Below are 120732 nucleotides of genomic sequence, written 5' to 3' on the forward strand. Positions count from 1 at the left end.
GAAATGCAGGCTTTCCATCCAATTCTCTAACCTTGGTTCACACACTAGTTACAGTATTGTTATGTCTAACTAAACTTCCATGCACATTCTTCCTCCTCCCTCCAGTATCATCTAATTCTAACTCTAATTCTAAGAGTAAAACACAAGAAGTGATGAAAGTTAGCCCAGAGAGGAAATATTAAAAAGGGCAGAAAAATATATTTTTCCTCAAAAGGACTTTTTAAAACCAAACCTGGCCCTAAAACAGGAAACTATTCCAAACAAAAGTGCTCAATCTCGCTCTTCTCCTTCTCTCCTCTGCACTTTCCTGAAGAACCATCTTTCTGCAATAAACTGTAACCTTCTTCCCAAAGCAGTCGCCATGTTTGCTTATTTATTCCCGGCTTGGATGAACCAGGATGAAGACCTTACTTCTAACAGAAGGAAAATGGTTGCAACTCCATATGTTATCAAAGCAAAAATATCCGATGTTAGCAGCTTTGACAGAATGGCTAATGAGACTATGACTTAATATTCAAAATAACTTGATATTTAAAAAGTAAATCTGATGCAGAATTCAATTCTAACTGGAAACCATTTATTACTTAGTACACAGGTTTCTGCTACACCAGCGGTTCTCAACTTGTGGGTCGGGACCCCATTTGGGGTCGAACAACCATTTCACGGGGGTCGCCAAATAAGGTTGTCCGCCATTTTTTCCCCCTTTTCTTTGGCCACGCCCCTGGCACCCGGTGATGTATAAGTGGTTGGGGGTCACCACAACATGGGGAACTGTATTATGGGGTCGCGGCATTAGAAAGGTTGAGAACCACTGTGCTACACCCTAATATTTAGAACCTGCATTTCAATCTTTTAAGAAGTTATGAATTTCAGAATTGATATAATACAGCAATGATACTAGTTGACAATTTATATTGTGTTAAGCCAGGTACCTTTAATTTAAAATTCAATACTAAAAGCTTTTCCTTTAAAAATGATTTAACACATTTCAAAACTCAAATATTAAATAACAAAGATTATACATAAGCACTTATTTCTGGGATATTTTAGGTTTAATGTTTACTTACTTGTACTTAACTAATTGCATTCTATTTTATTTTTTTACATTTCTCTTTCATGCTTCATTTCTTTTAAAAAGTATTCAAATTTTCTATTCCCAGGAGAGAGGGAAGGCTGGGTTAGGTCTGTCAGGACAATTAAAAAGTGGATCCGGTAGTTTGGAATGCAGACTGACATTCCTAAGAGCACAGAGATCTCTCTTTGCCTCCAAAGTAAAAAAAATTTTGGCAGCCCAACATTGGTAACTCTATATAATTTAATCTAACATAATTGTTGTTTCATTTCACATCATTTGTGGACTGAGTGATAGTGATTACACCAATTCTTTGATTTTAACAGCTTAATAAATAACCTTTACTGACTAAATGCAATAACACATGTTGTCAAGATGCAAAGAGGCAAGACAAGAATCACATATTAAGCAGCTCTTACAAGACCCTTCAAGTAAACTCATTCTTATACTGAGTCTACTTGCCTAAAATAATTCCAGGCTGTAGTTTCCAGCAAGGCCGCTGTTTAGTTTGTTGCAACAGAAAGCATAAAGAATTTTGTGGCTCCTTAAAGTCTGCTCTTCAGCGTCTTCTTTGTCAAATCACACTAAATGCAAAATCATGAAAAGTTCAGCTAAACCGACTCTAGCGGCACCCATCCTTTTTAGTGGAAAGCAAAGGTGGGTCAGCAACTGCCCCCTCCCTTCCACATGCGTGACCACAGGCAGCCCCTCTCCTCAGCTACCCGGAGCGAGTAAAGCTTCGCAAAACGAACCGGAAACCAGCGGACGCACATGACCTCGCTAGATTGAAACACCGCCCTCGCTTTCCCTTCCTATCGCTTTTTCCGTAGTTCTCGCCGTCCGAGACGGAACTGGTCGCCAGGCTTTGCGAGCGGAGGGGGGAGGAGTGCTGCGGAGCGGTGTCCGGGTCAGCGGGGAAAGGTCCGAGGGTGGGGCTGGGTTGAATGCGGCTTGGGGCGGGGGGGGGGATACAGCAAAGAAGCGGACGGAACCGAATCAGCAAAGGGGGAGGCGTCGCTGGGCGCTGGAGGCGCGTTGTGGATCGCGGCGGTGTGTTGCCTTAGCTCTGGAGGTTCTGTGACGTCACTCGATCGGCAGCGCCTACGAGAAGCGGAAGGTGCTCTTCTGATTTTTAGAGCTCTCTGAAATATCAAGGGAAATGCCTCGGCCTTTTCGACAGGCTCCGCGTTTGCTTTTTTTAAAACCACAAATAGGCAGCTCGCGTCTTTGGATGGTTCCAAAGTTTTTCCAGCGAAGGGGCTCCCGGGGTTTCTTTTATTCCACAGCTATTTTTTTTTTTTTTTTTTTTGTTCTTGTTATGGAGAAAATCGATGTGGTCTCTAAAAGTCGAAAACGATTTGATGGCACATACCCAATTAGTTTTGTTACTATGACAAACCTTAGACTAGAATAGAGCTTGGAGGTCTTCTAGTCCAGTCCCCTGCTCAAGCAGGAGAACCTATACCGTCTCAGACAAGTGACTGTCTAGCTAGCCTCTTCTTAAAAATCTCCAGTGATGATAAGTGATGACCTTAGAGCAGTGTTTCTCAACCTTGACAATTTTAAGGCATGTGGACTTCAACTCCCAGAATTCCACAGCCAGCAATGCTGGCTGTGGAATTCTGGGAGTTGAAGTCCACATGCCTTAAAATTGTCAAGGTTGAGAAACACTGCCTTAGAGCATCCCTGTAGTAAGTGTTTTGTTTGGGGAGGGGGTCGCAGCAGTGAATGGATATTAGTTGTGACCCAGGTCAGAACCAAATGGTCCATTTCTTTCTTTTCTCTGCTATTTTATCTTACAGCTTTGGTAAGGTAGATCTCAGTTTTACTATTGCACAGAATTGGTGCTTCCAGCTTTTGAAGCCTCTTAAGGGATACTTTGCAGGATCTTTTGATTAATAGCATACGAAATCTGTAAGCAGTTTAGGTTAAGTTAAGTTTCTGGTTTGTTTGTTTTTTAAATGAAGCAACTTTCCAAAGCCTGCTTATGTTTATATGAGAATGAATTAAGCCTAACATCTGAAGACAGGTCAATAATTTGTGACATACCTTTCCTGGCCTATATTTGTCACCTATTTTCATACATTTCCTTTATAGATAAAAGAATTTCTCAAGTAAACCAGATTTAGGAAGGGAAAACCTTGCTAATTTTAATAAATGTTAATATGAAACCAAAATTAGTTATCAAGAACGCCATTCATGAACATTTATAGAATAGTCAGAAGAAGTTATCTTTCATCCTCTTTTCAATAGAAAGTAAGTACTATATTTCTTTGTCTCTTAGTGGACAACATGGATTATTATCATTCTGCTTTCAGCAAAAGCGTGTACAGTATACTTTGCTCTGATTATTCAGAAAATAAAATATGTAACTAACTAGAAAGATACCAATTGCACCTTGCCCTTTGGAAGACCTTAACCCTCTAAGGAGAGGTGTCAAACTGCCAGCCCGCGGGCCGGTTTCATCATACCGAAGCCAAGCCCCCCCCCCCATTGCCGGCACTGCAAAAATAGTTGTGATATGTCGCGACACGTCATGTGACGTGGTGAGTTTGACACCCGTGCTCTAAGGTAAGATCTGCTCCCAGCTTCCTATCCTTCTGCAAGAGTCTAAAGACCTGGATCTGTCAGTTGGCCAGGGGACCAAACAGGGAGTTCCACGCTGGAGGTGGCTGCTAGATTGATGGCAGACTCCACCTCCCCACCCCAAAAAGTTCTATTCCATCTTTTTGGTTATCACATTGATGTATTTATTTTTGTTGTGTTCCTTTGTCATTGTTTATTTTATTCTATTTTACTGCTGTTCTGTTTACACTCCTTTGATTTTTCTTCCTTTTTATTATTGTAAGCTGCTTAAGTAGCCCTATGGCGAGATAAGCGGCAAATAAATTTAACAAATAAATAAATGAGATGAGAATATAATAGAATAGGTGAGATCATCCAACACCATCAGATGAGGCATCATCAGTACGTCGCTGATACTCAACTTTATATCTCCTGGTGTGACACAAATGTTGCTGTCATTTCCATTTCACGGTGTCTGGAGGCTATGGGGGACAACAGACATCAGTTAAACCCTGGCAAGACTGAGTGGCTATGGGTATGCAGAGCCCTGAGACCTAGGAGTTTAACAACTTTAGTTCTGGATGGGGTCATACTTCCCCAGACAGATCCTGTGTGCAAATTGTGGGTTCTTCTAGACCAGGGGTGTCAAACTGCCGGCCTTTGGGCTGGTTTCATCATACTGAAGCTATGGCCACCCCGTTACCGGCAATGGCAAAACGTTGCGCGACGTCATGTGACATTGCGAGTTTGACATGTCTGTTCTAGGCTCACGACTCCTGCTCAAAGAGGAGAACCTTTACTCCACTTTGTGTTGCACCATTTCTTGGATTGTGAGTCCTTGCGCTCAGTCATTCATGCCATGGTTATCTTGTGCTTGAAGTACTGCAATGTGTTCTATATGGGGTTACTCTTGAAGAATATTCAGAAGCTTCAGCTGGCACAAAATTCAGCAGGGTTTTAGGTGGCCCATGTAACAACTCTGTTGTGTAAACTGTACTGGTTGCCAGCTTGCTTCCGGATCCAATTCAAGCTGTTGGTTATCATCTTTAAAGCCCTTTATGACATAGGTCCAAGATATCTGAGGAACCATCTCACTCCAGTGGGATTGACCCACCCCACTTGAAAAAAGGGCCATGCTTTGAATCCCATCAGCCAAGGAATTGTGACTGGCGGGGTCTAGGAGGAGAACCTTTTCTGCCTTGGCTCCTGCCCTTTGGGGCATTATCCCCCCTAGATGTGAGATCTGCCCCCAGCTTCTCAGCCTTCCCTAAGGGCCTAAAAACATGGCTCTGCAGACTCGCTTGGGGCCCAATTGGGGTGGCCCATTCTGGAAATGGCTAGTAGATTAGATAAGATCCCACCTCCACACCTGCTTACTCACTGGTTCTTTATTTACTTAGTGTTAATGTTAGTCATTTCTGATTTAAGACTTGGTATTTTAATGTTTCCATTTTAATTGCTTCTGATACTGTAAGCTGCCCAGAATCGCTTGATGGTGAGATGGACAGCATATAAAACAAGCAAACAAACAAACGAACAAACCATTTGTATAAATGTGATTGATGTACTCTTGAAAATAATTTGAGCAGTAAAATTATTTTGCATATGTCTTTTTAGGTAAGATTGATCCACTAATAATGTAGCTGAAAGGCATGTCTTTGCCCTGTGGAACCAACAGTCATGATTTTGATATTAGGAAAGCAGCAGCAGAGGAAGAGATGGCAAGTGGAATCATTAGGGCAATATATGAATAAATCAATTACATACTTACCATTATTTTTTCAATCTTTACCGTTGCCATTTTTATAATTTTTGTACCAGTGCATTGTTTTATGCTAACAGATAACATTATTCCTTGCGTAAACTGTGCTTCAAACAACCATAGCTTCACTGCTCCAAGTGAAATAAGAATGGGAACAGAGTACAGAAGAGGAGAAGCTATTTTGGTCCAAGAAAAGTGATATTAGGAGACGTGGTGGTGCAATGGTTAGAATGCAGTATTGCAGGCTAACTCACTGCTCACTCCAGGAGTTCGATCCTAAGTGGCTCAGGGTTGACTCAGCCTTCCATCCTTCCGAGGTCGGTAAAATGAGGGCCCATATTGTTGGGGGCAATAAGCTGGCTCTGTAAACCGCTTAGAGAGGGATGTAAAGCACTGTGAAATGGTATATAAGTCTAACTGTTATTGCTATTGCTGTATCTGAAGCCAGGGAAGTTAGGGACAAAGGGAGAACTTACAGTTCTCCAATGCAAGATACTATGCCATGAACTATTGTTTAGAAATGGCAATGACTGAGTCAGAACAACAGGTCAAACAATCCATAGTATGACTTGATTCACACAATATCTTAAATTACCCTGAGTGATTAATGCCATCATTTTCCTTTCATCTTGCACACCTTAGCCATTTTCATTGAATCTTTCAGTCTGCATGAACCTGAAGCTGCCACCTTTAACTTCCCATCAACTTCCAGGTTTCTTTATCTAGCTATTCCAGTTTTGTACAATGTACTTAAACTTTGAAAAGTTTACTTAAGCTGAGCAAGACAAGGTTAAGATGATGGTGGTATTGTCTATGTTGACCCATCCCAAGTTATTACATGTGTTGTGGGAAATATCAACCCAGTTGCTAATAGCCAAGTGAAATTTATTGAGAGGACAGAATGTTATTAGTAAAGATAAGAATACCAAAGGTTGATGTGTCATTTTTTTACGTATCACAGTCTTAATTTTAAAAAATAGTTATATTTTGCCTTTTCCATCAAAAAGGCTCTAAGAATTGTCATGCAAATTGCTTTGAACTAAGATATGAACATGAAGTAAAACAAATTGAAAATAGATGAACTAATTGAAGAATGGAGTGGAATGAAATGGGAATAGAATGGAATATATTGGCAAAGTGTGATTGGACACATAAGGAATTTGTCTCCAGTGCATAAATTGTCAGTGTACATTCAAGCAACAAAATGATAAAGCATAAATCATAAGATAACAATCATAAATCATAAGATACAAACAGTGATAGTCATAAGATATCAATAGGAGTAGGTAATAGGAAAGGTGAGAAGGATAATAGTAATACAGCCATACTACATGAGTAAATATCCTTAGGTATAAGACAGTGCTGTGGGAATTAGGTGTTTAGTAGGGAAGGGGGAAAATTGTCTTTGTATCGACTTGTTTTTGCATGCATTGCCCTATAGTCAAGTCTTGAGGGGAGAAATTGAAAGAGTTTATGTTCAGGATGTGACATTTTCTCAATCGTCTTTCTGGCTTGTGCAATGGAAGGCAGGTTGGTTGCAATTGTTTTTTCCGCAGTCCTAACTACCCGTTCTGTTGTAGCAGTGGTAGAATTTTTAAAAATCAGCTAAACTAGTAAATTTACAATGTATATTCTAATACAGGGGTGTCAAACTTCTGGCCCACCGGCCGGACGCATCATCGGGAAATCATGCCCACCCCATTGCCGCAATGGCGAAAAAGTTCCGATACGTTGTGCGATGTCACGTGACGTTGCGAGTTTGACATGTCCTAATAGTTTTTAAAGATTTGAGAGAATATTACAGATTTGATTTAATTTCTAAAGTAATGCTGTATGAACCAAATATTTTTCTCTGTTCACTATATTTCATGGCAGGGGTGGCACTCCCATGAAGAACTGATCAGAAACAGGAAAGGATCCTGGAGAAATTTCGTAAGGAAGAAGAGGGCTTTCAGGTGAGATCCCTGATGAGATTAGCCTAGTTCAAACATAACAACAGACAGTTGTTTATCATTATTTTCATATGTCTTGGGTTTTAAACTCTTCCCCTCTCCAGGCTGCAAGGAAGATGTTGGAAACTTTTAATTTCTGTTAAATATAGTTTAGCATGGGAACCTTAGTCTTCCTTAAGTATAATTAATTGAAGCTAAACTGATTTATAAATGATGATTGAAGTTATTTTGTTTCAACTTCCATAGTTAAGACCAATTGCACTGAATTTTGTTTAAAGACAATGTTTAACTTTTAAAATAAGTAAAAGCTTTTGAATGTTTTAGGGAATCTTTATTTGAGATGAAAAGATAATCACAAATCAGAAGGCTGCTGCTGTCCATTTCAGTAACAATGAGTTATCTTTAGTGACTGGAGCAGATTATTCCGTTTACGATGTTTTCATAACATATTCTAGAAATATGTTTATCATTCACAGATAGTTTAAATGTCTTCAGAAGACAAAGAATCTCAGGAGGACGAACTTCTTGCTTTGGCAAGTATTTATGATGAAGATGAATTCAAGAGAGCACAAGATGTACAAGGAGGAGAAACTCGAATCTCCGTGGATGTGCCTCAGAATTTCAGAGTATCTCTGAGTGGTAAGTCCCAACTCCTTTTTGTTATCTGGTTTTCTTGAAAGGTGTTGTACTGCCAAGTATGGAACATTACATACATACATACATACCTTCATTCATTCATTCATCCTAACCACCTATCTCCCACAGTTAGTTCCACAGTTTATGTTTGTCTGTGCAAAATGTAGGAGTTGGTTCATGTGATATTTCCGTATATATATTTCAGAGTTATCTCTTTGAATATATACATACACGTACAAGGCAGGAATTTACATTTGCACACACTTTGGACAATTTTACATTGTAATTCAATCCAAGAATAACATGACCAGAAGAAAGTATTTCTAACTCCAAATCCAAGCCCAAGTTGATTTTGATGGAAGTGAAAGTGATTTTGGAAGTGGGTGAAGAGGGTTACCGTTGAACGTTCAGGAGTCAGCCAGAGATTTCTTGATATGCCATCTGTGAAACAGAAGATGCGAGATCCTTTTCTCTACATGACAATTGTGATGAATCTTGTGATGAATCTGTTTCCATGATTGGTAAGAAAGTGATTGACAACTAGTCCTAACCCTAACACAGATGGTTCTGTGTTATACAAAGAAATGGCAACACATGAGCATCCAAAGGTCGCTGAACACCTCCCATGAGACCTAGTCTAGATCACCAGTATTGAAAAAGTGGATGAGGATTGCAGTCTAACTACATTTGGAGGCCACATTTACTCAATGTACCTGAATTCAAGCAACAGTTTTCAGGAATTTTTCTAATGAAAGATTTTGTGGAAATATTTATTTATTTATTTATTTATTTATTTATTTATGAGACTTATATACCGCTTTAAGTGCAAGCACTCTCTAAGCGGTGTACACCAGTAAGCAATGTATATATATATTTACATTGCCCCCAACAATCTGGGTCCTCATAATATTGAACCATTCAATTAAATAGCATGACTTGGAAATTGCGTGATCAGGTTAATTTGTAAGTCATCCAGAGTTGCCTTGCAGCAAGATGAGTGGCAAACACATTTAATAAGTAATTAAATAAATAAATTTTGTTTTCAGGCAAATTCACGGAGACTCTTCAAAACAGCAAGCTTGAATATGCAGTAAGCTTTCTGCCTCCAGTAGTGCTGAATTTTGAATTCCCAGCAGACTATCCTTCAACTTCCCCACCTCTGTTCACTCTCAATTGCAAGTGGCTGTCTCAGGCTCAGGTTTGGCATAGATCTTTTACACAGCATGTAATTTATATTGTCTATCAGGATGACAAGGCATATATTTTTTAGTGAGCAATTGGCAATCTTGTTGCAGCCGAAATAAGACTGCTAAAAGGAAGCATCATAATTAAAATTCAGATTAGCTCCTAGGGAAAATAATATGCGTGTTAAAACTTCTCGTGAATTGTTTTTAATTATATTATAAAGTCAATAATTGTGACTTCAAAACCTTAATGTTATTCATATAGCGTATTCATTTGGAAATTGTACATAAGTAATTTTTGGAGTTATGTTTTATCTCTATGGGTATAGCAGTCCCTAATAAGACTTATTAGCCACCTACAGACACATCGTTGATGGCCCATAACCCACAAGATGTCAAGGTCGTCATCGAAATCGATGGACGAACAACAAATAGCAGTCCCTAATGTTCAGATAACAGCTTCATATGGGGCTTTAAATATGGCTGCAGTACTATTAAAATGATGTTTCTTTTCATGAAATCTTGCTTTCTTTAAGGATATAGTAACATCGACTTAAGATTCGTGGAAAATAATATTTTTCTGTTTCTCCCCTCCCCTCCCCCAGCTGACTGCTCTTTGCAGGAACCTAGATAACTTATGGGAAGAAAACAGAGGTTCTGTAGTCCTGTTTGCCTGGATGCAATTTCTCAAAGAAGAGACACTGGCCTATCTGAATATCACTTCCCCTTTTGAACCAGAGATAACCAAACAAGAAAAACAGCCAAAGGAAGAGGGTGCTAGCTATGACATCCAGGATGCTGCATCAGCACATGGAGAATCCTCTAATGCAATTACTGAAGAGGATGTTGAATCTTTATCAATCCTGATTAAGGAAATTTTAGACTTTGATCAGTCCCAAAAAGAGAAGGAATTCAACTGTAAAATGTTCACGTGCAATATCTGTTTTTCGGTAAAACAGGGAAGTGAATGTATGGACTTTAAAGACTGCAGGCATGTGTACTGCAAGATTTGCGTAAAGAACTATTTTGAAATTCAAATCAAAGATGGACAGGTCCATTGCCTGAATTGTCCAGAACCTCAATGTTCATCTGTTGCCACTCCTGGGCAGGTAAAAGAAAAGAAAAGTTATGGGTCAGACATGGTATGAATCCCGCCCTGTCATTGGAGGATAAAAATAGATGGGCATTCTCCAGAAAGGAAAGCTAGTACAGGTAGTCTTCAACTTACAACCGCAACTCAGCCCAAAATTTTCTGTTGCTAAGTGAAACGTTTGTTAAGTGAATTTTGCCCCATTTTACCACCTTTCTTGCCCCAGTTAAGTGAATCAATGCAGTTGTTAAGTTAGTAAAACGGTTGTTAAGTGGACCTGGCTTCCCCATTGACGTTGCTTGTCAGAAGGTCGCAAAAGGGGACCAATCACATGACCCTGGGACACTGCCACCATCATAAATACGAACCAGTTGCCAAGCGTCTGAATTTTGAGATCATGTGACCGTGGGTATGCTGCAATGGTTGTAAGTGTGAAAAACAGTTGTAAGTCACTTTTTCAGTGCCATTGTAACTTTCAGCGGTCACCAAATGGACTGTTATAAGTCGAGGACTTACTTAAAGATATATTAATGTCCAATTATAGTAGTGGCTATCTCTATTGTCAAAATGATTCTGGCAGCTAATACTGTTAAGTATTTAAAGAGATGACCACAGAACTAGGATCTCAAAGAATTAGGCCAGTGCTTTAGTATTCACCTAATTTATAAAAACAGACAGGTGTAAGGTTGTTTGTCCTGCAGTAGACAAAGGTTTATTATTTTCTGGATTAACTTTATTTTGTAAATTAACTTTTCAATAACTTTAGAACTTTGGTCTAAGCTTAGCGTTAAATGTATGTTTTTACATTCTGTAATGAATTGGCCCCAGTTTAATTCAGTAATATTCTGGAGTCCGTTCTAAATCTTTCAAGTCTTTAGATTGTTATTAGCCAAGGGTTAGAAATATGCATTGTGGAACACTGATAAGAAAGTAGTCACTTCCAGTTTTGATATGAACTGAGAGTAAATGCTATGGCTTCTGCAGTAAGGCGATAGGTCTAAATGTAGTTCCATTGATTAGTATCTTTTTACTCTTCTGTCAGATTATTTTCATAAATATAATACAGGGTAAATCTTACTACATCAAAGTCCTCTAATGTATTTCATCACTTGCCTTGAAGGTGAAAGAGCTGGTGGAAGAGAAGCTGTTTGCACTTTATGACCGCCTGCTGCTTCAGTCAAGTTTGGATTTGATGGCAGATGTAGTCTATTGCCCACGTCCAAGCTGCCAAACCCCAGTGATGCAGGATCCTTCTTGCACAATGGGCATCTGTTCACGATGTAACTACGCATTCTGCACTTTGTGTAAAATGACCTATCATGGAGTTTCCCCATGTAAAGTTACTGCAGGTGAGTAACCATAAAGGACCTTGCATTCAGTGCTTTCTGAATATTTATACTTTATATAAAGAAAGCTAGTGTAGTGTTGGAGAGTAAACTTTTAAAATGATGGGCTGGCACTGAGGAAACTCAGGTTCTCCTCAGCCATGGAAACATTTTCACAGAATAACTCTTGAGTCATTTATTTATCAAGTTGTGAAACTTACAGAGGGACACATTGATTCTTATGCCAACCTATCTCACGGGGTTCTTTTTGGGAGCACTCCTTATGCCACCTTGAGGTTCTGAATGAAAGGTGGGGTATAAATCTAGTTAATTAACATTATTTTGGATGTGAAAATCTCTTCAATAATCTCACAGAATGATGGTGGGTGGTGCAGGTGGCCCTCCTAAGAGCATTTCAAGATTATACTGATGAAATTTTGTGGCCCAGTTTTTTGTTTGTTTGTTTAAAATAGGAAGAAATGACTATCTTAATTCTATGGAACATTTAAGAGCCAGTTTAAAAAAATAAGTCTAATTCTTAAATTGTTTGAGAAGGTACAAATTAAAAAGATGATTTAAGTCTCCTGAATAGCTTCAGATTCTTCAGGAGCTTAATAGAATTAATTCACTCTCCTCCGAATCAGACCAAACATTTTCATTCTAACCATTCTGATTTCATAATTGGGTCACTATCTATACTTCTATCTAGGGGAAAACAATATTTAACATTTTAAATTGCAGACACCGGTTACCAAAAATTGGCAGCTGTCAGAATTGAAATTCTTAAAAGCTATCCTACTATACAGTTCTTGATATTTCTCTTCTCTTTTCATTTCTTTGCTTCTTTAATTGAACAGGGATTGTAGAATGTTTTATTGAGTAAAGATATTTTTTTAAAATAATTTTATTAAGAGTTATAAATGTAAAGTTAATATGAACTACATAAAATAAAAACATAAATACAAGAAAAGGCAGGGGGAATAGGAAAAGGGTGAAAAAGAAAATAAAGGGCAGATTTAAAAAAAAAGAAGTAACTTCTCCCTTCATCCCAGTTGGTAAAAACAATTTTAGTAGCTTATCACAATTTCTAAATAAAGCATAAATTCTTTTCTGCCTATAGCTTATCTCTTAGATAAAGAAAACAGTCCAAATGCTACATCCATTAATCTTTGTCAGCAAAAGTCCAGTAAGGGCAGATATAACTACTTTCTTCTTTTAATCCTGGTCAAACAAGCCAATCTTATAAACTTTCCTGAGATTTTAAAATTATTTTTGACCATTTAAAAAAACAACAACTTCTAGAGGTAGTTTGCTGATCATCTATGTTTCAAAACGATAATCCTTCAAAACTTTAACAGCTGTCTTTTGTATCAATAAGTAAAATTGATCCTTTTGTTTGTTGCTTCTAATAAAGTCCTTCCAAATCTTAACAGTTCTTTTATATCTTTGCAAAAGCTTGGCTCAGAGGTATTCAAAACTTTGCACTGAGGATTTCTGCTCCATTTTATTTTGTCCTCTGATTCTTGTGTCTAGCCTTCAAGGTATCTTTATAATAAAAAAAACCCCTAAAGCAGACATGTAAAACTTGCGATGTCATATGACATCATACAACGTATTGGGACGGTTTTGCCAATGGGGTGGGCGCAGCTCCCGGATGACACGTCCGGCCCACGGGCCGGCAGTTTGACACCCCTGCCCTAAAGCAATTGACATTTTCCCATGAGAAATTCTTCTAAATAATTTAAAACTATAATTTCAAATTCCTCTGGCCCATTAATTCCTTGTTAACTTTTCAAAATCCAAATACTAAGCACCCTTTTGCTGCGTAAAGAATGGTGTAAATTTTATTGTAAAGGTTTTTTAAAATATATGGGGTTTTTGGATTATGCAAAGCAGCCTGATGTAATGAACTTGATGTAATCCCGACTCCCAGCCATTCTACTCATAAGACAACTAAAAATGGCAATTTCTGCAGCCTACTCATGAAAAATAGTTTTCTCAATCATGAAGTCATGAGATCTCAACCATCTCTCCTTTGTTCTGGAGAAATTATGCTGGGTTGGATCCAGCATGTAGTCGAGATTTGCCTCATAAAAACCGTTTTGCTAACCAGCAAAAGCTAGCAAGACATCAGCTTGCCATGGCACTCACACAAGAAGTGTCTTATTTATTAAAACATATTGAAGTAGTAGGTTTGACTCCTCTAGTAAAAGCATTTTTTATATGAAGTGAATTCTTGATACCTATGTTGATATTCAGTTTTCTTAAGAAAAATATGAAAAAATATTCTATCCCATATTATTCTTGTACTACTGTTATTTGTTGAAATGCATGAGTGTGCAAAACTAATGATACTTGTTTTGTGAAACAGGTAAACATGTTTGTACGACTTTATGCCATTTTCTGTTCTTAATGCAGAGAAGCTAGCAGATTTACGCAATGAATATCTTGAAGCAGATCAAACTACAAAACAATTTTGGGAGAAACGCTATGGCAAAAGAGTTATTCAAAAGGCCTTAGAGGAGATGGAAAGTAAAAAATGGCTAGAATGTAATTCCAAATCGTGTCCCTGCTGTGGAACTCCTATTGAGGTGAGATCATAGCAAAGAAGGACACAAATGAAAAATGTTCTGGAGACTCAAGAGATGTTAGTTTAGCTTTTCAGGAGCAAGAATTGTGGTTCACCTTTGAATTCCTGTGGATAGCAATTTTTTAGTTTAGTTTAGTTTAGTTTAGTTTAGTCTAATCCTGACTATAGGCTGGGATCATCTCCATAGATTAGTTTTTGGTTGTGTTGGGAATGACAGGATTTGAATTGTCCTTTCCTGTGGTAAAAACCTATAGGTGGTAAGAAGGTCGTTTCTTAACAACTAGAAATACCTGTCTTAAACTGAAACAAAAACACTACAAATATATTGTTCCAGATAGGTCATTATGTAACCAGCAATAGAACTAGTTGGAAACTGCTGGAAAAAATGTTAAATCGGACCAAGAACTAAAATGTATCTACATTTTACAAAGCATTTTTCAGTAACACAACATAATCTTGAAGGGAATTAAAATTCACTTTTTCAATTCAGTTTTCTCAATTCATTCCACAGGTTATAGTTTTGAAATTAAGTTTTTCATTTAATAAAATTGCTCTTTCCTTAGTTTAAGAATGGCCAATTAAAAGTTGGAAAAACTTTTCGGAGAATGTTCTCATATTGGTTTTCAAATACTGCTCTTTGTGATAAAATTAAGTCTGGACACCTGTCTTTTATACATACAGAGATACCCACAAACACATAACACCCATTAGCTCCCATATCAGTTTATGTAACTTCTGCTGACATACTTCCTAGCAGCTAAGAATAAAAGACTATTGACAATGGATTTTTCTTTGTTGTTTCTGAAACTCCACTTTTGTAATACTATGGAACACTGTACAGGTAGTCCTCAACTTACAACAGTTCATTTAGTGACCATTTGAAGTTACAATGGCACTGAAAAAAGCGACATGATGGTTTTTCACACTTATAACTGTTGCAGCATCCTCATAGTCATATGATCAAAATTCATACGCTTGGCAACAGACTCATATTTATGACAATTGTAGTGTACTGAGGTCATGTGATCACCTTTTGTAAAATAAATCACTTAACCGTGTTACTAATTTAATAATTACAGTGATTCACTTAACAACCAATCGTAAGATGGGATAACACTCACTTCACAGCTGTCTCGCCTAGCAACAGAGACTTTGGGCTCAATTGTGGTCATAAGTCAAGGACTTACCTGTATTTTAAAAAATCCCATTGAGTGCTTCAGCTATTTAGAAAAGGCAGGCAGAATTCTCTTTCTTATAGCAGTCAGCAGCATTTGCTACTGCAGTTTCATAAATTATTGTAATGTTAGGAATACTGAGTTGTAGATAGTACAAGGGAATAGCCTCTACATCTTTTATTTTCCATTTAGCAAGGTACAGTGCATTTATAATGCAGATTTCAGGTCAACTTGTCTTTTTTCCTTCTCTTTTTTTCAGAAGTTAAATGGCTGTAACAGGATGAGGTGTACTGCTTGCATGCAATATTTCTGTTGGCTTTGTATGCGTGCTTTATCAAGGATAAATCCATACAAGCACTTTAGTGATCCAGGCTCACCATGCTTTAATCTGTAAGTAACCTTTTTCTCCACTGAAAGAAAAGTGGAGCTTCGCTGTAGGTCTGGGTTTACAGGGGTTAATAGGGTTTGCATTCTAGAAGACTTTGGGATGTTTTACTACAAAGTAAGCAAAACAAAAGATCAACATTTTTCAAATTTGGTAGTTTTAAGATGTGTAGACTTCAACATCCTGACTGGGGAATTCTAGGAATTGAAATCCACACTTCTTAAAAGCAGCTAAATTTGAAAAACAGTTTAATAAAATGAATGCTATTTAGTCTGGAGCTTATTCCACATGCTGGTTAAAGAGTTTGCTGAACAATTACGCATAACACAAAAACCTTTGAAATATGTGTACCTTTTTGTCTGCAAGAGGCAAGGATGTTGCAGAAACTAAAAATCATTCAAACTGTTTTGACTGCTTTGAAATTTGATATGGGACTTTTCATTGGAAAATAGCATGTTCAATAAGACTGGGTTCATACATTGAACTAATCCATAATGTGACTTGTGTGGTTTTCTTTACTTAGAGTAAACCCAGTAATAACTGATTAAACCATGGCTTAGCATGATCCAAAATACAATATACTTTCATTAGCATCGCAACAGATTCCCTACCAACATTTAATATTTAATCAAATTTTAAATAATACTACTGTAGTATTTAAGTTTGTGCCAAAAGCTAATGCTGAAGCCAAATTCCATAGCTTTAGTAGGCTGGCTAAATCAAAATGTCACAAAATAAGGGATTCTTGGTGCTTTCTGAGCTTGGCTGTTTTCTTGCGGACGTTTCATTCTCAAATCAGGTAACATCATCAGTACTTAGTAGGGAATGGGGGTTTCTCTCATTGTCAATGTTTGTAGGAGTGGTCTTGGGTTTTTTTTGGATTGGGCTGTTTATTATTATGAGAGCAAACCCCATTCCCTACTAGCACTGATAATGTTATCTAGTTTGAGTAACAAAACGTCTGCAAGAAAACAAGCAAGCTTGAAGAGCATCAAAGACCCACAGTTCAACCCTGAGCTACAATATTCTCCTCTATTGGGGTCACAAAACAGTTTGGAAAACAGGAGTAGCTATAAGAGCCATCAACAACATCACAAGGGTATCTCCAGGCACTTAGAACCCTATACCTTTTTAATATGTGATGCATGCATCACACACACGTACACACACATAGCAGCAGCAGCAGCAGGGCATTTAGTCACATCCTCCATGTCAGTGTTGTTGACAGTTCTTGTGAACACACAGATCTTTTAACATTATCATTTTTTTGATAAGTCATTGCTTGAGTACTCGTAAGATTGTTATTCTCTTTACTGAAAATGGAGAGGAATACTCTCTTTTTTTAACAGCACATTCATTACTTTCTGATATTACAAATAAAATCTGCATAGTTGTGTAGAAATCTAGTTTTGAAAATGAACTTCCTTAGTTTTGCTACGTGATTCTGCTACTCTTTTGGACAGAAGCTTTACACAGAAATATGTGCATGAATTGTTACCATGTTGGGAAAATATTTTCTTGGTTTTAACTCCATTTTCTTGTCTTTCAGGCTATTTCAAATGATGGAAATTGATGAATAATTTTGGAATGAAGAGGATGATTATTTTTAGCCAGAATCAAAAGATAAAGAAATGAAGATGTGCCATGCATGTTCGAGTTACTTTGATTGTTGACAAATGAGACACCAGAAATCAGCTCAAATTAGCTGAAAAACTGCTTTTGTTCGCTAACACTATTTTCATGGATGTTATCTTTTAATTTTCAAAAGCACTGAACATTTAAAGAAGGACATTAAAATTTCACAGTGTGTTTTTTTTTTAGTTAGCACCTTTATCACTAAAACTGTTCCAAGTGGAAAGCAGTGGAATGTAAGCAATTGTTTGCTGTCCTTGTCCAAGGAGCAAAGTGTATAGTAGAAACATGTGATTTCTCCAGGCCCTGAAATTCTTCGATAATTCACTTTATCATGTTAGCATGGATAAGATGGTGCCTGAGAGTCTCTTGGGTACTGATTATCGTGACATGGATGGAAAATGGAGTTTAAAAGGCAAGGTTCAATGAAAAAGAAGATACTAGGTGCAAATAACGCGTCTGTACTTTGAGGCATCTACAGTACCCTATCACATTTGTGGACAAATTACTGGTCTTCTGGCCTTATTAGTTTGTCTGAGAAACAGGTATTTGCAAATGGCTGCCTTTAGCTGTAACAGACATTTTGTATCTATCCTTCAGTTTCCACAAAAATACAGTACTGTTGGAGGTCAGTGGGCAAGTCAGTTCTTGGAAAGATCCATTGTTTGATCATCTCCCTTGTTTGCGACATTCAAATTTGCAAAAAAAAAAATGTGCTTGCCCAGAGGAAATCGGGAAGAAATAATTTTAGGCCAGGGTGACATGAGATTGTCTGCTCTTCCTATCTGCAGTGTGTTAAGCATGAACTCTATGGTTTTATATATATATATATAGAAGTTGGAAATACAATATTCCTACCAACTTTGGGGTTTTTATAGATAAAAGTTAGTATTTCAACTTCCATTACAAACTGGAAGCCAATGAATTTTTTTTTAATGCAGGCCCAAATGCCAAGAACCCTTCTACTGGCCACTTAGAGTACAGAGAAGGAAGAGAACAGTATGTCTTTCTGCACTCTTAGAAGCTTCCCACTGTATTACCTTCCAGACTGAATTATAATTCACAGAATTTCTAGCAAAAGTCCGTCAGATTGGGAAAAGGTGACTTGGATAATAATGGAGAACAAGAACAAAGAGGGGATGGTTTCCCCACAATACATAATTTACCACCTTAGAGAAGTCTGATATTTCCACATTAAGAGTTGAGGTGAAAGAGTGCTTTTCATTTGTTTGTTTTTTTCAGTTCCTGAAAAGGCTACATTTTCATGAAATCCAATTCTTACAAAATAAATATACCCCAAATTGTTTATAATCATTTGTGTGTTTAATATGCAAAAATTAATGAAAAGTTCTTAGCCTGCAGATTTTTTTTCACTACACATAATCTAATGTTGAAATCTCCATCCTGGAAATTTTTAAACCCATATTTTTAGAAAATGGGGTTGCTGTTACCTCATTTGGTCTAAATTGTTAAAACAGCGAGGAACCGGTGTGTGATTAGCCCCAAATTACTTGAAATTGCTTGATGCAGTTGCATCCACTCTTACTCCTGCACCTGGTGGAAAAAAAAGATGCTTTTCAAGTAACTGAGTCCAATACTGTATTTTGTATATTAAAAGTTTTGCTCTTCACCAACTTCTTGTAATGCTACCAGAAAGATCAACTTAGCCAGTTGCTCAGAGAGGCTAGTTAGTCACTGTAAGCTTTTTCAGATTGACTTTCTGCTCCAACTTCTTTCATGCTGTAGAGCGGTTCCACAAGTTTGTTGTGAACAAGCATCAACCCTGGTTAAATGAAACAAAAATAGTTCAGTGCTTATATAAATGTCATGTTTTATCAAGTAATAACTTACCCTTGTACCAAGTATATTTGAATCTGTGGGATAGTGGGCTGGATACTTCAAACTTTCCTCCCCCAACCCTGCCTATTGTACTTTGGTATCAGTAGCAACTTGATAGTTCCTACTCCATCACCCATATTCCAAGAAGATGTCTAACCTAGTATCCTATCCTTAACTTTGTATGTGCAAGTGTGTGCACTGGGAGGAGGAACTCCCACAGGTGGCTATATATCTGGCATATAAAAATGAAATAATGAAATTATGGCTACAGTACCACTTCACAGAAAATAGAGATATATGATTAGGGATACCAGACATAGGACAATCTATTGAGATACAGAAAAAGAAAACTTTGTTAAACAAAACCCCCAATATAAAATCACTTTAAAGGTTAGAATATTAACCTTATAAAACCAATTCAGAAGACCACAAAGCAGCACTTTATCTATTACAGAGTCCACAGGCTTCACGATTTACAGAGCATCAAAAATTCCTCATGAAAAAAGGTCAAGAGTTTAGAAAAAATATATTTGTTGATATATGCATACAAAATGAAGTACATACAGTCACAGAGCTTGTACCAAGGCACAAGAAACACTGGACTGAAGCACAGCCCCCTTCCCCCCCCCAAATTAACCTGCTTGTATCTATTTTTTAGATATAGCCTGAATTTCAGAGGATATGGGTATGTATCTATAAATATGCATTCTTTTTTTTTACTTCCTTTATTGCTTAGTTTCACCCTCTTTCAATTTTTTGCAGTAGATTAGTAAAAGCAGAACGTGATTTCTTAAAATGTGGCACTCTGGGGAGATAATGCAGCCAAGTCAGGCACATCAATTCTCCATTTCCCCAGTGTTCTGACTTTTTTTTTTAAATAGCTTTTCTTCATTCTGGAAAGGGAGAGGCTTGGTATCTGCTTTTGCTTTATGTGCCTTCCCCGACGCTGATGACTGTTTCTTTCTGATGCAGACTAGCATCACTACAACATTCTCTGTTTTTAATTCTTTTCCTTTTAATGTTTTTCGACGTTGTGTCTAGAAAAGGAAAATACAATCTTTATATTCTGAGATAAGGCACCAAGGTGAAGGAGTGGATTAGACACGCAGCTAGGACTGGATAGGCTTAAGTTCAACAACTCCTTCAGTCATGGAAACACTATGGATTACTTTAGGTCTCCTGGTATCTCCCAGCCCAGACTACCTTGTAAGGGTTACTATTTGAGGAATAGCCAAGGAAACCATTGTGACTGCTACTCTGAATTCTTGCAGGGGAAAAAAGGCAAGACACAAATCTAACATAATCAAAATGTTGAGGATCATTTAGCTAGGAGAATCTCTATGTCATGCCCCATACCATTGTCTAGCACTCCAAAGTGTACAATAATATGAATAGATATCTATATTTCCCATTGCTAATAGAATGAAGTGGAACCAGAAGACACAGTATTTTGAACTTCAATTCCAAGACTGACAACGATTGAGGAGACTATTTTATAAACAACCACCTGCAAGCTCCTGCATTAACAGTAAAGATGACTGTTAATGTGCTGGCTAAGAAAAGCAGCACCTGAGCATAATATGAGAAGCCAGCAATAGTTTCAGAAATCTGGTAATATCATACCTGTTTAACATCTTCCTGCAGATATTTAGTTGTTCATTGTTGGATACAAGAAAATGATTGTGGTGGCTCAGTGGAACTTTTGCCCACATCTATACTGGAATTGTTAGAGAGGTGGCACAAATAGCCCCTTGTTTCTTTTTTATGCATTTAATGACTTAGGTCAGGGGTAGACAACTTTGGCTCTTTTATGACTCATGGTCTTCAACTCCCAGAATTCCTGAGCTGTTCCTTGCTGTTTTTCCTTATCTTTTCATCTATTTAAAGCTTCCTTTCAACTGAATTCTGGCTCAAGAATATTTAAAGAGAAGATAGGCTTGGGTGTGGGTGGATTAAAGATACAAACATTTCACTTAAAATGGCAAAAATGAGCAGGTTGAGAAAATAAAGAATCTGACTTCCAAAAAGGGTAAGATGGAAGGGCAATACTGAAAATGTTAATCTAAATAAGCCAAAAGCAACTACAGACTTACGAGGAACTATTCAATAAGGAAATGACCTCTGATGCCAAGAAATAATGGAGAAACCAATAAGACCAGTTTGCTTTACAAGTTAAAATCTTCCAAGGTACTCCTGGCAGTTAAAGCATGACAGTCCCAAATCGTATTTGCATTCCTAATACCACACTTTAACCGCGGCCAAAAGAGGTACCAGGTTCATGGAGGATTTTTGCATCACGATTTGTAGATGTGAATTGCCAAACATTACTGCTGCGTTCATGCCTTTTTATATTCTAAACATTTATAGACTATTTCTTAGATTCGCACAACACTCTACCTTGAAAATACTTCACAGTTTTTACTTTAAGCTCCAGAGTAGCATCATCGTCACATATAAATATGGTTCGTGGATGTTGCTGAAATGCAGAAACAGTCCACATGTGGTTCACCCCTTCTTCAATTGCTTTGTATAATGCAAATGCTTTATGGGCTCCTGTGATCAGAATCATAACCTGAATGACATGACATACAGGAAACACAATTAGGCTTTTGATGGCAAGCATCATAAATACCGTACTAAATGGTCCTTGATATTCTCAACTATTTCAGGTTGGAAAAAAAGGAGAACTAGATGGTCTGGACACTAATATTTACAAGAAGAAATAAGTTATAATATCCAATGATATTTTATCAACATCACGACTTCTTCAAGCGAATTCAAAGATATTGTAACCATTAGAGCTATGTAGAATTCTATTTTACAGAAAATCTGAGAAAAAAATATGAAGATCAAAAGCGAAAGGATTTATGCTTGTAAAAGGCAGCTTGCTTTTAGTTATTTCAATTTATAATCTGTAGTTCTACTAGGAGCTAATTTATGAATTGTACAGAGTCTGTGTGCTTTAAGTAGAAGATATTTCTCCAAGAGTCTTGTGTTACTATGCAAGAACATTTGGACTAATAAACATTGGTGAATTAGAAGCTGGTGAATTTATTTGTCTAACAGACTTACCAAACTAGTTATAGCTAATCAGTTCAGTAAAAATGGAAATCAGAAAAAAAAATCAGGATGAGTATCAATTCTCTTGCCCTTATCTACCAACAACGACAGTACACTGAGCTATAAGTAATCATTTCAGAAGCCTTTAAGAGGTCTGCAAAATCCCTGCTTTATTTCCAAGGTCCTAAAAATGGTGTCAGTGTATTAACTGATTACATACTACTATAATGAATCTAATATTTTATATACTTAGCTTTTTACCTGGAATTTTGTAAAACAGCAAAATTCCATTCAGAGGCTTTGTGTTCTAACCAAGTACTATATGATTGGTAAGTTTGTTATCTTCCATAGATTTAACTTCTTTATTATACAACAGAAAATGAAACTTGCAATTAAACAAACAAGAAATAAGTTTGGGAATATCAGAAAAGCAGTTCATTTATAGTCATCGCTAGGCACAGAGCCAGTTTATATCTTTCACTACAAATATCAGAGAAAGGGTCCAAAGGAAATTCTCTAAATTGTGGATCATGTTCAATGTTAACATGCATTGTTAACATGCGCCAGTTAGAACTTTAACACACTACAAGACCTATACCTAAATGGGAAAGGATTTGTTTTGAAATAAATATACTCCCATATTAAGTACCAACACACATTCCAACAAACCGCAACAGATTTAAAGCGCAGTGAGGATTACAGATTAGAAAGTTCTATGTACAAAATTAAAAAGAAATGGAAATGCAGACCTTGAAAAGATGGCCAGTGCATTCTTCAAATACTTGAAAGGATATAACACAGAAGATAAAGATTCTCCATTTTCCAGGAATGCAAAAAGAGAAGAATTTAGAATTCCGGTTTTAGGAAGGTAGGTTGTGGTTGAAAATGTAAGAAAAACTTCCCAATAGTAGGAACATTTTGATATTGCAGATGATTATTGAAATAAGCTCCACTTTGCTGGATCTACTCAAGTGAGGCTGCACAGTAAATTATAGGGGACACTTTATTTTAGATTCATGTTCTGAGAAGGCATTGGACTAGATGGCCAACAGGGTCTTTTCCAAGTCCAGTATTCTATAATACTGAATAAGCTAGAATTCCTCTTTTCAGACAAAGTCCTTGTTCCCTATCCCACTTCTGCCTCTTTTCTATAAGTAATTATTAGGCTTCTAACCTCTTTGGCATCCATGACTGTACCCACTCCAACTGTGAGAGCCATTGTGGGCACTTTGGAAAGATCACCTTCAAAGAATCTAGCATTAGCCAATATTGTGTCCATCGCTAATGTCTTCACTCTAGTTCTGGATACCAGGCTTGACCCCGGTTCATTGAAGGCAATATGACCATCTGGACCAATACCTGTTGGGAAAATCATTAAAATTATTATAATTTATTGATCAGTGGTAAACAGTAAATATGATTTAGGATTAAGTACTTCAGAATAGTAAGTGCATTGTTTAAACAGATGGCTGTGAATGTTTCTTTAGGCCATAACAAAGACAATAATTGTCAAAAAGTTTACATACTGCCAAACATTTAGCATGAGAACATTCCCTTACAGGAATTAGCAAAATTTCTGGAAAGAGGACTAGAACTACTAGTAGAAATAAAGATGCAGATCAATGTAGCTCTGGCTGCTCTAGCAATCTTCAACTAAGCTTATAATTTATCAATAAATGTTTTTTTCCAGACAAATGGATTTCCAAATTCAGAGTTAAGCTCATAATCACAGAACCTTTCCAGATATTCAACACCCCAAAAGACTCACAAAGGGACTTTTATACCCACATGCAATATTCCAAATTGCTGCCTCATGCCAATACAAAATTTCCATCTTCTCTGATGCCACATAACATCTCATTTAATTAATTTTACATCTTGCCCTTTATTCTGGAGCTCAAGGCAGTATTATCTTATTTTTCCTCACAATCCTGGGAAGCAGGTTGGGGTGAGATTCAACCAGTGAACCTCCATGAATTTTCAGATTGATCTCCCTGATGCCAGTATAGCACTTCAACCACAACAATTTCCGTAACAAATCCTCCCACAAATGGTATCAGTATTATGGCCTTATCTGGTTGTACCTGCATAATCCTTTGAACAAGATCCAGTTTATTTCCAACTCATTTTGTTTATACATTTTTTCAATTTTTTTTAAAAAAAATCTTATTCTTACTATGTTATCCTTGTTTTCTCTTTTGAGTTTAATTCTAAGAAACATTAAAGAGATTAACTGAGCTTGAAATATGATCACAAGCCTGTTCACAAAGTCTTGTTTTATATCACTTGATGTATATCACGTGATATTTTAATCTAAGTTGCAGCATCAAAAATATCTCCCTTGAAAATTGGGTGTTTTTGAAGTAGTCTAAAAGCTTTTATAAATCCCCCCTCTATAAATTCACTCCTGCTTCCAGTGCTTTTAAATACTCACCCCCAACAAAGAGTTCTATTCCTCCAGCTGCTTTTATTTTGTCTTCAAATGCATCACACTCTGTCTGTAAGTCAGCTGCATTCCCATCCAGAATATGAGTGTTTTCAGGAGAGATGTCAATGTGCTTGAAGAAATTATTCCACATGAAGGAATGGTAACTTTCTGGATGTTCCCTTGGAAGACCTAACAGAATAACGTGTCAGCATACGATTGCTTTTAGTTCATTTATTTATATCTCATCATTCCATCCATAATATTGAAAAGGACAGCCTACAACAGCTATGACACCGTAGGAAAACTACCTGTTCTATATGCAGAAGGTTTTAGGTTTAGCCACTGGCAACTCCAGTTAAAAGTGATTTGATAACAAGCGGGGAAAGATATCTTGCTGAGCTCTTATAGAGCGGCTGCTAGCTGGAACTGTGCACCCAGAACTTGATGCACAAATGTTATGCCTTAAGATAGACTAACAAACTTATTTCTGCATTGTAGTTTGGTGACTCAAAACCTAGGCTGTGAAAATTCTTACACGTATACTTAAAAATATAAAAATAATAATGATGCAATCTATTTCCCACCACAAGCTTCCTACTCTAAACCTGGCTTGAGCAAGTATAGCTGCATCCTATAAAAAGCAATTGCTCCTCAGAAATTGCCGCAGAACCAATTTGGGCTGTTCCTCAACCATTTTTACCAGAACCAAGAGAGAAGAACCATCCCAGCCTTCTTCTTACACATGAATCTGAAAATGGTAGAGTCAAAAAGAGTCAGCTCAGTATCTTTCTTATCCTTAGATATTTTGAAGGATCTTAGGTGGCCTAGCCTGAGTTAACCATTCATGTGCTTTGTTTCTTCCTACTACAATGGGATACTCATTTGCCTGCCCATTGTTTTTTCACAGATGATACCTTAAAGGGAAATATTCAGAAGCTTATATTTTCAATTATATTTTATAGTTACTTTCTATAAATAATCATACAACAGTTCTTTAAAGTAGATTAGTACTATTATCTGTATGCTTGCTAAGAAAATGGCTTACTTCTGCTCAGATGGGTTACTGCTAAAAGTTGATATGAGCTTATGGTTCACAGCTCAGGTTTTGACTTGCTAAACTACAATGTAGAAATAAGTTTGTCTTTACCTGTATGCAATAAAGAAAATTTATTAACAAGAAATACAAAAGATGACACCTCCCTACAGCTTTGAATGTGAAGATGACTCACCTACATATTCATCCATATTGAAAGTTTTCACGTATTTGAAAGAGAGATCTCCATTCTTATAATATTCAATCAGTTTTTTGTAACATCCTAATGGGGTACTTCCTAGAGAGACAAGAAAACAATACATAACCCATAAAAATGAATACTGTGCTACACAAAAAACATTTAACGGAGAACTGCAATGTTTTATGTGACTACCGAAACAATGGCTTAAACATGTTCTTCAGCTCAGTGACAGCTTCATCAAGGTCTTCAAAACTGCAATGGCATCCACTGCCAGTGCACCTTTCTTTGTTGCTAATGGTGAAGCATTCTTCAAAGGATTGCTTATGAATGCATGTATTCATCATGTAATTCATGGAATGGATATAATTCTTTTTATATCTCCTATGGAATGATGTAGTAGATAGGAATTTGGGATCAGTGTTACTACCAAATGAATTCTTTAGTATGCAAATGATAAATGGCCAAATGTAGTAGGATACCCAAACATAGATAGGATTCAATATTACAACACAAGAGAATAGATTAAACTAACAGGTAGTGGTAAAGGACACAGTGATCCAGAAAAAGAGGGTCAAAGAAAAAACAATCTCATTTTGTTTATTAATTACAATAAACTTTATTAATCTGACAGTACACATCAGCACAGGGCTCTTCGTTTCCATCAACAGCAAACAAGGAAATGAAACAATAGTTAATGCCCAATATTAAATTATTAGATTTTATGGGAGGTGTTTGGTGCAATAGTTAAAACCTCAGGCTAGAAACTGGGAGGCTATAAGTTCTAGTCCTGCCCTCAGCACGAAGGCAGCTGGGTGACTTTGTGCCAGTCACTTTGTCTAAGTCCTAGGAAGGAGTCAATGACAAACCATTTCTGAAAAATCTTGCCAACAAAACCACAGGGCTTGGTCAGACAATCTCTGAAAATATAATCGCACATAAAAAAAAATGAAAGGAAAACTTAAACATGTCTCATAGTATGGTGTCCTTGTTGGAAAAGATAGGCACATGCATTTTGAAAAATACATTTCATTCCAAATTCATTTCCAATAAACAGCAGAGTATGGCTTGAGGTAAATTATTATATATTAAGGAGGAGAAAGCGAACATGTCCCAGGAGTGATTAACAGTGGACCTTTGTTGGGAATAGGGGGTTAAAAATTAAATTAAAAAGACATCTAATTCCATCTACCATTAAAGCAATGCAAGCATTGTTATTATGATGAAAATAGTATGAACTATTAATACAGAAGGTAGACATTTTATTTTTTACTATTTAGTGATCTATCAAGTTTAGGTGTCAAAAAATATATAAAGTCTGCTCAGCCCATTAGCAAAGTATCTTATAACTGGCCAGATTTGTTACAGGCATCTAATTGTGAGAATGTTCATGACAGATATGTGTAGTCCAGGAGTAAAGTATATATAAGTCTACTGAATTTGAATCGCAATTAAATGTCCATGTGTTCAAACAAAATTTCTTCTAAATTTAAGAAAACAAAACTGTTTTCAAAAGAATTAGTCACCTAATAATTATTTCTGACAAACATCCTGTGTAAGGAATGACGGCTTGATCATAATATCATTGAGACAGTCTTTTATATGAATTAGACCAGAGTAAATTATGACTCCATAGCTCACCTCCTATGAACTTGGGTTTGTAACTTACCAGTGGGAAGTCCAAGAGTGAAATATTTATTTGGTCCTGGATTAAACTGGATTATTCTGTTTCTAATGTATTTTGCAGCCCATTCACTGGCCTCATTGTAATTTTCTAGAATTATAAGCTTCATCGTAACCTGCAATTTTGGAAGAATACTCGGATTATACATTTCACTTGTAGGCTGATTAATATACGAAGACAGGATTGGCTACTTATGCAGATACAAACATTGCAGGTAATCTTCGATTTACGACAATTGAGCCCAAAATTTCTGTTGCTAAGTGAAACATTTGTGAAGTGAGTTTTGCCCCATTTTACAACTTTTGTGCCACAATTAAGTGAATCACTGCAGCTGTTAGCTGGTAACATGTTAAATGAATCTGGCTTTCCCATTGACTTTGCTTGTTAGGTGGTTGCAAAAGGTAATCACATGATCCCAGAACACTGCAATCATCATAAATATGAGTCAGTTGCCAACCATCTGAATTTTGATCATACGATCATAGGGATGCTGCAAAGGTTGTATGTGTAAAAAACGATAAGTCACTTTTTCTGGTGCCGTTGTAACTTCAAACAATCACTAAACAAACTGTTGTAAGTTGAAGACTACCTGTACTGTCTTCAGATATTTTTCTATCTAGGAGCTTCTTTCTCTCCCAAATACTTGACAGATGTGTTCATTGTTCTGAAAAAGTTAAAGAGCAGGACAATGCTATTTGTGAAGGGTCTTTGGTGCTCCCTGAGCTTAGTTATTTTATTGCAGATGTTTCATTACCCAAACTAGATAACATCATCAGTGCTATTAAGGAGTGTGGTTTGCTCTCATTTTATATTTTAATGGCTTGCCCTGTCAGTATAAGTGGGAGTGGTCTTGGTGGTTCTTTAATTGGGTTGTTTATTGTTAGCTTGTTTGGCAGTTCCATGCTTTGCCTATAGCTTGCTTCTTAATTGTTGGTCTAATATTAATCTTGGTGTTAATCTCTGCTCATCTGGGTGTGGAGTGCTGATGAAGAAGTGTTCTGATCTTTTTTGTATCATGTACAATTTGAATATTCTGCAACTTGTCTCCTCTTCCCTGTAATTACGATTCACACTTCATACACTGCATGAAATGGATAGTGCTCCTTGAAAACTGAAGCCATACAAATCCATTAGTTTTTAGCAATATCATCCATGCCTCTGGGCCTTTTGCTGCAAATACAGACTTTACCGCTACCATCAGCACTGGTTAAATAGCACACTTCTATTCATAAATGGACTAGAAAAGCAGCAAAGTCTTTTATGCAATGAGTCTGATTAAGCTGACTGTAAAAGTTGCTGACATTTAAGAGGAAAGCTGTGTTATGGTGTCCAAAAATCAGAAGGGGTCTGGTAGCACTTTAGACTGAAACTGTACATATTAATACATTTATGTGATCAGATGCATGGACAGATAAATTGAGGTAGGATTTTAAACTGAGCTATGGTGAAAGAGAGAAGACAGGGTGGTTACGTAGGTCACATGTAAAACAATTATCAGCATTTTATTAATTGACAGCTGTCATGGGTTAAACACCCATTGTGATAGTTGAGATCTTCCGAGTTGGCCTTGAACATCAGAGGGAGAGTCTGGGTAGCCTTGAACCAAGTTGTGGGTCAGGAAAGCTTATACCTTTTAGTTAAAATAGGTTAGTCTAATAATACTGTTGTATAGAGGTTGTTACAGGGAACCAGGCCGAACGGGATCATTGGGGAAAAAAGGCACGAAGAGATGGAAGCTGGAAGCGGAGCAAAGGAGGAAGGAAGTTTCTCTTGCGCGCTCTGGAAAGGAACCGGGGGCAAGAGCCTCGAGGCGCAGCCAGCCACCCCCGGGATTTAAAGCAGGCTCAAGTCCTCTTGTGCCTAGGCAGAAACGTCGTTTTTCCGGCCCGCGAATATGAGGTACGTGGAGAGCAACTCCCGGGGCCCCAATCCGAGCAATCTGCCTCGCGACTCACCTCTCCTCGGCGGCCACTCGCTCCCACTTGGCCCGCCTTCTTATGACCTCATTCGGTCACATGAAAAAAAAAACGCTAAGCAAGCAACGCTCCTCTACTGTCCCCGCCCCCGGCGACTTCCTGCACTCCTCCTCCTCCCCGGACCGGCGTAAGAGGAGCCTTTGCGCCTTTCTTTCGTCGTCGTGCCTTCCTTTCTGCTTAGAGCGGCTTTTAGCGCTTTCTGCTCCTTGCTGAAGCGTCTGAAGGTTCTTAGGCGTTCAGGATTCCACCTCCGACAACCATGCTCCTTTCCAGGCTCATCGATTTGCCCCTTCCCAGAAAGTTAGGAGGCATCCAGATTGTTTTTTGAGGCCGTCCTGTCTTCTTTTACAGGCGCTTAGATAAGTTCCCATGTGAGCCTTCTTGTTGCTTGTTGTTTTTTTTTTTTTTTTCAAACAGCAGAAAATCTCGCAAAGTGGGAGGACAGAACAACTGGCTGTATGATGGCCATTTCTTCCCTAGCATCTGTAAAGAGGATCAGTTCCTTTTAATTTTGCATGTTGAGCGGTTCTGCAGGGAGCTCCCCTGATAGGAAAGGATGGTTGGGAGTCTGTCCTCGGGACTGGCTATTTTATTGTGCTAAGAAAAGGAAAGGAAACACATCGAATAAAGAAACGTGATTTACGGAGGTTGATATTTCCAGTGTTGGAGATTAGACTGGTTTATAATATCAGTAAAACAAACCAAAACAAAAGTTCTCAACCTAACAGTGATGGGAGAACTGTAATCTAGATAAATTATAGATTCTGTTTTTCTCAGAAAAAAAATAGGTTCTGTGGGTTGTGCTGCTCTTTTTGCAAATAAGAAGTGTCTCTAAAAATAAAAGCTGAAAGTCTCTTGGCTTTCTTTTAGCTAGTTAACCATTCCTATCTTGTTCTCAAGGAAAATGCATGGATCTCTCCATGAGGCCACCAGAATTTAAGTCAAACTGGAAGAAGGCTTTACTTTTATTTTTTTATAGCAACTATTGCTGTGCTGGTAGAACAGTGATAGTGATGGCTAGTTAATACCATAAATCACTAATGAGGAAATGGCCATTGCCCTTAAATACAGCAGTATATACACTCACTGAAGCTTATTCCCACATAAATGAAATCTCTAGTATATCCTCATTAGCTTCCATAGCTGATCAGAGATTTTAATTCAAGAGTCACCAGTTATGTCCAGTAGCAAGGCAATTCCTGGCCAAGCAGGGCTTGAAGCTCGATCATGGTCTTTCTATTAGAAAGAGATGGAAAAAGCTTTTGAACTCTAGTTTGCTATTTCACTCCTGCCCTTGAGAGTCATTTATCAGGGGTCATGGATGTCAACTCCTAGGTTTTTATTAGATTTAACAATGAAGTACCAATCAAATGTCAGATTTGTTGCATTTGGTCCAGGAATGCCAAAAAAAATGGTTTCTTAAAAACTAAAAGGACTTGCCACAAAATCTTTGTATAGTGTTGAAGCAGTCAGCAATGGTTTTTTTTAAATACTGGTATTATATTTCAAGACCTTCCCCTGCTTTTGTATTCACTGCTCCTGTTATGTGACTTGTCATTTCATGGCCAGTTATAGTATTCAATTCTTAATTAAAGTGCTGCAGGTTTTCCAATTTCTTATCCCGTACAAATATTTTTGGATTTCTGTAAAGTAGACTTTTCATATCCTGCCTTTTGCATATCAGATAAATGCTAATACCACAAAAATAGGCCAACATGGGAAAAATGTGGAAATTTAGGGAGCATCTAAGTATTCAAATTCAGCAGGTGACGGGTTCCATTAACTTTGTCTTTGAAAAGTTCACCTGAACTTTAAAATCTTCAAAGAAAATCCATTTAGTCCTGCTTCCATAGTAGACTTATTTGATAATAACACAAGATAATAGTATGTGGGTTCATTTTTTTTATTAAATCATTTGGCTGCATGTTTCACAAATGCCACAGGGAAGAGCTTTAATACTACATTAAAATAAAATAAATTTAGCAAAATAAAAACCAACGTTTACTGAAGATGAACTCATCACAGGAATACATACAAGCCACTCAATAGTTGTTTAACTTCCTGACCCCCCCCCCCCAGGCACTGACACACACCCTAAACAACAACAGCACTTTGGGATAACTGCTCTGACACTATTGCTTGCCAGGAATGTTAAAATATCACCTTTTTATGTTCAATTGATGAAGACAATATTTAGCTGCACAATCTTTTGGAATGGAACCTGGCTTTTTTGCTGAGGTGGATATTAATTTAAGTTGTGTGAATGTCTTTAGTTATATTTTTAGTTTTTAAATTTGTATTCACCATGTTGAGTACCATTTCCAAATGAAACGCAACAAAGGTACACAAAATTTTTTTTCTAATGTCTCGGAGAATACATTATAAGCAAAAGTATGAAATATAATGTATTCTTGATCTATTAAATCTTTTGAGTATGTTTATCTCCTGAACCACTTCATTCATATTCACATGGAGGACTTGGCTGGTACTCCTGTAATTTCTTGTCAGTTTTCAGATAGAGTACATCTGGACTCAGTGGAGGTCTGTCCTGAAGATGATCATTTGTTAGCCTAATGCAGTGGCTCTATTTTTCACCCTAACCCGTGAACCAAGTATTTGTTTCAGGAACTCTACAATGAATTAATTACACCTTGTACAGGTAGTCCTCAACTTATGATCACAATTGAGCCCAAAATTTCCATTTGTTAAGCAAGACAGTTATTAAGTGAGTTTTGCCCCCTTTTACAACCTTTCTTGCCACAATTGCTAAGTGAATCACTACAGTACCTCAGCTGTTAAATGAATCTGACTTCCCCATTGACTGCTTGTCAGAAGGTTGCAAAAGATCACATGACCCCAGGACACTAGTATAAGCCTTATAAATACCGGTACATGCCGGTTGCCAAGCATCCGAATTTTGATCAGTTACCACCGGGCTGCTGCAACAGTGCTAAATGTGAAAAATGTAAACAATTCCCTTTTTTCAGTGCCGTTTTAACTTTGGAGGGTCACTAAAGGAATGGTTAAGTCGAGGACTACCTATAAATGTGGGGGTGGGTACAACCGGGCCGTGTATGAACAAGGCTATCGGGTCACTTCCCTAAAGCCCATCTCGGGGAGGGCTCCTTTCCCCGGGCCCGGCACTTTCCCCTTAGGATGGAAAAGATCACCAGACGGCACTAAGGAGATCTTGCTCGGAATCGTTTCCACCAACCTCTGCTGAGCTCCGCTGGATTTTCCCCTTAAGGCTGCTGAGTGGCTGAAAACGCGGAGCAGCGGAAGAACCTAAGGAAGAGGAGGAGGAGGAGCGTGACGGGGAGGGTGAGGGGCCTTCGGCAGCAGTAGCGGCAGGGAGTCCTCCGACTGGCTGCTGCCGCTACCTTGCTTTTTAGCGTCGAGCCCTCAGCTTCCAAGCCTAGCAGGGGCAGCGCCCTCGAGGGACGGAAGTGCCTCCAAGCCGTCCCCGACGGGCCTCCGCCCGCTCCCTCAAGCGCTCGATACTCCAGGCTGGGTCCCTCCTCCTTCCCATTCGCTCGGGTCTTGCTATGGCGGCGGCCGAGCCCTGCAGTAACGGCGGCGGCGGCGGCCGATACCAGCAGGTGAGGAGCGACTCGGAACTGGGCAAGACGGTTCATCACGCGACAGCCGCGTTTGTTTTTAGGCCGCGGCAGGGTTGGAGTTGATGCGAAGCGAGGCGGCCAAAGGCGTTTGAAAAGCTCCCTCCGGCTAGAAGCAGGGAAGCGTTCAACGCCTCAGTCCCGTCCTCCCCTCCCCCAGGAAAGCGATGTTTTTCTCTCTCTCGTTGCTTCCATTTTGGCCTCTTGATTTGTAAGGCGACTCCAATCTTTCCTTCCCCCCCCCCCGACTTTTAAATCGCGCATCCGGTTTCCTTACCCTTTTACTTGCTGGGTTAGTTTTAAAGGCCAAAGGAGAGAATATGTGGGTGTTTTTTTTTCCAGCTATCTGCTCCGTTCGGAAACAGACGAATAAGCAATTTATTTCTCTTCCACGGACTTTGGTGTGTGATTTGATCGTAATGTAGAAAAAAAAGATTAAAACGTCTGTCCTAAATAAAGCACTTCTCGGTTTGTGCGTCGGTGGCCGGTTTGGTTATTGCTCGACTCCATATTGTCAGGATGGATTCCTTAAGATTAGGGAATTAACGCAGTAGAAGTATCTTTCCATACTCAAAGCCCTGGTGATTAAAGTCAGCGGTAAAAGGAGAGAGATGGTCGCCCATTTGGCCTTCTAAATTCTTCATCCTATAGTATAGATGGATAATTTAATGGGCGCTGACTGTGAGTGTGAAGGCAACCTGGTTCTGTAGTTGTGCTAGAGTAATTAATTGCCATAAGGATATGATGGAGGTAGCAAATTGTTGGGAGACCTAATTCTTACAATCTGTGGATTTTTCCCATATCCAAATAGTAAAACACTGTGAATTCCAGAACGCTTACATTTACAGGTGTGAAATTCAAATTAAATAAGCCAACTGTTTCCCTACCTTAATGGACTCTTTGTCAGAAAAAAAAGTATTTATTGAAAAACAACATTGGGTAAAATATTACAATTACTGTATATGTACCAAAAATGAATAAATTTACCTAAATACGTCATGAAAGATCTAAGATCAGCCTTCTTAATCTAATTCTGGGATGGGAAAATTGTAGCCCACCAAGTGTTGCTAGACAATTGCCTGGATCTCATCATTAGCATCATTTAATTGGATTTCAATTGCAGTTTCAGTATTCATTTGAAATTATTGTTCACAAAGTCTTGTTATTATCAAAATGTCTTTCAGGTTAGAACCCCAAGAGAATATCACATTGCCGTACTTAAATAGATGTTTCTTTGTTTAGCTGATAGTTTTAGAAGGTTTAAAGCTGATATGTACATATTGCAAGATTAGGTACAGAACTAATTTGCTGATTTGAAAACTGTCATTACAGTTTGGATTCTGAATCCAAATTTTTATATATTATACTTAACGTAATTGTTTGAAGTTACCTGTAATTTTTTCTTTATTTTTTTAGCAGACATTTCAGGGAAGTTAGTTCTTATGAGTGAAAGACTTGCCAAGTTTCTTATTTAATTTTGTTTGCTTTGGAGAAATCCCATGCCCATGTAAAAAGCTCCCAAGTTGTTAAGTCAACTTAATTCAGGTTGAGATTCAGTCAAAGGTCAACTGCTGTTGGGTAAGGATAGTCTTTGACTTAAATTAATTACATAACACCAATGGATTTGCTTAATGATCATGGTGTTCACTTTACAACCATTGAGTTCACTTAACAACTGTCACCAAAAAGATAAATTGGGCATAATCTCATGGTAACTCATTTAATGACTCGCATGATTTAGGACTGTGATTTAAGTTTCAATTACTATCGTAAGTTTAGAACTACCTGTACTGGGACATGCCCAACTTGCTTTTATGTAACAATAAAGAACTAGGTAACTATTGCCTTCTTAGGAGGGTTTTTTTTTTGTTTAAAAAACCCATTGTAGTCTATAGTCATGATACAGTGTTTCATTGAAATACTGACCAGATTTGACCTTGCTTATTTTAGCCTAGGTTGGCTAGGTACTAACATAGTTATGACAAAAGCCATGATTTAAAACATGCTTGATGATATAGAAATCAAAGGATTTGTGGCTTAAAAGGGAAATATGTTGGTGAGAAATCATAGAGAAATGATACATTAAGTCATTTATATGAAAATCTTAATATTTTATTTATTTATTTGCTCTGGCTTGTAGGCCACTCTAATCATAATGACTCCTGAGTAACTAACAACTAATGAGAGGGCATTATTAAGAAAACTTAATTATGGGTCCTTGTGAATTACAGTACAATCCCTTGATAGAGGAACTCATAGCAAATCTCCCCTTCATGAGTCAACCTGGGCTAGATGGTCTCAGAAATATCCAATATCTGAACTATGTGAGGTTTAAAGGTGATAACTAACATCTTGAATTACATTCATTCATATTGATAGCTAAAGCAGATCCTATATTAATGATGTTAGATGGGCTAATCTAGACACAACCATGATATCCTGGGCCACCATATAATAACAGCTGAAACTTCCAGATGGTTCTTAATGATAACTCCATGCACAAATGTTACTGTATAGTGGTCCAGACAACAAAGGCATGAATGGCCATCAACAAAGTGTCTTTCAGAAATGATAGACACCAAGATGCAATTGCAAAAAGGATCCTCTGGCCATATCTTTTATCTAGTGTTTAAGTAGGAGTTGCAAATCCAGATTTTGAGCCAGTTCTTCTTATCCACAATTGTTCCTGGAACCAATTAACTTTTGAATCCATAATTACTTTATCTGTGCTTGAAGTTCCTGTATTTTGTAAAATTGACATGTATTTTTTTTTAATTGAGGGTAGTGGGAATTTCTTTGAACAGCTACTGATAGCTTAGATAGTTACTAAATATCCTTATATATTTATATGTAATTGAGGATTAAGGCGATATGTATTGGGCCTGAACTGCAAATATAATTGCAGTAGTGAGGCTGAACAAACGCATTAACTTCAGTTATGTTCATAGTTGTGTGTCTATTTTCTATTCAACTTTATATAGTTCTGAAAATATTTTTGGAAAGTATGGATTAGTAAGAAATTTATACTTCATAGAAATTTAGGTGAAGATGTTTTGGATTCAATAATTGCAAGTCTATAAAAAGGGCCTTATTGTAATGAGGCCTGCAATAATACTGTTTTAGAATAATAGATGTGCATGGTTCCCAAACAATGGAGTTTGCTGAAAAAAATACAGGAGGCATTATTTACGTGATATATGTATATATATAGCGCACTATTACATATACAGATAGTCTTTGACTTATGAGAATAATGGAGCCTGCCCATTATATTTGTAAGTTGTGATGGTCATAAAGTGGGTCATCATGTCACCAGACCCATTTTACGACCTTTTTTGTGGCAGTTGTTAAGAAAATGCCATAGTTAATTAGTTATTAAGCAAACCCACTGTTTTCTATGGAATGATGTTGCTGAAAACTGGAAATAAATGCTAGTTGAGGGCAAAGACATCATAAATCACAGTCACATGACCCATAAATGCAGGCTGGTTACTGAGCCCCCAAAATGTAGTCATGGTGAGGTAGATGGCATAATCTGTATTCAGGAATATGTCCCGTTGTTCTAAGGGACTTACACTCAGGTTTGGGTGTGTATTAGGTTGCAGTCATTTTGTAGTTTTATTTTAAAATCATTAGATTAGTTACTAAGAGTTGGATTGCATGGTAATAATTTAACATTCATGGTAATCTAAAAATTCATTTGTCCCATTTTCAAAAATGGGATCCTTTGTTATCTTGTCTGTTTCTTGGTCAAAATCATGAAAGCAGAAGTCTTTTATTAGATTTTAAGACTATTCTGTTGAACAAATGATAATTAATCACATACTTTACTTACTTTATAGTTTCCTTTCTCCAGTAAACCCCTAAATGATAAAATATTCATATTTTGGGAAAGAAATTTTATTGTTTGTTTTTAAATCCATACTTGGTATCCTTTGTATATATAATTAGTACAACATATCCCTAAAGATATATATTGTGAACATGTTCTTATCTCAAAATTATATACCGGTAATAATTATATATAGTACATAATCAATGAATATGTATTTTCTTGACAACATATAAGAAATTGTTAGATAGAGCTTATAATTGTTTGGAAGAAAGTGAAGTCCCTAGTTTTTATTTAAATACCCATTTGAATTATGTTAACCTCTTATTTTCAAAACGATAATGGTTGCAAATCTAATATGTTGGTTCTTGTCGAAGAATTTATTATTTTTAGATTTTTTTTGTGATTCCAGACTTCTGAGTGTTTGGATTGGCATCTAAACTTTATGAATATGTTTTTGTTGAATTCTGAGGGACAGCCTCAAACCTATTTTTACATGTAACAGTGCATGTAAAAATACACATACGGTATGAGAAATGCTGGATGCAGTCTTCTGCCTTCCACAAAGGAAAATCTCTAATCCTTTTGCCCATAATCCTACTGTATTTTCCTCAAACTCCTGGGAAGAGGCTATTCAGTAAAATGTCTACCATTAGTTACTTTTTCCCTGATAAAGTATCTTTGATGCTGATGCTACAAAATCATTGCCAAACACTTCGGCTTTCATTACTCCATGGTGAAGCAGATAATGTATAAGTGGAAAAATATTCAACCTCATTATTACTTTTCCCAGGAATGGTCATCCAAATCACTACAAGAATTAGGAATATACTACTTTGAGAGGTTGCACAAAATACAGGATAATGGCTGAGAAGCTGCAGATGATTTTCATCTGATGGATCTGATTTGGAGGAGTGTGACAGTACCAATCAGAAGCCCCAATACTCACTCACTCCCTCCCTCCCTCTCTCTCTCTCTCTCTCTCCCCCTCCCTCCCTCAAGCCTTATCTCTATTTTTTTCAAGTTCTTACATTTTTTCTAGCTCTCCCCAACCTTATCTCTCTCATAGCCACTGGTGTAGCCTCAGTCAACTTGGGTGTAAGGCTGATATTGTCAACTTTTTACTTTTTCTTAAACATTGCTGCTGCTGTCAGATATTTAGTTTCCTGGTTCTTGGTGGCAGTGATGGCTGCCACTCAGAATTGTTTCCTGTCCAGTTCTTCAGTTTGCCAGCACCTCTTTCCTGGAGTTGTAGATTTTCTGAACCTTTCTTCTTTGTCTCTATCTATTACTGTGCTGGAGTCAATTATAGTTCCACAGGCATTTTTGTTACTATTGGTATTATGTACTTACTGATCTGCCTGACTCAGACACTCCCTGCTCCCACTCATCTTCAACTATTCTTGTTGAGCTGTTATTACAATTCTGCTGGTTCCATAGGTTCCTTTTTGTAATGCTGTTATCTTTGGACTCAACTTTGGTGCCTTAGGCTCTTTCTGGGCTATTTTATTATTACTTTTTTCATTTTTTGTTCCTCATCTCTGTTTCTTTTGTCTTCCATCTTCAACTTTTCTCCATTGCTACCACCCTTTATTTTCCTCCAAAATTTATTTTCCAGTCAGATGTGTGTGTGTGTGTTTTGCAGAACTACTACAAATAAAGAAAGGACAAGCCCCTTAAAAGATAATGAGTAGGTAGGAATAAAGGCATTTTTTTGTATGCTCCTTTGTCTCATGCCTCTCTCATTGCTTGATGTCAGTGTTCATGAGTCCATCATGAAGAAACAGGAGTGGTATGTGAGAGAAGATACCAAGGAAGAAACCACTGTTTTTCAGAAAGCTCATTACTGCTTCACTCAAGTTTTCCAGACACCAAGATGATTCAGTAGTCTATTACCTAGGTCGGCAACCTGCAGCTCTGGAGCCGCATGTGGCTCTTTGAGCCTTCCCCTGCAGCTCCCAGCCTCCTCTGCCATTTGCAGAGAGAGACAGAGACAGAGAGAGGCACTTGCGCTTCCCTGCTTCTCTGTCTGTCTGTCTGTCTCTCTCTCTCTGTGTCTCTGTGTGTGTATGTGTGTGTGTGTGTAAAAGAGAGTGCACTCACAGTGTTCTCCCAGGAGCTGAAAAGCTTATTGGGTGGAGCTCCTCCCTTTGCTGCGTCTCTGCAGGAAGCAGGAAGGACAGGAGAGAGCTAGCTAGCCCAGCTATGCTGACTTAGGAATTCTGGGAGTTGAAGTCCATGAGTCATAAAAGAGCCGAGTTGCCTACCCCTGAGCTTGTTGGAGAACAGCTTGAAGCCAGCTTGCCAGGTGAGCAGCAGATAGGAGAGGGGGGGGGGAGAGAAAGAGAGAGAGGGAGAGAAAGAGAGAGACAGTGAGAGACCCTTTTGAGATCTAAAATGAAGATAACACTGCATATATCCTTTTTACCTTTATTATATGTGTGTGTGTGTGTGTGTGTGTGTGTGTGTGTGTATACATGTGTATTCAGGGCTTTTTTTCTCATAGAACGCCCAGAACGGAGTTTTATTATTTTTTTTACAAAAAAGCACCGTGTGTCTGTATATATATATATATGTGTGTGTGTGTGTGTGTGTGTGTGTATGTATTTGTATATATATATGTGTGTGTGTGTGTATGTATGTATGTATGTATGTATGTATGTATGTATATATCTATGTCTTTGGTTGTTCGGGTTTTCTCCCGCGTAAAATTGGAAGTGTCTTGGCGACGTTTCGACGAAGTCCCATTCGTCATCTTCAGGCTGGTGTTTTCAGCTTCGTGCTTTGAGGAGCAATGTGTGGTCTTAGCTGTTTCTTCCTTTTAACTGCCAGTGGGGGTATGAACTGATTGGGTGGGAGCTTGGCTGTGCTCTGATTGGCTGGGGGGTTGGCTGTGCTCTGATTGGCTGGGGGGTTGGCTGTGCTCTGATTGGCTGGGGGAGTGTTCTGTTTGGTTGTGCTCAGGTTAGTCTGAGTTTCAGGGGAGTTTAAGATGTTGGGCTGCCTTGCTATTTTTTGGCTTTGCGTTTGTGGTCGTGCCTCATCTTCATGGAGGGTGTCAGTTTGCTTCATGTATGGATTGGAGGGGTTTAAAGTGGCTAATGATGCAGCTGTGGTATGGCTTCTGGTTTGTGGTCGTGCCTCGTCATCGGTGTGGCTTTGGGTTTGTTTTTTGCGTGGATGTGTGGTGGTGACATCCTGTGTGGTTTTTGTGAGTGTGGGTCTGGTATATGAAATCCCATGCACTGCTTGTCCCAACACATACATCGGACAAACCAACAGAAGAATAAGTGCACGCATTGAAGAACATAAGAACTCAGTCAAAAAAGAGGAACCAACATCTTCCCTGGTCCAACACCTTAAAGCCACAGGACATGAAATTGACTTTAAAAATACCAGAACTATTGCCAAAAGTGAACATTTTAATAACAGAATAATCAGAGAAGCCATCGAGATAGAAAAACGCCCACACAGCATGAACAAGCGAGATGATATCTCCCACCTACCAGCCATTTGGAAATCCGCCCTGATTGACAAACGACTCCCTAACACAAAAAATGATACCAGACCCACACTCACAAAAACTACACAGGATGTCACCACCACACATCCATGCAAAAAGCAAACCCAAAGCCACACCGATGATGAGGCACGACCACAAACCAGAAGCCAGACCACAGCTGCATCATTAGCCACTTTAAACCCCTCCAATCCATACATGAAGCAAACTGATACCCTCCATGAAGATGAGGCACGACCACAAACGCAAAGCCAAAAAATAGCAAGGCAGCCCAACATCTTGAACCCCCCTGAAACTCAGACTAACCTGAACACAACCAAACAGAACACTCCCCCAGCCAATCAGAGCACAGCCAACCCCCCAGCCAATCAGAGCACAGCCAAGCCCCTAACCAATCAGAACACACCTCCACCAATTAGAACACAGTCAAGCTCCCACCCAATCAGTTCATACCCCCACTGGCAGTGAAAAGGAAGAAACAGCTAAGACCACACATTGCTCCTCGAAGCACGAAGCTGAAAACACCAGCCTGAAGATGATGAATGGGACTTTGTCGAAACGTCGCCAAGACACTTCCAATTTTACGCAGGAGAAAACCCGAACAACCAAAAACTTACATACAAACACCCGCGAAAACCTCAGAAAATACACACACACACACATATAATAAAGGTAAAAAAGGATATATGCAGTGTTATCTTCATTTTAGATATTAAAAGGGTTTTGCGGCTCCCAGTGTTTTGTTTTCGGAAACGGGTCCAAGTGGCTCTTTGAGTGTTTTGGGTTGCCTACCCCTGGTCTATTAGAACAGCATTTTGTGGACAGAAGGAATAAAAGTGGAACTATTTAATAAGAAACATGTTTGGAAAAAGAACTTAATCTCTGGAAAGATATCATGTTTGAGACTGCAAAGATCTGGATGGCTTACAGTCACTGAAGGAACACTGGATTATGGATTGTATCATTACATTCTCCAGAGAATAGCAGAACAACTGACTGCGATCTGAAGCTTAACATAATGTAATCATGCAATGTGATAGTGATCCTAATAAAGAAATAGATATTAAAGACTGTTCAAAACAGATCACTTTTCCTCTGAAGGTGCCAGCTACAGTTGCCAGCAAAACTATGATGATGCCAAAAAACTAGACCATGGCCGTTCAACTGGGAAGCTCATCATTGTTTGATTCCCACAAATTGCTCCAGTGATGCCTTTGTTCTGAATCTGCTGAAAAAAAGAGACTGACTAATGGGCTATGCCTCTCACTGAAGGCAATGATCATTGCTGCATAATTACCAGAACGTCATGCAAAGTTTTAGAACTATCTTTTGTTGATTCAGCAAGGAGAGCATCACTAAATCAGGAGCTTTATAAACCAAAGCAAAGGTATTGCAGAGTTCGTAACTTCCTATTGGACTTCCAGTTATAGGCCAGAAATGTGGAATAGAAGGACTTGCTGATGAAGTGAGAGATGTTAATAAGATAAGGCAAGCTGGGCAGTTTGGAAGAACTGTTTCAGCTTTGTATGTTCATTGCTGGATGATTGGAGGAATTGAGCACAGAGGAAAGAATAAGGGGAGGAAGTTTTATACTCTCTACCATCAGGGTCTTCAAACTTGGCCCTTTTATGACTTGTGGATTTCAATTCCCTGAATTCCTCAGCCAGGCATGCTGGCTGAGGAATTCTGGGAATTGAAGTCCACAAGTCATAAAAGGGCCAAGTTTGAAGACCCCTGCTCTACATTTGCTCTACATCACTAATCTTCTCGCTCTTGGGTTACAGAGAACCCATGTAAATAGGAAGAATAAAAAGAACCTTGTCTGCAGCAGATCAGGATTAGAGGAAAGATTTTGATTGTGTTGCTGCTATGGAGCCCGAACACCTAGCCAAGATTTGTCCCACTGAATCAGCTGCGTCTCTGAAACTTCAGGTGGTACAGCAAACAAATACCCAAATCACTCCAGAACATCATCTTTGAGAAATTTCACAGTCTCCTCACTCAATATCTTGGCAGGCCCCTCCTGAAACTATTAGGAATAGCTCAGATTGCTGACAATAGGCAAATACATATTATTATCTGTTATTTTTTCTATACTTTCAGGCTTAGAACTACAACTCTCCACTATTTTAGATTCTGATGAGATCACAGTGCAAGAGCTTAAATTGTCCATACAATTATTAGAGAAACTTATACTTGTGGAAAAGATTGACAAGCAAGCGCCCAAAGTTGGTCCTGTGTCTGCAATGCGCAACATCTTTGCTACATCCATTTTTGGAACGCCTTCTTCTACCTATTAGACCAGTGGTTCTCAACCTGTGGGTCGGGACCCCATTTGGGGTCGAACGACCATTTCACGGGGGTCGCCAAACAATGCAGTCCGCCATTTTTTCCCCCTTTTCCTTAGCTGTGCTACTCCCTTTTATTCTATTGGCTTTTGAAAGCCAATAGAATAGACTCTCTTGAATAGAGTCTAATTCTATTGGCTTTCAAAAGCCAATAAGAATTGTCCAGGCTGTCTCTGCCCTGCTGAGCCCGCCAAAAGTCCCATTCTGCAAACGGTGCTGCACCAGTTGAGTAATCCTCGACTTACGACCGGTTGAGTAGTCCTCAACGTAGGACCAATTGGGGGTCGCGGCATTAAAAATGTTGAGAACCACTGTATTAGACAATTGAATTAATTTGTCATCTAATTATCTGTCATCAAATGGAAATTTAAAAATGTGAATAAATAGCTGCGGTGCTATGTCTGATATCAGAGGGACAACTGAACTGAATTTGCCTATAATGCACTCAGTATATACCTCCAAGGTACATTTCCCTTTTAATCACTTTATTGCTACCAACCCCTCATTTTGCCCTCCAGAATTTCAGTATCTACTGTTGTTTATGCGTTGGACATTCTACAGGAGAGGCAGACTGCTCAACTCCTCTTAAAGAAACAGATTTGGCCAAGACTGCTTACAGATGTGTTGGAGATACATGTAAGCAAGTGGGTGCCAAGATTCCGGTGGTTGATTTGGTTCGTCTTCCTACCAGAGTTTTACATCTAAAAATCTGGATTCAAGGTTTATTGCTCTTTTCCCAGTTACCCAGCAAATTAACCCATTGACCTTTCATTTACAATTGTCTGCTTCACTGAAGGTTTAAGGTTTATCTGGTCTTCCATTAGTCATTAGTCAAGAGCCTCTCTGTCCCTTGCATTTAAAATCCCCATTTGGGGGCAGGGAAGAAGGGAGTGTGAAATGGAATATATTCTAGATCCTACACATAGGAAGGACTTTAGGAGTATTTTAGTCATTGGAAGGGCTAGTTCCAATGACTAAAATTCCAGTTCCATCTGGAATTTCCACATGAACCGTATTTCTATAAGTGCTGCCACTATCAATACACAATTATCTCTAGGATGAGGATGATTCCTTACTTTCTGACATAGTTACAATAAACTCTCCAAATTCCTCTGTTCCAAAATGTTCCAACTGTCTGATTCTGAGTGACAAGACTTACTTGTTGAACTTGGGGAGCTGCCAAGCAAGGGTGGGAGAATGAGTCTGTAGACATTTCCCTTAGCAACCTACCAGAACCTTCTTTGATCCCAGGAGGAGGACTGATGGGGGAGTAATTGTAGAGGGATATGTAGATAACCTTAAAAATGGAATGCAAGAACTTTAAGTAAACAACTCAGACTGGGAAAGAAGAAGGGTTAAGAAAGTAACTCAAGATAAGCTTGCCTTCTTTTTATGTGGTATAAAAAAAGCACAGAGAAAAAACTCTCAAATTTTCAAGATTCTGTTATTAGGTCCTATTATCAATAATGTAGAGTTTTAGAGATACTTGTGTTGCCTGTTCCCCAGCTTGACTTACCTTTAAGGGCTGACCTCAGTGTAGTATTCTTCCATAAGGATGGCAGAAGGTTATACCCATAAACTGGAGAGAATTATTGTATTCTTTAACAAATAGATACTACATAATGTAGTCATATGCAACCTTGTCTTAAGCATATATAAACATAAAGACAAATGTATGTGTTTATGTAAATCGAGAGGTGTGTGTGTGTGTGTGTAATGCTATCATAATCCTCTATCTTTCACATTGCTGCTAGAAATCTTGAATTCTCTTGTGTTACCATAGCAACACGATGAATGTGGGGAGTGGTATCAGCAGTCAGCAAGCTCATATGTGTTGCCATCTGGTGACTGAGCAGTTTTTGCTCCACTGAATTAAGCTACATAGTTACAGTTTAATAATAGAAATATATGTTCCATATTCCAGTTTTTCTTTGCTGATTAGAAAGTAATCTTTTTCTGTAAATTTAGATGTTGCAGTGTTGTTCCTAATACGAACGATTGTGAATAATATGTATTGATTCGCTGATTGCTTGAAGCGGTGTGAGACATAGATAGAAAGATCTGTTAAGGCTCAGAATACTTGCATTAATAATTTGAAAGTACATGAAAAGAAATATCAATTTAACTTAGGAGTCCCATGTTTGCTAATTATTTGCTTGTTAGCCCCAATAAATCCTAATTACACATGTGTTGCTTTATTCATATAAGGCATATGTGGTCTTGTTCAGTATCTTTCCCAAACACCCAACTGCATATAGATTTTAAGAACTTTTCAGCAATGCAAAAAGCATACAATGGTGGGTTTACATTGCTATCTCAATACTATTTACCTGTGAACTAAAATATTTAATAAAAATAAAAGGAAAAATGTTATTAATCTAGAATTAATAACTGGATTTAAAACATGATTTATATCTCTCAGAGGTATGACTGAAAAATTACATATTTTTAAAACATTAATTTTTTTAAAAAAATATGAATCAATTATCCACCTTTAAAATATGTGTGATTGTTTTAAGTGATATTTATTTTGTGTATCATCAAAATTAATCTCATCCTGTATGCATTATAGTCGGGTTAAATTAAAGGATTTTTTTTTCTCAGTTGCAGAATGAAGAGGAACCTGTTGAAAACCTGCCAGTGGTAAATGATTTTCCACCACCTTACAGCAGCATTTCTGAGGAGAATTCAGGTAAAAGACATGAAAGCCTGGTATCAGAATAGCTTCCTTGATGATTGTTGTGTGAATGATCTAGATTCACAGAAAAATAAGTGACTGATAAATCTATCCTTATTAAATGGTCCTTATTTTAATTGCAGAAGAAACAGGCAAATAATGCTAGGACACATTATTTAAGTAATTCTATAGTATGTTGCTATGAAGCCCTATCTCCCAACTGTACGTTAAGAAGGAATAGTATGTGGAAGAGAATCCTTTCTCCTTCTAGTGCTGCTTAGATAATAGTTACATAATACCACAGTGAAGAGATCACAACTTTATATTTATAGAACTTAATTAATCTGCCACGTGCCATGTGTCAAATGATTGGGTTGCTACTTGGGGCAGATGGGGGCAGTTGCAGAATCCCTATGGTTAGTCATAAGGGTGGATGGATTGCCAAGCACCGAAATTGGGATCATGTGACCACAAGGGTACTGCAGTGGCTATAACTTCAGGTACAGATCATGAGTCCCTTTGTTCAGCACCGTCATAGTTTCAAACAGTCGCTGAACAAATGGTTGTAAGTCAAGGGCTATCTTTATAAAGTCCCAAATCATCTGTGTTTTCGGTTAGCTAGAAATATACTTGAATGTAGTATTGTATTAATAGGATAAATTAATTATACCACAATATATTTCTAAATTTCATGTGATTCTTCTTGTTTTTGACAGTTTTCTATTTTACAATGTAAGAAATTTTTATGCTATTACTTGGAAGTTAGCTGACAGGAACATCTTATTTCAGAGTGAATCTGTTCGTTTTTCTGTCATATAACATGCTTTGTTTTATAAAGATTATAAAATAAATGTACCATTTGTTCATATTTTACTATTACTATAATGTGCCAAAAGAAGATAAAGGAAAGGACAATTTAAAGATTGAAAAGCTAGATAGTAGAAGACCATGTTCATATTTTATCAGGCATTTGATAGATTTAAAAAAAAAAAGACAGTTGGCCTGAATAATTTTGTTTTTGTTCTGAGAATAAAGAACATTATAATCAATGGTGAACATGCTTATTTAATTAATATTTAAATAACTTTTCCCATTCTTTCCTACCTCTGGGGAGCTCAGATGGCACATGTAGTCCTTTCTGTTTCCTTAGTCCTGTGAACTAAGAGACTGTAGTCTGAGAATAGGTGACTGCTATTGTTGTGGAAAAACCACAATACTTACATCAGAAGACAAGACCACGAAGGGTTGGAGAAAACAGGCTTTATTTGTGCACAATGGTTCAGAGCATTCACATGACAGATTCTGAACCCTGAGTTACTCTGAGGGTGTCATTTTTATACAGCTTGCCGCCCATGCTTAACCTAATAGATGACTTCTTATCTACCTTTAACAAACTAAAAGAGAGAAGTTCATATCTTGAAACAACACACATAGGAAAAAGGGAAGTTTATACAATGTGCAGAAAACCACACTCCCCTACACGTATAATATCTTACACCATTTGTGACTTTCGGTTGGCACTTCTTGTAAAATGGTTTCTACATAGCATGAACACATCTTTATGATTTTAGGTTACATTACACAGCCAAGCTTAATATTATCTATTACCTAAAACAGCATCCAGCATTCCTATTAAGATATATTTCTATAAACTTTTCCCTGGCCACCTCACTATCACTCATTTATGCATGCATTAAAACATGCATAAAAGTTAAAACATTTATGTGCCACCTGTCAGCAAAATATCCTTAGATAGTAGATAAAATTAATGAGCCTTTTGCCTTAATGAGGTCTTGGTTTCCATAGTCTTAGTCTGATGTTTTATTTATAAACAGTGGCTGTTGTGACTGATGGTTAATTTGATCTCTGTGCAGAAATGCCCATTATTATGACTGATACCCATGGAGAAGCTTTATTGTGTTGTTTGTTTTGTCCCCACTGTTTTTGTCCTTACTTACAAATTTACCCCTTTTGGAATTTGGGGCCAGTCTGATTTGAGAAGAGATTATTCTCCACAGTTATTTATATTGCACTGTTATCCATCAATCTTTCCCAAAGTGGTACCTCTGGATGTGTTGACATGATAAGTCTGGGGATAATTCATTTGGAGGGCATTATATTGGAGGAATATATTTATTCAGAAGTACATCCACTCCAAGAATATAATGGATTTTGACATTAATGAGTTTTATGTTGCCATTTTTCTGAAGATAGAAAGTTGAAGTGTTGACTTTTCAACCATAAGTAGTTCAGGTAAGAAATGTTAATCATAAATTAACTATCTTATCTCTCCTGCCTGTCAGCATATTTTGATTACAAAGATGAAGCTGGGTTCCCTAAACCTCCTTCATATAATGTAGCTACAACTTTGCCTTCTTACGATGAAGCTGAGAGAACTAAGGCAGAAGCTACTATTCCCTTAGTTCCTGGAAGGGTAAGTGTGCTTTGATTCTCTGCATCTTCGTATCTAAACAGATAAAAACATACGAAAAACTAAATTGGTTGATGTTGATCCCTGTGTATTTCCAAGTGCTGTTTAATAGGTGATGTTTAATAGGTAATGTTTTTCCACAAGCATAATTAGGCCTATACAACTCCCTAAGAAATGAGTATAAGCTAAGTGTGCTGATGTAATTAGATAAATAACAGGAATAATTTATCAATTTGTGCAGTTTTAGGAAATGTAGGTAATACTTAAATGCTTTTATATTCTTGCTCTCTTTTACTCACTTCAAATCACCAGAGTATAGTTATAAGGTTGCTATGCTAATTTTTGTATTGTCCTATTTGTACATTAAATACACTTCACTTAGGTCTTTCTTTTTAAATCTTCCTTTAATTATGATATTTTATTCGTGTATATAAAATATTTCTCATATCTTAGTGATTTATACTGAAGTAGGAGAAGGTAGGTGTGCTCTATTAATCTGTATACTACTAAAACTCTTGTGTCTGTAACCTTTAACTGGGCAAAATGGTGCCTCATAGAACAATGATTTTTGAACTAAGGTACCTCAATGGAATAACTTACAGAATACACCCCAAATCCAGAACCTATGACTCCCATGGAATTGAAATTTGACAAATTTTATAAAACATAGCATTAAAAATAATAAAAATGTTTATGATATACCGTATATTCCGGCGTATAAGGCAACCTGGCATATAAGATGACCCCCGATTTCGGCAGCGAGTCGCGTGCCTAGAAAGTCGTCTTATACGCCGGAAACTACCGTTATTTCCAGCGTATAAGACGACTCGGCGTATAAGACGACCCCCGACTTCGGCGCCGATTTCAACACTTTCAAAAGTCGTCTTATACGCCGGAAAGTACAGTAATAGAAAGTGTCATAAAACATTTCCTGTCCTTATGTTTGACTGCTGTACAGTTTTCCAAGGGCTGCTTTCAAGGCAGATACATCTCTGAATATCTCCCTGAATTTTTAAGAGTTTTCCAGAACATTAAAAGTTCTGCATTGTTGAAGGCATTGAGGAATATGATAAGGAAAATCTCTGATTTTCACAGGTTTTTTTTAGTTTATTCTACTTATGTTATTATGAATCAGGTTTTTGCTAATCATTTTGTTCATTTCTGTCACAGGAGGAAGAGTTTGTGACACGGGATGACTTTGATGATTCTGATCAACTGAGGATAGGAAATGATGGCATTTTCATGCTAACTTTCTTCAGTGAGTACTTTTAACAAAGTACTCCTAATGAAATTGAAATAACATTTGATTTTCATATTTTATTAGGTCATCTACATAATAGAAATATTTCTTCTGTGCTGTTACAGAGATTGCACATATAATAGTAATAGTAATGACTTCCACTTTTATCATAAGTGTAAACAATTTTAGTAGCTTATTATCTTCTCTTAAAATACATCAAATGACCTTTTCTTCCGATATTTCACATCTTACATTGAAGTCTCATTGTTTCAGTCCTAATCACCAAAAGCCCATTAAGGGCTAACAGAGCAAACAATATATCTGATTAAATAAACCAACTTCCTTTTACTTTTAACAATCTTGATCTTCAGTCCCTTGAAATAATGACCTAGAACTTGATTTCTTTTTGTATTTTCTTTGTCCCTTCTCACAAAATTCTTCCGAGCTTTTACAAGCCTCTTTTGTAAATCCAGTATAGGAAAATAATCCATGTCACTCTACTGGTTAATTATTTATGTACTCTTTTTAATTATTAAGTCACGAGTGGGTTTCTTTTGAATATCCAATGTAGCATCTTTTTCATACATAGACTGTCACTTTTGAATTCATTTTTCGATCAGTCTCAATCTTGTCAAGTAAAACTTGTTCCTCTTTCATAACATCTTTTACAACTCTGCCTATAGAAACAGACACTCTTAAAATTAATGTCTGGGTCCATTGTTAAAAAAATATCCTTCCTTAGGTCCAGTGTTAAAATATTTTGCTTCACTCAGCGCTGGTAAGTCAAATTAAATATTTTTCTCCTTAAATTGTAATCTTTAGTTCTTTCTGGTTCTCTCCAGTGTCCAGCCTTGAAGATCTCATCCTGTCATTTTTTTTAAAAAAAGAAAAGTATTTTTCTACAGAAAGGATTCTTCTAAAATCCCATTTCAAATCCATCTGAACTCTTAGTCTGTAAATTTTCAAAATCAAAGTTAAGCAATTTCTAAAAACGATTAGAAAAGGAAGTATTTTGAACTCAGTTTCCTTAAAGGCATCAACTGGTTTCCTTTGTCTCCCAGAGCTGAATACTTGCCAGAGACTGCTGCTGTGCAATCTCCTTGCAAGGAGAAACTATCTGAACATTTGGTGGCAATCTCAAATCCTCTCCCTGTCCGGAGAGGAATTGTGAGCAGTCAGTCTACTCAACAGCTCTTCAGTCCACCTTGGTCTTCAGTTCCACTTTTAGCTGAGTTGTCGTCCGTTTGCTGTTTTTTCCCTTGAAGTTCCAGAGCTGATCATTTTTGATCCAAGAAAAGTCGTGTGTCCATTACGTTTTTTAATACAAGTATCAAAATTGTAGCGGATATAATAATAAGGTATAAGGAAACTAATAGACAGCAGTGCTAATTTAGGAATGTGATACGGTTTATGCTACCTCTCCATTTTAGAGGCCTTGAAGTGGAAATATTACAAAAATTGAAGGGAAACCTAAATACTTCCACAAATGGCCATAATAACAATTCCACTGAGTTACACACAAGCACCTTCTACTTTAGCACTTTGCTTCCACAGTGGTCGATGAGATTTCTCTGGGAAGCTCAGAATCGGGCATGGAAGCAGTTACCCTTTTCTCTTCCTGTCTCTTCAAAGTGATGTTGAGAGGCATTCTGACTACTAGCCACCTATAAATTGCCTTTTACATTACTCTTTTTAATTACCCTGTCAAATTCTTCAGGGTGTCCTGGTATCAGTGAGCTTTTTTTCATTACAGTATGATCATCATCAATAATTGGAACAAAATTAAATCCATTATCTGGCATTAAGGATTGAATCTTAGGCATTTTCTTTGTTTTGCTTTTTTAGTGGCATTCCTTTTCAACTGGATTGGATTCTTCCTCTCTTTCTGCTTGACTACCTCAGCAGCAGGAAGATATGGGGCTATTTCTGGATTTGGTCTCTCTCTCATTAAGTGGATTCTGATTGTCAGGGTAAGTTACAGAATGGAGAAAGAAGTTTCCCAAGTTTCACAACTCTGCTTGATACAGAGTTTACATGATTTCCTCCTTGTGAAAGTTTTAGAAGACTAATTTAGACAAACTGTTATGTATTATATTCATTATATTTAGAAAATACCATATAATAGATTCTGTTTCATCCCTATGGTCAGTTGTGTGGAGTCCTTAACATACATGTGCATGCTAATTTGCTTAGTCTTTTTTCAAACTTCTTACTGTTGTAACTTAATGATTTTTATATTTTATTGTGCAGCATTTGGATACATGTTAGAAAACTTGTGTATATTAAACCTTGTGTATATTGCTCTTAGATAGGCGTTCTGCAATAAACAGGAGTCAGTATGAGTTTGTTACAAGCAAATCATGCAAGATTAATCTTTTTTTCTTCTTTGATAAAGTTATTACCCTAGTGCAGTGGTTCTCAACCTGTGGGTCGGGACCCCATTTGGGGTCGAAAGACCATTTCACAGGGGTCGCCAAACAATGCAGTCCACCATTTTTTCCCCCCTTTTCCTTAGCTATGCTACTCCCTTTTATTCTATTGGCTTTTGAAAGCCAATAGAATAGACTGTCTTGAATAGAGTCTAATTCTATTGGCTTTCAAAAGCCAATAGGAATTGTCCAGGCTGTCTCTGCCCTGCTGAGCCCGCCAAAAGTCCCATTCTGCAAATGGTGCTGCACCAGTTGGGTAGTCCTCGACTTACGACCGGTTGAGTAGTCCTCGACGTACGACCGGTTGGGGGGGGGTCGTGGCATTAAAAAGGTTGAGAACCACTGCCCTAGTACCTTAGGAAAATGCTTCAGACATAATTATCTGGACCTCAATTACTCTTTCTTTCTCTCTATTTTGAATGCTAGGAATTAAATTTAAAATTACTGGCGTAGAGGACAGGATTTGCCATTAATTTATATAACTATATATGTGGATTTCCCATATATACTTATATGGTTCTCTTCTACCAGTAGGCTTCCCAAAGCAGCACATAAATGTAATGAAAAAAGTTTGAAAAACTGGATTGGATAATATAAAATAGAATTTACATATAGAAATTTTCCTTAAGCATGGAAGATGAACAACATTTCTAGGGGAAAAGGAGAGAGCTTGAGAACAGCTGAAGGCAAAATAGTCCTTAACGTTAATACCATCTCTATTAACAATATTTTACAAAATTGTCTTTAAACACAATTCAGTCATTTTTGAGAAAAGGAAAAGACAGATCATTCAAAATCTAAGCTTAATTTCAGAGAACATAACTAAGAACTAGGCAATAGATACTAAAAGATGATTTGTAAGAAGTGTTTTGAACTTTTTATGATCACAGCACTTCCCTGCTATTTTAACCAGATTTCTTTTTTTAGAGTTCTATGCAAAACTGGAAAATAATGCAGTTGCTACAAGAGTTTCATTAACTTTTATGAGTCAGCTTCTTAGAATAGCTTTTATCTTTTTTCAGATCCTTAAAAACCTGTAAAATGAATGGGCTATATATAGATATATCAACGCTATATCAATATATCAACTCAGGGACCGTGTGTTTCTATCTTTCCAATCCGATCCAACTGATTGGGCATGCTGTAGATCCCGTCAACCAAAGAGTGTTGACTGGTGGGAACTAGAAGACGGGCTTTTTCTGCTGTAGTCCCTGCTTTACAGAATATTCTCCTCTCGGAGATTAGAATGGCCCCAAGCCTGTTGGATTTTCACAAAGCTTTAAAAACCTGGCTGTGTACCCAAGCCTGTGGCTCAGGTGTTAAGGGCCCTGTTCCTTGGCTTTACTGTTGGTTAACTATCTGCTGTATGTATTTATTTTTGGGCTGTTTTTATGATTTCATTGTTTTTAATTGTTGTAACTATAATTTGAGAATTGTAAGCCACTCAGAATCACTTGTTTGAATTGGGCGGCTATAGAAATTGAATGGATGCATAAACCAATCCATATCCAAAGTACTTCTGAAGCATTTCAAACTGCACAGGGCCCAAGAACTATACATGACACAGATCAGTGTAAGAGATAAATCTATTTGTGCATCAAAACTTTGATACAAAAGGAATTGTTTCTATTTGAGGAAGAATATACAGAATGCCTAGTCACTTACTTTTTCCAAAAGCAGATTTTCCTCATTGTTAACTTCAGCAGTAAAGTATGTTTGTGTTTGTTCTGTTTCTTCAACAAAAAATAATCACAGTGACTGGCTTATATTCTCTTCCGCTAAGAAAGTATAAGTGAAGGTATTTTACAACTGTTATGTCCTAAAGGATTTCTTCCCAGAATTATTAATACTGGCTCAATAAATAATTGTAAATGAGCAGCAGTTATTTTAATAATAAACTATTCCTGCTTTGAAGGATTTAGCAATTGTTCTACTTAGCTACCAAGTAATTAGTGTGAAAAATCCAACAAATGTTTACCAGCTTAATACATTCCTCATTTTTTGTTTTTAATTTTTAGTTCTCTACCTACTTCCCTGGCTATTTTGATGGACAGTACTGGCTGTGGTGGGTGTTCCTTGTATTAGGTAAGTGGGTTTCAGTGGGTTTATTTTAATGTTACCAAATTGTTGATTTTTATTTTACCTGGGGCTATAAATCAAAATTTAATTTGTAAATTTAAAAAAAGTGTTTATCAAATAACATTTCTGTTAGCTTTCTGACTTAACTTTAACTTAATTCATTACTTGAGAACGGTCTAAGAATGTAGGGTTCTTTGTAGGGATTTCATATAAAGGAATCCTGCCACCTAGTGGAAATGTCATTTGTTGCATATTAAACAATATTGTCTGACTCTTACGTTGGCCAAGTGCAAATCCTATAGCTTAACCAGATAGAACATGTCGTCAGAGATAACAGATGAAAGAAAGAATCAGATTGGTCAAATGTCTTCAGAAGGTTTCAACATTATTATGAATCACTAGAACACAGGCTTAGGTAAATATATACCACAAATTAGGAGAGACATGAACAATTTCTAAAGGATAATGGTGTAGTTAAATCATAGTACCAAGAAAATGCTAAAAAGCAGGAATGCTTTCTTTAACAAAGGCATCTTGTTACAGAAAAAAAAAATCCCATATTCTGGTAAAACAAATGTTAAATAATTGAATAATGGAAGCCAATATAATCAAACCCATGTTGAGAAGCATCTATGCTCTGTTGCAGTGTTACACAACTTGTAAATTTTTCTAGAAGTGCCAGTTTTCAGCAAAACTGTCACAAAACACAGTCATGTGACCACTGGATGCTGCACATGGCCATAAATCAGACATATTGTCGAGCAACCGAAATATAATCACATGATTGCAGGGACCCTGATTATCAGAACTTCAGATTCAGGTTATAAATCCCCCTTTCAGGTAGGCTGTAATTTCAAACAATTGCTAAGCAACTGGTCATAAGTTGAGAACTATCTGTAATTTGAACTTACCGTACTTTAAAATAGATTTTAAAGGCCCAAGGGGGTTAATATGGAACATTCTCTCTTGGCTCCATTTAGGCCTTGGAACATGAATGATTTGTGTGTAGTTACATTTTTTTTTAATATTAGTCTTAATTTTTATAGTATTATTTGTAATACTATTTGTAATTGTAGAGTTTGTTGGGGAATAAACTCTTTAGTGTTGGAGATCTTGCCAAGCATATGCATTAACAATAAAATGCCAAATGAGTATACATACACAATATTGCATGTTGGGATAAACAAAACTGTAAATAATTGATTTCACAGTGCATTGAAACCTTCCAAACATTGTTTGAGGTTTTTGTTGTAACAACTAGTCTGGCTATCTCTCTGTTTTAAAAAAAAATGTGTTGATTAAATATTCAAGTAATCTGAAGTTTGCTTCATGTTGGTTTAAATAAATAAATGATATGTCTTTAAAGGTCAGGAATCACAAATATAATCAAAACAATAAGGAATATGATAATTATTAGTGGAAATGTATTGTTCAGTGAATGTATAGATTTTAGATCTACATGACCCTAAGAATTATGGATAAAATTTCACCCTTAAACAGAGCTTCCCCATCTTGCTACTCTATCTCTGACTGTGTATTTCAACACTCCTAATCTGTAGCTCTTAAACTGGCTGACTGTGCTGCCTAAGACAAGAGAAGGAATAAACCTATGGTTAAGTACCTTAAGGACAGTCTGTAACTGTAAGGAAATATAGATTGCTTGGATATTAAATGGTTTTTTTTTTCTGATTTGGAACTTTCCTATTTATTTTAGTAATGTGACTTTGAATGTGGGGTGAATATTGACTGGTTCAGTATAATGTTTAGAAGCAAAAATTAAAAACAATGTTTACCGTTCAACTTCAACTGAAGTTTGTTTTTCTGTTTGTTGAGTAAAATAACAAGCTCATGGTTAATAAACCAAAGTTTCCACTTGGATACATACCTTTTATTCTTTAGAAATAACTTTAGCCTTTTTGAACTTAAGTTTCTGTTGCTTAAACAGCTCACTCTTAAGTGCTGGAAATTTTATAAATTTTCACCTAAATTACCCAATTCCTTCTGTTCCAGTTGACACTTTGTAACTTCAGTCTTCTTTAGTCTCTAGCCCAGTGTTTCTCAACTGGCTGTGGAATTCTGGGAGTTGAAGTCCACATGCCTTAAAATTGTCAAGGTTGAGAAACACTGGGTCTAGCCCCTCTTGTAGGAATCTCACTAAGAAGAGGGGCTTCAGTTTTATATTCCTTCAATGACAGTCATCCCAGTTACCAAGATTTGTTCAAGTTAGTGCCCCCTATAGGGTTAAAGGAAACATTAGCTTATCCTATCAATATGGATGGGTCTTTGGAAGTCTAGAATATGCAAACAAAAGAAAGTAAGAGCAGTTTCTGAATGATTAACTTGATTGTCTGTGGAAGGATAAACAAATTAGACCATAGTTAATTTTAAGTGGAATGATTTGTATGAGTGCTCTCTCTTTCTTTCTCTCTTTCTCTCTCTAAATGTAATGTAAAGCCTAAAAATTCTTGGCAATGTTGCGTTTATAAAAAAAGGCAACAGACTGTAACAAATTAAGGAAAACCATAACAAATTAGAAACTGATTGTTAAAACACTTGAACAAACAGTGCTTTTTGGATCAAAGGGAAATGTGTTTACATAAAAATATTCTGTACTTTTTCTATAGGCTTTCTTCTGTTTCTCAGAGGATTTATCAATTATGCAAAGGTTCGGAAGATGCCAGAAACATTTTCTACACTCCCTAGGACAAGAGTTCTCTTTATTTACTAAAGGTAATATACTTCAATAAAGTTTGCTAATTTTTAGGGTGTATATAGACAATGTGTTAAAAAAAAACTAGAAAATTTCACTTTTCCCTGTTATTTATAAAATAATTTATAAAATTATTTGTTGCATTTGTGGTCTTTTCTGTATGATCACATAATACATTTTTGTAATTCAGTCATATTGCTAAAAGAAGCTTTCAAGTTGCTTTAGGAAAATGTGTTTCCTTGGTCTATATGCACAATTCATTTGTCAAATAGATGTTCAGTACTGAATTAGAAGGCAACATCAAAACTCAGGGAAGAAAAACACATCATGAGACAGGCTATATAAAAGAATGCAGTTAGCATTAGCCACGTAAAGACACTTGAACTAGAGAAGGTTTGTTATTTTAAAAAAACCAAAAACAAACAGTGGCTAGCCCAGGGGTAGGGAACCTTGGCTCTTTTATGACTTGTGGACTTCAACTCCCAGAATTCCTGAGTCAGAATGACTGGTTCAAGAATTCTGGGTATTGAAGTCCACAAGTCATAAAAGAGCCAAGGTTCCCTACCCGTGGGCTAGGATATCTTTAATCCTTTATTAGTAAATTGGCATCCCCTATAGCCCTCCTGACTAGGAGGAATTCCCACTGAATTACAATTTTCCTCACTTCTAAGCTTCTTTCAATACTAATGTAGAAAATTGGTTTGATTGGAAGGCCATTCCTGTTCGTTTGTTTCTACTGAAATCAGTAACTATAGATTTAGTTTATTTTTAGCCCATCTTCTTTATTTTTATAAATAACTCAAGGCAGTGATCATACCTAATGCTCCTTCCTCCTCCTATTTTCCCCACTACAACCCTGTGAGTAGTTGGGCTGGAAAAAAAAAAAAAAAGACTGACCCAAAGCCATCCAGCTGGATTTCATGCTCAAAATGGGCCTCAAACTCAGTCTCCTGGTCTTTAGGTCAGCACTTTAACAACTACATCAGACTACTTCTTATAGATAGAACCTGCTTGGTTTCTTTTAACAAGTCACACAGAACTAAAAGAACTAGTTGATTTGGTTTAAATATGCACCATACAGTCATTATGCAGTTTGTTTGATTTTAACTTCAAATATTGTGTGAAGTTGCAGGTATTAGATCAGACATGTCAAACTCATGATGTCGCGCAACATATCAGGACAGTTTTGCCATTGCCGGCAATGGGATGGGCGTGGCTTCCATGTGATGCATCCGGCCCATGGGCCGGCAGTTTGACACCCCTGTGCTAGATACTTTAAACTATGATTAAATATTGTTTGGCACAATGCACACATTTCACTGTTTTTGTATGGTAATATGATCTGGATGCATTGATACCAAAGAAAGCCTATCTGAATTATGAACATGCTTCAAAATAAGCATGGGTAGTATTATACACCATGTTTCTTCTGTGTTTAGAGGGCTTTGGACACCTTATATACAGCTAAACTCTCTCTTAACCTTTGATTTGTAAGTGATTATATCTGTGTTTCCACATAGTTTTCCACAACCTATATGGAAATAACATTTTTTTTTAAAAAAAATTAAGAATGGTAGGCAATTTGCAGTGTAATAAACAATTCCTAATGCCTTAGCTATGGTTACATTTTCATCAGCTTTTGTAAAAAAAAAAATTGCAATAGAAAGGCTTCTCGTGATTGATCTTTGTAGGACACTTAATATTAAATCAGGAAGCTTTCATTGGTGGTAAGGATGATTAATTTAGGCTTTTGTGATTTTGAAGAAAATTTAGAAAATGTGACTATCTGGGAAAAATGTGCATTAATGCTGATTGAACTGGGGAGTAAATGAGAAGGCTTGATCTTTCTCTGGCTTAAATTTTGTCTGTTTGTTCAAATGAACTTTTCATCTTTGGCATGTATGTGTATATTTAGTTTGGGATATATATTTGTAGTATTTAGTGAATTTTAGAGTTAGTGATAACTCTGCTAGCAGGAATTAATAGTCTGATTGAAAAGACACATAGTTTTCTGGTTCCTTTTTTTCTTACTGGAAACACACATTCTGTTATCCTCAAGAGCCCAACTAGGAAAGAAATTTCAGATTCATTGTAAAACTCCTGAGCTGTGAGATTATGCCTTCATATGGGGGATAGATCACAGGGCCTAAAATAGCGAATACCTTTATACCTGTTCAAGACAATTAACTACAAAGACCAAAATAAACATACTGTATATAAAACTGAACAGAGTTCTCTGTAAAACAACATCAAGCACATGGATGTGTGATATGAACAATATTTCTGAATAGAATGTCCTTGCTTAAGTTGTAAACTGACTAGTATCCAAATAACAGCATTTTTAAAATATATTTGTTTATGTCACGAATATTTAAGTCACATAAAATGAATGTAATAATTTATTGTAGAATTTGAAATGTATTACCAGCTCAAAGAATCTTTATGTGTCTCATTAAATCTTATTTTTCTATTTTTTATGGTTCTTGAAAAGGAGTAAGCAATTCAGAGTCAAACATTCTTTCAACTAAGAAGTGCAGTTTTCAGTTTCTGTTCATATCTTAATTCGGTCTGGAAATGGAGACAAAATACCAGCTTCTCTCCACTTTTGTACATTTAGTTCAGTGAATGGAAATAAATGGATATTTGCTCTTTGAATTGATAATTAGTAGCCCAAGAGATTTTTTTATGCTGATGAAACAAGAAGTGAAGTGTGTTTCACTTTTCTTTGGAAACTGCTTCCTGTAGTTTTAGTTATATTATATTATAGTGGACTGAAGAATCAGGATACTGTGCTGTTTCATCCTTGGAAATCATATAGTTATTTTAAAAAGTATTATGCAGCACAAGTTAACATATTCTCAGAAAATCTTTAATTTACTTGAGTTAAATTTAATAGCTAGTGGTTAAACAATATAGTGCTGTTAAAAGCTAGGGGGAATGTTCATTTCAAAATTTCACTGGCAGACTCATTCTTTTTGCAATAAAATATATTTATGAAAGGCTGCTGGCCAGTCAGATGAACCTCCCAATTCACTCCAGTTTATTTGGCTGGGAAGTTCTTAAGTATTCTACCAAGAACTTCTCCCTTCACCTACAGGGGTCTAAAAAAACAGAAATGGAAAAAGTAGCTTGGATCAAATGGCCTGAAATTATTCCCAAAGTTAATTTAGATCCAAATGACCTGAACCCGCCCCAGATACTGAAATTATGCCCATTGAGAAACACAAGGGATAGCTGCGTAGGGAAAGGCTTTAAAGAAAACCATAAACCATAGAAAAATAAGATTTAGTGAGACACGTAAACATTCTTTGAGATGGTAATAACATTTCTACAATTCTACAAATTCTAAAATAAATTATTACATTCATTAATTCATTATTATTATTTTAATTATATCCTATTTTTTTTATAAAAGGCGGAGAACTTACCTCCTATTCTTATATTCCTTACAGCAACAACACTGTGAGGTGAGTTGGGCTGAGAGAGTGACTGGCCCAAAATCACCCGGCTGGTTTTCATGCCTAAGGTGGCACTAAAACTTAGTTTCCAGTTTCTAGCCTGCTATCTTAACTTCTAGACCACACTGTCTAGTGAACAAAATCCAGTTTCAAAAGAAGTTGATTGTGAGAAAGGAAATACAAGAAAAACAAGAAAAATTAGTAATCACAAACAGAATTTCATACAAAATCAGTACAGTCAGCCTAATCAGACTAGCTACCATGTTTTCCTGAAAATAAGACCTAGCCTGATTTTTACGTGTGCGCCTAATATAAGCCCTACCCCCAAAATAAGTTCTAGTTTTGGGGCAAGGTGCATGGGTAAAAATCAAGCTGGGCTGGTCGGGTAGAGCGGCCCCATGTGCCCCACACCCCGACACTTGTCATGCTGCTGCCTGAGTTCTGCGGCCACTCATGGCAGGATGCCACATGGCGCTTTGCGCCAGTGTCACCACTCGCGGCAGGACACCATGTGGCACTTCACGCCAGTGCCACTCTATTACCGGGACCGGAGGAAGGGGGGGTGGCAGTGCAAGTAGAAGCTGATGGGGCCACAGGGGGGGGGAAGACAGGTGAGGTTTGTTGGGGGAGAACCAGGGAAGGGAGGGAGAAGTGCCTCAAGGGGGTTTCACAAAGACAGCTTAGCTGGCAACCCAAATGAAGGAGGAGAGGAGGAGCAAGGCTAGCACGGAATCTGATGTTGTGGGGGGGGGGAGGTGAACGGTAGGGCCTGCGTGGCTCTTGTGGAGGGGATCAGGAAACTACAGTGCCTGCATGGCTTTTGTGGGGGAGGGCAAAATCAGGCAAACAGCAGGGCCGGCACAGCTCTTGCGGGGTGGAGGGAGAGAGCAGGCAAATGGCAGGTATTTAAAAACTCCTTAATAAACCCAGGACATATCCCAGTTTGGAGAAATACTAGCTATTTGGATGTTGTTAGGGAGACCCTTGTCATTTCCTTTATTCTCTTCTTGATTAATTCAATCAGGAGCTAACTGAAAGCAAGCCTTTTGGAGGAAAACTGTTACTTTGCCCAATCAAAAAAGAAAAAGAAAGAAAAGAAAAAAAAAATAACAGCCAATAACATCACTTTCCTAATAACTTAGTGGAGTGATAAAGATGCAGTCTAGGTTTTGCCAGTTGTCCATTGCGTAAACAGGATTTCAGGGAAGAGGCTTTCTAAGGAAACAAAAACTTTGTTTTATTTTATTTGGGCCCCTCATTATGGAATCAGCTTATCAGATGCTTTAGGGGGCACTATTGTGCCCTACAAAAAAATAACAACCCTTAAAAACTTTGTTAAGAATATCACTGTTAGGCATTTTAAAATGTGACATGGTTTAGGCAATGTTTTATTTATAAATTAAGCCAGTCCCACAATGAATAAATATGGGTAAATCCCCTGGTTATATAAGGCTGACTTAAGTAATTCTGATATTACATTTGAGGGTGCCAAAATGGCAACGACATAATTTTGCATCTATGCAGTGTTTTAATTTGATATACGCAAAAAGTGACTTTTTCAGAGTTCATGGACTAGAACTTTTACATAAGCTAGAGAGTGCCTATAAATGAAATTCTCTAGCCTGCCAAATTAAAATTCAGTAGGCAACAAAATGTATATATTTATTTATTAAAGATGCTTGATGCTGGTTCAGTTGAGCAAATTTATGCAAGTTACAAAGCAACAGCTGTATCATCCAACAAGCAGCAGTATTCATAATCAAATCTGAAGCTATTACTACATGTGCAGAAAAGCAATCTAAAAAGGATGCTTACAAACATTACTGTGCAGAACCCACTTGTCTGAAGCTCCTAACAGTGGTTCTCAACCTGTGGGTCGGGACCCCATTTGGGGTCGAACGACCATTTCGCAGGGGTCGCCAAACAACTCAGTCTGCCATTCCCCCCCCCCCTTTTCCTTAGCTGTGCTACTCCCTTTTATTCTATTGGCTTTTGAAAGCCAATAGAATAGACTCTCTTGAATAGAGTCTAATTCTATTGGCTTTCAAAAGCCAATAGGAATTGTCCAGGCTGTCTCTGCCCTGCTGAGCCCGCCAAAAGTCCCATTCTGCAAACAGTGCTGCACCAGTTGAGTAGTCCTTGACTTACGACCGGTTGAGTAGTCCTCGACTTACGACTGGTTGGGGGTTGCGGCATTAAAAAGGTTGAGAACCACTGTCCTAACACAATTATTCTAAGCCAGTGTTTTGTAGTCAGTGTGCATGGAACTAATGCAATTTTTAGTATTATGGTTAGTTAAATATACTTGTAGATTGTAGTTATTAATTACGTTTACTATATAGTAATCTTATTCCTTGAGATTAAAGTAAATAAATTTAGCAATCTTTAATCTGTTCAGATTTGAACATGAATACAGAAATTACAATGATGAGCAAGATTGTAGATTGCCTTTTTTCATCACTTGCATTTTATTGTGCTTTTTATTTTCAGTATTCTTTATAAATGGATACATGGAAATAAAAATCAAATTTTCATACAGTGCTTGCTGTTCTCAAGATACCAAAGTTATTTATTGTATTGATCTGATTATGCTAAACCAGAGAAGGTAGCCTATAGCCTCGCCCCCACCCCCATTTGTGAACCTTCATTGCCTGTTTTAATATGATCCAATAATATGTTATTGCTGTCTTACATACAGTTTGTCTAAACTGTTTTGAAGAAAATAGCATGACTATAGAATATAGAACTGCCGTTATAGAGTAACCACTCAGTGCCGTGACTGAGCGGTTAAGACATTGGGCTTGTCAACCGTAAGGTTGGCAGTTCAATACCCAAGCACCATGTGATGGGGTGAGCTCCTGTTTCTGCCCCAGCTTCTGTTAACTTAGCAGTTCAAAAGCATGTGAATGTGAGTAGATAAATAGGTATCACTTTGGTTGGAAGGTAATAGCATGCCGTGCACCCCAGCATATAGTCATGCCTGCCAGATGACCATGGAAGCGTCTTCGGACAATGACCCCCCCCTTCCTAAAGTCGGACACAACTTTGCCTTTACCTTTAGGATGAGTTTAGCCAGTATCTTCTGTTTCATTCTTCAAAAACTTGACATCAAACATGGATTGTGTCACACACAGATTTATTCAGCTATTAAAATGAAACAACAGAATGAAGTATATAAAAGCAGCCAAGGAGATAAACACTTACGAATTATTATGCTATCTCCAATAATTCATGAATGTGAAATGTTTCCTCAGTATCCTTAACTTGTTTTATGACCATTTTTCTCTTTGCTATCGTTTTGCTCTTTTTAGACTGAAGTCTTTTGGCAACATTTTCCTGCTTTAATGAATCCTCCCTCAATTAATATATGGACATCTGCAGGAAATGAATCAAGACTCTGAACACCCACAAAAGGAAAAAAAAGTAATTAATCACCTGCTTAAAATAAATAAAAGTTTTATTGGAAAAAAGAAGCATTTCTTTCTATTTGTTTTTAGATGTAAAATTTTAATAGTACAATGCAAACTCCTGTAATCATTAAATCATTAGTGGCTAATGTTTGAAACAGCTCTTGCAATCAAGTCTGTGATGTTACTAATAATGCCTTATATAGTATTTGTAGTCTTTTAAATAGCATGAGCTATTGCCCTGTAGCCAGAAGGGGTCAGTCTTGCTTTTTTTCCCCCCTTAAAATGAGCTTGGAGTATATTCTCTTAGTGTAAGATACCGTAATAATGCTGGCCATTGTGAAGGGATGTTCTTGGATCTAGAAACTTGTTTTCACTGTATTTCTGCACATAATATGTATCTATTATTAAATAAAATGATAACAACTTGGAAGTAAAGCATACATGCACAATCTGAATGTTTTTAAAGAATAACTGAGAGTATTGCTAAGAAGATGGTAGAGATATGTATTAATTTTTAGTAATATATGATAAGTCCTTTATACAATTGTACTATATCGATTTTGACTTGGGATCCTTGCAGTATATGTTGGTAACGTAAAATTCAAATAATTTGATACTGCCATGTGTAAAATCAGACTATTATGTTTGATGATTTTAGGGGTCTTAAGGTAGTTCCTTTGCTAATTAACATTTCTTGTTTTTCTAATTTATGTTACAGTTAAATATAGTTTATTGTATGTTTCTGTGATTTCTGCAAAGCAGTAATTCAGAATTCTATTATGTTAAAACTGTAAATATAGCAGAATGTTAATAAATGTCACTTACATTAGTAGGGTTTCATTTTGCTATACACCAATGTTCACATGGAAACTTTAAGGGGGAAATCCTAAAATAGTCTAATTAGAACATGCTCGCTCTCATTTGGGCTATTAAATGGCAAATGGCAAGGATGGAAAACAATATGGCACTATTTTATTACAAGTCTCGGTTTATTCAATCACTCAAATGTCTGCTGTCTTAACTAATTCTCACATCTAAGGCTGTTGACAAACCAAGTAATTGTTTATCTCAAAATTTGCTCTGTAGCATTGCTTGCATAATGTCTCCTAAAAAAATACAGTCTTCATTATTTTTGTAAAAGCTTAAAAAATGTGACTCAGCCAAGCCCAGTCTAGGCATAATGTTTATGCTGGGAGGGATACCACAGGCAAAATGTAACTATTTTTCATGCTTGAACTGTACTTATGCACGTATGTGATTCATGTATGTATTACATTGTTTGATGAATGTGACTTGTATGTAGTTTCAAACAGCTAAAGATTCCAGTAGTAGGATGAAGATGTATAGTGGGTGTGACCAGTATTTTTTGTGGATTTTTTTTAGGGGGGGTTGTATTGTCTTCTTTTAATTAAACTCTTTTAGGGCTCTTGCTGGAGCTTCAGTTTCCCATCTCAGAATGACAGAAATCTTGAATGCCAGACTTTAGCAATTTTGGTCAGAGATAATTTATGCAGGGAAGGAGGAAAAAAAAGGGGGGGGGTATTTGAGGCCTTATGCAACTCCAAGGCCTCAAGTTCTCCATCTCTTTTGTATGAAAGGCACTGACAATGAATTTCATTGAATTCTTGTAACATAGCAAGCATGTTTAGTATTTTCTTTTAAAGCACACAAAACCTATAGGACACATGGTAAACAAAGTTCATTGTGACTGATTTGGCACAGCCCACTTGCTAAATATGGTACCCCATCTTACTGCACTGCTTTAAAGCTTGTTTTGATAAACATTATAATAACTTTTGCAGCAAACTACATAGGCAAAAAAAAACCTTCCCTCCCACACTAGAGAAAAATACTAGCCATATAAAAATTCTAGGTCTGTTATGAGAGTTTTAAAAGTCTTATTATTATATTAAGAGTTTTAAGACTGTGTGTTTTTAACTTGCTGTTTTGTGATGTAGAACCATGGACAATAATTTACAGAAAAATTTTCCAAATGCCTTCTTTCCTTTAAATAAGTATCACCAGGGATTAATAGCATCACCTTCAGTAGAGATGCATTTGTTTTCAAAGTGGTGTTAAATCCTCTCTTCATTTTCTGGGTTGTTTAAGACCAACAAGCTTTGTAACAGTGATATTTGAGTCTTTTGTTAAGGTATTTTGGGACAGCAGCGTTTTGTATTTGCAGAAAGATGCAAATCACATCCTTTCAATTTTGGGAGGAAAACGCATGCCTTCAGAGAGATGTGGAAAATTTTTGAATAATATTTCTGTAGCCTAATCATTTTTAATATCGGCCATCTCCCCTGAATTATCTTACAATTTTTAAAACCTTATTTAGTGGTTAAAAATATATACGTTAGACTTGCAGCCCTGTAGCCAGTTCCTTGATGAGAAGTGAATTCAGCACACCTTAATTTTAGATATGTAGAATTTTGCTGTAAATTATACGTCATTACTAAAAAATATGTAAGTAAAATATTTTTATAGCATGTCTGTTTTGTAATAAACAATGCAATCACGTTTTAAAAAGATGCCAACTGGTTTTCTAAGTGTAATTGTAAGCACCACAGAATTCAAAGCAACTTCTAAATGGATAGGGTAGAAATTTTACTATTCTCATTCTCCATATGATAATCTAAGCTGTCCATCTTCCCTGTGCATAGAATTGCTTGTAGAAAAAAATATACATGAGGCTTGCTAAATACCTGCTATTTAAATTTATTTTTTTCAAGCTTTAATAACATTTAATTATATCTGTTATTTGAATCTTTGGAGGGCAGGAACAATATGGCTAGAAAGAAAAGGTTTATTCTGACTGTGGACTAGCAATGAGATTTTGAGTGTGTGTATTTGGAGGATGGAGGGGAGAGAAAGTTAAAGTTGTTTTATAATTTTGACTTTTTAATTTAAAATAAGGATGGGAATTGTTTCTGTCAAGAGCCACGCCTTTTTAGTGATCATTGGATGGGACCCATATGCTGGTGGGAGGAGAGGGCAGGGCTGAAGCCAATAATGAAAGGAGATGGAAACCAAATGAACAAGGCCAACCTTTTCTCTCAGATCCCCCTCCTATATTTCTTCACTATTTCTTTGGTGAAATAGTTTCACCAAATCAGTTTAAGAAAAACTGATATTCTGACCAGGATCAAGGGCCATTGAGGACAGGTCTCACACAACTTTAGTAAAAGAGATTTCCTCTGAATTTACATTGAGAAAGAAAGAGTGAATAAGGTGAACTGCAAAGCCTGGTTCATAGTTTAGGCGTATCCTAATAATAAGAGCTATCTGGGTATTTCAACTTGTCATTCTAGCGCTTTTAGGCAATTTCTCTCGCCCCTGAATGACATCTGGGTGAATGATAGGGACAGATTTTTGGTGCCCATTGCCATGCCATTATTAACCAAATGCAGGGAGCTTGGCAAAAGATCTAGCCTTTGTTTCTGGATTTTGTTCCCAGTCCTGCCTTAGCTATAGTGGCTTATTCATTATGAGGGTCTCTGCTTAAATTCTAAAGTTCAGCAGCCCAGATATACTTTGGCACTTTAAAAATGTAAAATTAGTCATGCAAGAATTATAGATTATCTTGCTTTAGATCAGTGGTTCTCAACCTGTGGGTCAGGACCCCATTTGGGATCAAACGACCATTTCACGGGGGTCGCCAAACCACGCTGTCCGCCATTTTTTTCCCTTTTCCCCAGTTGTCCTACTCCCTCTTATTGGTGGCCACACCCACTTGGGGGTCACCACAACATGGGGAACTGTATTATGGGGTCACGGCATTAGAAAGGTTGAGAACCACTGCTTTAGATACTATGTTTATACTTTCTCTGGTAACCCCTGAAAAGATATCTAGTGATTTTTTTCTTGTGTGCTATTTCAGTTATGGTAAGAGAGTTTTTGAAGACAGATCCTGCTACAGATAAATGATATACTCAGTTCTATAGCTATTAGAAATAGCTGCATTACCCTGGATCTTGGGAAATTTACACATTAGTGTTGACTATAAAAAAAGCTGATGAAATTTGCATGGTGCATCAAATATTAAGAAAAGTATAGGGCCTAATTTAGAGCGAATTGGGAATGGGAAGTAGCAAGCACTGATGCAGATGCACAAAGAAATTTTTGTGGGTTAGCTTAATCATGTTTAAATAGACCTCCCGGAATTAACAGGAACATAGTATCAGCAGCTTATCTCTTAACTGTGTTTATTTGCACCTACCAATCAGCCACATGTTTACCTTGTATTGATGGTGCAAAGTTTAGAATTTCAGTGGGGTGACAATGGTGCAACTTGGGTTATCCTCTGCAGCAAACAACTTCCAGGAGAGGTAGAGGAAAAGGATGTTTTGTGTAACTAGACTGGTGTGGCTTTCTTGAGAAGTCTTATTTACATTTCCCTGGATCTAGTTAGCTTAAATGTTGCTTTTAGGAAACTGTAGAAAGATACCTGCATTGGTTTTGCTATACCAAACACCTAAACCAAATGCTGCTGTTGGGAAACAGCTACTCGGTAATCAAACCAGGTAATCAACTGGTGTCTAGAGGTTTAGAATTGATATGAAGATATTACATCTTCTAAAATAAGTATCTTCTTCTAAAATATCATCGAATTTTTTGCCAAGTAAAAATTAGAATTTGCTTACAACCCCCGATATGTTTTCTTCAAGAGTTTGAACTGGAAAGCATTGGTAGACTGCCAGGTTTTTTTTTCCTTTTGGCATCTTTTGATCAGAGGATTAATTCAGCCTGAGTTGCTGGAAGACTGGCTGCAATTCAATATGCATTTACCTGGGAGTAAGTCCTTTTGAACTCAAAATTACTGACTTCTGTGCAGATGTCTACAGAATTGAGAATGGATTACACATTACTATTGCTCTAGCCCTACCTCTGGTTCATTTTGTCTTGACCCAATAACTTTGACTAACACAGAAATATTGATTGACTGTAGATTAACTCCTATTGGGGACATAACTTCCTGCTCTGACGCTACTGAGCTGTCAACATATCTTTTTATGTTGCTTCTATTTGTGTTGAATAACCTTGAAATCATTAACTGTGATTCTTATCTGAGCACCAGGTAGCAGCTTGGATTACACTGTGGCTATTTTCTGCAATATCTGTCACCCTAGTTTTGCCAATAGATCTTTTCAAGGCAATTCACTTGCTTATCTATATCTGGCTACACTTACAATTTATTTTAATAAGTGAAGGTTAAATTTTTGTGTCTCAAGAATCCAAACTTCCTATATGGCTTGATCCAGTCTGAGTATTGTTGCTTATCCAATCTCATTGAACTAAGAGGCTGGCTACATTCTTTGGTGCAAAGAAAGCAGTATTTTATGACTGAGTAGCTGGTCCCATAATGATGGGTTGTTGGGAATGTTGTCATATTTGCTTTGGCCTTAGTTAGCCAGGAAAAAAGATTAATTTTTTTTAAAAACCAGCGACAGCTGGATAACGCATGCATCCCTGGATATCTCATCACTATGTTATTTTTGCATAGTTGTTTTTCAGGCTAGCTTCTGATTCTGCTGCTGAAGTCAGGAAGGGGAAGATCTGGAATAAGGAAAAGTCTCTTGAAGTAGTATAGGTATTTGGGGCATATATTTATACACAGTATTTTTTCTCTACAATAATCTATGGGTTGGACTGAGAGAAGGTGATTGACCCAAGGTGAACCAGTGAGCATATGACTGAGGGTGAATCAAAATCTGGGTCCCCACATTATACCATACTGGCTTACTGGTGTCTGGGTCTTGATATTCTTCCTCTGAATGTTTTTCTATTATTAGGAAAAAAACTAATTAAAATAAATTTTAGAAACCATATTCTTTAATCCTCTTCATAGGAGAGTTTGCATCTTGACCTAAAGCTTTCCTGATCTGAAAAGATTAAAAACAAAAACAAAAACATGAAATAGAAGGTATGTGGAACTGAGAAAGAAAGCTGCTAGCTAAGGACATTCTGGGCTGGCAATTCTGACTCCACTAAGTGCTTTTTAAGCTCAGAATGTTGTTGGAAATATCTGAACCATCTGCTAAGCCTCAACAGAGCTTAGATTTTAGTAAGCACATTATTTTTGAACTTGCTGTTCTTATTCAAGAATGTGACTTGGTTTAGCAAGCCATGAAATCTCCAGAGTCCACTGTGAAATGAGCCAGAAGTGCAGCAATTAGTCCTCTGAAAAATTATTTTTGGTTACTTTCGGTACATATCTCTGAACTATTTTTTAAAGCCACTAGAAAATCAGAAGCAGCATAGAATCTATAATTAAAGACCCAGTGGCTATAATGGGAATGGATTTTTGAACTCAAGGCAAACCCCTTCTGGCACTTCCTGTGCCTAATAACCATCAACAGAAAAATCACATCCAATTGGCTCCAGCTGTTAAGTCTACAACAAAATTATTGCTGGAGAAGAAGAAAAGAAAGTGAACTTTAGAAATATCTCTGAAAACCAACAATACCAAACTAAATCCAAGGGTGAATTTGCACAAATGATGAAATGGCACCATTCAATTGGGTCCATAATATTTTGTGAAAAGAAGAAAGAGAAAAACCAACTTGGGCAGCTTTTCTGTGGTAGGCTAGCAATGTGTATCTATTCTGCTCTGGTGCGAAATTAGTGCTTAAAATTTGGAATTTTGTTGGCTTTTACTAAGATGTTCCGTGCTGAAGAAGGAGAATGTTCAGCATTCTGCTTTTTCCTCTTGGCCTGCTACCTATCCTAATGACATGAATTTTCTTTGGAACTGCCTGGGAATAACATCTGAACTAGACCATAACCCCTGTGACCTCTTTCACTTCCTTTCTGTTGCCCCCTGCTTGCTCCCTTAACTATTCTAGATGCAGAGGAAATAGGAAATGGAGGATGCTTATCTCTTAGAAAAAGAGAAGTAACTACTCCAATGTTTTGGCCTTCTTGACTCAACAGAAATGCTGTCAGTGATGATGATGATGGAGACTCCCACTAGAAAATGGGGAGCAAGAGTTCCTTGTCCTTTCTTCTACTGGTATTGGCAGTAACTTTCGTTTGTTTGTGTGTACATATGGGTTGCATTAGTGTTTTTCTCAGTGCCTGGGCAACTGATGGTACTAATGAGAGGCTAAAAAACAATGGGCCAGAAAGTTCTACCACCGTATGTCTTAAAATATGTCTCTGGAGAGGGCCTCATCCGTAATTAAGTGATGTGGAATGGTCACAACAAAAATCAAGGTACGTGAGAGACTGAGGTTAGCTGATCAACCTCTCTCTTAGTCAACATTATTGACCAACACTTAATATGTTCCTACTACCTTACCACTTGTACCTGAAGTTGCTAAGCTGGTTAGCCACATCCCTGGTTGCTAGCATCCCTAAGTGGTTAATTTCATCCCTAAGCAATTTCACCATCATATTTGGAAGAGCAGGGAATGAGTGTTAGAGGGAACTCTGCTACAACTACTGTACAGTTGTGTTGCTTCTTGAGGAATGTCTTGAGCCTCTTACCCAGTATGGCACCGGTAAGGGGTGATGTCATTTGTTTTGCTCTCAGAATTCAGCAATTGTGGCTCTGCATATGTATAGTACTTTGCTCTTTCTTCCAGCAGGTATTCTGTGAAAACCCACATAAGAACCAAGCTAAAAAATCAGCACAAAGAGCTCCTTGGCCCAGCAATCCATTTCTACCAGTGTCTTGCTAGAAGTTTAGAAAAGAGCCTAAAAGCTTCCTCTTTCTACTTTGGCATAATTTCTGATGCTGGAAAGGATTAAATGTTTGAAGCAAGCACACCTAATGGCTTACTACACTTGAATGACATCCAAAATCTATAATACTGGAGAATCCAAATTCATTTTGTTTTTGTGTGTGTTTGTGAGTCTGGGCAAATGTGGATGGGAAGGTCTGGGCCCTGGTACTTGTTTTTTCCCCTGATATTGTAGCATCTGTCATTGCAGTGTTTTGAGTTTATGTTTTGTTGGGGTGTAGTAAAGCTTGTTCTCGGAGGTAAAATACTTTATGTAACATTCTTGTTTGGTGTGATTATTTATTAACCATCAAATCGCAACTGAAATGTCCTGGTGCAAACACAGCTGCAGTGACAGCAGTGTTGATCTGACCTCTAAACGGGGCTACAAGGAATATCGCTGCAAGACAAATGAAAATAACAGAGCACTGATTTTAATGAATAGGCTTAGGAAACCCAGAGTCACACATGTTGTCGTATATAGGCTTATATCTTATTTTCCATATTTGTAAAAATGCAATAGCATCTCCTGCAAAAGGGACTGATAATTAACAGAACTAGATATGAGGGGGGAATTTAATTCATTCCTGCCTTACTGTTCCACAGGAAAGTCCTCTTCTGCAGCTTTTACTTCACAAAGAAAAAAAGTGGTTTGTTGAAGATAACTTTAAATATGTGGTTCTGAAGCCCATTGTTTTACGTCCTGTGCTTTTGTAATTGTGCTAAGTACTCTTGGGATTATACTAAGACTGCTTAGCAGATTTGCAGTATGTTGTCACCTGACAGCACTTTGCAGAAAACATTGGATTTCTGGACACAACGGAAAATCATCTTGATAACTTTCTACAGTGAGCAGGGATATGCAGACTTTCTGCAGGATATAAGAACTCTTAGCCAGTTGAAATCAATCCCTGGTAAAAGCAGTCAAAAGTGCTGATATCTGACCACATTCCTTTGTCTGAAAGATGCCTGTGGAAAACCAGATGGTATTGTGTGATGAAATTGGAAACCTGCTTGTTTTCATTGCAGAAAATGCTTTTGAAGAGAGAGATGTACTTTTGTCTCAGCCTGGAGGCCAGTGGTATTCAGAGATAGCAGAAAATTTCTATCTAGGGAGCTTGTTTTCATTGTAAAAAAGAATAACAGTTGGAAGAGACTTTGGAGGTCTTGTAGTCCAGCCCCCTGCTCTAGCAGGAGGCCCTCTACCATTTCAGGCAAGTGGTTGTCCAATTACTTCTTAAAACCTCCAGAGATGGAGCATCCGCAGCTTCTGAAGGCAAGCCATTCCACTGATTGATTGTTCTGTCAGGAAATTTCTCCATATCTTTAGATTGGTTCTCTCCTTGAGTAGTTTCCATCCATTGCTTCTGCCTTCTGGTGCATCTTTGCCATGGTCAAGAGTTTGCAAGTACAACCCTTCCTGCTGTTAGCATCAACTTTGGGAGGAAATCTTAGGTTTAAAAAAACCCCGATAAACAAAAACAAAGCCTCACATTATAGTATATTAATGATAACAAAGTCGTGGGGAGATAAAGAAGAGGAAAGGGAAGGAAGGAGGGAGGGAGAGAGAAGGGCAGTAAGAAATGGAGAAATGAAAGTATTCTGAGAAACATAAATGAGAGCAAGCATGGTGAAGACCATATTCTCCTTGCCTCCCCTTCTCTATCAATCATGAATGCAGGTGGGACTTGTACGTGGACGAAATGAGGTGCACTTTGACAGTCTTCTGTCATGCTTCACAATTGATTTATAGGAGAGAAAGTGATGGGGGAGTCATTTTTACTGTTCATTTTCAGCTGCTCTCCTATTACTGGTTCCCATTGGAAGCCAGGTGGGTTGGCGTTTTGCTTTACCACTTGCGACAGAACACTAAGAATCATTATACCCAAGAACGGCAAAATAGGCAAGACCAATGAAGTACAGGCTGGCTACATGACACTCTTAGCTCTGTCCTTCAACCCAATACTGCCAGTTGATAGGTTTCCTGGTGCCTGCCTGCTGTATCATCAAATTTGTCCAAAATTGCAGGAATGGGAATTTCATTTGACACATGGGTGTAAAAAGCAAGACTTGTTACCCTTGATGGTGGCCCAAAAACTCGCTTGTTCATGGGCCTTTCCCACAGCATTCTCCAGCATGCTTTGAAAAGATGCCAGTCAACAAGCCCAACATCACCAATGGAAGGATGGGGGAAAAGTGATGGGGAAATCATAAGAAACACCAGTTGATGTGGCTACTTCATTCAGCCTAAAAGGAGGGCAGAATTCTTGAAATATTTAACCATGAAAATTTGATTCGGAAAAGGAAACACAGTGAAAGGAAAAATATGTAAGGAACCTTTCAAGAAGGTTATGGGTGTCCACAGGGCCGAGAAAAGCTCAAGATGGCAAGCACAACTGTGTGACTGAAGCTCTATCCCTTTTTAACACATCTCATGTCCATAAAAAAAGAGGTGGAGTTTTGTTTACAGAGTTCTGCCTGTGATCTTTGTTTTTATATATATGTAGGGGTGTCTTGCAAACACCCTTATGTGTGTGTCTTTGTGCATATAAATACATTAAGAGGTAGTATTGTTCAACAGATTGAACAACCATTTATCTGAAATGGTATAGGGTTTCCTGCCTGAGCAGCGGTTTGGACTAGAAGACCCCCATGGTTCCTTGCACTCTTCTCTTCTCTTCTCTTCTCTTCTCTTCTCTTCTCTTCTCTTCTCTTCTCTTCTCTTCTCTTCTCTTCTCTTCTCTAGATGGGAAGTAGGAATTGTAATAATTTTATAGGTTTGTGGGAAGGAACCCCTAATTAACACTTTGTGGTATGGGATACCGTAAATGCCGGCGTATAAGATGACTTCCGCGAGCGCTGAAATCGGCGCCAAAGACGGGGGTTGTCTTATACGCCGAGTCGTCTTATACGCCGGAAATACTGGTAGTTTCCGGCGTATAAGACGACGTTCTAGGAATGCGGTCCAGCTATAAAGACGGGTCGTCTTATACGCTGGGTCGCCTAATACGCCGGCATATACGGTACTTGTTCTCCATCATTGTGTTTTCCTATTGTGTAAATGTTCAAGATATAAGCAGTTTGCCAGAAGGAAATAAAAATTAATGGTAATTGTACAAATATGGGCCACAATTTTCTGGCAAAGCACATGCTTTCTGTACCAGTGTTCAAAATGTCTTCAATATAAAGGGTGAGAATGGGTCTACCTGGAAAACATAATGCTCAGCCTAGGAAAATAGATGGCCTGGCTATTTTCACGAGGCAGTGACTAAAGGTTAGAATAGAATAGAATAGAATAGAATAGAATAGAATAGAATAGAATAGAATAGAATAGAATAGAATAGAGTTGGAAGGGACCTTGGAGGTCTTCTAGTCCAACTCCTTGCTCCGGCAGGAAACCATATACGATTTCAGACAAATGATTGTCCAATCTCTTCTTTAAAATGTCCAGTGTTGGAGCATTCACAACTTCTGGAGGCAGGTTGTTTCACTGGTTAGTTGTTCTAACTGTCAGGAAGTTTCTCCTTAGTTCTAGGTTGCTTCTCTCCTTGATTAGTTTCTGTCCGTTGCTTCTTGTCCTGCCTTCAGGTGCTTTGGAGAATAGCCTGACTCCCTCTTCTTTGTGGCAGCCCCTGAGATATTGGAACACTGCTATCATGTCCCCCCTCGTCTTTCTCTTCATTAAACTAAACATATCCAATTCCAGCAACCATTCCTTATATGTTTTATCCTCCAGTCCCCTAATCACGTTTGTTGCTCTTCTCTGTTTCCAGATACCAGTGTGATATAATGGTTATGGTATTGGAGAAACCTCAAGGCCATTCTTAGCTATAGGAGCGCCAAAGCAGACGCTAACTCTCCTCCCAATCTATTTTGTAGAGTTTATGTAGAGACAAAAATGGAGAACAGAGAGCCATGCTGTGTAACCAGGCTGAGTTCCTGTCAAATGGAGAGCATATAAATCTAACTCATAACGGAATATTTGAGTGTGTGGGGAGGTAGAGATTCCTATCTATAGTTGCAGTGTTGAAAGAAACCCTTGAAGGATGTTGTAGGGACAAGATAAAATGTTATAGCTGGTCTCTAAAACTTTGGTATTTCTGAGACTGTCAATTTAGTTATAGCTATTGGGGGCCAGGGAGGAAAATAAATCCTATCCCAGAGAAAATTGCTGTAGTAGAACCAAAAAAATGGAGATCTTTATCTGACAATCAGAATTTGTTCTGAACATTAATAGGCCAGTTAAGAGGCTGTGTTTCTGTGCTAATAAAGTTAATGATTTCTTGTTGTTAGTATTTTTTTAAAAAATCTTGCATCTGTACAGTCTTGCGCTACAAAATGCCTCATTCATAGTTTGGTTTTCCCTTATAAGGCATTATTTACACTGCATGAAAATTGACCAAGCTTTCTCAATGAAAACTCAAACACTTTATAATCTCCTACTGGAAGCATCCTGAACATTCATTAACACAAAGAGGAGGATTGCCTGAATATGATGCTTGCAGTTGTAAAGCTAATCTTCCTCCCCTGAAGTGCAAAGCAGGAAAAGCAAATGATGAAATCAGCTGATCCACACGTCCTCTCAGGTTCCATAATGTATAACCAGGCTGACCTCAAATCTTTCGGCACCCACTTCAGTTTTTTTTTCCCCTTCTTACTTGAGGCCTTTGCTTAAGAAGTAAATAATTCCTAGCCAAAGTAAGCGCTTTTCTAGTAGAAATACATTACACGTAGTCCTCGATTTGCGACCACAATTGAGCCCAAAATTTATGTGTTGCTAAGTGAGACATTAGTTAAGTCAGTTTTGCCCTATTTTATGATCTTTCTTGCCATAGTTAGGTGAATCATTGCAGTTGGTAAGTTAATAACAGTGGTTAAGTGAATCTGGTGTTGCAAAAGGGGATCAATGACCCCCTTATAAATATACTACTACTACTATTACTATTACTACTACTACTACTACTACTACTACTACTACTACTAATAATAATAATAATAATAATAATAATAATAATAGAGTTGGAAGGGACCTTTGAGGTGTTCTAGTCCAACACCCTGCTCAGGCAGGTAACCCGGTAGCATTTCGGACAAATGGCTGTTCAGTCTCTTCTTAAAAACTTCCAGTGTTGGAGAATTCACATCTTCTCGAGCCAGATTGTTCCACTGATTAATTGTTCTAATTGTGAGGAAATCTCTTCTTAGTTCTAGGTTGCTTCTCTCCTTGATTAGTTTCCATCTGTTGCTTATTGCCCTGCCTTCAGGCGCTTTGGAGAACAGCTTGACTCCCTCTTCTTTGTGGCAACCCCTGAGATATTGGAACACTGCTATCATATCCCCCCTCGTCCTTCTCTTCGTTAAACTAGACATACCCAATTCCAGCAACCGTTCCTTATATGCTTTAGCCTCCAGTTTCCTAATCATCTTTGTTGTTCTTTTTTCTCTTTCTAGACTCTCAATGAGTCAGTTGCCAGTTGTCTGAATTTTTATCATGTGACCATGGGGATGCTGCAACGGTCGTAAGTGTGAAAAGTGGTCATAAGTCATTTTTTCCAGTGATGTCATAACTTTGAACTGTCACTAAATGAACTGTTGTAAGTTGAGGACTTCTTGTACAAAAACTAAGTGGTTGTGACTGCTAGAACTGAATGTAGCAGATGCCATCTTTCAAAGCAAGATCCATGGTGGAGCAGAGGAATGCTGTGGATATAATTTACTTGGACTTCAGTAAGGCATTTGACAAAGTAGATCACAACCTATTACTTGATAAGATAGAAAAATGCGGGTTAGACACCATCACCACCAGATGGATCCGTAGCTGGCTGACCGGCTGTACTCAGTGTGTGGTTCTCAATGGAACCACATCCACATGGAGGGAAGTGTGTAGTGGGGTGCCCCAGGCTCTGTTCTGGGCCCAGTGCTCTTCACCATCTTCATCAACGATTTGGACGAGGGGATAGATGGGGAACTCATCAAATTTGCAGACGGCACCAAGCTGGCAGGAATAGCCAACACTCCAGAAGACAATAGAAGTAACTGCTCAATAGAAGTAACTGTGAGAGGGATCTCGGAGTCCTAGTGAACAATCATTTAAATCTGAGCCAGCAGTGTGCTACAGCTGCCAAAAAAGCCAACACAGTGCTGGGCTGCATTAACAGAGGGATAGAGTCAAGATCACGTGAAGTATTAATACCACTCTACAATGCCTTGGTAAGGCCACACTTGGAATACTGCATCCAGTTTTGGTCACCACGATGTAAAAAAGATGCTGAGACTCTAGAAAGAGTACAGAGAAGAGCAACAAAGATGATTAGGGGACTGGAGGCTAAAACATGAGGAACGGTTGTTGAAATTGGGTATGTCTAGTTTAACGAAGAGAAGGACGAGGGAGGACATGATAACTGTTCCAATATCTCAGGGGCTGCCACAAAGAAGAGGGAGTCAGGCTATTTTCCAAAGCGCTTGAAGGTAGGACAAGAAGCAAATCAAGGAGAGAAGCAACCTAGAACTAAGGAGAAACTTCCTGACAGTTAGAACAATTAACCAGTGGAACAACCTGTCTCCAGAAGTGGTGAATACTCCAACACTGGAAGTTTTTAAGAAGAAACTGGACAGCCATTTGTCTGAACTGGTATAGGGTTACCTGCCTGAGCAGGGGGTTGGACTTGATGGCCTCCAAGGTCCCTTCCAAGTATTATTATTATTATTATTATTATTATTATTATTATTATTATTACTACTATTATTATTATTATTATTCTGCACCATGTCTGACAGAAGATTAATAGACTTGTTGCTTGCCACCCTTTTACAACATCCCAGTCTGTGGGGATGGAGAAGGCATCTTTACTTCCTTGAGTCATCTCTTTGTTCCGTCCTCTGAGTCCAAGAACACAAGATGGAAGAACAGATTCAAGATTGCTCTGGAGGTCAGCAGGATTGACTCAGAAATGCTTGCTTTGCTCATGGTACAATTAAGGCATAAAACGGGAAAAATTTATGGTTGCCACTTACTGTACCAAGTCTGAGCACGGAGACGCATGTGCACTTGCTTTAGATGCAAAGGGGAGGAGATCTAGTTTGAAGGGAAAATAGACGTCTGCAATGGGGCTTAGATGTTGAGGGCCAGCCCTTGGGAAAAAAGATCTTATTTAAAACCAACATACAGGCAAAGAGTAGAAGGGTTGCTGCTCTCTGTGTGTGCGTACATGTGCACGTATGTGTGTTTTTAAAGGTGTGTAAAGAAAATACACCACTGTAGAAGGTTTGTTACTGAAGTATACTCTCTCTCTGTGTGTGTAGGTACATAAAAAATATACAGTATTAAAACCTGAACCCGAGGGTTATTTAGCTATAAGAATATAAACAGAGCCTTAATGGATCAACTTAATCTATTACCCTATTATTCTGCTTTAATCAGTGGTAGCTGGGAAGGCTGTAAAGAAGCCTTGAATGTAACAGTTTTCTTCTATTCCTGCTCCCTAATGGTGGATATTCTGGGTCTGCCACATCCAAACTGGATATTTTCATTTGTTCCTTATCCTCGGAGAGATTAGCTGTCACCAGTGCTTTTTTTTTCCAAAAAAAAAAAAAAAAGTGCCGGAACTCACACACGTCATACAACCCGCCTTGCCTACCCTACAAGGTTCCATCCAAAAAAGGTGCTGGAACTCTGTTCTGGGCGTTCTATGAGAAAAAATGCCCTGCCTGTCACTAAGTTATTAAATTCTTTTGAAAGCCATCAGAATTAACAATTACATTATAGGGAAGCAATTAAAAAACTATAAGGGCAACATGGTAGTATTTTGTATTGATTGTTTCTGTGTCCCTGTATTAGAGTAGGACTAATATGCTTACATTTTCTTATTCTCACATTTTACTTTGCATCGTAAGCCACAAAGAAAGCTACAAAACATTATAGGTCACGGAAGAACTCTTGATAACTAGAATATTTCCTGATTCTGAAATGTCGTCAGATGTTGCTAATTATTTTTCATATTTTAGCAGCACGATAGGGATATAGCCTGGCTTTAAAAAGCAATGGTCTGAACTTCTGAGCATATGGGGGACATATCCTAAGTAATCTTTAAAGATATAATATCCCTAGATGTAACTTATTTTCCTAATGCTTAATCATTGGATACAGTTATTTGGTGAAGAGCCAGTACCTTGGATTCTATATTATTGAAGGGCATTATTACAGACAGAGAAGCTATTATTTTCTTTATTATCTTGCAGAGTCCTCTGGGTAAGTTGTGTATGAACTGAAATAAAGTATAAAGGAACAACATATAGCTTACAGCCTGGACTTGTTTTCATTGCCCAATATAAAAGGGTAGTTATTGCAAAATAAAAATACAGTATTATCTTATCTTCTGTTTGTTTCAGAGTGATTGGGCAATGGTTTCAAGCTACACCAAGCAATTTAGCTTCTAGATCAAATGCTACTGTTGCCTTATTCCTGGATCAACAGTGAAAAAAGCTAGCCATATCTCATGCAAGACATTCTGCAACCTGCCAGCTCCATCACAGATAAAATTCTAGATCTTCCTTTCCTTTCTATCCTATAATAATGAAACATCAATCTGCATTTCCTTCATTTGTCTGGATCCCATTCAATTGCATCCAACAGATAGGTTTTTTTTTTTATTTAGTTCAACATTCTCAGGATAGCTTTCACAATTAAGAGTCAATTAAGGTCTTAGAATCAATGAATATGTTTTCTTCTTTAGGAGCCCTCTGAGAGCATGCTGCCCTGGCCACTCAGAACTTGATATAACCCTTCAATTCCTTCATGATGTCAGTGCCCTGAACAGACAGCAACATATAGTTAATATTGCCCAAAGTTAGAAATTAAGTAGTGTTATAGGCTAGACTGGAAAGCCTTAAAAACATTGCAGAGAAGGTAGTGCAAACCACTTTTGTTCAGCTACCAAGGGCTGCATGAATGCCTCCTTATGGGTAGCACGAATTGAGCTTGGCATCTTGGAGACTTCATCGGTATTGCCTTTTCGCTGAAGCATATCAATAACTTAAACAGTAGAGCATCCTATTAGAATGTCCACACTGGCGTGATTTATCAAGGCAGCTATAATTATAATTGAGATCTGATCTTGGAAAATAGATGGTGTTTTCTGAACATGTATCTAGAGTAACCAAGGGCTGCAGAATTTTCACCAAAGAAAGAAACACAGCTCTGAAGAGAAACTTTATTCAATAATTGTTGGGCGCCTGCTTTGCAAAAAAAGAGAGACCCTGAACAATAGGAAGATAGAGATTTTAATACATTTTGGGGTTGATGAGTGAAAAATTTACAGGAGCTGATTTGTGGACACATTTTGAGGAAGTAAGACAGGTGCTTAAACAAAGTAAGATGCATTTTTCTATTGTAAAATAAAGCTGCTAACAATTCCACAGTTAGGATGGAAATTAAGATAATCAAGCACGCACCCTTGATTACAGTGGGCTATCTGTTGTTTCTTACCTTCCGTTTCCTAGATAAACTTTTTAGGTGAGAGCTTTCAATTGTCGGATTAAAAGGCTACTTTGGCAGAGGAAACATAGCAATGTTTGAGTTATGTATTCACCTGGAGCTGGCCTACTTTAGAAATCCAAGTGGTGCCGAAGAACAAGGACCGAAAGAAATGGGGAAAGAGTTGGCAACTGGAAGGGTGAGGAGAAGGAAATGGGACAACTCGCCAGAGCTAACTCACTGCGGCTAATTCTCCATGGCCAACTTGCTGCAGGACAACTTGCCACAGCCAACTTGCCATGGGACAACTCACTGCAGAACAATTTAACAATTCTATTTAATTATTTAAAATAAATAAAACATTATTTTAATTTTTGTTGATCGCATTTCATTCTGTCCCTCCTTTTGCATCCTTTCTTTAATGATTCTGTTCCACCATTTCTTTATTATTAGTGTAACTTTTGTCCAGCAACGAGCTGTCCCACAGCGAGTTGCCCATGGCAAGTTCGCCATGGCAAGTTGGCCATGGTGAGTTGGCCACGGCAAATTGTCATAGACTCGGGGCAGAAAGGAAAGGCAAAGAAGAAGACAGGGAAGGGACGGAGTTTGGAGAAGAGTTCTCAGCTTTATTATTTTTCGATCACACAAACAATGTTCTTTACTGTATATCTGTTTCTGTCATTAGAAATCAGTTCTATAACTGCTTCTTTCCCATTCTTTTTATCCTGGAATCTTCTAATCTATCCTTTAGCCAAAGTAGAAAGGAAATTCTGTGTCCGGTCCAGTCACTTTCTAAATGTGAAAAAGGGGTGTGCAAGAGGTTCCTCATTTTGACACAGCACAGCACTGTCTCCTGAAACATCCATTAAACTGACTCCATGGAGTCTGGATCAAACTCCTGGCAGTGGACAGAGTCAGTCTATAATACTGCATTCTAACCACTGCACCACTAGGGCTCTTATCATGTTTCAAAGGAACTTATATAGAACTGAACAGGTTGTAATTACTCTGATGGTAGGACCTTTCCCCATCCCCGATTTACTATCAGTTGCAACATAACATACACATGCTCCCAGACAGTAATATTTAGAGTGCCATAATTAAAATGAGGGATCTCTGCTTTTTTAAAAATAAGGAAAAATAATTCATGATTCTACATGAAGTAGATTTACAACCAGGAGAAGCATCTAAATATTAGCCATTAATCTGAATGCTTTTTCTGGCAGTGATAGGGTATTCTGTGATTGCTTGGTTGCAGTGCATAAGACAGCAAGGATAGGACTTGATGCCTCATAAAAAGATTGCTTTAATGTCGTTCAAGCAAAGCAATTCAATGTATTTGCCAACTAAGTTCCTGATGAGTTTTTGAAGCTTCCAAAGTCTCTAAAGGACAAATGCATGCCAGGTGTCATGGCAGCATCCACTAAAGCAGTTATGGCAACCTTTTAGAGACCGAGTGCCCAAACTGCAACCCAAAAGCCACTTATGCATCGTCGAGTGCCAGGTGGGTGTAGCCCATTGGCTGGGTATGGCCCATTGCTGGGTATGGCCACTTGGGTGGGTGTATCCCATTGGATGGACGTGGCTGCGGTGGTAACGGCAGACTGTATGGGACTAAAAAGTTCAATCCATCAATTCCAACTTTCCAAGATCTTTTTTTCCCCGCGAGAAGTTGAAATTGATGGATTGAACTTTTTTTTTTTGCACACGGTGGCAGAGGCCTAAAGCGAAAAGGTTTTATAAAACCCAACTGAAGGCCTAGGACTGGGGCGACGGCGCGTGTGCCCACAGAGAGGGCTCTGAGTGCCACTCTGGCACCTGTGCCATAGATTCACCACCACTGCACTAAAGCAAGCCCCTACATCTGAAGCTTACAAGGAGATTGTCTTTTCCATATCAAGATAAATGAAAAGTGGAGTCTTTTCATACTTAATGTTGGATTCATCCTAAGTCTTTCAGAAGGTACCATTTTGGGGGAAATTATTCAGCGACATAAGAATCAATGATCCTTAATTATACTTAAGTGCACTTGGGTCCTGTGTAATTCAGAATTCCTACAATAGAGAAAATAGCCTTAGGGGAAAATGACTGAATTGACAACATGCCCCGATTTCTCAAACTAAAGTAAAATTGGCTCACATACTTTATTTATACATTTGTTGATTTGTTATATTTCTATCCCACCTTTCATTCAGGAGTGCAAGGGAGTGTAATCACGCTTCTTCCGCCTATTTTTATCCACAGCAACACTCTATGAGATAGAAGTTAGGTTGAGAGAGAATATTTGAACCAGAGCCAGCCAATCAAAATCTCAGCATAATAATGGATTCGAACCCAAATCTCCCCTGTGCCAGCCCAACATCTTAGTCTCTAAAATCAAGGATAGCAATGAAAATTCATAAGGATTCAATCCCTTTGGAGCCCATATTATAAGGGAGCTGGGAGGGAGGACAGTCCCACTGTGATGCCCACTGTGCCTACTGTAGTGGCATGTTCTAGACCAGGGGTTCCCATTTTGGCTGGGGAATTCTGGGAGTTGAAGTCCACACATCTTTAAGTTGGCAAGATTGTCTATTATAGACATAATCCAATGCTTGATTAGAAAAAAATCAAGCATTGGACACAACAATACCTTCAGGAATAATTATGAAGCTAACAGATGTTTTCCCTACTTTCCCCGAAACTGCTACTTTCACCAATTATTGATGCTGTCTGCATGTTGGATATATATTAAACACACTCATTGGATAGCAGTTCTGTTGCTATCTAAGCAATTTGCTCCTTTATTTTGCAAATGACTGTGTTATACACAAAAAGAAAAATACAAAATCAAAACAGGAAGCTAACATCAGTTCTTCTAAGTAGCTCAGCACAAATCTGAGTCAGTCTATTTCCACTGATGCATCTTTTGTTTACATCAATAATTCTATTCTTGTTCAGTCAATATAAGCTGATGTTAGGATGACCATCCTATTTTCCTGATATTTTTACAAACAACATTTTAAATGGACTAATACAACTTTCCTGCTTTTTCCAAGCAGGAAAATAGCAATTACTTTCCTCCTGAAACCAACATTACTGTATCACGGGTTCCATTACAAAAATGCCTTATAATATTGAAGAGTTAGGGGAAAATCTGTTGTTTTCATGGTTTAATATGGATTGGAGTCATTGAAATGGGAGCTGAAGCTCCGAATCCTTGGTCCATGGTCCATTGTTCTTGGTCTACAGCCTGCTTTTTTCCCCCACTGAGGTTGCTCCTTCATTGTCAACCACTACCTGGCCCAAGCAGAGATATCTTGGAAGAACATGGGAAAGGCATAGGTGAATGGGAGCTGGAACATATCCCTTGTTTCATGTAATTGCTTAAGCATTTTACTTTCAAGTAGGAAGTTGGACCCATGACAGAGCTAATAAGAAATGGTTATGCAATGTTGCGCAAATATTTGTGAACTAAAATTACCTCCTACAGAACATTTCCAAAGAGTGCTTTCATACCCCAAATGGCCTTTGGCAACCATACAAGTACCTTTGCACTAGCAACTCATCCCAGCCTTCTGTCTTTCATGCAAGGAGAGTGGACAGATGGACACGGTCGAGGTCACTCTTGAATAACATATATAGCCTTTAAAAAATGATGTCGGAATGCCACAATAGTGTACATTTCATTATTTACAAGGTGCAAAGGAGATTGCTGTTCTCTATTTGTAAGATTGTTCCTACATCCCAAGGACAAATTCCCTATAGACAAATTCCTTATCAAAGTTTCCTGAAGCTCATTTGCCCCCACTAGATGTGTTCTGAAGTGGTTCCAAATTAATTAGCAAATCTTTCTTTTGAAGAAAAGCAGGCAAAACAAAAAGCAAAAAACCCCCAACAATATAGTGGTTTCCCAAATCATAGCAAGGGATTAGATGACGTCCTGTGGACATTGTTTACTAAAATCCCATCAAATTCACTGCAATGGCTGGTGGCCAGATTATATCCCCAATATTTGGTTACCTGTGCTTACATGCAGTCATGACATAAGCTTAAGACTGAAAATCAGGCTTGTCAGATGCTATATTTTTTCTATCCTGCTCTATGGAGTAGAGAGTTGGTCTCTGACTGAAGGTCACCTAAAGAGACTAGAAGTATTTGAAATGTGGATTTACAGGCGGCTGTTACGTATAAGCTGGGTTGACAAGATCAGAAATTAGGAGGTGATAAGCTGCCTGGGAAAGCCAAGGGAAATCATCAAAACAATTAAAAAACGAAAATTAGAATATTTCAGACATGTGATGTAACACCCAGAAAAATGCAGCATACTCCATTTAATGCTCCAGGGAAAGATTGAAGGCAAACGAGGTCCAGGCAGAAGAAGAACATCATGGTTTCAAAATCTAAGGGACTGGTTTGGACAAAATTCAGCAGCACTTTTTCGTGCAGCTGCTGATAAAAACAGGATTGCCAACATGATTGCCAACGTCCGATAATGGATATGGCACAACAAGAAGAAGCAGCTTACATGCCATATAGTAGAACTAAAAGTCTCCATTCTTGTTCACCATCTGGGGAGAAACAAGGTGAATTGTTTCTGAGAGTAGGCATGAAAAAAATGCAATCCAGTTTGAGATGGGGAACATGGAACTCTAATACTGCCACAAACTTTGTTTCATTGTGCTCTGATTCACATTAGGTGCTGTACACGTAATCCTCAACTTGTGATCACAATTGGGGACCAGAATTTCTGTTAGTAAGCAAGGAAAACTAAGTGAGTCATACATGATTATACAACATTTTTTTGTCATGGTTGTTAAGTGAATCATTGTAGTTCTTTACTGAATCATGCGGTCATTAAACAAATCCAGCCTTCCCTATTGACTTTGCTTGTTGAAAGCCACCTGGGAAGGTTGCAAATGCCAGTCACATGGTCCCAGGATATTGCAACTGTTGTTAATATTGTATATACCGATTACCAAATTTTGATCACATGACCCTGGAGATGCTGCAATGGTTGCAAGTGTGAGAACCAATTATAAGTCACAGTTTTCAGTGCCACTGTAACTTTGAAGGGTTGCTAAATGAATGATTGTAAGTTGAGGACTGCCTGTATCCACTCCTGTGGGAGAAAAAAACTCTCATTCTTGCTAACCTCTTCATAGCAATAGCACTTAGACTTATATACCGCTTGGCAGTGCTTTACAGCCCTCTCTAAGTGGTTTACAGTGCCAGCATATAGCCCCCAACAATCTGGGTCCTCATTTTACTGACCTCGGAAGGATGGGTGGCTGAACCAACTTTCAGCCGGTCAGAATCGAACTCCTGGCAGTTGGCAGAATTAGCCTGCAATACTACATTTTAAGCACTGCGTCACCATGGCTCTTCATAGAAATCTTCCTTCCACAGAATTGGAATTGGGACTGCTGCAGAGACAAAGTTAGAAGTCAACCTGTGCTTCTCCTCTCTCTCTCTCTCTCTCTCTCTCTCTCTCTCTCTCTCTCTCTCTCTCTCTCACACACACACACACACACACACACACACACACACACACACACACCTATCTCTCTGCTGGCTATTTCTTTCTAAAAATCTAATCACCTAATTGCTCATTGCTTGAATGGCATCAGCTTTTGGAAGGCGAGCAGAGCTCAGAAATCTGCAATGAAACACAAACTAAACCATCTTGTACAAGATTTTGTTGTGAATCAGCAATGAGGGGGCCTTGGAGCACATGTGCTATCATTGGGGAAAATATTTCTCACTGAGTTGTGCATGCTCCCCCTGTTTGTCGCTTTGTCCTCGTTTTTGTTATTGTTTCTTTTTTCCTCCATTGCGCACATGCTTGGGTCCATCTGGGTTCATTTCCATGTCCCTTCTTTTTCCTGAGTACATTCTGCTGAGGAAAACTATCTAAATAATTACTCCCATGGAGTGAAGAATGAGCAAATAAGGCCATTTTCAGGCATATAAATAAATAACTGAGCCAACCTGTGTATTGACTCATAGCTGCAAAGCTGGCAAAAAAGGTAACCCAACAAGCAGAAGGACATGTCCTTTGCGTGAAAGGCTCCTTTTTTTTCCTTTTTTTTTTTTTTGGCCTGTGTGTCCTTGCCTGTTGTGTAGTGGGATATTTATCAGACAGGAACAATTCATTACCCAATCCCTCTCCAGCTGGAGTTCTAGAGGAAGGAGTGCTTTATGACCACAAACTTCCTGAGTTTACTGTGAATTACCTCATATTTGAAACAATAAGCATGTACAGCCAAGATTACTTGGCTGAAAACATGAGGCTGTTCTAGGGGAGGAAAATGGATTTCCTGCAAGAATCATCTTCTTCCCTCCTCTCTTTTCAGTGTCTATTCTGACTGAAACTACGGATTCCTTCTTGAAAATGTTGGGGTCTCAGGAGGGTATCCATCTTTACTCTGCACTGAAGGCCAGGCTAAAGAATTTATCATACGTCTCAAACCTAAAAAAAAAATAATAATCTTATTCTTTGTGGATATTCTGCATTTTCCATTAGCAACTGGCCCTTTTTTGTTTATGCTAAACTTCAACAATCAACAAACTGGGAATTTCTGTTCCAAACTATAATTTGATGACTTGTCATTCTTTTATTCTGGTCTACAACCGTGTTCTCACTATCCCCATGATTATAGTTACCATATTTTCTGGCGTATAAGATGACTTTCTAAACCATGCAAATCTTCTCCAAAGTCAAGGGTCATCTTATACGCCCAGTCGTCTTATACGCCGGAAAATACCGTATTTTCCGGCGTATAAGATGACTTTCTAACCATGCAAATCTTCTCCAAAGTCAGGGGTTGTCTTATACGCCCAGTCGTCTTATACGCCAGAAAATACGGTAATTTTTGCAGGGGACTTGCAGCTCTCTCCATTTTGTTTCCATGCAATGTGTTCAGAGGCTCAGAAGGCAGATAAAATGGCTATTATGCAAACAGAGTTGTTATTTTAGTTAAACATAGCCACCAGTGAGCTTAAATATGGCCTTTATTTGCGTTACAGTTTGTTTTGTGAGTTACAAGAAAAACCACAATTTAAATTCAGTCTGTACATACTTAATATCGTACATTATTCTCTTTTAACAGAAGCCCAGTGAGGTTGTTCATATTTTGATTTAGTAAGAATCTCTTCATATAAGGACTATCTTATAAACTAATATACATCTCCTTCCCAAACAGAATATATTTACTGAATGAGACCAAGGTTGTCTAGCAATATGGCTATTTTATCTGCTCCAGGACCACTGTAGAACATAAATCAATTTTGGTAGGAGGTTTTAAATCCTCTGAATGCATAGCTCTTCTTAGCATATCTTGTGGGGCCAAGTAAGCTTATCTCTCTTGAGATTCTTCTGACAGTATTGTTTAGAAGTGGGAAAGAAACTTTGGAATGTCTGTCTTTTCTAGTTAAAGGAAAGGAAAGAAAAAAAGAAAAATTATGCTCCTTGGCATTCCTTTCCAGAGGATTCTTATTTAATGATTCCAACAATGCTAGCCAAACACATCATAAATATGTGCCAGATAAAAGAACTGACAGTGGACTTAAAGCTTAGTGATAAAGCTACTTATTGATTCAGAGTTTAAGCAGTTACTTTTGGGATATTATCAAAAATTCATGTGATAGCTTAGGCTTCTGGGGTGAACTGAAGACAGCTGAGTGAAAGTGGAAGCAATGACCAGGGCAAAGATCAAGGATGAGTATACTGATTCCTTGGAACCTTTCTGTATAAGAAAAGGACAGGAGATCACCCACATATGCTCTGGATGGCTACTTCTTACAAGGAGAATGCAGGACAATGATTTTCCATAGTTTTCGGTGCTGGAATATGATGGGACTAATTCTCTTGCTGGCAACATTTTATTTGTTTGTTTGTTTGTTTATTTGTATCCCACCTTTATTATTTTTTACAAATAACTTAAAGTGACAAACATATCCAGCACACCTTCCTCCTTCTATTTTCCCCATAACAACAACTGGTGAGGTGGGTTCGGCTGAGAGAGAGTGACTGGCTCAAGTCACCCAGGTAGCAGAGACTTTTGAAGGACACTAAAGATTACAAACATCATTTAGTTACCCAGTTTGAAAATGCTGGGTGAGACTGCCTTCAATTCTGAATTTTTTTAAAAAAATTAATCATAAGATTAAGAATTTAAAGAATCTGAAATAAACAGTAAAAAGCAAAAAAAGATTTTGATCTTAGAAAGATATAAATAGATTAACAATCCAGATAAAATTGAAATATGGAAATTTTTACAATAAGATTTTGTAATTAATTATAAAGAACAAACAGTTCTTGTGTGAAATAGATTCCACTCTGGTTTTTACAAGACTTAATAGAGATAAACAATTTCATGATTTCCAAAAACTGGATAGTAGATGAGATTCAAGATTTACAAGCTTGTAAAATGTTACAAATCAGAATAACAATAAAAATGTTTACAGTTTTAAAGAATGAAATCAGAAAATATTAGCCACAATATCAACATTAGTAAACATGTCTGCTTTTATGGATAGACTGTGTCCAAAAGATATTAATGAAGAAATGACAGATGTAGAATAAACTATGATAGAGTGATAGAATGATAGAGATGGCATCAAAAATGGATTTACAACCAATATGCCAAGAGAATGATTGGATGCTTCATTGGATTTACAAAAGAAACCGTCTGAGGTTTAAAATTTAAAAGGAAAACAAAAAATGTCAAACCAAGAGAATAATCTGAATTTTTTTTTCTACTGGATTTACAAAACAGAGTTGTAAAGTCTTGAAGAACTTGAATGTGATAGGAAGAAATGAAGAGAAATCAAATCCTATGACAATATTTGAATGAACTAAAGAAGTAATGTGTTAAAATAAAAGAAATATAAAGTTGGTTTATTTGATCAAAAATTAAAATAAAATAGATTGTTATATCTGGCAGCCCTTTATGGACTTTCTGTTGACACCAGGACTGAAAGATGATGTGGTGTGGATTTGTTTACAGGTAAGAGATGAGATATAGATGAGACATTTGTAACCTTAGAAGGGGTGAAGAATCACTAAATTTCTTTATACCAGTTGTAATGAAGGTTGAAAGTTACTTCTTTATATATTTCTTTTCTTTCTTTATTATATTCTTATGTTTTTCTTGCACGTTTTTCTCCTTTCTATTTTTTTAAGTTTAGTTCATATTAGATTTTATTATTATAATCAGATCTGTTGATCTGTCTGTCTGTCTGTCTGTCTGTCTCTATCTATCTATCTATCTATCTATCTATCTATCTATCTATCTATCTATCTATCTCTATCATCTATCTATCTAGTATCAGTCCATTAATACAGGCATAAATCCATAACTTTCTAGTAGTTTTAATTATGTTCTCATTAGAGGAATTGAAAGGGAAGTATACTGTATGAACTTGTAATTTATGAAATGCTACTTTACTCTCTTGACCCTTCAGAAGGCATAAATGTATAAATAGGCGAATTTGTCACAGAACATTCAAGAAAATATATAGCTGCTTCTGAATATGAAAGAATTTCCAAAATTGTCAGGAGATTGAACAATAGTACCTGCCATAGCAGACAGATTAGGTAAAACCTAATCAATCAATCAATCAATCAATCAATCAAAGAGTCAGGTTTCTTCAGTAGCAGCTTTAAAGTCAGTAAGCCTATAAGTTTAAATTAGATTTAATTTCTTTGGCTTTTACAATCTTTTATTTAAGATAAAATTTATTACAGAGGTCATCTTTTCTACTCCTTGATGAATTATGCAGAACACATATAATATCCTGATCAAGGTGGGTATATCATCAAATGCATGGGATTCTTAGAACAAGAACAGAATTGATTTCAATTGGCATAGTTACCAATGATGAAAAGCAAAAAGGGATAATGTATCATGTGAACCTCCTTGCGCAAACAACTGCCCCAGACAATTAATTCAACAGGAATAATAGTAACCTAAAGAAAACAATTGTTGTTTTTAATATTTATTTCCCAACTTTCCATCCAAAATAGCTAATATGATTATTGGTAGAAAGAGAGCAAATTTGATATAGTTTTTAAGGCATCAATTAGAAATATGGAGTCTGAGAATTGTAGTCCTGTCTTAGGCACAAAATCACCTGAATGACCTTGGGCCAGTCACTTTCTCTCACCCCTTAGAAACAGGCAATGGCAAATCACTTCTGAAAAAACTTGTCTAGACAGCCTCCAAGAATCGGACATGATTGAACAGAAAAAAAAATAGTAAAAAAGGGGCTCAAATTTTCAGAAATCAATTAAAAACAATAAATAGGTGGTGCATCACCCAGTGAGTGATGAGTTGGTTCTTGGCTAGTGCAACATTTACTCCTCAGACTATAAGGTTATCTCCATTTTAGATCCAATCCCCTAGTCCAGAAGTAGGCAACCTTGGCTCTTTTATGACTCGTGGACTTCAGCTCCCATGCTGGCTCAGGAATTCTGGGAGTTGAAGTCCACGAGTCATAAAAGAGCCAAAGTTGCCTACCCCTGCCCTAGTCGAAGAGAAATTAGAATCCCTTCCTTGCTTTCTCTTGATTCTTAAGCTGAGAGTCAGACCACCACTTGGCTCTTAGAAGCATGCTTGCAACTGAACTTTTGCAGTAGACCCTGTGAGACAGAGCAGAAAAGAGAACTGTAAAGTTCTCTTTTCACCATACGTGCATAATAATAATGAGCAGCAGACTATAGGGAACATGGCAACATGTAAGCAAATATGGAAACTATTAAGCATTATTTAGCAACATAGACCACATGCAGCTGTTTTGGTGCATTTATGCAAGCTATCAGAATTAAATTAGAGTCCTGAAATGGAGAAAACAGGGTTATTTCCGTTTTTCGTTCCATCTTGGCGTGAACAAGTGCCAGATGGGAAGAACAGCTTGCATCCAGAGGTATTTTTCAGCAATATTTTCCTATTTTAGTTTGACACAGAAATCTTCTTGACTGCAGGTCAGTGTTTTGTTTTATGGATATTGTATGCCAGCTAAAAGAAAAGTATTGCCTTGGTTTTGGCTGGAGATTTCAGTGGGCCCAGGAAATAGAAGACTATGTCCTGAGTACTATAGAGACTCAAAACTTGCATTAATAGCAATTCCCCTCTACTTTTTTACTAATAAAATAAGGAATTGGTTCCCCTCCTCTGTTCTTTCCATAGTGCTAGTGGTACAATTTATGTTGCAGAGGATTTGGGATTTTTTTTTAAGCGCAGGCAAAACTGGAGAGGGTCAATTGCCTCCAAGCAGGATGAGCTTTTTGCTCCTTCTCAAAATGCACATGGCACCAAAACCTCTCAGTTTTTCCTGATATTGTCTCCAGTTTCCAAGGATATTTCAGTTCACATAGAAAACTACTGAGGCCTCTTGTAAGTTGTTGTTGTGCTATGTGAAATGGAGGATGAATCTAAGAATGGGCTGAAGACTTTTTCTTGAGTTGAGGATAGCAGAGATCATCAATAATGCTTGGAACATGGCTAATTTTGATAGGACTGTCCTGGGTTCTAGAAAATCCTGATTAATCTCATCATACATTTTTGATGGATGAAAAATAATTATGTAAGACTGAAATATGAAGGGATGGGATGCAGAGGAGTGCTGGGATAATTTTGTACCATTTTTAGCTTCTGGAAAAAAAACACCCTTTTTCACAGCTTCGAGAGACTTTTCTATTCTACTGAATTTTCTCCCACTTTATGGCAATCAATCAATATTTTTTTCCCTATACTGATAGGCTATCTTTTTTCTTATATCAGACAAATGAGTGCAGGAGTTAAATGTTTTAGCTTACTTTAATGTCACTCTTAAGCCCTATAGGAAATTTTTTTATTAAAGTTCATGCAAGAAATTGAAGGACAGAGAACTATTTGCCTCAAGGACTGCTCCATTGAGGTGGAAGATATTGTCCCATCATCCAACTGACATGTCTCTATTTCATTTCTAATGAATTATGGAATCGCCTACATTGTTTTTAGTTCTTTCTCTATTAAAGTGGTGCTTTCTCTCTTCTTTCAGCACAAATCTTGCTGCCATAATAACAGTGTCTTGTGATCATGTCAATCATGAGATGTGATTAGCCATTGGAAGCTTCTGAGCATAGTTCTTTACTCTGCAGTCACCGGGCCCAGATGATCATTTTACCTTCAGCAAGAAGGAAGAATGGATATCTGGCTGTTGGAAAGATTGGCCTTCCTCACCTGTGTTTTGCAAAAATGTTAGATAGGCATTACATATTCTCCTGATTTCTAAGCACCTACCAGAAGCATCTTCTGGAAAAGAGGTACCGGTATATTTTTAAAGAGACAACAAATGTTTAGTGGTCTTGCAAAAGACTAATACACCTGCCTTTAAAAAAAAAAGCTGGTTTATTTACCCAGTGAAGATTGGGTTCCGTCAACAATTTTTACTGCTTGGATCCAACAGGGGCTTTATGTGGCCACATTTTCCATTACATTTTTCAAATTAAAGAATTATTTTGCCCATGCCATTTTGTGATACTTTTGGGTGCTGTTGATTGCAGGTAATTGCTACCAGCACTCCAATCCTTGTGTGGTATTTTTCATGTGGAGATATATGAGAGTAGGATGAACTTGCTGGGATGTTGTTGTTGTTGTTTTTTTAAAAAAAACCTTTCCTGAATATAGGCCTATAAATCTTTTGGGAAACCAGCAGTACTGTGGCAATATGTTAATAAATAAATAAATATTCCAGCTGACATGTTGAAGCAAGACGTAATTTTGTTGATAGGTTTGCAAGTTTTCTCCTGCTCCATTTGCACCCTCCTCTGCCTCACCAACCTGTCAGCCAAAACTTTTTTGGGACATGAGAATATCCATCTTTTGGAACATTGGCATTCCTACATCCACCCCACCTTCTCTAACAGTTCTGTTGAAAAGCAGTTCAATCCCTAATCTCAGGGACTTGATGGAGTCCCCAAACCTATCCTCCTAACTCATTATGTGGAGTGATTGATGGTTGTTTTCCTGCCAGTAGGTGCTACTGAGTAGAAGAGGAGAAGAAACTGGAGAATCAATCCTCTGCTTTGAGATAGTACCACACTAAACTAGTGAGGAGGGCACTTCTCATTACCAAAATATATGAAAGTTAGCCATGGGGACAGCACGTGTGGAATGCACCCTTAATGTAGCCACTAGAAAGAATCCTTAAGGAGTTAGTGCAGTGTAAGCTGAGATGCTTTCAACCTCTTTCTCCCCAACTGTTCTGCTTGATAAAGTCCTTGCCACATAACCAAAACACAGTAGTTATAAGTATGTGACAAGATTGTGTCACATATGCATGTGCTGTTTTTCCACATGAGCAGCATCAAATTATATCTTGCATGTGTGCCTGGAATATTAACGGCCATCACCAAAGGAAGAAAAATCTAGCAAACATTTGCATATGAACCTTTCTTTGCCTTTGGCTCCTACTTCACGGGGAAAAGAAGGCACCCTGAGACATATGGTGTTTGTTTTCACTTGTGCTGTTTCCGCTTGGCTTCAGACATTTGCTCATCTGCTACATTTATGGCTTCTAAGTTTAAACTTAAAACAGAGGGTAGGCTGGATGTTGTGGGGAACATATGGGGAGATGGAAAATAAACAGCCCAAAGAATCTTTTGGCTATAAGGAATTATGAGAAAAGAAAGGAAAAAAGTCTGTCCAATATACCAGGGAATCATCTGCAGACTTGGAAAAGTTCAACCAAGTTATGTTCCCCTACTCTTCCTCTTCCAAGAGAAGTTGTCACAATGAAAAGTATTTTGATTCTTCCTGAATGTGGTCAATCATATGCTGACTCCCTAAATAACTCCTATTTGATGAAGCAGCTGAGGAAAAGTTAAAAGGAAGAGAGCAACACTGGAGCTTTGTGGAGCTTGAGCCATTTGTCCGTAGGAGTGATTTCTTGCCTTATCACTTCCTATGAGCCTTAAACTCAGGTTTCCTTATAGGAGGTCCTTCAAAACAGATGCTGGTTTGATTGTTTCATAGCTTTCTGTCAGGCAAAGAGGGAAGCATGAAACTGACATGAATCCATCAGTTTCCATTTTCTCTTTAGCCCTGGGCAAAACGTTTTTTGTTGTTTTTTCTTTTTGTTTTATGGGAAGGGGATTGGGTGAAGGAATTTTTATCACTGCTGGACTGGGGAAGGCAGCTAGAGAAGCCACAATGATTTTCACTCCTTGCTGTCAACATCATTATCAAGTCATTCAGTGGTCAGTTTCAAATTGTCTTTTGAGAGCTTGGAGAATGGAAATGGTGATGGGAGCACTCAGTTTCTACAGCATTTCTTGCTTTATTATTAATGTTTTCACTCTTACTCTTTTTAAACTGGTGCATTTTTTTCTTCCTGTCTGTGTGTAGAGTCCAGATCTTTATTTGAAAAAGCACAACCCAACTGCTTCTGCAGAACCATGGTCTACACAGCTGGAAAGCAGGGGGGGGGGATATATATTTGGCAGTGACCGACTTCCCACCTGCTAGAAGAAGTCATGCCTGCCAATTTCTTTTTCTTTTACCTTTTTGCCTTTCTGGGCACGGAAAGAACACCCTTTAAGACAAGGTGTTGACAATCTTGTCGAGGAGTGTCAGTAGCCTGTTCAGGCAAGCAGCAATTGATATCTTGATGAAAGAAGAGTTCTGTGGCCAAGGCTGAAAACTAGGAAGGGTGTGGCTGAAACCGAAGAAAAGCAACCTTATCACAAATTATAGATATGGCCCATGGATCTCATCATTGCCATCAACTACTGACTGGCAGAAGCCTTCCAGATTTCTGCTAGGAGCATTTCCCAGGACTCCTTGGAGAGATATCTTAATTGCAGGACTGGGATATTATTTAAGTCTCCATCTTTGTGTCATTATTAGCTCAACCAGCCGTAGGAAATGCTCCTACATAAATAGGAAACCGCAAGAAGAATCCTGCTAGATTAGATCACAATGACCTTGCTTTCTTTATATAGTCTTGGTTGGGTCTGGGATGTTTTGGGATGCCAAAAAGCAAGAAAAGAGATAATCCTACCTCTGTTTCCAAACTTGAGGTCTGATTTAGCTTCGTAAGTAGTGGTCTTCTTCATGGATTTGTCTAAACTACTTTTAAAGGTCTCTCTGCTAAAGGCTCTCATAAACTCCAGTAACAAGTTCACTAGTATATTTCCTTTTGTTTCTCTTGAATTACTCAACATTCACCGTTGATTGAATGAAGAGAAGCAGGAAAAAAAAAACCTTCTTCCAAATAATTCTTCTACATACCACTTATAATTTTTCAGCCCTTTCACAATGCCCTCTACTATCCAATGGATTCCTAAATTTAAAAACCCCAAAACATTGCAAAATTTCCTTATTTCACAGCTGCTGCAGCCCCTTTGCTTGGGTGCCTTCTTCTGTACCTTCTTGGGGATTACAATAAGGAAATATATAATGGGGGGAAAAAGATCATTCTTTAACTACTCTTTTGAGAATCTGCTATATTACTTGTCGAAGGACACATCTGATACTATAGCTCATAACCAATGTAATGCAATACTGATTCTAAAGTAAGATTAGTTGAGTTCAATAGACTTATCTCTAGGTACATCTAGCTTAGAATTAGAGCTTAAATTCCCTTGACCCCCAATTTTGAGGTAATTTTTATTTGCATTTTTAAAACTTTTCTTGAAGAAAGCCAGATCATGTAGACTTTGATGAGAAAGAAGAAAATAATGTCCTGCTTTTTTTCTTCTTCTTCTAAATGTAGAGAGGAAGTTATGTCGGAATTGGGATATATAGAATTCCTCTGTACTTTTGTTTTAACTAGAAAAAGGAAATAATCTGAAGCTGAGTTACTTTAAAAAATAAAATCATTTGTTATAGTAACCAAAGCACATGCCAGCATACATACACATACATACATACTAAACACTACTCACATAAATGTATCCAATCATGATTAAGTCAATGGATATTGTTTCCTGTTCAGTAAAGCAGGAGTCAGCTATTACTGGTATTTCTTTGCCACTTAGAACTGTTCAGGAATAGAACAGCAAAGCACATTCATAATTGTTTGCTTATACCGTATATCATTAAATATGGAGCATCTTTCAGGAACTTAACCAGGTTGGCACTCTTTGCTTTGAGCTGTCTTACCATTTCAAGTTTTAGTTAACCGTAAAAACTGTTTTGCAGTTTAGATCTGTTTTGCAGATCTATTTATCAGGAATCCAAGTAATAACAAGCATTTAGAAGTAGTTGCCAAAATGCCTCTGATTATTTTGATGAAAAACATTTTTCTCTCTTCCTTCCGCATTGTGGGCTTTTAGATAATGGCATGAATCCTAGTAAAACAAAACAAACATCTTTTATTTTTCTGAAAGGAACCTTCTTCTCCTTCTCTATATAATTGGATTTTCTATTTTGATTTTGGTAAAGAAGACTTTTCAGCTTTCACCTCTACACCCAAAAATAATTACAATACAATAACACAGTTGGAAGGGACCTTGAAGGTCTTCTAGTCCAACCTGCTGCTCAGGCAGGAAACTCTATACCATTTCAGACAAATGGCTGTCCAATCTCTTCTTAAAAACTTCCAATGTTGGAGCATTCACTACTTCTGGAGGCAAGTTATTCCACTGGTTAATTGTTCTAACTGTCAGGAAGTTTCTTCTTAGTTCTAAGCTGCTTCTCTCCTTGATTAGTTTCCAACTGTTGCTTCTTGTCCTGCTCTCAGGTGCTTTGGGGAATAGGTTGACTCCCTCTTCTTTGTGGCAACCCCTGAGATATTGGAACACTACTATCATGTCACTCCTAGTCCTTCTCTTCATTAAACTAGACATACCCAATCACAGCAACTGTTCCTTATATGTTTTAGCCTCCAGTCCCCTAATCATCTTTGTTGCTCTTCTCTGCACTCTTTCTAGAGTCTCAACATCTATCCCCTCATCCAAATCATTGATGAAGATGTTGAAGAGCACTGGGCCCAGAACAGAGCCCTGGGGCACCCCACTACACACTTCAATCCATGTGGATGCAGTTCTATTGAGGACCACACGCTGAGTATGGCCGGCCAGTCAGCTATGAATCCATCTGGTGGTGATATTGTCTAACCCACATTTTTCTATCTTATCAAATAGTAAGTTGTGGTCTACTTTATCAAATGCCTTACTGAAGTCCAAGTAAATTATATCCACAGTATTCCTCTGGTCTACTACCTGTAAATAATGATCTGAGCAAGAGATTAATTCAGAATATTTCAGCATTTATTTTAAAACATGCATTACTGGGTCAGTCTTGCCATCTCAGCCAGTTCCATCAATGTTACCATCCATTCTTTCATTGGGGGTATTTTCAAATCTTTTCACATGAAATTAAGGTGAGAAATGTGCATTGCTTTTCTGGTTTATTCCTTATGCCAGCAGCAAGACAAAAATGATGACAAAACTTCTCTTGATCTATACTAAATCTTACTTTCTTACTTGATGTCAGCCAGTCAGATTCTGGATCAAGCACAGAAATTTTTTTCTCTGTCTCTATTTAGCTTACAAGGTAGGTACGATGGCATGTACTGTGTTGATTTTATAGAGTTTACTTTTGATTAAATTTGTATAAAGTTATATGGTTTTCCATATTTCAGAGCAATATAGGTGCACAATATACCGGTACATGTATGTGCTGGATATCTACACAACAAATGAATCGATAGAATCCAAGGAATCTAGGTTATTCAAAATAGATCAGTTTTTCCCAGTGTAACGCACTCCAGATGTGTGAAAATTGTACCTTTTAGAATTCCAGAGATGCTCAGGCTGGCTAGGCATCCTTGGATAGCTTTTTTAGGGATGCGGCCCAAAAAATGTTGAAAAAGGTGGATTAGATTCCTGAAATTAGTACTTTCAGCCCTTCTAGAAGGTACTGTTACATCAGATTTTTATCTGGAACAAGCATCATTGTCAAAACCATACTGAGATGATCAACCTTTCCATTTCCCATCACTTCTGAATCCATTTTAAAAGGCACTAAGACTTTGGTTGCTTAACTACTTGCTGACTGGAATGCTTTTTTTTCAGGACCTGAATACTGCATGAACCAGAAGGAGGGCTGAGAAAATATCTACAGACCCCTCGTATCCTGGACAAAAACTGTTTCAACTCTTCCCTTCAGTACACTGCAATAGGACATTACATGCCAAAACAACTACACAGAGGGACAGTTTTTCCCTCATGCCATCACTCTGCTGAACAACCAATTCCCACAGCACTGTCTTAGGCCTAAAGATATTTACCCATGTAGTATGGCTCTGTTGCTATTATACTTCTCATCTTTTCTATTACCTTCTTCTAGTGGTATCTTATATTATATCATTTTGTTGTTTGTATCTTATGATTTATGATTGTATCTTATGATTTATCACTTTGCTGCTTGCATGTACACTGAGAGCTTATGCATCAGAGACAAATTCCTTGTGTGTCCAATCATACTTGGCCAATAAAGAATATTCTGTTCTAAAGAATATTCTATTTTTGACCTAAGGTAGGGAAACCTGGTAGGGCTGAGTTCAAATGGGTATAAAACTGGTGTTGTGAATGGAGCAATAAAGTGCCCTCCCTCTCTTCCTCTGCTCAGAAGAAGAAAAATTGCTGAGAGTTGCTGGCTGTAAAACAAGGCAAACAATTTTACGAGGTTCCAGGACCTTCCCTGGACAACAGGGTGCTCGTGGACAACAGGGTTATATACCCCCAGTCTTCTTTTTCTTGACCCTCTTCCTGCAAACTTCTCTAATCTCCAAGCTGTTTTGGGGACCATTCTAGATATCCCCAAGAATGAAGTCCCTGAGTGTGGACACTAACCCTGCGAGAAGTCTGAGCACTTTTTTTCTCCCTTCTTCTACTGCTGCCTTTAAACAGCATTTCCTTAATGTGTACAATGGCAAGTCCCCATTACAACATGGTTTAATCACCAAGACGTTGATCTCATGTTGAAAACAGAATTTGCAGCCCCAGCAGTGTATATATTTAAGGAAAGTAAGGCTAGTTTTGAAACAAGCAACATTTTTCATTTCTTTTATGTTATGCTTTAATACAGTGCTTTTTTTCTAAAAAAAAAAAAAAAAGTGCCAGAACTCACAAACGTCATACAACCCGCCTTGCCTATCCTACAAGGTTCCATCCAAAAAAGGTGCTGGAACTCCATTCTGGGCATTCTGTGAGAAAAAAAGCCCTGCTTTAATGTATGCAAAAGAAGAAAAGAACACAAAAACACCAACAGAACAACAAAAATAAAAGGAAACCAAAGCATATTAGGGTACACATAATAATTCGATAACATTTTTTCCTATACATCATTAAACTTTAACCACATTAGATAATATTCATCAGTCTTTCCAATACAGTGGTAAAGAGCCAGTTCATAGACAGAAACTAAACACATATCCAAAATTATGTGTTGAGAACACATAATGTTGAGATTATAAATCTGGGAAGCCTCTATCTTTCTGACTTTGAACAGTTTGCTCTTCTCCACATTGGATCAATTCACAGTTCCTCGTAGAGTAATATTCCAAATTTCCGGTATGCAATTCAAAAGTACATTCATATCTTAAAACTATAATGAACTTTGTAATGCTTTAAAGTTAAGGATCTGATGGATTTCAAACCAATCTTATAGTTCTTGATCATGAGTGTCAAGTGTCCCCTTATCTGTTTTACAGTTCCATTTGAATGAGGCTGTTAAGCAACCTTTTGAAATGCTTGAGAGAGAGAGAGAGAGAGAGAGAGAGAGAGAGAGAGAGAGAGAGAGAGAGAAACATGAAAAATTAATAAAAAATATTTTCATAATTTTATAATAACATTAATTTCATTAATTCATTTTAAAATCACAATAAATACTGTATCCTTGATATTCACCTCCTCCACCAGGATTGTACCAATTTTCTATTATTCTTTGACTGAGAAATAAAGTCTACCATTCTCCTAGACCTAGATAGTCACCCCTATTTGTCATGCTATCTTCCTGAAAGACTAAACTAGCAGGAGGCCTATATTTCCTTTCACTATTGTCCATCCTCTATAACAGGGGTGTTCAAACTTGGCCCTTTTATAACTTGTGGACTTCAACTCCCAGAATTCCTCAGCCAGCATAAATGTGCTGGCTGAGGAATTCTGGGAGTTGAAGTCCACAAGTCATAAAAGGGCCAACTTTGAACAGCCCTGCTCCATAAAAAGATGTTAAGGGAGGCTCTTGTCCTGGTAACTTGCCCATCTAGTCTATTTGTGTTATGCTTGTCTAAGACAGCTGCAAAGGTGAGTTTATGCTGGGCTTGTCATGTGAATGCTTTTACTATACAATGAACTTTATCTTTATTTTTATGGCCTTTCGAAGACTTTCTCCAGTCCCTAGTCTTTGTTTCCTGTGTAGCTATGTGGAGATATTATATGGGCTGGAGAGCAGCCATACATGAAATGTAACCTCAGAAGCCAGAGAATTGCTTTCCTCTGATTAATATTAACTAATATTGTTTTAGAAAATGGATACTGAGTTTTAGAAACAGATTGCTAAGATAGCCTGCACTCTGCACTGAGCTTAAAATAACAGGATGGGGACTATTTAAAAATGCACATTTTTAGTTCTTTTGCATACCTATTCCCAATCTTTGTTAAACTAAAGTTTCTGTTTTCCTGACAAGCATAATCACTGGCCAGGTTGACTGCTTCAGATATTCTTCTAGTCATTCTTTCAAGAGGGGTATTCTAAAGTTAGTGGTCAGTGAACCAGAACCTACATTGTCCAACTGAGGACAGAGACCTTGTTTATTATGTCAGCACAAACATTTTTTTCCTGATAAACAAAGAACTTGTTTAAGTTTCTAACGTATCTCATCCTCCTGGAGAATCAACATTCTTAGGAGAGACTACAAACAGCAGGAAGAAAACTGGGACAGGCTGTTCCCAGTAAGACCATTGGTTCATCTGTCCCAGTATGGCTTACACTGGCTAGGATGCACCAAGGCAAATTGGCTGGCTTCCCATTTCCCATTAAACCATTTGCAAATGTCTACTAAAGCAATTGGCGGATTCCTCTGGCTTTGCTGCCCTTGCTCTTCACTGGGTCACCAACTGATCTGGCACAGTAAGGCAGGTCTGACTTCAGGATTTGATCCATTGCCTCTCATAGTGTCTTGCCATTGCCCACTGTGACGGAGAGTTAAGCTCCCAAATGGGTTTTGTAAGCAGACATACTTTGGGCAAATACAAAGAAGATAGTAATTAATAGCCAGAGGCATAGTGTGGAAATTGTTTCAGATTCTTTTAAAAGGATCAATATTCTAGGGTTACTAAGTAAATATGATACCTTGATAAGGTTTTATTATGCAGACAGGAATGTAGCAAGCTCAAGCCTGATGCATCATTATACATTTCTCAATTGAATGAACTCATTTATATATTCAGTGATGATTGTTTATGCTAAGGAGATCTCTGGGTCTGTGATAGACCTACTTTCTGGAAATGAAATAAGATGATCCATGATAGCTGTGTCATTGACAACGATGGCTTCTGTGGTTTATTTAAGCTATTGAAACAGACTTCCTCTGATTCACCATTCCCCTCTTTGTGCAGACATTTGTACCAGGTGTCAACGCTGCTAACATTGGATGTTCTTGCTTTGACAACAGATGGAAATGCAGCCATTTTCTCTATTGCTTTTGGAATTAGTCGATGCTGGGAGGGGGAATAGGAATGACAGTCCAGCTAGTCATAACAATAATAACGTAGCCAAGGGAACCCAAGGACATTGGGCCCAGAGCTGATAGTGTTTTGGTGGGCTGGAGAACTGGGGAGAAAGCCCGCACTTCAAGCTAATTGGGGAATGTGATTTATGACTGTTTATTGGAGGAGGGAATTGCACTTTGTTACTTTGTATCCAGGGGAGGGGAATTTAGTTTTTGATTTTAACTATGTAATGCCAATACTTTGTTTCTTGAATAAAAGATTCTTTAAGGTAAACAATGCCTCAAAGTTCTTTTGAAGAGTTTCATCTGTCGGAACCATGACACCAGGGCAATCTCATATGTTCTGGCCTAGGTAAGGTTCGGTCCCTTCAGAACATGTTGTTTAAGATTTGCTTTGTATCTGGACTAGCAGCCACTAGCAGGATGAAAAATAGATAAATATTGTCATGTGCCTTTTCATAACAATACCATGGGCCTTCCCACCAGCCATCCAAGTCAGTGGAAAACCATATTGGAATGTATTTTGCTGTCCCTATTGATTATTCCTATACTACTTCTATTGGTTCCTAATTCTTGCTAATCATCAGACTCCCCAAAAGTTACAGGTGAGAAAACCAAAAGGATTTTATAGATTTTGAAACTACTGTGTATTGGGCAAAATTGGAATAAGAAGAAAATGCTACTTTAGCGTGGGTACAGCTAAGACAATCCTGCCCCCATTTCACTCACAAGATGGGGGCAGGATTAAGACATATAAGGGGGACCAAGCAGAAAAAAGATGTGGCTACAGCATATGACAGCAGTGTTCCAATATCTTAGGGGTTGCCGCAAAAAAGAAGGAGTCAAGCTATTCTCCAAAGCACCAGAGGGCAGGACAAGAAGCAATGGATGGAAGCTAGCCAAGGAGAGAAGCAAACTAGAACTAAGGAGAAATTTCCTGAGAAAACAATTAATCAGTGGAACAACTTGCCTCCAGAAGTTGTGAATGCTCCAACACTGGAAGTTTTAAAGAAGAGACTGGATAGCCATTTGTCTGAAATGGTATAGGGCACAGGTCGGCAACCTGTGGCTCTGGAGCCGCATGCGGCTCTTTGAGTCTTCCCTTGTGGCTCCCAGCCTCCTCTGCCTCTGCAGAGAGAGACAGAGAGAGGCAATTGCGCTTCCCTGCCCCCCCCTCTCTGTGTGTGTTTGTGTTTTTGTGTGTGTGTATGTGTAAAAGAGCGTGCACTCACAGTGTTCTCCGAGGAGCTGAAAAGCTTACTGGGCGGAGCTCCTCCCTTTGCTGCGTCTCTGCAGGAAGCAGGAAGCAGGAAAGGCAGGAGAGAGCTAGCTAGCCCAGCTAGGCTGACTCAGGAATTCTGGGAGTTGAAGTCCATGAGTCATAAAAGAGACGAGGTTGCCTACCCCTGAGCTTGTGGACAACAGCTTGAAGCTTGCCAGGTGAGCAGCAGATAGAGAGGGGGGGAGAGAAAGAGAGAGAGAGAAAGAGAGAGAGATGGAGGGAGAGAGAGAGAGAGAGGAAAGAGAGAGAAAGAGAGAGAGTGGGGGAAGAGGAGTGGGAGACCAAGGGCAGATAGAGAGGGAGGGAGAGAGAGAGACAGAGAGAGAGAGAGACCCTTTTGACATCTAAAATGAAGATAACACTGCATATATCCTTTTTTTACCTGTGTGTGTGTGTGTGTGTGTGTGTATGTATGTATGTATGTGTATACACACACACACACATATATATATATACACACACACACACATACACACACACACACACACAAACACACACATACCTATACTAAAGGTAAAAAAGGATATATGCAGTGTTATCTTCATTTTAGATATCAAAAGGGTTTTGCGGCTCCCAGTGTTTTGTTTTTGGTGGGAAATGGGTCCAAGTGGCTCTTTGAGTGTTTTGGGTTGCCTACCCCTGGTATAGGGTTTCCTTCCTGAGCAGGGCGTTGGACTAGATGACCTCCAAGGTTCCTTCCAACTCCTATTCTATTCTATTCTAGTCTAGTCTAGTCTAGTCTAGTCTAGTCTAGTCTCTCAGCAATTTGGCCCAACCTCTTTCTTGCTTCCCTACTATCTAGTTGGTGTTTCCTTCTCTCTTTCTTGTTCTTTGAATAAGAAAACAAGTGACTGAAGAGCTGGGAGGAAGCAATTCCAGATCCAGTAACTCTAAAATATTTGAAGACAACTTGAAGACAAGCAGCAGTGGTGCCACTGGGCTAATGTCTAAAACCTCCTTAGAACAAGGAACAGAAAGGCTTAAAATTATGTCTCCAACTGAATATTATCAAAGTGTATCTTTCACCCTTGTGTGATGACTATAACACGAAAGGAGCAAGAAGGCTCACTAGTTTGAAATGAAGAAGGCACCAAATGTTTCTTGCGAGCTCATGGCCTCCTCTTAATTTTTTAAAAATTTTTTCCCCTCAGTTCATGTAACTGGAAGGATGTGATTCTTTATGGACTGAAACTGTCTTCAGTGCTCAGTCTGGGCTCAGCTGCATTCCAGTTTCATGTTTGTCAGAGCATCGCCTCCTTGGGTCTCCCGGCTGCCCTCCTGATTAGTAATGCATTATACTGGGGCAGACACTAAGAAAACATCTTCTTAATAAAGACAGATTGTCTACTTTGCATATGAATGAGAAAAGAGTAAATAAATTAAACATTAAGTATTAAAATCCGGAACCACATGTTCAATGCTCCCATGATCATTTTTTTTTTTTTTAGTTTCCTGTAAAGTAGATCTTGAGGTTTTGTCCCTGAGTTTTTGCAGATGATAATTCAATTATAAGAGAAAGTGCAGCTATGGCTGGAAACATGCCCATCTTTATTTTATAGCAAGCATAATTGTGGCGAATATATATTTTACTAGCGCTCAAACTGCATCTAAGTGCATAGGATGAAAATCCAACTTCCTCTTTCCTTGGCAAGCATTCCTGTTATTTCAGAACAGTTAGCAAAACTGTTAGCAAAACGGTGAAATTACTATAGCTGGATAGGCCCATGTTATCACTGGTAATGGGTAATGCAGCAATAATTAGGCCAAAATAGGTATTGTTGGACTTAAGTTCTCATTACATCCAACTCAGCATAGCTGGCATGGCAATGGGAGATGTATCCTAATTTCTGAAAGATTATAACATACTAGATTCAGGTCTAAATGCATTTAGAACATACCTCTACTTGACCAGAAAGGCCTATAGTAAAGCAGAACTGATTCAACTGACAGACATCAATTCTTTTTATTAATTCATGATCAGACATGGGGATCCTATGGCTCGTCAGGTGTTTTGGTTTCCATCTTTAGTTAATCCGGCTCAGAAGCTATGCTTGCTGAGGCTGGTATTAGACAGAGGCGCCCCAGTTCCATATTCCCACTGTAAAACAAAATGCACAGTGTATTTGCTGAAGTGCAAGACATCACAGAGATGCTATTAATACATTAGCTTAGAATGACATGAGTGACAGAAATACTTTCCGTCCCTTGTTAAAGACTTCTAAAAGTAACTTCAAAGTGAGGGGCCCTCAAGTTTGTAATATTACTCTACTAAACATACACGCTCAGATATTTCAGCCTTCAGGATGAGAAGATGATAACAACTCAATATAAAAATGACATTTTTACAACCCACATTTGGACATGGAAGTTTTTGCAGGGATAGAATTTCTGACCTGATCCTATTCTGAAGATTTCTGAGGGTGTACATGTTAACTGATCCAAAATCTGCCAATCCTTCTAGATCAGGGGTGTGGAACCTTGGCTCTTTTATGACTTGTGGACTTTAACTCCCAGAAGTTAAATTCTGGGAGTTGAAGTCCACAAGTCATAAAAGAGCCAAGGTTCCACACCCCTGTTCTAGACTCACAGCTCCTGCTTGAGGAGCAGATGGCAACTGTGGCTAGGAGGTCTTTGTCCGGTTGCAGCATACTGTATAAACCAATTATACTTTTCCAGATTTAGAACCATACTCATAGTTACTTTCAGTGACTCATAGTCACCTGGGATTGTCAACTTTCAATTGGTCTATTGCAGGGGTAGGCAACCTTGACTCTCTTATGACTTGTGGACTTCAACTCCCAGAATTCCTGAGCCAGCCATGCTGGCTCAAGAATTCTGGGAGTTGAAATTCACGAGTCATAAAAGAGCCAAGGTTGCCTACTCCTTGTCTATTGTAATGCCCTAAACATGGGGCTGCCCTTGATGAGCACTCAGAAGCTGCAATCAATCAAGAAGGTCCTCGTTCAAGTTGCTATATATATATATTAATTGGTTTACTTGTGTAACATCACTATGCTGATAGCTGCATTAGTTATGCGAACACTTTTGAATATAATTCATATCATATAATGTCATATTTAAAATCTTTTAAGGTTTCTGATGTGGGTATTTTGGGGACTGTCTTTTTCCTTTGCCCTCTACCCCTCCATTGAGATTTAAAAGGAGGGGGACTTCCTCCAGGTTCTTACCTTTAGGAAATGTGTTTAACAAGGACCTCAGAGGCAGGTCTTCTCTGTTGCTGTCCTCTTTTTTGGAACAGTATGTCTCTCTCCCTGGAGCGAAAGTAATCTCAGGCTTTTGGTGCGCTACAAGGCCATTAATACCAACCTGTTTCAGCAAGCCGGGATGGTTCCTCCTGCAAGGGAACATTTGTTGAGTATGGAATTTCAAGGCACTATGTTTTTTGTTCTGGATTAATTGCCATTGTGGGTTGGCAACGTTTTTATGAGTTTTTACTTTTTAAAATTCACCATTGCAAGAACTGCGTGAGCTACTCAGAGTCACTTGTTGATTGAAGATGCATATACATCTAGTAAGCAAGCTAGCAAATAAATAAAAAAAATTTTCCCTCCTTGTATTTTCACTTGCTTTATTGAAGATTTCAAAGTCTACAGATGTCTCCTTCTGCTACATGCCAGGGTGAATGCATCTTTCAGCAGCACCTTTGCCAGATGTCTGCTCCCCACTGGGACATTGACTGAGAGATGCGCGATTTGCACTTCAACACATCTGGAGGACACAAAGTTAGAAAAGGCGGTTCTATGTATTGGTGTCTGCTAAAATATGTGACAGGAAGTAAACAGGGACTATAAGCATGGATGTTATACCAGTTTAACTGGTGTAACTTCTGCCAAGGAGTCAAATGAAAATGTAAATCGGGATTTGCCAGTCAATCTTCCGGGCATGATTTGTAGTCTATCTGCAAGATTTACAACTCCTTCTTCTTTAATAAAAACAAAAACAGAAGGGAGCTGTCCTCTTTCCCTAGGCAGATTTCATGGGTACAAAACGAAATTGTTCCTAATGATCAGAACCAGGTTCCTGCAATCCGTGTACTATTCGGAGAACAGTGTTGATAAAGCTTGGAGGGGGGAAAAGCATGGTTTCAACTTCACTGAACATTTGGTAGGTAGAGGTAAAAGCAAATTTGGTTTAGCTATGATTTAAGTGAGTTAAAGTACATGCACATAGTTTGACATGACTTTTTTTTCTATTTAAAATATGGGAATATAGAATGAATTGGAAATCATGGAACAGTTGAGGTGTGCGTGCATAGGTTGAATGAAAACTTAATTGGGTGTTGCCTCTGAAATAATTCAGATATCTATCAAACTGCAGCCTCCCAGGTCATAATTACACAATTGCACTTAGGAGGAAAAACAAGACTATTTCTAGGTATGAATTCATTTTTTTACTAAATATATTTATTTAAACATGTAATCCACCAGTTGTTCCAAAGCAACTTATAGAGTCAAAAGAACATAAAGACATAATAAAGGAGAAGGAAAACAGAACTCAGGTGAGAAAGTGACCTAGCATTGCCTATCAAGATTGAACATACCTATAGAGAGGTCACCGAACTTGGAATAACATGAACGGTGAAAATATTTGGCTTTTGATAAACAGGCAAGTCAACCGATGGAATAACTTGCAGGAATCGGCTACAAATTAATATACTACAAGAGCCAAATGAAGAGTAGACAACTGAAGCTTCAGATAACCATGAAGTGTTGTGAGAGATTTCAGCTACTCTACCCAATTGTTGCAAGTCCAAGGTCATGTCAGACCCCAAGATCTAAGAAAGACATGTGGAATTACTCCCTTACCTTATTGTTCCTCGCCTATAGACAGAAATCTTGTCAAACTAAAGCAACTATTTGCATCGCTATAGATATATTCTGGGAACTGGTAGGAAAGAACTTTTTAAACTTTCTTTCGCCTGACTAAACTTTCCATAGTTTGCTTCCTCTTGGCCCTCTGCAATGCAGCCCCTCCCTCCTGGGAATCCAGACTATCATTCCACAGTAGGCCATGTCTAATGGCATGATTACAAACAGCCTAAATGCGTGACAAATCCTATTTCCTTCTTTGACAGGTAATTACTGTAATAGATAAGGGGAATGCTGCAGGTATAGTATAAAAAAATAAATAAAAGCTTTTGAGAAGATTTCAGATGACATTCTTGTTGACAAGCTATTGAAGTGTGGTTTGGATGATGCTACAATAAGATGGGTCCACAACTGGCTATCTAACCACACTCACAGATTCAGCACTGATGGCTTGAACTGAAAAGAACTAGGTTGGGTCTGTCTTAGGACCTGCATTATTTAACATTTTTATTCATGACCTATATAATGGAGTTGATATGGTGCTTGACAAAATTGGGACACAAAACTGGAAGGTGTAGTTTACCACCAGAGTGACAGAATGAGATTGCCATCTATTCTAGATAGCTTGATAGACTGAGCTGAGAGCAAATCCTTCAACTAGGATAAGTATAAGGTATTATATTTAGTAAGAAAAAAAATGTATAGCATCCATACAAGATGGGAGATTCCTGGTTTGGAAACACTGCATCAGACAAGCATTTGGTGTGGTTGTTCTGAACAAGTTGTACATGACCACTAGTCTGAGTGAGTTCCTAGAAGGGCTGGTGTAGTTCTGTGTTGCATTAGAAGAAGTTCTGCACCAAAGAAGTATGATGTCTTTTTTCCCTTCTCCTATACACGAGTGAAATCATGCAATTCTTATATTATCATTCCAGAAAGAAATTGCCAGCTCAGAACATATCTAGAGAAAAGTGGTTGAAGATCCAGTGGCTTGAGGAGGTACCCTATAAGGTCAGGCTAAAGAAAGGAAATATAATCAGGAAAATAGAAGACTGAGGTGAAATATTATTCCAATGTTCAGGTACATACAAGGGTGCCTAATTTTCTATTGCCACAGAAATGAGGACCAGAAATCATGGTCACAAATTATAGCTACCTGGGTTTAATTTCAGAAAAAAGTTTGTACAACAGTGGAACAGCCTGCCTATGGAAGTTGTGGGTTTGCAGTTTGGAACTGCCATAGTAAATGTGTCATGAGAACATAGTTAATTTGTTCCAAGTTGAACTGAATTCAGAGTTATATCTATTTTTTTAACAAAAGCATAAAAAGCATCAAGTAAAATAATACGTACAATACCTGTCTTAGGATACATCTGTACTTACCCGTTAAAATGGTCTTATGACTTGATTCTAAACCAGGTATCTTATTGACAGGATTGCCAACAGCTTGCAAGGTGTTCAGTCTGGATTGCAGGCCATTATATCCTCCCATAGGATAATGGTGTTATGGTGCCCGTCCTATTTTCCTTATAGCAAAGTGACTGACAGTTCCTTTCTGTGGGTGAGTATCCTCAGAGAGAGGGATTGAGAGAGATAAATGAATGTGGATGCACACAGACAGACATAGATACACAGACAATTAAATTTATATATACAAATTTAAAGCGTTAAACACATATACTGGTTTGCACAGCAACTACAAAAACTTATTTTTATTTTTTTAAAAAACCCTTTCGTTACTATTGTATTTGTTTCTAAGGATTTTTTTTAAAAAAATATATTTTACATAATTGTTGCAAATTTACAGTAAGTATACAGGTAGTCCTCACTTACCAACTCTAATTGGGATAGGCAATTCTGTCACTAAGTAACACTGCAATAAAATGAAACATCACATGACAGCACCCAACTTTCAATGTCGATTGATTCAGGCGACAGTGATTAAATGAATCACCCACAGTCCTTAAGCACAAATCAAGTCACTGCAATTTACAACTTCCTGCTGGGATCCACACTGTATATCAGAAGCCAGCAAAGGGTGATCAGATATCTGTGGGACACTGCAACCGTTGTAAATGTGCACGGATTGCCAAGCATTCAAATTGTGATCACATAATCATGGAAATGTTATGGTGATCACATGTTTCAGGACTGGTTGCAACATATGTAGAATGGAGTTGTTCTGTGGCTATATTGTGGAAGAAGAAGAATGATCTTATGGGTAGTTAATTGTGCTCTTCCTTTGGTAACTTTTTATTTCTAGAATAAGGAGAATGGTAACCTAAAAGTGTTTGGGTTGCCATGTAGAATTGTTTTATTTCTAATTCGAGGTAACTAGTCCCAAATTTTAAAATGGAGATTGAATCCTCACCTTGACACAACATTATCTACTGCTGTAATCACACAAATATTATTAAATGCATTATAAATAGTACAATAATAAAAGAAGGGTATTTGGACTAGGAAAGGCCACAGAGAAGTGCTGCCAATTATTATGATTAGTGCTTGGTATTCATTGGCATTATCTACTAATGGTCCAGACAAAACCATTTAAATGTCAAACTTCTTTATTACATTAATAAATTAATTAATTACATTAATCAGAGAACATTATTGGGCTAAATTGTAAATTTCTAAATATTTGTGTTTGAAAGTTTAAAATGCTTTTTTTAAAGAGATCAGAAGTGCAAGTGAAGCTGAAGCTAAGTTCCATGTCAGAATTTATCTTCTGCACTTAAAAATGTAAAGAGATTTCCACAGAGCGACAATATGATATTGGGAGGTCTGGTCATATTACCAAACCACAGTTTTGGCTTTAAAATGTTCTTGTTTTCATTTCAAACATGTATGGAAAATGGTTGTGAGATTTTGTCGAAGTGCAGCACAGGGCAATCTAGTGCTTTCCAGATTTTGGATTACAATACCCATCATCACTTATCATTGGCTATGTTGGTGATGGAAGCTGGAGTCTGCAGAGTTGAAATCTGAGGCTTCTAGGATGTGAAAGATTCCCCCCCCCCCACAAGTGATGGTTACATGATAAGCTGAGGAAAAGACTTTGTTTGAATTTTCCTCACATTTCATGCCCTTTTCATTTATGTATTTAAAACAAATATATGCTTTCAAACAATATAATAAATGGACAAAGAATATTACTAATGTTATACCATTAATGCTGTATTCCCTGCTCTATGAATTTTCCTTTTTGTGTATCCTTTCCAGCGTGAAATCTTTGTTGTTGGAAAACTAGGCTGGGCCTAGGCTAGAACACAGTGAGCTTATCCACCAAGCTCGTGCAGCCAGCAGTGCTATTTATGTGCTGTGCAGTGCTTTGACCTTCTGAATTGGTTTCCCATTTTAGGAAAGGAAGAGGCAGCGATGGGAGAGAAAGAGACAGGCAGCTTTTTTTAACCAGCTCCACAAAGTGACTCTATTTCCATCCATTATACTTTTATTAGTTGATTTGGGAATGAAATAGCACTTCAGTGGTTTAAGAGGATGTACCAGTGTGGACTCCCACAATTTATAAGATGAGACCGGAAGATCCTGATGATTTATAAACACTAACAGATTCTCTTTTTGTTGTATATAATCCTCAATTCCATGGTTTTCCTTCAGTCATGTTTGTGTATTTTAGACCATGCTTTCATTTTGTCAGGACAACATTGTGTGTGGTTCCCACACATGAGAAATGTTGTTGGCTGCCTTGAGGCAGTCCCCTTATAGAAAGTTAGAAATGGTAGAGATTTCTGACTACACCACATCCTGACATACTGAATGTGGGTCATTTTTCCAGCGCATGCATGACTGCAGCTGTATCTGTCTTCCCTAAAATGATGCCCTCCAGATGTATTGGATTACAATTCCCCTTAATGTCCAGCAAGTCATGGCTACGCTGGCTAGGACTGATGCGAGATGAAGTCCAACACCAAAATAGGTCCATGGCTAATGGCACGAGGCTAACATACTCCTGTTTCTGAATCATATTTCTCTGTGTGTACTTCTCAGGTTAGTTACTGGATCTTTCAACAAAATATTTAATACCTGAAGAATAGCAAGGATTTCCAGAAAAGATTTCAGATTTAAGGCTGGTGAGTTAAGCAAATTTTAGTATCTAGTAAAGTTTAAAGGCTTGTCTTTGATAAAAGCTTCAATTATTTTAAAAGGACAGTATTGCATATTCATCAAGTATCTGCAGCAATACTACAATCTTTACATATCATATTTTTCCGTGTATAATGTTATGTTTCGGGCTCGGTGAGGCATTGATGAGATGGTTGGTGCAATAAGAACTCATTTATTCAGTTAACAAAAGAAGCAGCCCTAACTGCTGCTTAACTATTTATACAGCTCACAACTAGGCGGCAGCCAATAGAATTAAAGCAGTATTTCCCGCTTAAAGACAAGATCATTAACATGTAGACAGTCAGTCTGGGGTTTAAACAGGTGCAGCCATTTGACCGTTTCCAACAGTTTCCAAGTAATTAACCTCAATACATAACATATAAGACGCTATTTTTTCCTGCAAACACGCTGTTCAAAAATCAGGTGTGTCTTATACAAGTGCAGCTTCTTATACCTGAAAAAATAATGGTAACCTCCGCAGCCCAGGGCTTGCCTGTGTGGGTCCTTTACATGCTGCTGCCATGCCGCTTGGTGCAGGAGGATATCGCTGGCCCGAGATGCCGCCTGGGTGCTGGAGGATCGTGCTGCCCCAAGGATGCCACCGGTCCCACTGAAGCTGCCTTCTATGATCCGTTTTTCACCGGCGCAGCTCAGGCTGAAGCTGCAAGAGGCCCCAGGAAGCCACCTCAGTACAGTAATTGACAGCCGAGGGAGTGGGCGGGACTAAGCCTGCAGAGCGCCATCTGATTGGAGGAAGTCGCCTCCCTTGTGTGATGGTACCAAGAAGTACCAGTAATTGGGGGGCGTCTTATGCAAGTGTGCGTCTTATAGACGGAAAAATATGGTAACATTAGAGATAGTAGCAAACTGTCTTACAGGTGAGTCATAGTAAAATCAAACAAACAAACAAAAAACTAAACTAAACTAAACTAAAACCATGGGCTTCTGTAGAGTGGATCCAAAAAGTGAAGCTGGCAACTGTGTCTGGATTATCCAAGCAGTCATTTTGACTTTTTTGACCCCCCGCCCATCATTACAGACATTCTTGGATAGAAATAAAATGGCAAATGAGGTGTAGAAAGCTTAGGTTCCCAGAACTGCAGGAGGAATGGAAAAAGTAAAAAAAAAAAATATGGCTGATGGGATGCTATAGCTGATTCTATCATTCACCCATTATTTTGCACCTGTCATTAATTGATCTGGAAGTATTTCATAACATAGAGGGGATCCCTCAATGCCAAACCTGCCTGTTTCAGCTGAGAAAAAGGAACGGATAATTTGAACAAAGTGTGATCTCGTAAAAAGGATGTCAAGAAACTAAAATATCCCCGAGATCATTCCATGATTGTTTTAAAGTTCAAGAACTAAAGTTTAAAACTTCCAGGACTTTTAAAATTCTAGATTAAATGTTAAACGTATTGTGTCTGCTCTCTCCATTTTTATGGGGCTCAAGACTAAAATCAGGGATATTACTATCCATCCCAAATAATCAACACATTTGGGTTATGCTCACTACAAATGAGCTACTTTCTTAAAGACAGTGTGTAAATCAAGTTTTGTTATTTTTGCTTTGGTTAAAACCTAGGCAGATAGATTCTAGGGTTGGTATTAATCATGCATTAACATAATGCATAAGACTTTGCCTTCAATGAGATTCTCGGCCAGAAGACTTAACAAGAATTGCTTGGCTCAGTTGCCTCCCACAGGCTCCTCCTTGCTCCATGCCATCCTGCCCCTAATTGACAAATACCTTCTAAATTTTTCTTCTAGCTGCCTACTCTCTCAGAGCAGGAGGTCCCTAAATTTCCTAACTGAATGAGCAACTTTTTCTCAGAAGTCAATTTGCCAGTTACCAGCACATTTGCAACAAGCAGAAGTCTAAAGACCCACTCATTTTTAGAAACGCTACATTTCCTCTTGAAAGTCACTAGGCTGCTATTTCTTGTCCACTTCCCTTTGAGCAGATGAGTTGGAGGATTTAAAAGTTGTGCTTCCCAAGGAATGCACCGGATCTTGATGTTGTCATGTTCCTATAATCGTTTGCATCTAGAGTCCTAATGGAAGTGTACGGTTCCCAGCCAAAATCTATTTTTGAATGGAGAGGAACCACACTTTGTAGAAACCATCCTATACCACACTGCTCTGGTGAAATCATGCAATTATATATAGGTCAACTTTCCTATTTTAGTATCCTCCTGATGTGCTGGAACAACACTGGAGGATAAGAGGTTGGAGTAGTCAAATAGTAACCACTGTCACATCACCAGCACAATGCAAATAGAATACTTGTTATTATACAGCAGTGGTGAATTCTCCAATATTAGGCAACAACAACAATCAGTGGGGAGGCTACCAGGCAAGCAAGATGATGGTTTTGATATGAGATCTCCTCTTCTTCAACCCTGGAAGGTGGAAAATTATGTTATTACTCAATGTCATCTGCTTATATCCTTATCTCTTTTAAAGTTCTTTAGAAATTGGCTGTTCCATATTATTAGAGTGTTTACTAAAATCCCCCCAAATCTCTCAGAGCTCAAGTTTATTTATTTATTCATTTAGAGGCTACCAAATCTTGCAACTCAGTTTACAACAGTAAATGTAAATAATAACAATATAGCAGGCTGGAACCAATGCTGTCAATTATTTTCTACGCCTATATCATCACTGATATTTACAATCAACCTGCTAGTTCATACCTTTTTAAAAAGAAAATCCCAAGAATGCAATTGTGAGATCTCTGCAAGGATAGTCTTTGGAATTAAAAGGATGCAGAACTTCCCTCCCATGGATGAATGGATAACTCGGTTTGCTCATAGAAAAAGAAGAGGAAGGACTTCCTGTTTTCATAGAGATGGAGGGCAAAAGGGATTGATTCAGCAGAGCATCAACACAGTTGGTGATTTATAGCAGGGCTTTTCAACCAGTGGTACGGGTACCACCTGTGGTACATTGGCACCTGGCAGGTGGTGCGCGACCATCCTAGAAAAGTGGTAGCAGGGGAGGGGAATGAGCTGAACTGGTGGCAGCACCATACAAGCCTGAGCGAGAGATGGCTGGAGCTGCAGGGCTGTCAGGGCTCAGCGGAAGCGCCAGGATCAGTGCCGCTTTCCAGCTGATTGGTGCTTCTTCAGGGCTGTCAGAGCTCAGTGGAAGCACCAGGATCAGCGCCAGGCTTCAGCTGGAGCTCGGCGCTGATCCTGGTGCTTCTGCTGAGCCCTGAAGAAGCACCAATCAGCTGGAAAGCAGCACTGATCCTGGTGCTTCTGCTGAGCCAGAAGAAGCGCCAATCAGCTGGAATGTTGCAGCATCTCCAGGGTCTTGTGATTTACATTCAGATGCTTGGCAACTGATTCATATTTATGATGGCTACATTGTCCCAGGGTCATGTGAAGTGACCGAAACCTGCTGCAACCACCCAGCAGACAGGGAGAATAAAAACCAAATACCCCCACCCCCGCTGCCAATCCTCATCAGAAATGCTCACAACAATGAAAACCTCGGACAGGAGGAAGAGCTCCACTGGGTGGGCAGGCAGGTGTCTTGCTCGGCTGTGGCTTGGAGGGCACTTTTTTCAGTGCCATTGTAACTTTGCATAGTTACTAGCGAACTGTTGTAAGTCGAGGACTACCTGTACTTTATCACTTTTTTCCTTTTTTTGGTCATCAAGTTTTTGACAGCTTGCTAGTCGACTGATGGTACTCGGATATTGCCATATCCTAAAAGTGGTACAATGGGTGAAAAGGTTGAAAAGTCCTGATTTATATGACAAAGGCTCCAAAATCCCTCTAAATGCTGCAGACAGAAACTATGGAAGTCCAAAAGTTGTCCTGATCAGTTTCCTTCTACTGGAGGCTAGAAAGGGAAACTAGAATTGTCATTTTGCCTGCCATCTTTCACAGTGAGGAGTGATAAAATTCTGGATGGATGATAGTTCTGTAATACAGAGGGTTCACCTACTGAATCGCCCACCTAGTCATTTAACAAATTTACTTGGCAGACCCTGCAACAGGGCCTTTTTGATAGTGGCTTTGTGTTTATGAAAAGATGCATGACTGAGTCCTTCTTCATCCACTTCCACATTTTCTATTTTTCTTTTCTTCCTCTTTTAAGAAGCTGCGTAAAGAAGTATGATAGAATGAGATGATTGAGGGTAAGAGTTCCATTTAGATTAATTTGGGTATGGCCTAGATTTTTCTGTTTTGCAAAAGTGCAAATTAAACATATGACTACCCTGACTTTTGAAACATACGTGCATGTGCACCCTCCCCCCACATTTACTATAGAAGAAGCATTTGCTATTTTACTCAGTGACTAGTACCTACCTTCAGCTCTAGCTGTTACTTGAGACTCTTAGAGTTAAATCTATAACATTTATGGTTCCTCTGAGGCAGAAAGACCTTGGCAAATCATTGGCTCATTATTATCTTTAGAAGTAAAGTAAAATCCGGAGAGAGTTCCTTTCTCCGACAGCTGTCTGGTTGATGCTTTTCAGAGATCTTTTACTGCAAGTGACAGATATTGGTCTTGCCTTGTCTGGGAGAAGTCATCATCCTCACTCAGCCCAAAGAATCCCTCACTGACATATCTCCCTGCATTAACACTGCTCCCTCCTTCTATTCTCTGCTGTAATTCTGCCATTTGCTCTTTCGGTTATAAATTATTTATAGAGGAAGGGCTGAGTCAGGCCGCCGAGGCTGTAAGTGGGGCCATGAAACTCAATCCATGCTAATTGAAAGCTTCCTGTGCTGCAGTTTTGCCCACACAGGCTATGTTTGAGTCTGGCTTGTCATACAGTACCTGACACGTTAGGGGTGGGGCATGCAGAGGGAGTGAAAGCCACGAGCAGCAAGGGATCGTCTCTGAGATCTCACAGTCGAGCTCATAATGAGAACAAACCTAGAATGTCCATCCAATTTCAATAAAGCAAGGGAGGAAATGCAGGCATTGGAGAGGTTGTGGCAAAGGGGGTCTGGTTTTTTTTTTACGTAAGTCTGCATTTAAATTTTACTCTTTCTCCCTAGCTCATTGAGCAAGGTCATGCCTACATGCAACATTAACATCTATAAATGCAGGAAAAAGCATCTGAAAGTAGTTAAATGAAACAACAGTTTTGATTAAAACTGCAGAAGTGGTAACTTTTGAAAAGCAAAGTCACTTCCGCACGTAAAAAGGGTTGTGCTATTTTGGGGTCAAGGTCCTTGTGTGCCTGCAATATCACTGGGCTTTGGGTGATCTGAGTGGGTTGAGTTGATGGTGCAGCCATTGGTTTTGAAGCAATACTATGGAGACAGCTTTGCAGTGTTTCCTCTGGAATTATATAAGGCAAGGAACTCTTACCTTCTTTCTTAGATTATCCTCCCTTCTGCCCAATCAGGATTCCAGAGAACAGCAATGGCAAACCTTTTAGATACCGAGTGCCCAAACTGCAATCCAAAACCCACTTATTTATCGCTGGGTGCCAGGTGGGTGTGGCTGTGGTGATCCTGGCAGACTGGAAGGGTGTGGCCAACGTGGTCGTGGTCACCTCAATGTTGCTCGTGGGGACGGATGCCTGTGGGGGCCGAGCAGGGTTGGGGGAAATCCAGGGGGTCTCTGGCAGGTGGGACAGTGGGCAGGAGGCTCATCCTGCAGGGTGAGGCAAGGCAAGGCAGGGCGGGAGTGCCATTGTCGCAGGACAAGGCAAGGCAGGGGGCGGGACGGCTGCTACCTGACACCATCAGCCCCCGCACACAGAGGCCAGCGAGCAGATGGGGGCAACAGTATCCGTCAGCAGCCACAGCCTGCCGGCCCCTCGACCAGTGCACTCTGGGGCTCCACAGCCCACCACCAGCAATTCAGAGAAGCCGCCTCTAAGCTGTTCGGATAGCCGACAGCTGAGGAGGCGATGCAGTAGGACGTGGCCGGGAAAAGGAGAATATGCGAGGTCAGGAGGGATGGGATGGAAGGGAGGAAAACCAGCTGTGCTGGGATGCATCTGGCTATGTGGGACCTCGGTGAGTTACCGGGTGGCTGGTTGAAGGGGAACAAGTTGCCATCTCCGGGGCATGGCCCGTGTGCCCACAGACAGGGCTCTGAGTGCTGCCTCTGGCACGTGTGCCATAGGTTTGCCACCACTGCCATAAAACTTGCTGCTGATTGGAGAACCTAGGAGACAATGAATCTGTAGGAGAAGGCATAACACACGGGTGTCAAACTCGCCATGTCACACGATGTGTTACGATGTATTGCAACTTTTTTTGCATTGCTGGAGCTGGGGTGGATGTGGCCTCTGCATGATGCAACTGGCCCGCAGGCCGGCAGTTTGATACCCCTGGCGTAGCGGAACCTAGGAGCAGAGTTAAAAACTGCCCCGTCCCCACCCCGCCCCTGCTCTACCCGCCCGCACCCGCCCTGCTCCACCCTCACTCCACCTGCCCTCAGGGCCATCCACGGCCTGCCGCAGATCGCCCAAGCAGCCCTGCAGCACCATGGTGGCCACACCCTCCACCCCTGCCCCGCAGCATCATGTGCTGCCCATGTGCTTGGCTGTGCTGCTCCATGTGGGTCGCACCCGGGGGTGACTCTCCTCTGGGGGGGCTGCTGGGGAGGAGTGGGCTGCAGGGAGAGGTGGGGCTGGGGCAATGGTGTGCGTGCCCACAGAGAGGGCTGTGAGTGCCACCTCTGGCACCTGTGCCATAGGTTCGCCACCACTGAGTTAGGCCATCTGAAAAGTTTAGAGCTGTCCACATAACCATTTAACTTTTCCAGGTTAAATTGTTCTGACATTTCATCTTCTAGTGATTTTCTATCAAATCCAGATTTGCAAATGCACATTTCATCAACAGCATTGATTTCAGGAGAAAAAGCTGCAATCCTCTGTGTAGGGGAGGGGGTGAATGAAATCTCATATTCGAATCGCTTCTGGGAATCATACATCAATGTGACTGTGCACCCGTTTCCACAGTCACTTCAGAGCTCGATTAATAGTGCTTGGATAGCGTTCAGCTTGCCCCCAAAGAACCACATCCCTTTGATGTGGAAAAAAGCTCTGCGGTATATAGACAGTGGATTGCTAGAGTGCATTGGATTTTCCAGAGTGGATTCACAGGGCTATTTCAGGAAAGGGAGACAAATGTTAAAAGAAAATTATGGACAAACCCGAGCAAGCTTGCTTCAAGCCTGTAGTTGTTACATGCTAATATAGGTGTCAATACAGGAAGTTGCTTCTAATGACAAGGGGGAAATGAGGAGACTCTTTCATTCATCTCCTGCTTAACACATACAGATGTATTCATAATTATCTCTTGCCTGAGGGGAAGCAGGCCCAGGTGGGATCCGAAGCAGCTTGCATGCCTGCCAGAGAGCCCAGCAAGGAAGAATGATCCCTCGACAACTGGAATGTCATTTAGTGAACAAGCACAATAAACCTCAGAGCTTTCTTCCTGTCTCCCCGACCCATAAATTACAAACATAGCACCCGCCTCAGGCCACGTTGATATTGTTTCATTAAACTTGGGGAAGAGTCGACTTTTCAGCTGCTGGGGGAAAGAAGTAGAAAAAAAGGGAACAAGATGTCCTAGATGTCCTCTGCCCCCCCCCCCTTCCTGGCTTCTGGTACAAAGCTGGGGGCTTAAGTTAATGCCGTTTGTCGTGACTGAACATTTCAAGTGGATTTGTAATGGTTTTGTTATGAGGGTACAATTGAAGAAGGAGGTAGGGAGAAGCCATGCAATGCAAGGGACCCTTTGAAGAAAACCTTCCTGAAAATATGTCTGAGCTTCAACTTCAGATATTGGTCTCTCATGTGTCTTTTGTTATGTCTGAGCTTTATTTTCATTGTGGCATCGACCAAGGCTAATTTTTAGCACACTGTAGCATAATTAACCAGGTCTCCTCTTTAAAATAACCAGGCCTGATGCACGAGGCCAAGCCATGGCTAGCCTGATCGTGATTTGCTGAATAAACTATAACTGAACTGAGTTCATACTTGCTAAACCAAACCAAGCACTCTCCCCTGATATCTTTGTGCGATATTTCAAACAGGGCTCTCTGCCAAGAAGGATTTTTCAAAAAATTTCAGACCACAGAACTTGTTAGTTTAAAAAAATATATTCTCAAATCCAGATCAAGAGGAAAGTTCTAGTGATAGGAAACCTGGCCGCATTATTTTTTTCATTAGCCTTTCGTGCAACTACATCACGTTCACAACAGATCCCAGTTTGAAAAAACCTGGCACGTAACACTAGATTTTCCATCTGAAAAGCCAAGTCTCAAAGAAGCT

General features: G+C 38.4%; 3 protein-coding genes and 1 long non-coding RNA gene across 14 annotated transcripts; 2 read left to right on the top strand and 2 right to left on the bottom strand.

Moving 5' to 3' along the window:
• The first annotated feature begins 322 nt into the window (after window positions 1-322).
• On the top strand, window positions 323-18679 carry RNF14 (ring finger protein 14). Of its 8 annotated transcripts, none has more exons than XM_039351310.1 (9): window positions 323-1993; window positions 7275-7354; window positions 7828-7990; window positions 9034-9185; window positions 9777-10280; window positions 11382-11610; window positions 14005-14177; window positions 15611-15741; window positions 17286-18679. In XM_039351310.1, the coding sequence occupies exons 3-9, from the start codon at window positions 7837-7839 to the stop codon at window positions 17314-17316; spliced, it is 1374 nt and encodes a 457-aa protein (XP_039207244.1). In that variant the 5' UTR covers window positions 323-1993; window positions 7275-7354; window positions 7828-7836; the 3' UTR covers window positions 17317-18679. The 8 variants fall into 8 exon arrangements, with proteins under 8 accessions (XP_039207244.1, XP_039207214.1, XP_039207230.1 ...); XM_039351280.1 differs by having other exon boundaries at window positions 323-1979; window positions 5255-7354; XM_039351296.1 differs by having other exon boundaries at window positions 323-1979.
• GNPDA1 (glucosamine-6-phosphate deaminase 1) lies at window positions 18670-29714 on the bottom strand. Of its 2 annotated transcripts, XM_039351333.1 has the most exons (8): window positions 29567-29620; window positions 28201-28275; window positions 27597-27726; window positions 25925-26026; window positions 24702-24884; window positions 23442-23626; window positions 21605-21779; window positions 18670-19151 (listed from the first exon to the last, which is right to left on the bottom strand). In XM_039351333.1, the coding sequence occupies exons 3-8, from the start codon at window positions 27718-27720 to the stop codon at window positions 19057-19059; spliced, it is 864 nt and encodes a 287-aa protein (XP_039207267.1). In that variant the 5' UTR covers window positions 27721-27726; window positions 28201-28275; window positions 29567-29620; the 3' UTR covers window positions 18670-19056. The 2 variants fall into 2 exon arrangements, with proteins under 2 accessions (XP_039207267.1, XP_039207258.1); XM_039351324.1 differs by lacking the exon at window positions 28201-28275 and having other exon boundaries at window positions 29567-29714.
• Window positions 29715-32882: 3168 nt separating this feature from the next.
• On the top strand, window positions 32883-64167 carry NDFIP1 (Nedd4 family interacting protein 1). Of its 2 annotated transcripts, none has more exons than XM_039351352.1 (8): window positions 32883-33186; window positions 45515-45596; window positions 47885-48015; window positions 49183-49270; window positions 51098-51222; window positions 53700-53766; window positions 56385-56490; window positions 63240-64167. In XM_039351352.1, the coding sequence occupies exons 1-7, from the start codon at window positions 33133-33135 to the stop codon at window positions 56486-56488; spliced, it is 651 nt and encodes a 216-aa protein (XP_039207286.1). In that variant the 5' UTR covers window positions 32883-33132; the 3' UTR covers window positions 56489-56490; window positions 63240-64167. The 2 variants fall into 2 exon arrangements, with proteins under 2 accessions (XP_039207286.1, XP_039207279.1); XM_039351345.1 differs by having other exon boundaries at window positions 32886-33186; window positions 45509-45596.
• Window positions 64168-99679: 35512 nt separating this feature from the next.
• LOC120311642 lies at window positions 99680-110025 on the bottom strand. Of its 2 annotated transcripts, XR_005557688.1 has the most exons (4): window positions 109731-110025; window positions 106707-106873; window positions 105417-105616; window positions 99680-100256 (listed from the first exon to the last, which is right to left on the bottom strand). It is a non-coding gene; the product is annotated as an uncharacterized LOC120311642 (long non-coding RNA). The 2 variants fall into 2 exon arrangements; XR_005557686.1 differs by lacking the exon at window positions 109731-110025 and having other exon boundaries at window positions 106707-107241.
• Window positions 110026-120732: the final 10707 nt, after the last annotated feature.

This window comes from Crotalus tigris, unplaced genomic scaffold, assembly GCF_016545835.1.
Source record: "Crotalus tigris isolate CLP2741 ecotype Arizona unplaced genomic scaffold, ASM1654583v1 scf7180000017568.12009008, whole genome shotgun sequence".
Taxonomy (NCBI): domain Eukaryota; kingdom Metazoa; phylum Chordata; class Lepidosauria; order Squamata; family Viperidae; genus Crotalus; species Crotalus tigris.

What these genes read in the sequence shown, in the direction of transcription:
- RNF14 (XM_039351310.1), top strand. Translation starts at nt 7,837, where the DNA reads ATGTCTTCAGAAGACAAAGAATCTCAGGAGGACGAACTTCTTGCTTTG. An exon ending in TTTCAGAGTATCTCTGAGTG is followed by an intron (nt 7,991 to 9,033) that starts GTAAGTCCCAAC and finishes TTTTGTTTTCAG; the next exon opens with GCAAATTCACGGAGACTCTT. An exon ending in AGTGGCTGTCTCAGGCTCAG is followed by an intron (nt 9,186 to 9,776) that starts GTTTGGCATAGA and finishes CCCCTCCCCCAG; the next exon opens with CTGACTGCTCTTTGCAGGAA.
- GNPDA1 (XM_039351324.1), bottom strand. Translation starts at nt 27,720, where the DNA reads ATGAAGCTTATAATTCTAGAAAATTACAATGAGGCCAGTGAATGGGCT. An exon ending in CACTCTTGGACTTCCCACTG is followed by an intron (nt 26,027 to 27,596) that starts GTAAGTTACAAA and finishes TTGTCTCTCTAG; the next exon opens with GAAGTACCCCATTAGGATGT. An exon ending in CAGTCATGGATGCCAAAGAG is followed by an intron (nt 21,780 to 23,441) that starts GTTAGAAGCCTA and finishes CATGTCATTCAG; the next exon opens with GTTATGATTCTGATCACAGG.
- NDFIP1 (XM_039351345.1), top strand. Translation starts at nt 33,133, where the DNA reads ATGGCGGCGGCCGAGCCCTGCAGTAACGGCGGCGGCGGCGGCCGATAC. An exon ending in CATTTCTGAGGAGAATTCAG is followed by an intron (nt 45,597 to 47,884) that starts GTAAAAGACATG and finishes CCTGCCTGTCAG; the next exon opens with CATATTTTGATTACAAAGAT. An exon ending in AGTGGATTCTGATTGTCAGG is followed by an intron (nt 51,223 to 53,699) that starts GTAAGTTACAGA and finishes TTTAATTTTTAG; the next exon opens with TTCTCTACCTACTTCCCTGG.